Raw genomic sequence first — 144,179 nt, 5'->3', positions numbered from 1 at the left:
ATAAACATTTATTTTTCAAATGGTGCAATAATACTTGGATTTATTCAAGTACTATCTTGGAAGTTAATGTTTTTCTAAAAAAAAAAAAATCGTGAATGCTTCTCCTCCTAGGTAGGTGATGGTATTTTCTAAGCTGTACAAAATCTTCTTTTCATAGATATATATGCATCTGCTTCTGGGTTCTGTCACACGGCAGTGTGACCAACATATGAACCCCAGAACGGGGATATACAGAGGAAGGGGGTGGAGATATGCAAATAGACAATAGCAGTGTCTCCCATTAAGTTCTATGGGATAAAGTTAAAAGGTTGCAATTTGGGGCGCCGACAAAAAAGTGAAAATCTACTTCCTGCTTCAGAGACGGGGGTCACCTCAGTGCGCAAGGCAAGTGTATCTCTCCTTCAGCAGTAGGGATAGCAGGACTCCCTCTCAGCTAGGGTTGCCAACCTCCAGGTGGTATTCAAAGGGACACTTCCGTGTGTATCAGTACTAAGTACAAGATCATACACAGAAACCAATATGCACAAGGAGTATAACAAAATGCAAAAATGTATTTCATGCCAAAAAGTAAAATTTAGATCAACTATATACAAATAGGGCTGCCAGGTCCCCCCCTCTCCTCCGGCAGGAGGCTATGGGGCTGAGGTAGGCCCCTCACAAGGCAGCATGCAGTGTGTACATGCGCGTGCACGTTTTCCCGCCGACCCTCAGGTGTAGATGGGCAGACGGGTGAATTGCGGGGGGAAGGGGGTTGCCCACCACCACCGGGCACCTGGCAACCCTATATACAAACAATAAGACACAATAAATGTAATTGTGAAAGTCCCGTGTCTGACAGTCTCTCCAACCCTCTTGTTGATGGTATCCATCTTGGAACCTTTGCAAACTTGGTTGTATCCAGCCGGGAACCTTTGCCAATTGTCCTAGGAAGGGGCTGGGATTTGTAACATGAGATTCAAAATGAATATGAAGAGGGACTGATGAAGAACTAGAACTAGAAACTGCCGTCTTCCTCTTCCTCCCTGACAAGGGGAGCACACCAGAACATATCCAATAGAAAAGTCTCTGACCTGCACCTGTAAAACAAGAGGATTTGAGATAATGTCAGACATGGGACTTTCATAATTCCATTTATTGTGTCTTATTGTTGGCATATAGTTGATCTAAATTTTGCTTTTTGGCATGTAATACATTATTGCATTTTGTTATACTCCGTGTGCATGTTGGTTTCTGTGTATGATCTTGTACCTCCAGGTGGTGGCTGGAGATCTCCCACTATTACAACTAGGGTTGCCAAACTCCAGGTAATAGCAGAAGATCTCCTGCTGTTACTACTGATATCCAGCCGATAGAGATCAGTTCCCCTGGAGAAAATGGCTGCTTTGGCAATTGGACTCTATGGCATTGAAGTTCCTCCCCTCCCCAAACCCGCCCTCCTCAGGCTCCACCCCAAAAACCTCCCGCTGATGGCGAAGAGGGACCCGGCAACCCTAATTACAACAGATCTCCAGGCGACACAGATCAGTTCACCTGGAGAAAATGGATGCCTTGTGGCATTATACTCTTAATGAAGTCCCTCCCCTCATCAAACCCCACCCTCCTCAGGCTCCACCCTCAAAATCTCCAGGTATTTCTCAGCCCAGAGCTGGCAACCCTACTCACAACATCTGAGCGCATTGCCAGCTAGAGCGCTCGGGGGGGGGGGGGGATGGATGGAGGACTCAAACTTAACAGAACTTTTGTGATGGGTATGATGCACACCAAGGGGGCCAAGATCTGTTTGAGGTAATTAAAGTGTTGTGAGATCATCAGATAAGAAACCTTTGAAATGTTATTTGGGGAGATGAGTAGAATCTGCCGCAGCCGTTTCCTCTGGAGTCCGGGGTTGACGTGTTGACTTAACAGCTCCAAAGGAAAAGGATTGTTTGGTGGAAGGCCTCTGAGGACAAAACAGCTCACAGTTTTTCATAATTTTTGCCGGTGATGCTGGGTAGTCCAAGCATGAAAACAAACTCTCTTTTTTTGCCCAAAATGTTTGTAGGGTTATAGGGTTGCCAACCTCCAGGTGGTGGCTGGAGATCTCCTGCTATTACAACTGATCTCTACGCAACAGAAAGCAGTTCTGCTGAAGAAAATGGCCGCTTTGGCCATTGGACTCTATGGCATTGAAGTCCCTCCCCTCTCCAAACCCCGCCCTCCTCAGACTCCGCCCCTAAAATCTCCAGGTAATGTCATGCAGTCCTAGGGTTGCCAAGTGCCCGGTGGTGGCGGGTAAAATCCCGTCAATCCCCTGGGCTGCCCGCCGGCCAGCTGATGGTGCACCGCGTGCACCCAAAAGGGATGCGGACGCTCTGGCAATCTCGGATAAAACTCTATGGAAACCATAGAGTTTTGGCCGAGATCGCTAGAGCGTCCGCGTCGCTTCCAGGTAAACCCGGAAGGGACGTAGGCATGTCACGCGGGGTGTGCGGGTGCATTGCGCGCCGCAGCCACAACCCCAGAAAGCTACGGGGCCTGGCAAGCCTATGCAGTCCACCTTCCAAAGCTGCCATTCTCTCCAGAAGTGGAACGAATGTTTTAAATAAAAATATATCAAATTAACAAGCAATGTATGCAGTCTGGAGATTAGTTGTAATCCCAGGAGATCTCCAGCCCCCCGCCTGGAGGTTGGCAACCTACTTGCAACTGATCCAGAGCCAAGCTATCCCTCTCTCTTAGTCAGTTGGCCAGCCTGTCTAGAAAAGGCCTAGGAAAATAGAAGTCCCCTCTCCGTTAGGAATCTAGAATGTACGCAAAGAAGGAACAACATTCTAGGAATGAGTCATCTCTATTTTATGCTATATCGTTAATTAAGCTGTTAGCATGTTGTAATCTTTTACGGTTGTTTTCTTTCTAGAAGGCAAAAAATGCAGCTCCTGTAGTGTATAATTTGTCTGACATATTTTCTGCAAGAGGGAAAAAAACATTACTGGGGGTGGTGCGGAGATAATGGTGGCATCAGCATTGATGTCTCTGCACATGTACTGAGTGTGTTTTCTCAATGGCATAGTGACCAGAATGTACAGTCCTACATTAAGGGACTATCTCCAGAGGTGCAACCCGACATAGTCAAAGTCCACTGAAGTCCAATAGGCCTAAACTGATATAACTTTGCAAACGATTGCTCTGCAAATGGCTTGTGGCCCTGATGGAAAAGAATTGTGGGCGGGGGGTAGGGTTGCCAGGTCCCTCTTCGCCACTGGTGGGAGGTTTTTGGGGCAGAGCCTGAGGAGGGCGGGGTTTGGGGAGGGGAGGGACTTCAATGCCATACAGTCCAATGGCCAAAGTGGCCATTTTCTCCAGGGGAACTATCGGCTGGAGATTAGTTGTAATAGCAGGAGATCTCCAGCTACTACCTGGAGGGTGGCAACCCTAATCGCCACCCCCAGCCCCAACCCTAACTGGATCCCACTACTGAATTACTCATTGATTTAAAGAGGCCTTTTATCCATCCTGAATCTATACCCTTGCCCTCCATCCAAATAGGGCTGCCAACCTCCAGATACTGGAAGAGATCCAAACAGCACACACAAAGTACTAGAAATGAAGTGATAATTTATAAAAGTGAAAAGTGGTGCAACAAGTGAACAATATATACAATAGGATAACAATAAGATACACATACAAAATTTCAATAGAAGTCCAACATAATGACAAGTTCAATGGCAAAAATAATTATCCTGAGAGTCCGGTAAGTAAATGTCTATTGTCTAAGAATTTATGAGTATCCTGTATGTCAGGTAAGTCAATATTTGTAATCCAATATGGACTTCTCTTGTACTTATAGGCAGCTGAAAAGCAGATGTCCCAGGCAAGAGCCACAGAGGGAAGATGTCAGGACGTGTTGTCTAGATCCAAATCACGTTTCGCACATGGTTTCATCAGCTATATGTATCAAAAAGATGCACAGGAAAATCAAAGTCTCAAACGGGACCAAAGAAGTTCATATAGGTCTCAAAGTGGACAAATGCACTGGTGGCGAAGAGGGACCTGGCAACCCTACATCTGAAGCACAACTTTCAAGCACATTGTCACAATTGTGGTGGCTAGAAACTTATTTTTAACAGCCGAGAGCCGGATTGCATACCTTGTACCACACTGGGTGCTGTTTCTTTGCTTCTGCAGAGGTGTAGCATGCACCCAGCCCGGACTAGACTCTCATTTCTGTATTTAGTTCAACTCGGGGCAATTCACACACCAGTGCAAAGCGAACAGTGCTTTGTTCAGCTTTTTCAATGCTTCCTCCTCTCCTCCTGACATTTGGCTCTCCACTTGGCGCCGTTTCCCCGCCAGGAGATAAACTGTTGAAAAACAACGATATGAAAGAGAAATCTGGCTTTTATTAAAATGACTCCATCATTTGGAATGGATGCCTTGGAGTACTCTTTTGCAATTCATCCTCATAGACATAAAATTATCATCTCGAGGAAGCCTGTTAATAATACTGACATTTCCCCCCATCAGTCAACTTAATTCACAATATAACACTTTCCGCAATCCAATTATGCCTGCCTGATGACTGACATTCAGTTCAACATTATTGTTCATGTGGAAAAGAGGATCAGAAAAGGCGCAGCTTTTGAGCAATTCATTACAAGAGAAGCAACGGATTGGGCCTCAGATGTCAACTTGGCAACGCTCAGGACAAAACACAAACATAACGCCGGCTCCACTTTCTAAGTGGCTTTCGAACTACATTCTTCTGGAAAACCAGCAATCCCTTGCAAGCTGACGGCAGATGAAGTTTGTCACAAGGCATCGATGCACTCTGGATTGTCGCTGCAATACTGCATAGCAAATCAGATTTGGGCAATGGAAGGTCCGGTGGAAATTGACGGCAAGTGAAGGTCATTCCAGAGGGTAGCCATGTTGTTCTGCAGTAGGACAGCTAGGTTTAACTCCACCACGCCTTATAAACCAACAAGAGCTTTAAGTTATAAGCTTTCAAGAGTCAATGCTACCCTGAAAACCTTCTTGGTCTCTAAGGCCTTTTATGAAGGGATGTTTCCCCACTGTCACCCCCGCCAACTGCTTTGGGCCTTTCTTTTGATTATGCATGCCTTTTCCGACCGTCTGGCCTCGCTCTCCCTGCACTTTTTGCTCATGTTTTCCAGATTCTGGCTAAAACAGCATCTGGAAAACACGGGCAAAATGCGCGGGGAGAGCAAGGTGACCTCTGACGGTCAGAAAAGGCACTCATAATCAAAAGGAAGCCCCAAAGCAGTTGCCAGGGGTGACCGTGGGGAAACGTCCCTGCTAGGGTTGCCACCCTCCAGGTGGTGGATGGAGACCTCCCACTACTACAACTGATCTCCAGCCAATAGAGATCAGTTCACCTGGAGAAAATGGCCAGATTGGCAATTGGACTCTATGGCATTGAAGTCCCTCCCCTCTCCAAACCCCACCCTCCTCAGGTTCCACCTCCAAAATCTCCAGGTGTTTCCCTACCTGGAGCTGGAAACCCTAGTCCTTGCATAAAAGGTGTAAGTTCCAGCCCACCCCAAATACCTTTTCAATAAACACTACCACCACCTTGAGATTTTAAAGTATAGGAACAGGCTGCTGTAGGCCAACCAATAAAGGCAATTATGTCAGGAAAAGTTGAAGGCCATGGGAACATGAGATAGATTGATTCGATAAAGGAAGCCACCCACAGCCTTCAGTTTGCAGGACCTGAGCAAGGCTGTTAATGATAAGACCTTTTGGAGGCCATTAATTCATAGGGTTGACATAAGTCAGAAGCGACTTGATGGCACATAACACCTACACAGGCCAGCCAATCCTTCTCCTCTTGAACATAATGTGCAAGCATGTGTGTCAGATGGGGAAAGGATCCCCCCACACACCCCTTTCTCACTTAGGGGACAGAGCGTGTTTGAGCAGCAGGCTTGAGAGGAAACATAACGAAAGAGAGTCTCTGGTGGTTTTTGCATGGTAATTAGCAGCACATTCCAGGCTGAATTGCCCTGCATATTTTTTTGAATTTTGCACGCTGAACCGTCATTCCAGAAGTGACTGTGAAGCCAGCGCATACCTGCTTCGCATTGCTAAAAAGCCCATTTAAAGTGACCTTTGGTGTTTGCCGTGAAGAATCCCCCTCAAGGAACCATGCAAAACAACAGAGGCACATTAGATATGCACACGCGAATGGCTATGCAAACAGGAATGAAGGAGCAGGCGAGTGGGGGGTGGAGTTTCTCCTTTTGCGCTGGGACCATGAATAGGCATTTTTAAAAAGAGCTGTGAGCGAGCATCAAAATTGACCATGCAAAAATGGCCTCTGAGAATCTAAGAACCAAATTGGGGGGCGGGTGGAGGTTTTATTCTTGTGCACAACTAGTATGGTGGTATGGTCAGATTGTTGAAAGAGGATCTGGAAGACCCGGGTTCTTCAGATCCCCACTCTGCCAAGGAAGCTTTCTGCAAAATCCAAAAGCTTGCACTCCTATGTAATACACAAAATAAACAATGAAATCAACATAGATGGCCAAATACTACTATAAATATAAATGTATAATGCCAAGTTCCATAGAATTGTACAATAATGCCAGCGATAATACCAAGTAAAGGTCCGTAGACATCTGATACTCAAAGCTCACAGGTAAATGTCCATCTCAAATATTGTTTGCCAAGCACTCCCAAGGAGACTGCCAAATTGAGGACTTCCACGTTGAATGAACTATTCCTATGGTTCCAAACTGGATACTCCAAGTAACTAAAGCTTAAAGGCCACACCACTATCGTCCTGCATTTCAATCTTTTCCAGGCGTGCCCGAAAGCGACTATCCCAATTCCTTAAAGGAGCAGTCCGCAAGACCTTCTACTCACTCTGGGATGCTTATGGGCTCTGCACCTCTCCGTACAGTCGTGTTTGTGGCTCGTCTGATGTCTCACACAGGACTTGGCCTTTTCCCTTCCCAAATCATTAAATAGACTTCTTTGCAAGGAGTGCCAAAAAAATTCACTGAAAACTGAAGGTGATTTCAGCACTGCTGAAAGCATTCGTGAAAAACTTCTCTTGAGTACCTTCGGTCATTCATCTGCAGAACTTGAGGGGACATAAAAGAGTATAGCTGCATTTTGCACATCTCTAGTGAAAGAAGATACTCCTCATTGATCTACCAATGGGATCCCCAATGTGGCTAATGTCAATGGGTGTAGTGGTTAAGAGCGGTGGTTTGGAGTGGTGGACTCTGATCTGGTGAGCCAGGTTTGATTCCCTGTTCCTCCACATGAGTGGCGGAGGCTAATCTCATGAACTGGGTTGGTTTCCCCACTCCTACACATGAAGCCATCTGGGTGACCTTGGGCTAGTCACAGCTCTCTTAGAGTTCTCTCAGCCCCACCTACTTCACCGGGATCCTGTGGTGGGGAGGGGAAGGGAAGGGATTGTAAGCCGGTTTGATTCTTCCTAAAGTGGTAGACAAAGTCAGCATATAAAAACAGATTCTTCTTCTTCCTGGTACCCATTTGCTTCTTCCCCAATGTATCGCTTCTCTAAAGCAAAGAGCAAGTCCTAGCCTTCCTCCACCTCACCGGAGCAGCAGGTGCTTCAGAAGTAGTGTTGCCAGTTCCAGATTGGGAAATACCTGGAGCTTTTGGGGGGGTGGAACCTGAAGAGGGCAGGGTTTGGGGTGGGGAGGGACTTTAACGGGGTATAATGCCATAGAGTACACCTTCCAAAGCAGCCATTTTCTAAGAGCACAAGAAAAGCCCTTCTGGATCAGACCAAGGCCCATCAAGTCCAGCAGTCTGTTCACACAGTGGCCAACCAAGTTGCCTCTGGGAAGCCAACAAACAAGACGACTGCAGCAGCACCATCCTGCCTGTGTTCCACAGCAACTAACAGAATAGGCATGCTCCTCTGATCCTGGAGATAATAGGTATGCCCCATGACTAGTATCCATTTTGACTAGTAGCCATGAACACCCCTTTCCTCCATGAACCTGTCCACTCCCCTCTTAAAGCCTTCCAAGTTGGCAGCCATCACCACATCCTGGGGCAGGGAGTTCCACAATTTAACTATGTCTTCTCCAGGTGAACGCATAGCCACCTGGAGATCACCTGTAATCGCGGGAGTTCTCCAGCCACCACCTGGAGGCTGGCAACCCTATTCAGAGGAATCCAAAGGCATAATCCGTGTCCCCAGGGAGCATTCATTCAAAAACAGTCACACTCATCATAGGAGGTTGCTTGGCTTGCAACGTCCCAATGTTTTGTGAACAGCTCCAGCGCTCCACGGCAGCCATCATGTGATTGTGCCCTGTGTCCACCCTTTTTGTGGTGTGGGTCCTCTACATTCTTCAAATGCTGAAAGTGCCCACAGGCTGAACAAGATCGGGGACCTCTGGTCGAAGAAATTGCCTGCGTAGCACGATAATTATTCACCATCCTCTTCCCACCCTCCATTTCTGTATACTGTCAATGCAGAATCGAGGAGGGGGCTTGTCGCAGTGTGCAGACACAGCAAGTCCTGCATGCCCCACATCGTCACTGGCCTCCAGGAAACATGTCGTACTGACAAGACCGAAGAGGCGTCGAAAGTGGATTTGCCAAGCCCAAGCAGATGGGAATCAAACTGGCATTAGCGTTCCGTTCTCCCTTGGAAGGAAATCATGTTAAACAGCTTCACGGGAAGGTTACAGATGTTAGCCTGTCTGCAAACATTAGAACAGACAGAAGATACTCCCCTGGAAAAAAAGGGGGGCACTCTAAAGATGAAAGAAAAGGTAGCATTTATTCCTGAACACCCAGCTGGCTGGCACGAATAGTATTTGTAGTTCCAAAGAGGGTATTTCAGTGTTCCATGAACCTAGAAGCTCTGCTCATGAATATCAGTCTGGACCCTAGGGTTGCCAGGTCCCTCTTCGATACCGGCGGGAGGTTTTTGGGGCGGAGCCTAAGGAGGGCGGGGTTTGGGGAGGGGAGGGACTTCTATGCCATAGAGTCCAATTGCCAGGGCAGCCATTTTCTCCAGGTGAACTGATCTCTGTCGGCTAGAGATCAGTTGTAATAGCAGGAGATCTCCAGCTAGTACCTGGAGGTTTGCGCAACCCTACTGGACCCCCTGTCCCCTTCCATTCACATGGTGGCAGTTGAGGGGTGGCAGCTTTTCTTTCAGCTCTGAGTCAGAGGTGGCAAGCTGAGAGTAGGGAAGGGAAGCAGAGAGGAGGAGGAAGAGGACGGCATAGGAGGATTCCTAGCTGCTAGAGCTGGCAACCGTAACACTGAAGAACCTGCTCAGTAGAGTTCTAAATCTGAAGATAGCAACAGAACTGCCAACGATGTCCTTCGTTGCTAGTGTAAGATGCTGGAGAAAATGGCTGCTTTGGCAATTGGACTCTATGGCATTGAAGTCCCTCCCCTCCTCAAACCCTGCCCTCCTCAGGCTCCACCCCCAAAACCTAGACTAGCCCAAGGTCACCCAGCAGGCTTCACGTGGAGGAGTGGGGAATCGAACCCAGTTCACCAGACTAGATTCCACCGGTCTCAACCACTACACCAGGTTGATGAACATAAGAAAATAAGAAAAGCCATGCTGGATCAGACCAAGGCCCATCAAGTCCAGCAGTCTGTTCACACAGAGCCAACCAGGGGCCTCTAGGAAGCCTACAAACAAGATGACTGCAGCAGCATTATCCTGCCTGTGTTCCACAGCCCCTAATATATCCAGCATGCTCCTCTGATACTAGAGAGAATAGGTATGCATCATGACTAGTATTCATTTTGACTAGTAGCCATGGATAGCCCTATCTTGCATGGACGTGTCCCCTCTTAAAGCCTTCCAAGTTGGCAGCCATCACCACATCCTGGGGCAGGAAGTTCCACAATTTAACTGCAGAGGTCAGAGGGCCCCATACTTAGAATTCATCCATGGCCCATCCTGAGATCCAATGCTCGCCAGCTTCCCTCTGCAGAGCCACACCACGCTTCCCCAATCTCCCTATTCACCCGCTACTGTCCTGCGCAACATTTCATCAAAGAAACTTGTTGCCCCGGAAAATTGTTGCGGGAACACTTTTCAGTAAACGGTACATAAAAAGCTATCATGAGAAATGTGTCGTCTTCTTCTTTCAGACATCTTTGCCTGCCATTACTGCCCAAATGCGACACGTTGCCAGTTGCAGTTCAATACACCGCAGAAGCAATTGCACGGGCCATAGAGCTGACATTATGTCGTTGTTAGAAGGAACACGATCAAGCACCTTCATTTCGCTTGTGGTTGCTTGTTTGTAAATTGTCAGAGACGCTCCCGGGGCTGGAACGACTCTGTTGTCGGAGAAGATGTCGGAAGGACCACGGGGAAAAACACCACATGGAATCCTAGGAGGGGTGGTTCAGGAGCCCCAGGAGAGCCCCCCAAGAAGGAACACCAGGAAGAAAAAGAGAAAGCATTAAGGCCAAGCCTTAAGGTTGCCAACCTCCAGAGATTTCCCCACCCAGAGCAGGCTGCCCTAATCCCGAATCAAATCCCCCATCTATCTAGGGGTAAATGTCCACAAAGCTTATTTTTATTGTGGTTGTCATGAAGGCTGTATTTCACCATAGCACTTAAAATGATTCCCTAGATCACTGTTTTTTGGTAAAATAGAAAAAATACCCCAATGGGATACTTCAGCACCCCGTGGGGTGAAAAAACTACCCCAATGGCAAAAAAAACTATCTATCTTTAACAGCCTTGTTCAGGTCTTGCAAACTGAGGGCCATGGCTTCCTTTATAGAGTGAATCCATCTCTTGTTGAGTCTTCCTCTCCATACCAGCGTGGTGTAGTGGTTAAGAACGGTGGTTTGGAGCAGTGGAGTCTGATCTGGAGGACCAGGTTTGATTCCACATGAGCGGCGGAGGCTAATCTGGTGAACTGGATTGATTTCCCCACTCCTACACGGGAAGCCAGCTGGGTGACCGTGGGCAAGTTGCAGCTCTGTTCGAGCCCTCTCAGCCCCACCTACCTCACAGGGTGTCTGTTGTGGGGAGGGGCAGGGAAGGTGATCGTAAGCCCATTTGAGTCTCCCTTAAGTGGTAGAGAAAGTCAGCATATAAAAACCAACTCTTCTTCTTCTACCTTTGAATAAATAACATGGCACTGAAAGCAAGCCTGGCTTTGAAGACCTCCCTGTCTATCACCTCCTCCCTTTACTTTTTGCGAGTCACGGTGCACGGCTCGGCCAGCTGTGCCACAGGGCTGAGTTGAACCCAGCTGCCAAAGAGGCGTCTTCAGCTCCAGTTACGGTGGGCCTCTCTGTGCCGTGACCCATCTAAACGGCGGGAGGCCTCCAGGGCAGACACCTGCTTTGGGAGACACAGCGGAGGCAAATGCGTCCGACGAAGTGCCACGCAGGCTGCTTGGCTGAGGCCCAGGTCTCGCCGCCGCATCGACACATCTCCCAGTTGTCAAGCGCGAAAAGGAGCATTTCACACTGCGGGCGTATGGTTGAGAGGGCAAAGTGTCAACAGGGTGAAGGATGCTCACAGGTCTACATGTTGATATTTAGAGGGGTGGCAGGCAGCAAATTGGCCAGCCGCTGGGTCAGTATCTTTTAGCAGGCGCCACTGGCAACTGAAATCGCGACAGAAGTGCTCCGGAGCTGCCCTTCCATTCTTCCAGCCTCAGTATGTAGTAGGGTTGCCAACCTCCAGGTGGTATGGCTGAAATATATATAAACAGCATGAAGGCTCAAAAAGTACACCAATCCTCAATTTACTATTAGTCAAGAATAATTTAAAGAAAAATATACACGCATTCCCAACGGGAAAAGTGGGTAAGAAAAAAAGGCATTAAATTCATGCCTAAATGCACAATATGCTAGTTGAGTTAACAAATAATCTAAATAAAGGCAGACTGACCATCTTGAAATAAATTAAACATAAACATAACCAGACAATAGGGTTCTGGTATTATAAAGCACCACTAACATCCACACTGGTTCTGTGCAAAAATATAGAGAGAGCATACATGCAAACAATAAAGAAACCCGGGTGCAGCCGGTAAATCATAGGCTATAAGAGCCGTACTTTCACATACAGGTACAAGTATGAAGGTGAGTCAGACAAGAAAAATGGAATGGATTTGACAAAAAGTGGACTCTACAAGGACACAAGGTCGATCCAATTGCATTTCGAAAGACCCTTCTTCACCTTGTCGTCCAGTATTGTATTCAATTCCCATTCGCTTTCATATAAGGAAAATGTCCATGTCCATTTGTAGTTCATATTAGACTCTAAAAATAAAGTTACTTTTACCTCCAGGTGGTGGCTGGAGATCTCCTGCTATTACAACTGATCTCCAGGTGACAGAGATCAGTTCCTCTGGTGAAAATGGCTGCTTTGGCAATGGGACTCCCATCCAAGTGTTTCATTCACTTGTTTGACACTATCACACCAAAGGGCTTAAACCTTGAGAACGATCTCTCATGTTTCATCTAATAGGGAACGGACAGTTCTCCTTTAAGCTAGGGAAAAGAGTTAGTTATTCACACCCGTGAGTCATTAAGAACATTGTTGAATAGGGATGTTGTATCCGTATTGTCATATGGTATCCTGACTGGAACTTTTGCAAGATGCCTTACGAAAGGGGAAGGCACTGGCAAACCACCCCGTAAACAAAAAGTCTGCCTAGGAAATGTCGGGATGTGACGTCACCCCATGGGTCAGGAATGACCCGGTGCTTGCACAGGGGATCTTTATCTTCTTTATGCACACTGCAGAGGGAAGGCACCATGGCATAGCCCAATCTTTTCAGATCTCAGAAGCTAAGCAGGATCAGTACTTAGAAGGGAGACCACCAAGGAAGACTCTGCAGAGGAAGGCAATGGCTAACCACCTCTGCTTCTCACTTGCCTTGAAAGCCCCTTGCTGGGGTCGCCATAAGCCGGCTGTGACTTGAAAGCATTTTACTCACACACATGCACACTGCACGGTTGTCCTCTTTCTCCAACTTGAGAAACAGTTTATATTCTCTGAGCTGCAAAGGCTGAACATTGGTGGGTTTGGAAAATACAGGAAGTTGCCATTATAGAAAAACCTCCCCATCAGCTTAAATTTTTGATTGGCCTTGCAAATGTCTCCAATTCTTTATTTCCTCAGACATCATTTATATGCTACGCAGAGTCTGGGATCGATGGATAAGCCCCTTAAATATAGGTCAATCTGCATATATTGATTTAAGGAAATTGAGACAGAGCGAAGAAAAATATCTGTGGAAAGAGGCTGATTTGAATAAAGGAAGGGGAAAGGATTTGTGGTGCTCGATGAGCAATTGTTTCACAATGTTTAAGGAGTTTAATATTGTGAGTGAAACTGGCTTTTTCTAAATGTATTTGTCATAACGCAGTGTCGTTTGTTGTGATGTAATATCTTTATTAGCGTTTTAATCAATTGATTTGTACACTTTATAAGATTCATCTGTTTACTGGGAGTTGCAGAGTTCACGATAAAAAAACATGAAGTGTAAAAAAAACAAGTTTGAGGGCTGAGATGGTGATTTGAATTTAAAACAGTGAATGGTGACCTAAACTGCTCTTCAGAATGGACAGTATTGACCTTGACAGACAAATGGTCTGGCTCAAGAATGCCGCTCTCAAACCACGAAAACCCCTCAAAGCCAAACATGCTGAGAAAATCTTCCACTAAGAGTGTTTCCTCAACGGCTCAATGTGATCAGGCTCTCGGGCTATGATCCTATGAATAAGAAGAGTTGGTTTTTATATGTCAGTTTTCTCTACCTTTTAAGGAGAATCCAACCGGCTTCCAATCTCCTTCCCTTCCCCTCCCCACAACAGGCACCTTGTGAGGTAGGTGGAGTTGAGACAGTTTGGAGAGAACTGTGACTGGCCCAAGGTCACCCAGCTGGCTTCAAGTGTAGAAGTGGGGAAACCTACCCGGTTCACCAGATTAGAGTCTGCTGATCAGAGGAGCATGCCTATTATATTAGGGGATGTGGAGAATAATGCTGCTGCAGTTGTCTTGTTTGTGGGCTTCCTAGAGGCACCTGGTTAGCCACTGTGTGAACAGACAGCTGGACTTGATGGGCCTTGGGCTGATCCAGCATGGCTCTTCTTATGGCTGCCAACTTGGAAGGTTTTAAGAGGGGTGGACATGTTCATGGAGGATATAGCTATCCATGGCTACTAGTCAAAATGAATACTAGTCATGATGCATGCCTATTCTCTCCAGGATCAAAGGAGCATGCCTATTATATTAGGTGATTTGGAACACAGGCAGGATACTGCTGCAGTCGTCTTGTTTGCGGGCTTCCTAAAGGCACATGGTTAGCCTATGTGTGAACAGACTGCTGGACTTGATGGACCTTGGTCTGATCCAGCGTGGCCTTTCTTATGTTCTAGTCATGATGCATGCATATCTATTCTCTCTAGCATCAAAGGAGCATGCCTGTTATATTAGGTGCTGTGGAACACAGGCAGGATGGTGCTGCTGCAGTCGTCTTGCTTGTGGGCTTCCAGGAGGCACCTGGTTTGCCACTGTGTGAACAGACTGCTGGACTTGATGGGCCTTGGTCTGATCCAGCATGGCCTATCTTATGTTCTTAATGTCCGCAAGTCAAATTTCCCAGTGGGGGAAGTCGCACACCTCCGCAAAAGGTGGGATGTGGAAACTAAGCCGTCACACATTTCCGCAGTCATCTCCTATCACATTCGCACGTTTTTCTCCCCGTCTCCAACACTCTGGGAGGAGGTTGCTCTCTGCCTCTAATCTCCCCTCTCGCGGTTTGGAGCTTGGCTCTGCCTTCTGACTCACAGTGCAGCTAATGGTGCATTTAATCGCCGTGTGTCTGTACCCATCCCCACCATGGTCCAGCAGCTCAGCTCCAACCACCCTTCTCTCCTGAGCTGGAGACAAGCCCATTTTCACAATGCTCTTGTCGTTCCTCCATTCGAACCGTCCCTTTAAACTTAACCTTTTGGACAAAGGTTGTGCATTCCAGCAAACCCTCCCCCTAGGGTTGCCAACCTCCAGGTGGTGGCTGGAGAGCTCTCACTATTACAACTGATCTCCAGCTGATAGAGGGGAGTGGACATGTTCATGGAGGAGAGGGGTATTCATGGCTACTAGTTAAAATGGATACTAGTTATGATGCATGCCTATTCTCTCAAGGATCATAGGAGCATGCCTAATATATTAGGGGCTGTGAAACACAGGCAGGACAGTGCTGCTGCAGTCATCTTGTTTGTGGGCTTCCTAGAGGCACCTGGTTGGCCACTGTGTGACCAGACTGCTGGACTGGAGGGCATCTTGGCCATCTTCTGGGCACTGGGTGTGTGTGGGGTAGTTGTGAATTTCCTGCATTGTGCAGGGGGTTGGACTAGATGACCATGCTGGTCCCTTCCAACTCTATGATTCTATGTTTCTATGATTCAGTTATTCTGTGTCTTGATGGGCCTTGGTCTGATCCAGCATGGCTTTTCTTATGTTCTTAAGTTCCTATGAGACCAGTTCCCCTGGAGAAAAGGGCTGCTTTGGGCACTGGACTCTATGGCACTGAAGTCCCTCCCCTCCCCAAGCCCCGCCCCCCTCAGGCTCCACCCCAAAAACCTCCCGCCAGTGGTGAAGAGGGACCTGGCAATCCTACCCCACCCCCACCCCCGCTCTCACCTTTGGGGTGAAATTTCTGTCGGCTTTCGTCCTCCCTGCATCTCCCGGCTCACTTTCTGGCTGGGAAGAGACGGTGGAATACGGCACCTTGCGGGGTGGGGATAAAAGGCAACGAGTCCTAGCACAAGCTGTGCTGAATTTTGCTCCCCCAAATGTTCAGATCTGAAGAAAGGGAAGGTTCAGAGAGGAAGTTTCACACAGCTGCCCCCATGCAGACCTTTTTCGCATGTTCCTTTTGAAGGCTTCTTCCTCAGGGATTCAATGTTGGCAATCTAATGAGGCCGCCTGAGGAATAGTAACCTTTGGGGAATTATAACCTCCCGTACCACCTGCTGACAGCCTCCTCCTTTTGGTAGTCTTCCAGCTGCCAGCCTATCTCCTGCCGGCCACCTCTCTATCCATCTGCCCACCCTACTGCCATCTAGGGTTGCCAGCCTCCAGGTGGTAGCTGGAGATCTCCCGCTATTTCAGCTGATCTCCAGGCGACAGAGATCGGTTCCCCTGGAGAAAATGGCCTCTTTGGCAATTGGACCCTATGGCATTGAAGTCCCTCCCCTCCCTAAGCCCCGCCCTCCTCAGGCTCCTCCCCAAAAAGCTCCCAGCAGTGGCGAAGAGGGTCCTGGCAACCCTATTCCCCCCCACCAGGCCTTTTAAAAAAAATCACACAGCAAGCAACACATTCCTGTTCTTGCCCTGAGATTTCCTTCTTATCTCAAGAGTTCAAACCACTGTTTTTAGCGGCTGATCTCTATACATGCATTGCTCAAATTAAAAAATAGTCTCCCTTTGTGCTTCACAAACCTTCCATATCTGTTCTCCAAAGAATAAGGTTCTGTGAGGGGAGTGACCGTTTTCAGAGTGAGAATGCACTTGCTTGTAAGAATTGCTTCCTCTAACTTCCTTTCAGGAGCTCAAAGCATTTTAACTCCTGGCCTTGAATCACCGTCCCTGCCAGAGGAGAAAGGCCCCCGTTCTCCTTTCTTCATTGCTGTCGGCAGATTTCTCACTCCCATTTGCTTTCTGTGCATTTAAAGAGTTGCGTTGGGATTACACCGAGAAGCCTGATCGATAGCCTGCCTGAAGCCCACCCATTTCGATTGTGCCCCGGAGTACTTGCGAGGGACCTGTAAGGTCATGAGATGCCGCTTGGCAGAGCAAGGGGTCACCTGCGGCTCAGGCTTCATGACCGCACAGGCGAGAGAAGATGGCAGCGTGCAAGCCGCCGAGGTCGCATCAGCACTTCCAGAGACAGCTTCGCTTTGAGAAGAGGAGGATGGAAATTGTTCCAATTTCCCCTAAACACTATCATCAGAGAAACCTCGTTTATTGGCGCTGAACAACTGAATAGTGGGGAAGCGAAATTCCACTTGTCAGCGGCTAACAAAGAACACATAGTGCTTGGAGAAGAAAAGTTTCCCACTGGTTATTCACGAAAACGTCCGCATGGCCAGAGGCTCTTGTAAGCAGGGGAGGGGAATCTTGAGAGCATCTCTGCCAGCTGCATAACCTGCAGGCCGAGCTTCTGTCTCCCTTCCCATTTCAAGTATTTAAACCTGAGTGTGGCCAAAGGAGTGAGCCTCTTAACTTGAGTCAAAGGGCGAGAATCAAAGGGGTCTCAGCCCTTAGCCCATGGCTAAGAGGGACTAACATTGGTCTTTTATGCATGGGCTGGACCTCCCTGCTTGGACCTGGGTTCATCGCACATTAAAGTAACCCTGGTTGGGGGAAACTGTATGCATTGGCTTCAGTCCCAACAGCTGACCTAGGGTTGCCAGCTCCGGGTTGGGAAATACTTGGAGATTTGGGGGTGTGGAGCCTGAGAAAGGAGGGGTTTGGAGAGGGGCAGGACTTCAACAGGGTATAATGCCATAGAGTTCACCTTCCAAAGGGGCCATTTTCTCCAGGGGAACTGATCTCTGTTGCCTGGAGAACAGTTGTAATAGCAGGCGATCTCCAGCCATCACCTGGAGGTTGGCAACTGTAAGCTCGCCACATTAGACTCTCCCTCCCATCCCCTGGTTCCACAAACCAGGCCCTTGCTTCCCCTTTTACCAGCCCCTCCTTCTTCCCTAGTGCCAAGCCCCACTCCAAATGTTCAAAGCTCTTCCCTTCATTTCTCTCCCCTGCCCACCCCCCACCCCCCACCCCCGTGAAAAGATGCATGAATAGGGTTGCCAGGTCCCTCTTCGCCACCGATGGGAGGTTGTGGGGGCGGAGCTTGAGGAGGGTGGGGTTGGGGGAGGGGAGGGACTTCAATGCCATAGAGTCCAATTTCCAAAGCAGCCATTTCCTCCAGGGGGAACTGATCTCTATCGGCTGGAGATCGGTTGTAACAGCAGGAGATCTCCAGCTCGTACCTGGAGGTTGGCGACCCTGTGCATGAATGACTGCCAGGGCCAAGTTTGGATGCAGGAGAGCGGGAGAACAGAAGAGAGAGAGAGGATAGATTTGGACTCTTCTCTTTTTGCTGGTTCCTTTCTACGCTTGTGATCTCAGGTCCTTTGAGATTAAGAGATAATTGCCATGGCAACCAGCACCTTTTATTAGCCTGCCTCAGTTTGTAGTTAATAGGCTGTTAAAACATCGCCTGCGAGGGGTGGGGAATCAAACTCCTCGGCCTGCTCCTAGACAAACTCAGATAGCCTCCTGAGCAGAGCGCCACGGGGTCACTGGCTTGTCCGGCTAAGCCTTTTGGGTAGCCTAATCCGCAGTGCGGTTAAACAAGAGTGCTGAGGCTTAACCTGCCCTGGATGCTCGGCTTGGAGCAAGTGCACATGAACACATGAACACATGAAGCTGCCTTATACTGAATCAGACTGCAGCAGCATCCCTTCATGGAAGAGAAGGGATCATGACTTCATCCATCAGACCTTCTTATACCTGTTTTTGTGAAGGTCCAGGCATCCAAATAACCCATAGCCCAATCTTACCAGAGCTTTGGAGCTAAGCAGGTAAGCCGTGGTTAGCCGGGAAGGGCTGTAGCTCAGTGGTAGAGCATCTGCTTGGCATACAGAAGGTTCCAGGTTCAATCCCCAGCATCTCCAGTTAAAGGGACTAGGCAAGTGGATGATGTGAAAGACCTCTGCCTGAGACGCTGGAAAGCCACTTCTGGTCTGAGTAGACAGTACTGACTTTGATGGACCAAGGGTCTGATTCAGTATAAGGCAGCTTCATATGTATCATGTGCATCATGTGTAGTACTTGGATGGGATACCACCAAGGAAGACCTGAGTTGCTTGCTATGCAGGGGAAGGCAATGGCCAACCACATCTTGTTCATCTCTTCCCTGGAACACCCCATGGACGTGGACACCATGAGCTGGATAAGACTCGATGACTTCTTATTCTCCTCCTCCTCCTTCTCCTAGCTTGCAAAATTCCAGCTCTCTGTTATTTGCTGTTGGTTTAGCTTTTTTATTCCAACACAAAGATGTTAGAGGCTCCGGTGCCCCCCCCCATTGCCCCCCAAAACCCTGAGAGCCAGCATGGTGTAGTGGTTAAAAGCGATGGTTTGGAGCTGTAGACTCTGATCTGGAGAACTGGGTTTGATTCCCCTCTCCTCCACATGAGCAGTGGGGGCTAATCTGGTGAACTGGGTTGGTTTCCCCACTCCTACACATGAAGCCAGCTGGGCGACGTTGGGCTAGTCACACTCTCAGCCCCACCTACCTCACAGGGTGTCTGTTGTGGGGAGGGGAAGGGAAGGTGATTGTAAGCTGGTTTGATTCTTCCTTAAGTGGTAGAGACAGTCAGCATATAAAAACCAACTCTTCTTCTTCTTCTCTGTACAGCAAAGCAGGCAATCTGATGGAAAAAAAATAAGATCATTGTTGCTTTTGGAAAATTCACATGGAAAAAAAGTAACGCTCACTTTCTCCGCAGCACGTATGCGATGTAAGCACACACTCTGTCCTTAATTGTACACGGGGACCAACCCACGTCATGCCACAAACAAGGAGAAGCGTCTCCCCAAAGTACTTTGGATCTGAAATTTCCCTGTTAACTGTGAGCAAGATCCTCGCATTTCCGAACACAATGTCCCTGTGCACTTTGCATATTCCTCTCTGTTTAGCAGGGTGATTTGTTTGGAGACAGAAATCTCATCCGATTAGCAACATGGAGCAGCCACTTAGGTGTTTACGGCTCTTTGGGGATGCAATTTGCATGCCATTGCCTGTGCGATTGTCTTTTGTCATTGGTGGGATGGTTAAAAAGAGAACTAGGTACATTTGTCAGGGAACTGGGAAAGTGAGCTGCGAATGGGTCTCTGGCTGGATGAGTGGGGAAACGGGGAAAATGCACTTTAGCTGGGAATGAGTCATTCTGTAATTAAGGGACAGAGAAATGCGCTACAGCAGGTGTGTTCAAACAGCTGAAGGGCTCACATCCCAATCTAGTCAATGCTGTGGGCGGGGGTCGCATGCATCCTTTTCACACACAGCAGCATTGCAGGGTGACCAGTGGTAGCCTTTGACAATGTCCCTCTTGGCAGAGGCAAGACTTGAATAAGGTATTTTGTGGGTCACCGCTCATTCCTTGGGCTATGACTACGACACTGGGTCTAAGCATGGAGACTAGAAACTTGTCTCTTCAAACAAAACAGAAAAACTAAGTTTTTTTCCAGGAAGACGGCATTGAATATTTTATTACACGCTCGTGCAGAATGTTACAATTCATACAGGCCTTAGCACTGGCCTACCTTAGGGTTGCCAGGTCCTTCTGGCCATGAGCAGGGGATGGGAGGTAGGGTTCCCAGTTCCATGTTGGGAATAGGGTTGCCAACTGCCAGGTAGTAGCAGGAGATCTCCTGCTAATTCAACTGATCTCCAGCCGATAGAGATCAGATCACCTGGAGGAAAATGGCCACTTTGGCAATTGAACTCTATGGCATTGAAGTACCTCCCTCCCCCAAACCCCACCCTCTTCAGGCTCCGCCCCCAAAATCTCCCGCCGGTTGCGAAGAGGGACCTGGCAACCCTAGGTACAGTGCCAGAGAGTCCACCCTCTGAAGCCGCCATTTTTTCCCGGGGAACTGATCTCTGTAGGCTGGAGATGAGGTTGAAGCTGGTCAGTGCCTTTCGAGTGACTATGCTCTTAGAATCGACCCCTTCCTGAGAAGTGGTATGTTATCTTATTCAGTTAGTCACCTACTAAGCAGGACTCAACTACTTTATTCATTTAAAAAGTAAGTCTTTTTATTGATGTGCTCTAATGTAATTATGTATACATATATGTGTATATGCAAGTATTACAAAGTCTTAAAATTCAGTAACAATGTATACAGTAAAGCAAGCAAGTTCTACATACTATTCAGTTTTAAAATCCAATACCTAAAATATAGCATTTAAAGAAGTTCAAAGTATCTAATTCACATTCTAGAATAATATATTTGTAAAGCCATACATACCAATACCATCTTCTGAGCCTCCCTTAGAGGTCTGAAATTCTAGCCCTTTCCCTGCCTGTATTTATACTGTTTCAATCACCTTGAAAAGGAGCTGTCTTGAAAAAACTCCACGCATTGGAGTAACAGCGCTTCTGCACTGTTTTAGGAATGTTACCGCATATGCTCAGTTGCTCTACTACTGACTACCATATAAGGACTTCTACTTCCAGGAGGCTAAGCATACTATTTCTTAAACAGTCAGTTTTGAGTTTCGTTATACTTTATATAATCAATTTTACCATCATTCTCATCTCCAGAAAAATACTTTGAGATTGAACCTATTCATTAATTTCTAGCATCATGTCCTCATGTTTAAATCTTAAAATACAATATATTGTTTACATTACACCATTACATCATTAGTCAGCATGGGTGGAGAGCATTGCTGCACTTGAAATCATTGGAAAGGCAAGAAGTGCGGCAAACACTCTGCTCTGTAGTTTAAAAAATGTAGGAAGTGCTGCAAAGGCTTTGCTCTCTAGCCATTGAAAAGGCTGGGAAAGGTAATAGAAAAAGGCAGAAAGTCTGACAAGCAAATCTGCACTAACACTGAAATCTTTGACAGAATAATTCAGAAACATAAGCCTCTGGCCAAGAATATCCAGGCTTTCTTTCCTTTTAAAAGGAAATTTAAGCCTCTGCTGTATAGTTTGTAGTTCATATGTGTAGCTTGGTTTTACATTGAATATTTCTGCATATGTACAACACTAATTCCACAGTTCATGTGCTCTAATATGTCAAAGCCTGTAACAAGGTGTAATCCCAGGGTATCCCCAGGTCCCACCTGGAGGCTGGCATCCCCTGACCACCCTGCCTAAAGGACAAAATTGAGGCCAGGAAGTTCAACAGAATGCTTCCAGTTCTACTAGCAGCTACCAGTAAGGGCGTTCTTGGTCCCGTGTTGATGTTCCCCTTACAAGCAAACCTCCGTTCAACACGGAGGACGAGGGAAGATAACATTTTGAGCTCCAGCAGCATGTGTCAGCCACTGATCTCGTTATTTCACCCGACAAGGGAGATTAATTATTCCGCACAAGATCCCCGTGGAGGGATGAGAGCTGTGATGATTTTACAAGCATCGCTGCACCGTGCAAATGGTGTGATCTTCATACTTGAGGTGAGAGCGAAGGATGACACAGAGCATCCGTGATGCAAATTTCCTTCATTTCACTTAGGGGTTAATTTGAATACTAGAAGGCCCAGTCAGGCTGAGCGGGTGCAACTGGCTTGGGAATTGTAGGTCCTTATTTATCCCAAGGTTGGCGGTAGTATAAGTAGGGTTGCCAATCTCCAGGTACCAGCTGGAGATTTCCTTCTATTACAACTGATCTCCTGCCGATAGAGAGCGGTTCACCTGGTGAAAATGGCCATTGGACTCTATGGCATTGAAGTCCCTCCCCTCCACAAACCCCGCCTTCCTCAGGTTCCACCCCAAAAAACTCCCGCCAGAGGTGAAGACGGGCCTGGCAACCCTAACTATAAGGATGGGGGTGGGGAGGGAAGGAGTAGGTGTGAATATTTTCCGGAAGATTCTTAAGGAAGAAGGATCTCTTTGGTTGATGTGTATTATCGGATGCTGTAGGCCAAACCCTATAATGGGGTGTAGGGGTTTAGGGTGGTCTCCCTCTCACCCACCCACCCACCAGCATGGTGTAGTGGTTAAGAGCGGCAGACTCTAATCTGGCTAACCGGTTTCGATTCCCCACTCCTATGCATGATGCCTGCTGGGTGACCTTGGGGTAGTCACAGTTTTCCCTGAACTCTCTCAGCCCCACCTACCTCACAAGGTGTCTGCTGTGGGGGAGGAAGGGAAGGCTGGTTTGAAACTCCTTAACGGTTAGAGCGGTTCCTCGGTGGAACAGGCTTCCTCAGGAGGAGGTAAGGGCTCTTTCTCTGGAGGTTTTTAAGCAGAGGCTAGATGGCCATCTGTCAGCAATGCTGATTCTATGACCTTAGGTAGATCATGAGAGGGAGGGCACCTTGGCCATCTTCTGGGCATGGAGTAGGGGTCACTGGGGTGTGTGGGGGAGGTAGTTGTGGATTTCCTGCATTGTGCAGGGGGTTGGACTAGATGACCCTGGTGCTCCCTTCCAACTCTAGGATTCGATGATTCTATGATTCATAAGACTACAGCCCCAACTGGTAAGAAAAAAGGTTTTTTTTCTCCATTAAATCTTTTATTTGATCACAATGCAAGCTGAGCTGGCAAGGCTAGCCAGTGGATCCTTTCCTCTCTAACCTTTCCAGGTTAACTCAACCTCTTTGTTTCCATCTGCCAGGCTGGAGCCTTGCCTGCTTCTTGCAACTTGGCAAACGCCTTCCCTTGGCTTGTTACAGTTTGCCAAGGAGAGCCGAGGTCTTCTGTTCGAAGGCAATTAACAAAATATTAAGCGTTCGGATGTCGGATCTCGCCCCCGAAGGCTTTAATTGAGTCGAAGTGCAGGCAAGGGCTGGCTGGCAGGGAGCCAAGCCCGGAGCCAGAGGCCAGGGCTGGCCCCAGAGAGAAGGGTGGAGAATGAAAGGGCCGGCTTCCTCATTTGCTGTTGGCCCCACAGAATGAGAAAACAGATCGTGTAGACGAACTCGTAACTGCTGCAGCAACAACGAGATCCAAACTGCAGCCAGAATCTTAAGAGATGCACAACTCGTTCTGTGAGCGCTTACTTGAGAGCCAGTTAGGGGTGCCAACCTCCAGGGAGATCTCCTGTTATTACTACTGATCTCCAGCCGATATAAATCAGTTCACCTGGAGAAAATGGCCGCTTTGGCAACTGGACTCTATGGCATTGAGGTCCCGCCCCTCCCCAAACCCCTCCCTCCTCAGGCTCTGCCCCAAAAACCTCCCATCGGTAGTGAAGAGGGACCTGGCAACCCTAATTACAATTGATCTCCAGCCAAAAGAGATCAGTTCCTCTGGAGAAAATGACCGCTTTGGCCACTGGACTCTATGGCATTGAAGTCCCTCCCCTTCCCAAACCCTGCTCTCCTCAGGCTTCACCCCAGAAACCTCCTGCCAGTGGCAGAGAGGGACCTGGCAACCCTATAGAGAACTCCAGTTAACAATGCACATGGACTCTCGCCCTCTCTCTGTCTCTCTGTGTGGAAAGTGTCATCAAGTCATAGCTGATTTATGAAGACCCCATAGAGTTTTCAAGGAAAGTGACATTCGGAGACGGTTTGCCATTGCCTGCCTCCACATCGGCTGAGAGAGTTCTGAGAGAACTATCACTGGCCCAAGGCCAGCCAGCAGACTTTATGTGGAGGAATGGGGCATCGAACCTGGTTCTCCAGATTAGAGTCCACCACTCTTTACCACAACACCACGCTGGCTCTCATGGACAGATGGATTACAGGGCTAGGATTACAGAACTGGAAAACCATGCAAACAGCAAGGGGATTAAAAAATGTTTGAAGCATGACATACCATAATACAGAAAGTGGGCAACGAAGGTAGAAGGAGGAGGGCTCCGTGGCTCAGTGGTAGAGCCTCTGCTTGGCATGCAGAAGGTCCCAGGTTCAATCCCCAGCATCTCCAGTTAAAAGGACTGGGCAGGTAGGTGATGTGAAAGACCCCTGCCTGAGACCCTGGAGAGCCGCTGCCGGTCTGAGTAGACAATACTGACTTTGATGGACCAAGAGTCTGATTCAGTAGAAGGCAACTTCATGTGTTCTCTAGGGGAGAGGCTGTGGCTCAATGGTAGAGCATCTGCTTTGCATGCAGGAGGTCCCAGGTTCAATCCCCGGCATCTCCAATTAAAGGGACCAGGCAGGTAGGTGATGTGAAAGACCCCGGAGAGCCAGTCTGAGTAGACAGTACTGACTTTGATGGACCCAGGGTCTGATTCAGTATAAGGCAGCTTCATGTGTTCATGTGCGCAGTGCGAGGAAAAGGAAACATATTAAGAAACATTGCAATAGACGACGAACCGCACCTTATAAAGCAACTTCTAGTACGATTCCATTATAGAACACTTTTAATCCCTTTTGTAAAATGCCCCAAAGTTGCCCAGCATTGGCTAAACATTTGATTTCTGCATTTGACGTCGGACTGTATAGGTTTTAAATATTTGATATTTGACAACCCATACATGACAGCTGCCCAACTGTATTTCGTTGCTGAAAAATTGCCGGGGAAGGGGAAAACCCCAAACAGAGTCACTGAGCCTAATGAAACAAGGGATGGAGAAATGTTTCCAATTTTCCTACTTTCCGTGTTCATTTATATCTTTGCCAGCTGTTCCGGTTCTCTGTTTTTCACAGGCTGTTTTGCCATTTTGTTTCTATCGTGTCCTCGGCTATATATTTCCATACACAAATTATACAGTGTGCATACAAACAATATATGCTGTCTATACATATGGTAATAAGCTTGGGGGCTGTGAATGGCTCTGTTCTATAGGCTTTGTCTCTGGTCCCAGTAAGACTTTTACCATGTTTTCCCCCCCATATGACTGGATTGTTGCATCATCTTTGGATTTTGTTTGATTTTAATTGGGTTTTATTGTTATACGTTTTAATATTGTTGGTATAAATTTTAAACGATGTGACCCGCCCTGAGCCGGCCTTGGCCAGGGCAGGCGGGTTAGAAATCACAAAATAAATAAAATAAAATAAAATAAATACTGCTTCGGTTTATCCCCTAATTTCTTTTTTTTAATTTATTTTTAAATTAATTTTCCAAACAGAAAACCACCACCAAACCAAACAAAAATAACAACAAATATTTAAAAAAACAACTCTCCAAAAATACATAAAATTGAATCAAATTATTGACAGAGGGCTTAGTATTTAACACATTTTCCAATTTACCTTATAATTACAGATAAGAGAAGAATTCATTGACAGCACTGGGTTTTTTTATTATTATTATTCTTTATATGTTTTGGACTTCATTCATTTTCCATACTCTGAGGAAGGGCTTAGATAGATGCTGAGTACCTTTCTGATTTGTGTATGAAATAAAATCATGCCACATGAACACACGAAGCTGCCTTATACTGAATCAGACCCTTGGGCCATCAAAGTCAGTATGGTCTACTCAGACCAGCAGCGGCTCTCCAGGGTCTCAGGCTGAGGTCTTTCACATCACCTACTTGCCTGGTCCCTTTAACTGGAGATGCCGGGGATTGAACCTGGGACCTTCTGCATGCCATGCAGATGCTCTACAAATAGGGTTGCCAAGTGCTGGGTAAAATCCCACTGATCCACTGGGCTGCCCACCGGCCAGCTGATGGCCAGCGGGCAATGTATGTACGCACGCGCGCACGCACACACACACACACATACACACACATCACTTTCAGGTTTACTCAGATGAGGAAGCTCTGGCAATCTCGGATAAAACTCTGTGGAGATCACTAGAGATCACTAGAGCATCTGCATCACTTCCAGGTAAACCCGGGAGTGATGTAGGCACGTTGTCACGCCAGGCGCGCGCGCACACCGCGCACAACAGCCACGGCCCCTCCCATGCCACGTTTCATAGAAATTTGATATTTTAGCTTTACCTTTGACTACTCTAAGCTGATGTGTCAATTTTTCTGCCATAGATATTTGCCACCGTTCAGAATACCAAGAACGTAGTGTTAAATGTTGTGCGGTTTTCCCACATTTTGCTATTACTGGTTTATCCCCTAATTACTGCACACACATTTTGTGCCTTTCATTTTCACTTCATTTTTGTTTGTTGGTTTGTATCCCCCCCCCCCCCCATTTTTTCCTGGGTTTTTTTAGACCACTTTCACCCGAATCTTTTTCTGGAAGCCAATTTTGAGGTGGCTTTTCCTTGTGCATAATGTTTCTGTCTGTTTTCTTTCTCCTGTCCACTCCCACCCACCTCCAGCCAACTTTTCCATGACTGAAATGTGGTGGTTGAATCACACCCTCTCCTCCCACCCCCCAACCCTGAAGACGAATAGTTTCATTTTGTGTTTTTTAACAGCATCAAAATATTGATATATCGCCAGTGTTGTAACAGTAGGCTTAGCAGTTTCTCTAAATTCCCAGCTTTCATTTAAAGACAATGTAAGTCTCTAGTCCCCCCCTCTATAAAAAAGACCACCCCCATTCCCTCCTGTTGGTTCATTTAAATTGTATTTTCATAAGCCACTTTGGTTCCCCACAGGGAAGAAAAACAGGTTTAAGAACACACAAATTTAAAAAAAAGCATAGGGGTGTGTTTCTTTTAGCAGCACACAATTCGAGCCCATGACTAAGCAATGCCCCCCTCCCCTAGACTAGTCCTGGAGCTACTGGCCTGGCCAGCGTGGTGTAGTGGTTAAGAGCGGTGGTTAAGAGCAGCAGGCTCTAATCTGGTGAACTGGATTGGTTTCCCCACTCCTACACATGAGGTCAGCTGGGTAACCTTGGGCTAGTCGCAGTCCTCTCTGAACTCTCTCAGCCCCACCTACCTCACAAGGTGTTTATTGTGGGGAGAGGAAGGGAAGGAGATTGTAAGCCAGTTTGATTCTCCTTTAAAGGTAGAGTCGGCATATAAAAACCTCCTCCTCCTCCTTTTTCATGATGCAACGCTACAGGCTGTGAGTCATGGGCTAGGAAGCAAAGGCCAAGAGCTCTTGGGCTGCTGCCCAAAGGTTCATACTTCTGTCCACAGCCAGGATATAATGCAGTCAAGCAAGAAGAGAAAGAGAAGCTCAGCCCAGATGTTATGCAGCTGGCAGAGATGTTACTAAGAACTCCCTCCCTCCTTGCCATGAGCCTTCAATGTTCTTTCCTGCAAAGGGAACCAACCCAGACTCCAGAGCTTCTGAGACGGCTCAGAAAAGAAGGGCTTATGTAACAGTATAATGCCTGATGTATTGACAGGGAATGTTGAAAAACGTGTGCCTTTTACAGGCAGAAATGGTGCAAAGGAATGGAAAGCTGCACGAAAATGAAGGATTGCGGGTTTGATTCCCCGAAGGGAGAAGCAAAATTGAAATGAGGAGATTGGAGGGGGGTGGTCAAAACCGCCAGAACGAAATATTCCAACCATCTTTCAGTTAAGTGATAGATCTGTCTCTTTGCAGTTTATCCCCAGTCTCATTTTTTTTCCTATAGCAGCACCCCATTATCGGAAGGAAGTCTGGATGGGAGATGAGGATGCCCGGAAGAAGTAGGCAACGGCAGGACCCCTCCTCACTCATGCCACTCAGTAGCTCAGCGGCACCGCATCCGTTTGGCATACAGAAGGTCCCAGGTTCAAACCCCAGCTTCTCCAGTTTCAAGAATCAGACAGTAGGCAATACAAAAGACTTCTGACCCTGGAGAGCTGCTGCCAGTCAGAGCTGACAAAACGGACTGTGACAGACGAATGGTCTGACTCAGCATAAGTCAGCTTCGCATGTTCACTACAATGCCACAATGCAGCCAAACAGGAACATGCTGAAATAATGAGCATTTTCTGTTGAGGTGGGGCCGTGGCTCAGTGGTAGGTAGGGTTGCCAGCCTCCAGGTGGTGGCTGGAGATCTCCTGCTCTTACAACTGATCTCCAGCCGATAGAGATCAGTTCCCCTGGAGAAAAATGGCCGCTTTGGCAATTGGACTCCCTCCCCTCTCCAAACCCTGCCCTCCTCAGGCTCCGTCCCCCCAATCTCAACCCAGAGCTGGAAATCCTAGTGGTAGGCCATTTACTTTGCATGCGGAAGGTCCCAGGTTCAACCCCCGGCACCTGCAGTGAAAAGGAGAAGGTATGAGGTGATGTGAAAGTCCTCAACCCTAAACTCTGGATAGATGCACACACCTGGGTAGACCAAGATTCCTCAGAAGAAAACAGCTTCTTAAATAGGCCCACTGTATACGTAACTGGGACTGATGAGCAGTTAAAGGAAATGTTCTACTGCCATTGCAACTAGCCTGATACTTGATATCCAGCTGGGGGGAAAAGGAAAGGTTTCCTCTTTGACATTCCATGATGATGGCATAGTTAAATTGTGGAACTCCCTGCCCCAGGATGTGGTGATGGCTGCCAACTTGGAAGACTTTAAGATGGGAGTGGACATGTTCATGGAGGAGAGGGCTATCCATGGCTACTAGTCGAAATGGATACTAGTCATGAGGCATACCTGTTCTCTACAGTCAGTCTCAGAGGAGAATGCCTGTTATATTAGGTGCCGTGGAACACAGGCAGGATAAAATGCTGCTGCAGTCATCTTGCTTGTGGGCTTCCCAGAGGCACCTGGTTGGCCACTGTGTGAACAGACTGCTGGACTAGATGGGCCTTGGTCTGATCCAGCAGGGCTTTTCTTATGTTCGTCATGAGGCATGCCTATTCTCTCCAGGATCAGAGGAGCATGCCTATTATATTAGGTGCTGTGGAATCTAGGCAGGACGGTGCTGCTGCAGTTGTCTTGTTTGGGGGCTTCCTAGAGGCACCTGATTGGCCACTGTGTGAACATAATGCTGCCCTTGATGGGCATTGGCCTGATCCAGCATGGCTCTTCTTATGTTGTTATGATGGAAGATCTTCCCATCCTGTTCCTCTTCAGTCCTCTACTGGAACACTTCAAAGTAATACATCATAATCTTGTCAATGAGAAGAAAAGACCCTTAGGAATGAAAAGTGCACACCAAACCAGAACAATGTGGATTTTTTAATCTCAAAAGTTTGACTAGCTGAGGAGGAGGGATCCCTCGGCTCCTTCCTCTTCTTTTCCCAGGTGTTCCTGCAGTGATTTTGAGGCAGGGCTGAGACATCCATAAATCAGCTCTCTGTTGGCAAAGCCAAATCTATTTTCCTTTTATTTCAACAGTATATTTCCATCTCCGGCTCGCTTGGCTTGAAATTTATAAAGAAAAATATGAGCTTGGCTTGGTAAAAAATTGGGTACTAAGGAAGGAGGAGGGAGAAGATACTTTTTCCCCCCAGAGTTTCAGGAGAGGATTGTGTAAGCCTGTGTTTCCCAAACTTCAGAGAGGTAAGGCACACTTTTTATGGTTTTTTTTTTTTTTTTTTACTTAAGTAGTAAACCTGGGGGTACAATTTCCACTCTTACCTCAAAGTTTTAGTTTGGAGCATGTGAAAATACGATCCCTCAGCGGCATCTATCTGCCGTGACTCATTGTGAATGATTGTTCTGGGTGCATCTCCTGGTTTAGAAGGCGTCCTGCAGTGACTCATCCAGAGATACAATAAGCAGCTCCTTTTGGAGGCATGCAATAATGAACACACATTCTAAATAATGGACACATGAAGCTGCCTTATACTGAATCAGACCCTTGGTCCATCCAAGTCAGTACTGTCTACTCAGACCAGCAACAGCTCTCCAGGGTCTCAGGCAGAGGTCTTTCACATCACCTACTTGCCTGGTCCCTTTAACTGGAGATGCCAGGGATTGAACCTGGGACCTACTGCATGCCAAGCAGATGCTCTACCGCTGAGCCACAGCCCCTCCCCATAAATGTTGTTGCATATTGGCACTGTGACTAAGACACCACCAGACCCTGATACACCAATGGTCTGATTCCAAGTCACCCTACACACATGTGCTGGATCAATACATATGGAGGGGGAGTGGCCAAGTGCACTGGCCCCACCCACCACCTACATGCAACTGATGGTTCATGAGCCACAGTATCACCATGTGTAAACTTCATCACTGTGGATAGGAACATTTGAAAAGCTAGCATTCATGATCATGGGAAGCCTATGTGTGTACATTTCCCAAACACATAGGCTCTCTGCTCATGGTACAGTAATCTTGTGCCATCTCCTCCTTTATGTGCATTGATGCGACATACTAAGAGTCATGTGTGGAGTATAAATAGTTTCATATGTACCTGTGACTTATGTGACACGGCAGAACCAGAAGGAGTTTTGTCAGTGAGTGTACTGAAGATCACACCCCACTGCTCCATGTGAGCAGTGGACACTAATCTGGGGAAGTGGATTTGTTTCCCCACTCCTACACGCGAAGCCAGCTGGGCGACCCTGGGCAAGTTATGGCTCTGTTAGAGCTCTCTTAGCCCCACCTACCTCACAGGGTGTCTGTTGTGGGGAGGGGAAGGGAAGGTGATTGTAAGTCGGTCTGATTCTTCCTTAAGTGGTAGAGAAAGTTGGCATATAATAACCAACTCTTCTTTTTCTTCTTCTCTTCTTGTCCTCCCTTGGTCTCCTCTCTGTCCAAAATCCTGAAAATTCTGAAATATCAAGCTCAAACCATTCTATATAGGCTTGGTATCCAGCTCATTGTGCCCTAATGAGATTGGTGCTTTCTCCCCCACTCCCCTTCCTTCCCCTGCCAGTTCTCCTTCACCTGGTACTACCTGCAGCCCCATCATCTGAGATGGCCGAAAACCAAGCATGGCCGAAAACCAAGAACCGGGACATCCAAGATGAGCTGGAAATGAAGGACAGGCCAACTCTGCAGAAGGAGAAGAGTTGGTTTTTATATGCCGACTTTCTCTACCACTTAAGGGAGACTCAAACTTCCCTTCCCCTCCCCACAACACACACCCTGTGAGGTAGGTGAGGCTGAGAGAGCTCCAACAGAGCCGTAACTTGCCCAGGGTCACCCAGATGGCTTTGTGTGTAGGAGTAGGGAAACAAATCCAGTTCACCAGATTAGCCTCCGCTGCTCATGTGGAGGAGTGGGGGAATCAAACCCGGTTCTCCAGAGCCCACTGGTCCAAACCACCGCTCTTAACCACTACACCACGCTGGCCCTCCAGGTGGCGGAAGTTCTGTCTTCAATTTTATCCTGGATTCGACTGCCCTAGCAAGAGAAAACATTTTGGATGTTGCCCGTAGAGACGTTCAATGGCTTTTGAAAGGAAGAGAGGGAAGCAATTTGCCTCTCACGTGGGGATGAAGAGTGTTCTTTGCTGCACAATGGAAGATTTGGGGGTTGGATTGCTCAACCTCCACAGCCAAGCCCGACTTGAATGTACAGCAGGCACAAAAACACTTCGGGATTCCAGCAGGTGGGCTTTCCACGCCCACCAGCCTGCAGCTTCCATGCACGAACCCACGGGCTGCCACCGGTGGCCTGTTGGCAGGGGAGAGGAGAGAGTGAGCTGCCTTTGTGTTTGCGATCCCCGTTCTGGAGTTCTAAGGAAGAACATTACTATAGAAACCATCAACCCCTTCTGGTTTGCAAAGGTAATCATTCAAACCAGGTAGGCGAGAAGTCTATTCTTATCCCAGTGCGTGGGGGGCCGGGTGGCAAGGTGATGTTTGCAACTCCCCAGGGCCGCAAGCATCCCCTCGCTCACTCAGGTCTCCTCAAAATAAACACCCAGCTCCGGCGGCTTATATTGAAGCAAGTGCTATCGACAGCAACCCAAGAGAACGGGCGCCAGGTTTTGGGAGGTTTTTCTCCTCCAGATGTGAAACGAGGTGGTGGGATGAAAGACAGCTGTGTGCTATGGCTCTTCTTACGAGGCGAGCGCAGTTCAGAATGGGAAAGAACATACATTGGAACATCACACAGATGCAATGTGGCAGGTGGCGCGTAGGGTATGGGTCATGGGAAGACTTCGATGGGGCTTCCGGCTGGTGGGAAGAGTCAGAAGATCAGGCCAGCTGTGTTTGTGAAAGGTCAAGAATAGACTAGCTAAAGAACACAACGCCTCTGATTGATTCAAAATAGGTCTATGAATGATCTTGTTCGACACCTGGTCTAGACAGCGCATGATGGTGTGTAACGTTGGTGTTAGGGTTGCCAGGTCCCTCTTTGCCACCTGCGGAAGGTTTTTGGGGCGGAGCCTGAGGAGGGGACTGGTTTGGGGAGGGGAGGGACTTCAATGCCATAAGTCCAATTGCCAAAGAGGCCATTTTCTCTAGGGGAACTGATCTCTATAGGCTGGACATCAGTTGTAATAGCAGGAGATCTTCAGCTAGTACCTGGAGGTTGGCAACCAAACTATTTGGATTAGTGTTGCAAGGTCCCCCCTGGCCACCAGCGGGACATGGGGTAGGGAGTAGGAATGCCAGATCCAGGTTGGGAAACTGCTGGAGATTAGGAGAAGGAGCCTCAGGAGGAGAGGGACCTCAGTGGGGTACAATGGTGGGAGAGTCCACTCCACCCTCCAAAGCATCAATTTTCTCCAGGGGAACTGATCTCTGCAGTCTGGAGATCTGTAATTCCGGGGGATCCCCAGGTCCCACCTGGAGGCTGGCATCCCTAGGCAGCAGGCACCCTCCTCTCTAGATGGGTGCCTGACTTGCTGAATTAACAAATTTGAATTCTCATAGGCATGCCTTCCCAGCTGACAAATAGATAACTAAATTTTTGAAAGTTTGACAAATCTCCAAATTTTCGCTCATTACTAATTTGGCGGCACAATCCACAACCGCCTTTAACACTGAAAATTATAAGAAGCATCATTTTGATGCAATTGTAGGGTTGCCAACCTCCAGGTGGTGGCTGGAGCTCTGCAGCTATTACAACTGATCTGCAGGTGATACAGATAGGGTTGCTGACCACCAGGTACTAGCTGGAGATCTCCTGCTATTACAACTGATCTCCAGCCGGTAGAGATCAGTTCACCTGGAGAAAATGGCCGCTTTGGCCATTGGACTCTAGGACATTGAAGTCTCTCTCCTCCCCAAACCCCGCCCTCCTCAGGCTCCACGCCCAAAACCTCCAAGCAATTCCCAACCCGGAGCTGGCAACCATATGTAGTTGTATTAATTCCATGTTCTGCACTAGGGGGAAAATCAGCTTGATTCATATAATGCCCCAGAAATACTGTTGGGGGGAGGGGAGGAGGGAAAGGCCAACATTAAGTCCCTAATATTTTTTATCATGCTGACCTTTAAAAATATGTCTCCCTCTTCCCACCTCTGAAATTTTGATAAAGAAAGCCTGGCCCACCACATTAGAGGGGCTTGCAGGCATTTCTGTTTCGCCCGGACTTTGCGGCCACGTAGATCGTGCAGCAGAGTGCTCTCTCGCACTGCAGCTGCTGCCGAGGGTGTGATATATGGGTGACATTTTATCAGTTATAAATCAGCTTGACTGAGACACTAGAGAAATGGCATTTTTTTAAAAGAAGAAAAAGTACTCAAAACTTCCTTCTTTACTGTAGAGAGAAGCTCAACGAGCAGAGCTTTGAGGAGAAAGGGGAAATATACAGGCCTGGTTGGTAGGATTGCCAGGTCCCTCTTTGCCAACCATGGGAGATTTTGAGGGCAGAGCCAAAAGAGGATGGAGTTTGGGGTGGGGAGGGACTTGAATACTATAGAGTCCAATTGCCAAAGTGGCCATTTTCTCCAGGTAAACTGATTTATATCGCCTGGAGATCAGTTGTAATAGCAGGAGATCTCCAACTAGTACCTGGAGGTTGGCAACCCTAGTTGTAATAGCAAGAGATCTCCAGCTAGTACCAGGAGGTTGGCAACCCTACTGGTTGGCTACCCATCTGGCAGAGACCCCTGGATCTTTCAGCGTGAATTTTCATTGAAAGTGGCAGCAGGAAGGGGCAATTTGTGGGAGAGAAGGAGAAGGCATTTGGGGAGGCTTAACCTTTTCCCTCCACGGCCTTTTTCCACCTATCCATTTTGTCTAGAACATGGGGGACACGCTTCTGTGACCCCAACAGGGGGGAGAACACAGGTTAAACACTTGCCTCCCAACTGCCTTTTAAAATGGTACTCTCCCTACCAGTTTTTGACCTAGGTAGGGTTGCCAGGTCCCTGTTTGCTACTGGTGGGAGGTTTTTGGGGTGGAGCCTGAGGAGGGTGGTGTTTGGGGAGGGGAGGGACTTCAATGCCATAGAGCCCAGTTGCCAAAGTGGCCATTTTCTCCAGGGGAACTGATTTTTGTCAGCTGGAGTTGTAATAGCAGGAGATCTCCAGCTAGTACCTGGAGGTCGGCAACCCTAGGTCCAGGTCTAGGATTGCCACCTCTGAGTAGGGAAAGATTTGGAGATTTGAGGGGTGGAGCCTGGGGAGGACAGTATGTGGGAAGGGAGGGACCTCAGCAGGTTATAATGCCATAAAGTCCATCCTCCATAGCAGCCATTTCCTCCAGGGAAACTGATCTCTGTAGTCTGGAGATTAGCTGTACTTCTAGGGGATAGATGTTGTTAATCTTACTGCAGTCATTCAGTAGAGACCTAGGCTTACATACCCTCATAATTACCTAATGAATCATTACCTAATGAATCATTATCTAATGAAATTAAATCAAAAGATTTTCTGTCTAGACATTATAAAACGTTTTCTAACAGTTAGAGAAGTTCCTCAGTGGAACAGGCTTCCTCAGGAGGTGGTAAGATGTCCTTCCCTGGAAGTTTTTAAACAAAGACTTTATTGGCCATCTGTCAGCAATGCTGATTCTATGACCTTAGGCAGATCCTGAGAGGGAGGGCATCTTGGCCATCTTCTGGGCATGGAGTAGGGGTCATTGGGGAGGGAGTTAGTTGCATTGTGCAGGGGGTTGGACTAGATGACCCTGTGGTCCCTTCCAACTCTATGAGCCAGCATGGTGTCGTGGTTAACAGCGGTGGTTTGGAAAGGTGGAATCTGATCTGGAGAACCGGGTTTGATTCCCTACTCCTCCACATGAGCAACAGAGGCTAATCTGGTGAACTGGATTTGTTTCCCCACTCCTATACACAAAGCCAGCTGGGTGACATTCTTCTTCTTCCTCCTCCTCCTCCTCCTTCTTCTTCTTCTTCTTCTTCTTCTTCTTCTTCTTCTTCTTCTTCTTCTTCTACAATGTGTGATCCCACTCCACAAATTTGTCTGAATCAACCCTGAGCACTGTCTATCCATATCCTGTCATGCAGGGTTGGAGGTCATCTAGGATGTGATCCTTCAAGACCTGTACTTTTGGTACAAATGAGACACTGAGCAATGTGATGGTCATGGTCCTGTGGGATTGTCAGCTTAGGTGGTGGAATGAACTTTGCTGTATGTGTGTTTGTTTGTTTTTTGTAATTGCCAACATATTAAATTTCATCACCCAGAGTTTTTCATCTATTTAAATTGGGGTTTAATTGGAATTACTCATACAATTTGAAAGTCAGACTTATTGGAATAGCTTTAATTGTTGTGATTTTTTTTTTGCAGCAATTTAAATCTCAAAAGTTGTCAGTGGTCAGATCCTAAACAACATATAAAAGATGGTAGGCTCTGGCTCAATGTTATTTAAATAGGATGGGGCTGTGGCTCAGTGGTAGAGCATCTGCTTGGCATGTAGAAGGTCCCAGGTTCAATCCCCAGCATCTCCAGCTAAAGGGACCAGGCAAGTAGGTGATGCGAAAGACCTCTGCCTGAGACCCTGGAGAGCCATGGAGAGAGGCCGTGGCTCAGTGTTAGAACATCTGCTCGGCATGCAGAAGGTCCCAGGTTCAATCCCTGGCATCTCCAGTTCAAGGGGCTAGGCAAGTAGGTGATGTGAAAGACCCCTGCCTGAGACCCTGGAGTGCCGCTGCCAGTCTGAGTAGACAATACTGACTTTGATGGACTGAGGGTCTGACTCAGTATAAGGCAGCTTCATGTGTGTTCCTGTGTTCAAATGGCTGTCAGAGCACTACAGGGTTTTGACAGCCGGGTTGCGCTCCTGTCCAGTTTGGATGCAAGAGAGGAGGCTCTATCTGCCCCTCCCTGGAGACACAACCCTGTCCCTCTTCATGGTTTTCGGTTAGAAAAGAGGAGTGGATCGATTTTGCTGCAGGGAGCGAGGAACAAATGGAAAGTGGCAAAAGATCTCATACAAACCATTCCCTAAACCCCTTGCAATAAAACAAGTGCCAATGGGAATTGGAAACAAGGGCTAAGGTTTTCAGAAGCAATTTTGAGACACCGCAGCTCCAACGCTCTCTTGCTCTCATCGGAGGGGCCTGCTGCCGGTGTGACAACGGCCCCTGCCTTTTTAGAGCCTGCTGTTTGTACCATTTCGACTGCTGTAAACTGGATGAATAGCTTTGAGTGGGATGGAGCTCTGGGAGGCGAGCAGCCATCCAATTCCCTTAACATCAGAAGAGGCTTGCCAACTGATTGGGGGGAGCAGCAGGGCCCTGCTTCTCTGCCTTGAACAGCTGCTTCGCCAATCAGCTCATGACGAACATGTGGAGCTGCCCTTTACCACATCAGACAATTGGTTCATCAAGGTCAGTTATGTCTACTGTGACTCGAAACAGTTCTCCAGAGCCTTAGATAAAGGTCTTTCACATCACGTACTGCTTTGTCCTTTTAACTGCTAGGTCCCTCTTCGCCCCGGTGGGAGGTTTTTTTGGGAGGAGCCTATGGAGGGCAGGGTTTGGAGAGGGTAGGGTCTTCAATGCCGTAGCATCCAATCGCCAAAGCGGCCGTTTTCTCCAGGTGAACTGATCTCTATAGGCTGGAGATGAGTAGTAATAGGAGGAGATCGCCGGCAGCTAGTATCTGGAGGTTGGCAACCTTATTAACTGGAGATGCTAGGGATTGAGCCTGGGACCTTCTGCATTCCAAGCAGATGCTCTGCCCCCTGAGCCACAGCCCCACAGACCCCTTGGGTCCAGCAACAGAGCCTCTGTTAGAGGGAAATATCCACAGGATCCAACCCCTTGGTTTTTTCTCACATGATGTATTAAATGAGCATAGCAAACTTAGTGTGTGTGTGTGTTAAGTGCCGTCAAGTCGCTTCTGACTCATGGTGACCCTATGAATGAAAGTCCTCCAAAACGTCCTATCTTTGACAGCCTCGCTCAGATCTTGCAAATCGAAGACTGTGGCTTCCTTTATTGAGTCAATCCATCTCTTGTTGGGTCTTCCTCTTTTCCTGCTGCCCTCAACTTTTCCTAGCATGACTGTCTTTTCCAGTGACTCTTGTCATCTCATGACGTGACCAAAATACGACAGCCTCAGTTTAGTCGTTTTAGCTTCTAGGGTCAGTTCAGGCTTGATTTGATCTATAACCCACTGATTTGTTTTTTGGGGGAGAGACCTTTATCCCCAATGACTGCCATTATGAATGGCTACTATCTTTTTTTCTGCATACCTAAATTTTGCATAAAAACACCAGCGCCTGGACCATTTGAAATACTTGGCCATAGTCTCTACTATTTCCAACCCCCATTCCTCTTCTTTGCATATTTTTCATCTAGAGATGCATATGGCAAAGTAAGCGCTGCCCCCTCCCCACATTTATGCCACAATGGAATGGCAACATAATGCCTTTTGTGATCCTTTTAAAACCAGCATTTCATTGATGTAAATTATATGGTCTCCCACACCACACTAACTTCTTGACGTTTCTTTCTTACCAATATTGTTCTCTCTGTATAATACAGTATAATACAATGTATAATACACTTTTAATTCCTCTGTTTTGTGAACTTTAACAGCTATGTTAATGTTTGGGTATGGTTGCTTACACTGTGTTTAATGTATTCATGGTTTTTTTTTAAAAAAATGTTATATTTGTAAAGGCCATGCACAAAAAAATGGTTGCATTGGTTGAAACAGACTCCAGCTACCCTTCTGGAATGGTATCATAGGGTGCATTCAGATGTCATGACACACTGCAATTAAACTCCAATTATGCTTAAATGCAATTTTCTGCATGTTCCTCTTATCCACCCCACCCTCCATGCACAAACTCAGCCCTTCCACAACTCGGATAACAGTGCTTCACTGTGACATCCAAATTCAGGCACCTCTATGAATTGCAGTTTGTTTTCTCCATACTGTACAGAATCCTAAACTGAACCCATGAAGCTGCCTTATACTGAATCAGACCCTTGGTTCATCAAAGTCAGTATTGTCTACTGAGTCCAGCAATGGCTCTCCAGGGTCTTGAGAAGAGGTCTTTCACTTCACCTACTTGCCTAGCCCCTTTAAATGGAGATGCCGGGGATTGAACCTGGGACCTTCTGCATGCCAAGCAGAGGCTCTACCACTGAGCCACAGCCTCTCCCCATAACTGGAATGTTTAGAATCCTGACTTGTGTAAAGTAAGCAACTTCTAATTTGCTAAGACAGTGCTCTTGGACGCCAAGGCGAACTGGACTTTGTGAAGAAGAAGAAGAAAGAAGAAGAAGAAGAGTTGGTTTTTATATGCCGACTTTCTCTACCACTTAAGGGAGACTCAAACTGGCTTACAATCACCTTCTCTTCCCCTCCCCACAACAGACACCCTGTGAGGTAGGTGGGGCTGAGAGAGTGTGACTAGCCCAAGGTCACCCAGCTGGCTTCGTGTGTAGGAGTGGGGAAACAAATTCAGTTCACCAGATTAGCCTCCGCCACTCATGTGGAGGAGAGGATAATCCGGTTCTCCACATAAGGGTTCACCGCTCCAAACCACCGCTCTTAGCCACTACTCCATGCTGGCTCGATCAAACTCTGCTCATGATAAGGAGAGGGAGGTAGGATGAGCAAGTCACATGTGAGACTTGAAAAACCCACCAGGGGTCACAGTAAGTCAGATGTGACTTAACGGCAAAATAATAATAATAATAATAATAATAATAACAACAAATAGTAAATCATGCCCTGACCTGGATGGCCCAGGCCATCCAGGTCAGCTTCTGAGATCTGACAAGATCTGATCTTGTCAGATCTCAGAAGCTAAGCAGGGTTATCCTTGTTTAGTACTTGGATGGGAGACCATCCAAGGAAGTCCAGGCTTGCTGTACAGAGACAGGCAATGGCAAACCACCTCTGAACTTCACTTGCCTTGAAGACTCCACAGGGTCACCATAAATTGACTGTGGCTTGACGGCACTTTCCACCATCACCACCAATCACACTCATGGGCCCCCAACGTCACAGATACTTTGTCCCAAACGTGGACTTCTGAGATTGGGTCTTTGATTCCTCACCCCTTGAATTTTAGAAAGGCTCCCTTTGCTGCCTTAAGGACACTGATTCTCGCAGCGCGCCGGGAAATTTCTAGCAAAAGCAATTGGGCGACTTCCAGCGTATCATTTAGTCTCGCCAGACATTTCCAGCAAGCAATCCGGTCTCCTGTGTGCCCTCCTGTGCGTGTCTCTGAATTGGTCAGAAGCAAACCACACTGCTTAGAACCAGCGTGGTATAGAGGTTAAGAGCGGTGGTTTGGAGCAGTGGAGTCTGATCTGGAGAACCGGGTTTGATTCCCCACTCCTCCCCAAGAGCGGCGGAGGCTCATCTGGTGAACTGGATTTGTTTCCCCACTCCTACACATGAAGCCAGCTGGGTGACCTTGGGCTAGTCACAGTTCTCTCAGCCTCACCTACCTCTCAGGGTGTCTATTGTGGGGAGGGGAAGGTGATTGTAGCACTTTCTCTACCACTGAAGGAAGAATCAAACTGGCTTGATACTCCCATAAGTGGTAGAGCAAGTCAGCATATAAAAAACAACTTTTCTTGTTGTTCTTTTTATCCGCTCAACTATTTTGGCAGGTCATTAGGAAATGACGTCCGCTGACTTGCCAGCACTTGCTGACAGTGTCAGTCTCTTCTTTTGGCCAAATTAAAAGGCTGCAGAACTCGCCCGAAACAGGACACTATTTGCGAGAGGCTGTTTTCCAGGCCTTCCTGCCTTCCTGCTTCCCCTTTCATAGGGCCCAGGAGAAAACAAAGCTTGAGTCTTTTCCTTCTTCCCCTAATTAAGGCCCCCGATGAAATGTTATAGGGTGTAGGCTCTGAGGCACTCACATTTTTTTTTTGGGGTTCTCTGAATCTCACACTGATTTTGCCTTTTCCCTGGGGCTTTTCGTCCTCCCACTTGACAGATCCGCGCTGGAAAGATGGAAAGCGGCGTCTCCTGCTTTCTTCCTGCCTCCCCTCCCCTCTAGGAAATCAATATTAGTTATTATTGGAGAGATGACGATTCTCCATTGCACAAAGGATTTGGGCCATGGTGGAACGGAACGCGGGAGAATTGCAGGGACTGGAATGGCCTTTGACTAAGGAGGACAAAGGAAAGCATCCGTGTCTCGTTCGGCAAGCCAGAGATCCAAATTCCGCCCCCAGAAAAAAAATGGATTCTGCAGCCTATATGAAGTTAACAAATCTGCATAATCGATATATCATCCTGTGCGGTATCTCTAAGGTCAAAACCGTATCTTGCATAGAAGTGCCTATGACGGGAGCCTGAAAACTCTTCCAACTTGAGAAATTTCTGGAGATTTGGGAGTGGAGCCTAGGGAGAATGGGGTTTGGGGAAGGGACCTCAGTGGGGTATAATGCCATAAAGTCCACACACACCCAAAGCTGCTGTTTTCTCCAGGGGAACTGATCCCTGCAGTCTGGAGATCAGTTGTACTTCTGGGGGAATTCCAGGCCCTAACTGGAGGAGGAAGAGGAGGAAGAAGAAGAGTTGGTTTTTATATGCCGACTTTCTCTACCTTTTAAGGAGAATCAAACTGCCTTACAATCTCCTTCTTGTCCCCTCCCCACAACAGACACCCTGTGAGGTAGGTGGGGATGAGAGAGCTCTAAGACCTGTGACTAGCCCAAGGTCACCCAGCTGGCTTCATGTGGAGGAGTGGGGAAACCAACCCAGTTTGCCCGATTAGGGTCCTCCACTCATGTGGAGGAGTGAGGAATCACTTCTCCTCCTGGGCTCTAGCATGACAGCTTCACTCATCTCTGCAGGGCCTGGGGGGGTGCCACCCTTGCAAACAGCCAAGGTCAACAACTGTTCATACGCTTGCATTCTCTGTTGTTCCCCCCCTCCCCACTTTATGTAATGTCCTTCCTGAAGAGGTTTCTGCAATCCTAGTTCTATTAAATTTCTTATTAGATGTGTCATCCTATTGATTGCATTGACTTACACTGTGTAATGTGCCTTACATTTTAGTGAGAAAGGGGAACCATGAATACACGTGAGAGCCAGAGTTGTGTAGTGGTTAAGAGCGGTGATTTGGGGTGGTGGACTCTAATCTAGAGAACCGGGTTTCATTCCCCACTCCTCCACATGAGCGGCGGAGGCTAATCTGGTGTACCGAGTTGGTTTCCCCACTCCTACAAATGAAGCCAGCTGGATGACCTTGGGCTAGTCACCGCTCTCTTAGAGCTCTCTCAGCTCCACCTACCTCACAGGGTGTCTGTTGTGGGAGGGGAAGGGAAGGTGATTGAAAGCCGGTTTGATTCTCCCTTAAGTGGTAGAGAAAGTCAGCGTATAAAAGCCAACTCTTCTTCTTTTTCTACTACAGTAAGTAAGTAAACAAACAAATAAATAAACATTGCTGTCCAAATGCAGCCAACGAGGACCAGAAACTTGATTCTTTCTTCCCAAACTTGGTCATGCGTTAATCCGATGCTTCTGGCTCCAAGCTTTCTGGAGCGGCAGCGTAAGAAAGATAGTATCTTATGATGAATCTTTCACCCAACTGAATCTTGATCCTAACCAAGACTTCCCAATGGCTTATTGCACATACCTTGGAAACACTGTAGGTGCAAAGGGTATAAATAACCCCAATTTATCTTGGTTGTTATTGGAAAAAACGTTGTATTATTAATGCCGAGTTTAGGAAACGTTCTGATTAAAGCTGAAAGGAACGATAAATTGTCGGAGTCTGGGCTATCTGGGCAGGAGAGGAAGCGCCTTTGCAGGCTGTCAGCAAAATTCAAATGAAGGAGCCATTGAATTAAGGGGCAATAAAGTTTTAAAAAGCTAAGTTACAGCTTAAAACACTATTAGAAGGCCTGGAACTATTAGGGTTTTTAAAAAAAATAAAATAGGGAGAAAAATCCCTCTCTAATGTCATTTCAATTATGGAGCATGTGACAATCCATAAATATATTTTATCGCTCGCTGGGACAAATCATCTCTGCTATGCACAAGCTTAAAAGGGTTAGACTTTGAATGAGAGGGGTTATTAGCATGGAAAGGTATAAAGACTCGTGATTGAAGTTTGCCTCCAAAGCGCCGTTTGCAAAGGGCTCAGTTTTAGAAAAGCATCGACGACGTGTCCAGTGCCATTGCCCAGGACCCTGAGAATGTGGCTCAGCAACAGAGCATCTGCGTTGAATCCAGAAGGTTGCAGGTTCAATCACCAGCATCTCCAGTTCAAAGACTCTGATAGTCGGTGATGAGAAAAACCAGGACAGCCTCTGCCGGTCAGAGCAGACAATGCTAACCTAGATAGATCCATGGCCTAATTCGGTGTTAGCATGGATTTTATTGGGGATGGGGGCTCAGTGGTAAACCTTTTTTTTTTTTTGCATGTAGGACACCCTTGACCGAAGAACGGTACACTCCTTCTATCTGGGATGGTCGTCCTCTTCCACCGAGCGCGCAGCTTCGGGAGGGACGCACATGGAGCGGTGAGGGAGGGAAGGGACACCCGCCTAGCCAGCCAGACCAGCTGAATCAAACCTGGCGATCAAAGGGGTGACAGATGTCGCAGCCAGATCGCCCTCACATCCGCATGTAGGACACCCCAGGCTCAATCTCTGCCAACTCCAGTTAAAAGTATCTGGTTGTGCAGGTGATGTGAAAGACTACAGAAAGCTCCTGCCAGTCAGTGTAGACACATGAACACATGAAGCTGCCTTAAACTGAACCAGACCCATGGTCCATCAAAGTCAGTACTGTTTGCTCAGACCAGCAGCAGCTCTCCAGGGTCTCAGGCTGAGGTCTTTCCAATCACCTACTCGCCTAGTCCCTTTAACTGGAGATGCTGGGAATTGAACCTGGGATCTTCTGCATGCCAAGCAGATGCTCTACCACTGAGCCACATTGATTCATGAACTCATGAAGCTGTCTTATACTGAATCAGGCCCTTGGTCCATCAAAATCAGTATCGTCTACTCAGACCAACAGTGGCTCTCCAGGGCCTCAGGCAAGAGGTGTTTCACATCACCTACTTGCCTACTCACTTTAACTGGAGATGCTGGGAATTGAACCAGGGACCTTCTGCATGCCAAACAGATGCTCTACCACTGAGCCACGGCTCCCTCCCAATTCACGGTTAGGCAATACTAACTATGATAGGCCGATGATATGATTCAGGGCAAGGCAGCTTTATGTATTCATGTGTAAAGGGGTATTTTCACTGGGCTGTCTCAAGTAGTCCAACCAACAAGAGGAAAATCATCTTCGCGCCAATGAACTGGAACCAGAAGAACCAGTTAGGGATAAAACTAATTTCAGCCATGATAACAAAAGGGAACTTTATTTTTCTCTTTGATAAAATCTGTTAGAGATTCATTGGTTGACCTTTGGGTAATCAGCTTCAGATACTCACCTGCAAGATGGTCATCGCTGAGATGTAATGGTTTGTACTGTTGCCAACCTCCAGACAGGACCTGGACTTCTCTTGGAATTGCAACTGAGCTCCACGCTACAGAAATCAGCTCACCTGTAGGAAATAGTGATTTTAGAGGGTGGACTGTGGCATCACATCCCAGGCTGATCTCCTTCTGCTCCTCACACTCTGATCTTTCCAGGCACGACCTCTAGTGGTTAGACCGGCCTTGGATAGCCCAGGCTAGCCTGATCTCAGAAGCTAAGCAGGGTTGACCATGGCAAGTATTTGGATGGTAGACTGCCAAGAAATACAAGGGTTGTGACACGGAGGCAGGCACTGGAAAACCACCTCTGAATGTCTCTTGCCCTGAAAACCCCACCAGGGGTTGCCAAAAGTCAGATGTGACTTGGCAGGAAAAAAAAAAGTGGTTAGAAGGTTGGGCTATGATCTGGGAGACCAATCAGTCTTTTATTGGTACGGCACATAGGTAGATGTTTAGGAAAACATTAAAACATTAAATATTAAAACTAGGAATTCCAAGTTTAAAATACACAGGAGACTATATAAAATCCTAAGAGAGCCAGTGTGGTGTAGTGATTAAGAGCAGTGGTTTGGAGCGGTGGAGTTTGATCTGGTGAACTGGGTTTGATTCCCCACTGTTCCACATGAGCGGCCGAGGCTAATCTGGCGAACTGGATTTGTTTCTCCACTCCGACACATGAAGCCAGCTGGGTGACCTTGGACAAGTCACAGCTTTGTTAGAGCTCTCTCAGCCCCACCTACCTCACAGGGTGTCTGTTGTGAGGAGGGGGAGGGGAGGTGATTGTAAGCCAGTTTGAGTCTCCCTGGTAGAGAAAGTCGGCACATAAAAACCAGCTCTTCTTCTTCTTCTTCTTCGACACTACTATGTACATAGATAATAAGGCAGGTCACCCCAACAATTTGCACCTAATTTTATTTATTTTTCATATTTATAGTTCACCCTCCCCGGCAAGCCGGCTCAAGGCAGATTTTGGATGTGGCAGCACAAAATTTAGCAGGGTCCACAGAAACCCTTAGATTTTCAACTGAGAGCAGTTCCTTGTCTTCTCCGAGTTATCTGAGAGCCTGTTAGTCCAAGGCCGAATAAATTTGCCACGAATCTCTTCATAGTAAGGGCAATGGATGAGAATATGCTCCATGGTTTCTATGTCCCCTAAATCTGGGAGACCTACTCTTAATCACTTTCTCAAGCTAACCTATCTCACAGGGTTCTTGTGAGGATAACTGAGAGAATGGAGAATGGCGTTGTAAGCAGCTTAGGAGTCCCTATTGGGGAGAAATGTGGGGTATAAATATCTGAGTGGTTTAAATAATATCTATAGATCTCCCCCACCCCCAGGCTAGCCTACCTTACAGAGCTTCGGTGAGGATAAAATGGAGGCAAGAAAACAGTGGGTGCCGCCCTGAACTCCTTGGAGGAATGATAATTTTTAAATCACGGTAATTTGTACCAGCCTTTTCTTTTCAACTATACAGTTGCATTTTGCAGCTAGGGAGAACCCTGTCCCTCGAACGACAATCAGATTGAAATTTCTTTGCAATACACTCCAAGATCAAAGCTTCTTTTAAAAAAAAACGTATACCAAATCCAGCGAGCTGGAAAGAGACCAGCCACATTAAGGCTGAAACTAATTTCAGGATGCTTGGATCAAATTTCACCCTTTATTTGCTTAGACAATCCCTTTACTCACACGGCTGCATGTGATTTTCCCAACGGAGCCAACTGCTGCTCCGTGGGGCAGTCGGAGGAGGCGAAAACAGCACGTGGGGAAGGCTGAAGTCACTTCTGCTCATGCGGCCTGGTTGCAAGCAGATTATGTTGGGTACCCCCCCCCCCATTTCATCCTGCAAGCAGATTATGCTGGAGAGCCAGCGTGATGTAGTGGTTAAGAGCGGTGGTTTGGAGTGGTGGACTCTGATCTGGAGAACCGGGTTTGATTCCCCGCTCCTTCACATGAGCAGCAGAGGCTAATCTGGTGAACTGGATTTGCTTCCCAACTCCTACACACAAAGCCAGCTGGCTGACCTTGGGCTAGTCTCTTAGAGCTCTCTCGGCCCCTCCTGCCTCACAGGGTGTCTATTGTGGGGAGGGAAAGCGAAGGTGATTGTAAGCCAGTTTGAGACTTCCTTAAGTGGTAGAGAAAGTCGGGATATAAAAACCTCTTCTTCTTCCTCTTCCTCTTCTTCTTCTATGCCAACGTGTCCCCGGGAAGCACAGCATTGCCATAGGTGGAGCATGGAATTCTCCAGTAATTACAAATGATCTCCAGCTTAGAATAATAGGTTCCCCTGGAGGATGGTAGATTTCGTGATACCGTATCCCCACTAGGGTTGCCAAGCTCCAGGTAGTAGATAGAAATCTCCCTCTATTACAACGGCTCTCCAGCTGATAGGGATCAGTTTGCCTGGAGAAAATGGCCACTTTGGCAATTGGACTCTGTGACATTGAAGTCCCTCCCCAAACCCTACCCTCCTCAGGCTCCGTCCCCAAAATCTCCAGGTATTTCCCAACCCAGAGCTGGTAACCCGATATCCCCACTGACCTCCCTCACCAGGCAACATTCTCAAATCTACAGGAATCTCCAAAACCAAAGTTGGCAAACCTCTGTGTTGTCTACTGACAAGTGCAAGGACTTTGTAATGTGGAGCAAACTGCCTTTGGCTGTCTCTGGCTAGAAGCAGAGCAGGGCAAACCTCTCCATACGAAGCACTGAGTCCCTCTTTGAAAATCATCCCCAGACGTAGGGTTGCCAGTTCTAGTTTGGGAAATACCTGGAGATTTTGGGGGTAGAGCCTGAGGAGGGCGGAGCTTGGGGAGGGGAGAAACTCTTCAATGCCATAGAGTCCAATTGCCAAATTGGCCATTTTCTCCAGGTGAACTGATCTCTATTGGCTGGAGATCAGTTGTAATAGCAGGAGATTTCTAGCTAGTACCTGGAGGTTAAGGAGCCCCGTGGCGCAGAGTGGTAAGCTGCAGTACTGCAGTCCAAGTTCTGCTCACGATCTGAGTTCGATCCCAACAGAAGTTGGTTTCACTTCGCCAGCTCAAGGTTGACTCAGCCTTCCATCCTTCCAAGGTCAATAAAATGAGTACCCAGCTTGCTGGGGGTAAAGGGAAGACAACTGAGGAAGGCATTGGCAAACCACCCCATAAACAAAGTCTGCCTAGTAAACATCGGGATGTGACGACACCCCATGGGTCAGGAATGACCCGGTGCTTGCACAGGGGACCTTACTCTTACCTGGAGGTTGGCAACCCTACCCAGATGGGTTTAGCTGGCCCTGGCCTCCCCCAGCTACACATTTGACTGGCCTAATCCAGAAACACAGCAGTAGGTAAAGGAAGCCCGGCCCTGTTTCTGGGAATAGGTTAGAACATACACATTTTAAAATGCCAAGCAAATATTCATCGACAATTGCCGGGCTCTTTTAAAAGCAAAGTGCTTCATGCATTTGAGAATTGAAGGCCCTCTACTTAATCAGAAACAGGGGTTCTCAGGGAAGAATCAGCAGGGGAGAGAATTGCCTTAGATTATGGAAAGAAAGAGTATGTCAGAAGGGACTAGGGTTGCCAACCTCCAGGTACTAGCTGGAGATCTCCCGCTATTACAACTAATCTCCAGCTGATAGAAATCAGTTCATTTGGAGAAAATGGCCGCTTTGGCAATTCGGCTCCATGGCATTGAACTCTCTCCCCTCCCCAAGCCCCGCCCTCCTCAGGCTCCACCCCCAAAATCTCCAGGTATTTCCCAACCCAGAGCTGGCAACCCTACGTCTGGGGATGATTTTCAAAGAGGGACTCAGCGCTTCGTATGGAGAGGTTTGCCCTGCTCTGTTTCTAGACAGAGACAGCCAAAGGCTTCAACCCTGTTTTCCACTCATGTGGAGGAGTGGGGAATCAAACCTGGCTCCACAGCTCTGTCCAGGGTCCTGATGGTGTATGTGGCATTGTAAATGGCAGGCAGCTGCCTATTGCCAGCCACTGAACCCATTTGTGAGTGTGCCTGATAGGTACTTGCCACATTTCTCCCTACCTCTGGGCAACACTTCACCCCATGAGTCTCAGGGTCAAACTGAAGAGTCTTATAGGCAGTCCCAGCTGCCCTGTGGTTTGAGCGGGAGTCCTGACCCCGCCAATAGTCAGAGTTCAGTTCCTTCCTTCCAAGTGTGGCTGGTAACTTGAAACCCCAGGCTGAGAGGTATGCTCTCTTTGTTCTGGTCCAGATTTTTGCTCTGGCACACTGCCTTCTTCATCCTTACAATCCCAGGCACTACTGTACAGGATACAGAGACCAAGACAGCCAGCCAAGGTAGTAGTAGTAGTAGTAGAAGAAGAACAAGAACAAGAACAAGAACAAGAAGAATTAAACTGGCTTATGATTGCCTTTTAAGGTGAATCAAACCGGCTTATAATTGCCTTTTAAGGAGGGAGGGGCCGTAGCTCAGTGGTAGAGCATCTGCTTGGCATGCAGAAGGTCCCAGGTTCAATCCCCAGCATCTCCAGTTAAAGGGACTAGGCAAGGAGGTGATGTGAAAGACCTCTGCCATAGACCCTGGAGAGCCGCTGCCGGTTTGAGTAGACAGTACTGACTTTGATGGACCAAGGGCCTGATTCAGTATAAGGCAGCTTCATGTGTTCAAGGAGAATCAAACTGACTTATAATTGCTTTCCCATCCTCTCCCCACAACAGGTACCTTGTGAGGTAGGTGGGGCTGAGAGAGTTCTGAGAGAACTGTGCATCACCCAGCTGGCTTCAAGTGGAGGAGTGGACAAACCAACCCGGTTCACCAGATTAGAGTCCGCCGCTCATGTGGAGGAGTGGGGCATCAAAATGGGTTCTCCAGATTATTGTCCACCGCTCTTAACCACTACACCACACAGGCTGATTTTCTACCTCCTCTGACCCCTTAAATAGAATCTCCTTTTGTGTTGTGGGCTTGAGGCTTCCCTCTGGGGCAGTGATCCTCCCAGGGCCTGGACTATGGGGGCAGATCTTCCCCTTTAAGTAGATTCCATCCCTCCCCAATAGTAGGTTAGGGCTGGCAGCTCCATTTTTAAACTTTGTGTCATGAGCAGCTGACGTTTGCAACCTGCATAAATTGTGCAAATATGCACACTTCTAATATTTTGCATAACATGTTTTGATTTTCACGTGTCTCGGGAAGGTCAAAGTCCCTGGTGATCCACCTCCCGGCAGACCTCTTCTTGGTTTCTGTGATTTCACCCACACAGTTTTAAGCATATCATCACAGCCAAATCTATAAAAGCTTGCTTTGAAATAAATTAAAAAGACGAGATTCGTAGCAAGCTGCCTTCTGTGCCCACTACCACAATTTTTTTGTCCATCCCCTCTCCCCAACCTTAAAATTGCAGCGTTCACACAGCCCAGATACACACAGCTGTGGTCTGGAATATCTGAATATCTACATAGATTCATTCCTTGCATCTGAAGTAGGGTTGCCAACCTCTCAGTACTCAAACCAAAAAACTGGACAATACAAGTTAGTCAAACCAAACAATCCTCCTTTGCAGCATTCAGGAGGATTGGGCTTTAATTCAGACTCTATTATCATTATAAGAAGATTGCAAAGAATGCTGTATTGAATTTCCAGATTCTTATGTATGGATAGTTAGTAGATACACTGAGGTGTTGTGGAAAAAATATATTGTTATTTTTGTTAAGTTTTCATTTGGTCATTAATGCTGTTTGGTTTGACTAACCTCCAGGTACTAGCTGGAGATCTCCTGCCATTACAACTGATCTCCAGCTGATAGAGATCAGTTCACCTGGAGAAAATGGCTGCTTTGGCCATTGTACTCTATGGCATTGAAGTCTCTCTTCTCCCCAAACCCCATACTCCTCAGGCTCCACCCCCCAAATCTCCCTCCATTGGCGAAAAGGGACCTGGCAACTCTAATGTGAAGAGGGAGGCTCTAGACTATGAAACTTCATGCTGGATTAACTTTTCTCTGATCTTTAAGGTAGCCTTGTCCTGGGTGGCCCAGGCTAGCCTGATCTCATCAGATCTCAGAAGCTAAGCAGGGCCAGCCCTGATTAGTACTTGGGAGACCACCAAGGAAGTCTAGGTATTGCTATGCAGAGGCAGGACACGGCAAACCATTGAACACTTGTCAAGGATGCTTTAGGTTGATCCTGCACTGAGCAGGGGGTTGGACTAGATGGCCTCTATGGACCCTTCCAACTCTATGATTCTGTGAAACCTCCTCGGTTTGTCTCTAGCCATAAGTCAGATGTAATTTGATCGTGCTTTAAATAGGCCTTTTATGCATGGCTGTTTCACTTGCAGTCACCCCTCGAACAGCTTTGGGTCTTTGTTTGGAGCATGCATGCTGTTTCTGACCATCAGAAGTCGCCTCGCTCTCCCCCTATGTTTCCCCGCGTTTTGAGGGATCTGTTTTATTTTGAATTTGAAAACACGTGCAAAATGTGGGGAAAGGCAGGGGGAGAGCGAGGCAACCTCTGACGGTCAGAAACAACCTGCATAACCCAAACAAAGACCCAAAGTCGTCAGGGAGTGACAGAGAGTGAAACAGCCATGCATAAAAGACCATAGAGTCTTTAAGGCACTCCCCCTCTGGATTGATTTCTCCAGACCATGATGCTGAGAAGAAGAAGAAGAAGAAGAAGAAGAAGAAGAAGAAGAAGAAGAAGAAGAAGAAGAAGAGGAGGAGGAGGAGGAGGAGGAGGAGGAGGAGGAGGAGGAGGAGGAGGAGTTGGTTTTCATAAGCCGACTTTCTCTACCAATTAAGGCAGAATCAAACCAGCTTACAATCACCTTCCTTTTCCCTACCCACAACATACACCCTGTGAAGTAGGTGAGGCTGAGAGAGTGTGACTCGCCCAAGGTTGCCCAGCTGGCTTTGTGTGTAGGAGTGGGGAAACAAATCCAGTTCACCAGATTAGCCTCGGCCGCTCATGTGGAAGAGTGGGGAATCAAACCCGGTTCTCCAGATCAGACTCCACCACTCCAAAGGAAAGGAGGATCTCACAGACCCTATTCTGCCACTGACCTCCATCCCATGTCTGTGGACCCAAGCAACCTCCACACCTGTGATGATTGAGCTCAGAAGCAGTTAAGCTTCGAGGCAGCAAAGGCAGACAAGCGCAATATCATTGTGTTGCTGGAAGCGACAACACGCCAGTCGGGGGAACGGAAAGAAGAGGGGTCCCTTCCCCACTCGCCTCAGAGTGGATCAGATGCTGACATGGTTTACGCTACCCAGAGGCTGTTTGAGAAGCAGATAACATCGTCTTAGGCACATTGCACATCTCCGAGCCCCCCATGTAATTCTGCACCTTCCAATAACGGCTCTTGCTAGACTCAAACTGCACCGCCCTCAGTGCCTGATGTCTCCCTACCCTTCGATAAACAGCGCCGGTTGCGCTCATCAGCGCGAAGCTCCAAGGATTCTTGGGGAAAGCAGCTGACTTTTCAGAGTCGTGTAGGAAAAGAGAAAAGCGTGGTGTTGCTAATGAGGGCAGGAGAGGGGGCGGCGGAGGAGGTCCCCTTACTTGTGAAACGCGACACAATATAATAGTCTCGGTTTGGTAGGGAACTTGTTCTCCCGCAAACTTCCACAGTCCCTGGCTTTGATCATGGGTTTTTTTTGTTCCCTGCTGTCTCGCCAACACGCTATCAAAACCTTGGCCAAGCAAATTAACCCAAGTGGAGAGGAAATCGAGTTGAAGCGAGTATGTACCAGCCCTGTCGGTAGACAGAACGATGGTAACAGGGGGTGGCATGGACCAAAGCGCTGCGCTCCCACAGAAGGGAGGGCAGCCGCCAACACCAGACGTGCAGCTTATCAGCAGCAGCTTATCAGAGGTTGGAGTAGGTTTGCCAGGGCCTTTTTCACTTCCGGCGGGAGTTTTTTGGGGCGGAGCCTGAGGAGGGTGGGGTTTGGGGAGGGGAGGGACTTCAATGCCATAGAGTCCAATTGCCAAAGCTGCCATTTTCTCCAGGTGAACTGATCTCTAGTGGTGTGGTGGTTAAGAGCGGTGGTTTGGAGCGGTGGACTCTGATCTGGAGAACCGGGTTTGATTCATAGAATCATAGAGTTGGAAGGGACCACCAGGGTCATCTAGTCCAACCCCCTGCACAATGCAGTAAACACACTCTTCCACATGAGCGGCAGATGCTAATCTGGTGAACCGGGCCGCTCTTTATTATTCTGCCTCATTCATGTTTCAGTCCTAACCCTGCATTAAAGTCTACCCATTCCAGCTAAGGCTGCCAGATCCCTCTTTGCCACCAATGGCAGGTTTTTGGGGCGGAGCCTGAGGAGGGCGGGATTTGGGGAGGGAAGGGGTTTCAATGCCATAGAGTCCAATTGCCAAAGCGGCCATTTTCCCCTGGCGAACTGATCACTATCGGCTGGAGATCAGTTGTAACAGCAGGCGATCTTCAGCCAGTTCCTGGAGGTTAAACCAAAATTCACACAGAAAACAAATATTCCAAGCAATTTCAATATAATTCCAATATTATCATCATAATGCAAAAGTCATATCAAAGCACAGGTCATAAATTACAAATTTGTAATTCCCGAGGAATTTGTAATACCCGAGGAAGCCTGTTTCACTGAGGAACATCTCTAACTGTCAGGAAGTTCTTCCTAGTGTTTAGCCGGAAACACTTTTGATTTAATTCCAAGCCGTGGCTTCTGGTCTGACCTTCTGGGGCAACAGGAAACAACTCCGCACCATCCTCTCTATGACAGCCCTTCAGTGCATAGTCTACAAAGAAAACAGAGCCTCAAGAGGTCCATCAAGCTGAACATTTTGCTGACCCCAGATGCAATGGAGGGTCCCTGCCTGAGATGCCCCCTCTGGCAGCCAAGAAGTCACAAACCAAGCAGATGGAGAGAGAGAGCGCTTCCGTTTTTTTCTGATCATGAATCAGCCCAAAACTACAGTAGAAACCCTGGCGGGGTGTGTGTGTGAGAGAGGTGCTGAAAGACCAGGCAGGAGAAGAGACAAAACAGTCTCCAACATTGACAAATCCTCCTGGCAGGAGGGAATGAAAACCCTGCTGGATTCGGAGGAAAGCGGGGTAGACTTGTCCTTATGTTGAATAATCCTCGGTCTAAGGCTCGGTTCCCAAAATGGCTCTTGTCTCAGCCTTCTCGCCGCATCGGATTGCCAGCAAATTCTCCTCGTTTGGCTGCAGGAAGATCTCAGATAATCGTCCCCAAGGAAAACATCTTCATTCTAGGGTAGGGATAGACAACTGCCAGCCCAGAGACTCAATCTGCCCACTAAGGATTTGGCCCAAAGAATAGCACAGGCTTCCCATTCGCCTGCTTTGGGTGAGCAGTCCGCTATCTGTAGGGTTGCCAGGTCCCTCTTCGCCACTGATGGAAGATTCTGGGGGTGGAGCCTGAGGACGACGGAGTTTGGGGAGGAGAGGGACTTCAAAGCCATAGAGTCCAATTGCCAAAGCGGCCATTTTCTCCAGGGGAACTGACCTCTATCAGCTGGAGATCAGTTGTAATAGCAGGATATCTCCAGCCACCACCTGGAGGTTGGCAACCCTAGCTATCAGTCTGGCCCTGCCACCTGCCCCTCCATCTAGACCAGCAGGAGAGCTGTAGGGGGCATAAATGACATCACACAACATGTCGACATCACATCCAGGCGAAACCTGGAAGTGACGTGAGTTTATCAGCCGATGCTCTAGATTATCTGGTATTGCCATAGAGTTTGGGGGAAGTCCTGAGTGACGGCTGATGTCATGTATGGACACTACGTCAATGCATTGTGTGATGTCATGTCCACTCCTTGCCCTGCACCAAATGTTCCTGGGGGTGCCAGGCAACCCTAGAATAGCCCCAATTTCAAGGACCCTCTTCTAGTATGCACCTCATCTGCCAGCGTGGTGTAGTAGTTAAGAGCGGTGGTTTGGAGCAGTGGACTCTGGAGAACCGAGTTTGATTCCCCACTCCTCCGCATGAGTGGCGGAAGCTAATCTGGTGAACGGGATTTGTTTCCCCACTCCTCCACATGAAGCCAGCTGGGCGACCTTGGGCTAGACACAGGTCTTTTAGACACGCCTACCTCAGAGGGTGTCTGTTGTGGGGAGGGGGAGGGAAGGGGATTGTAAGCCGGTTTGATTCTTCCTTAAGTGATAGAGAAAGTCGGAATATAAAAACCAACTCTTCTTCGTCATCATCATCTTCTTCTTCTTCGTCTTCTTCATGGGTGGAGTCATAATCAAAAGACTCTTTAACCCAATGCAAATTGAAGTTTGGCAGTCCCTGCCTGGATCTTAGCACCTTCCTCCCACCTGGCAGGGAGAAGCCAGAGGTTAACGCCAAGTATTTATAGCTTTAATTTTCGAGTCCAGAGCCCTTCTCTCTTTCTCACCCTGTTTTCCTTCACGCCTCATAACCCAGCCTCACATTGATAAGGCTACTGACTTCACCATGCTCTAAGGAGATCTGCTTCTATCATGGACAGAAAACCCAGCTGAAAGCATACCTGTTCTTCCCATTCCGCTCCCAAATGGCTGCAAAGCTGGTGTAGCATCATGACTTAGCACAAATCTGTATAATACATTTTCTAGGGGACCCGTGGGGTTTTTAAAATGCAGTGTGCAAATTTAATTAGACATTTATACCCCACTTTTCTCTCCACTGAGAACCCAAAGTGGCATACAACATTCTCCTCGGCTCCATTTTGCCCTCACCCCCCCCCAAATGGTTGTAGGCTAGGCTGAGAGAGCGTGACTGACCCAAGGCCACCTAGTGACTTTGCATGGCATGGTGGGGATGCATACCTGGGTCTCACTGATCTTAGTCCAACACTCTAACCACTAGACAACACTACCTTTGGTTTGCTGGAAATAAATAACAGGGAACTGGGACTGTCATTGCAAATAAGGACCCATGGAGCTAGAAGAGGAGGAGTAGGAGGAGTTGGTTTTTATATGCCGACTTTCTCTACCACTTAAGGAAGAATCAAACCGGTTTGCAATCACCGTCCTTTCCCCTCTCCACAACAGATACCCTGTGAGGTAGGTGGGACTGAGAGAGCTCTAAGAGAGCTGTGACTAGCCTAGGGCTATCAACAGAGAAGGTATGGGAGGCAAGAGCATTTGGGAGTGGGGAAAGGGGGAAATGGCATAGTGAGACCCTCTAGGAATCCCCCTAAAACTCTATGGTAAAACCATAGAGATCTGGGGGATTCCTAGAGCATTGCACTACACCATTCTGTCTGGAGATCAGTTGTCGTTCCAGGAGATCTCCATGCCCCCTTGGAAAATGGCAACCGTAATCCCAGCTGAATGGCCATTCTACTCGGGTTGCCAGCTCTGGATTGTGCTTTTGAAAGGGGAACGATAGGAAATAGCCCAGACACAATGCCCAGTAGTGTGATATGTTCCTGACAGTCCCCTTTTTGAAAGGAAAATAGGGTTGCCAGCTCCAGGTTGAGAAATACCAGGAGATTTTGGGGGTGGAGCCTGATGAGGGTGGGGTTTGGGGAGGGGAGTGTCTTCAGTGGGATACAATGTCATCAAGTTCACTTTCCAAAGCGGCCATTTTATCCAGGTGAACTGATCCCTGTCGCCTGGAGATCAGTTGTAATACCAGGAGATCTCCAGCCACCACCTGGAAGTTGGCAACCCTAGCGGAGAACCATAGAAAAGAGTGCGGGGTGAAGCTCAATAGCCTGGCCTGCACCCCATGACCCTCCCCCTTTAAACGGGACCCAATGGAAATAGCATGGGAATTAGATGAAATAGCCCGATCTGTACCTGGGACACGCTTTGGAATACAGGGCATCGAGCAATAGACAGATCTGTGTTTTTGAGCTCACAAAACCCACAATCTAATTTTGTGGGTGTCCAAAACCATGTAGCGCTAGCGTTCCAGAAGGCAGAAATATCCATAAGGGAAAATAAATTGGAAAGTGTCGCACGCAGCCCTGCTCTATTAGAATTGCCATTCTGTGAGTTCACTCGAATTACATTTTTGTTCAGCGGCTCCCACCCTGGGTGTAGGAGCATCCAATTCCTCGATGACACCTTCGTTTTATCACCATGGAGTCCTCGTAGGCCGTTCGGCAACGAGTCGAGGGCGTTCGTGTCTAGAATCTGTGGGCTTCGGTAAAATAAATAAATAAGCGGGAAATGATCTCCGGTGCCAAGCGCCTGTTTGTATTAAGAAATGAACCATTAATGGAACAGAGCAAATGAACTGTGCGCGCGCCATGTCTATTTGCCAGACTGTTTCCTCTGTCTCTCTGTCTCTCTCTCTCTTGCCAAACGGGAGAAGGGGGGAAAGAGACCAAACCAAATGATGCCCAGAATTGCCCCATTTCCTTCGCGCATGGGCGACGGCCACCGAGCTCAAATGAGTGAATATTTTATATATAGTTTAATTTTCTCTTCACCGAACTTGAAGCGCCAAGTCGTTCTTTGCTTAATTTCCCAACTTCATAAATCTGGCCGGGGGGGGGGGGTGGGAAGAGAGGGAGGAGAGGAACCTATTTATCCTCTTATTTTTCTCCAACAACAAAAAGAATCCTTGAAAAATAAATATAAAAGCCTTTCGCGGCTATATTCTGCTGTTCTCTCGCCTTTCATCTCTTGATTAGCATAGCAACGCCGAACCATAGACTCCCTTTAGCGATTCCTCTGCTCTTTCTTTTTTTTCTCCATTTGCTTTCTTATCACCTGCGCTCGCGTCTCAATATTATTCAGGATGCAAAGTGTGTTAATTTTTTTTTGTATGTGCGGTGCAAGCATCCCATCTGCCCGCTCAACCCTGCAGCCTTTTGAGAAATGCCTCCCTTCCCCCCCCCACCCGAATGTTAAATTCATTTCCTCCTCTTATTGTCGTCTACTTCTTTTCCTCCTCTGTATCTGCCCTGGGCCCTTTCTATTTGTGGAGAATGGTGAAAGAGCCTACCTTGGCAATCCCGTTTCCATGGCTTGCTTTTCCTTACACTTTCTTTCGCCACTGTTTTCTCTCGACACACCTACGAACATAAGGAGAGGCCTGTTCAATCAGTAGGGTTGCCAGGTCCCTCTTTGCCACCAGCGGGAGGTTTTGGGGGCAGAGTCTGAGGAGGGTAAGGTCTGGGGAGGGGAGGGACTTCAACGCCATAGAGTCCAATTGCCAAAGTGGCCATTTTATCCGGGTGAACTGATCTCTATAGGCTGGAAATCAGTTGTAATAGCAGATCTCCAGCTAGTACCTAGAGGTTCAACCAAATATAGACACTTCTGTGTAAATGGTAATGAAATCACACAGAAAGGCAATACAAAGTAATCAAAAGCAAATGTATATACTTGAGAATATACTCAATAGTCACAAAAAAGTGAAAAGTACACTGCAAGGTGTAGACCCGTATACTGTACTAAATTACAGAAGGCCATAAAAATGCCCTAAACATGGATAAAGTCTTCTTCTTGTTCACAGTGATCACAGGTAAGTATATTTCCAGGTTGGAGAGGAAGAGGACAGCTGTTTCAGTTTTTCATCAGTTCCTCCTCATGAACCTATAAATATATATGTTCTTTTTTTTACTGTTCCTTTGTTTACTGCATTTTCCTTCATATACGTAGCAGACCTTCCCAATGCCACTCTTGAAGCTTAAAGCGTGTCCTCCTGGTTACAACCTATCTGTTCCCATATGGGCTACCCTGGAGGTCTCCTGGAATGACCACTGCTCTCCAGACTATGGAGATCAGTTTCCCTGGAGGAAATGGCAGCTTCAAAGAAAAGACTTCATGACATTACATTCCTGCTGGGCTCAAAAAGGTTGTTGGACCCCTGGTGTAGTGGTTGGGTTGCCATCTCTGGGTTGGAAAATCCCTGGAGATTTGGGGGTCGAGTCTCTACCACGGAGCCACAGCCCCTCCCCAAAGGAGGAGCAGAGGGAGAGACGTAGAGCCTGCGACAGGAGAAATCTGCCACCTCCTTGGTATAAACGGTGCATTTCACCCCGGTATTATGCTAGGACGGAATTGCCACAGCCCTGGCCGGAAATGTCTACAACCTGGCTCGGTTCCAAGGGCAACCGGAATCGTATGTGTTCATCATTAAATCTGGCTATGCTTTAACAAGCCGATCTATGGTCAATTGTGAAGGGCAGGACATCTCCCAGAAGAGTGCGATAATTAAGAGAAGGCTGCCGAAGACCGAACAAATTGCTGAATTGGGTCAGGCCCTCTGACGGCGACCTTTGTGCTTATGAAAGCAGAAGCGAGATGCCCTTTTGTAAATGTTGAGTCATCTGTAATTCTAATTCCTCTCATCATCGGCCGTGGGATTTCCACTTTGTTTATCGTTTAACGCAGACATCTTCAGATCATGATCTGGGGAACCCTGGGGTTTGTTGGCAGCTTACCGAGACTTAGACATGCTGCCAAAGTCCACTTCCCCTACATTTTGAATACAAACTGCAGAATGCATAAGGCTTACTCGTCTCTCAGCATGGAGCTGAGCATATCTCCCAAGCTGTTCGGAGGGATATGCTATCTGAGCGGCAGGATTCCTCATCCCCAATTTGCTTGCTGCAAAAGGAGGGGCCATGGCTCAGTTTGTAGAGCATCTGCTTGGCATGCAGAAGGTCCCAGGTTCAATCCCCGGTATCTCCAGTTAAAGGGACTGGGCAAGTAGGTGATGTGAAAGACCTCCGCCTGAGACCCTGGAGAGCCGTTGCTGGTCTTAGACAATACTGACTTGGATGGACCAAGGGTCTGATTCAGTATAAGGCAGCTTCATGAGTTCAAAGGCAGCTGGCGGATCAGTAGGATCCCCTCATTCCTTATTCTCCACCCCCCTCCACCCAGTAAACCTGGTCACTCCAGGTGGGGGTTGGTGTTCTCCTGGAATTACAACTGAGCTCCAGATTACAGATATCAGTTCAACTGGGAGGAAATGGCAGGTTTTTTCCATCTTCTATGACCTTAGGCAGTTCATGAAAGACAGTTCACGAGAGGGAGGGCATCTTGGCCAAATGCTGGGCATGGAGTAGGGGTCACTGGGTGTGTGTGGGGGGGAGGTAGTTGTGAAATTCTGCATTGTGCAGGGGTTGGACTAGATGGCCCTGGTGGTCCCTTCCAACTCTATTATTCTATTATTCTATGATTTTAGAGGATGGGATCTATGGCGCCGTGTCCTTGCTGAGCTCCCTCCTGCCCCCAAACTCCATCCTCCCCAAATCTCCAGAAATTTCCCAACCCAGAGTTGGTAACCCTACTCTTTAGGCAGCATGGCAAGTGGCTGCAGAATTTGAAGGGCAGCCTGAATAGCCCAGACTAGCCCAAGCTTGTCATAGTTTGGAAGCTAAGCAAGGTCAATTATGACTAGGGTTGCCAGGCCCCTCTCCACCACCAGCAGGAGGTTTTGGGGGCAGAGCCTGAGGAGGCTCCCCTGCCCTCCCCAGGCTCCACCCCAAAAATCTCCAGGTATTTCCCAACTCAGAGCTGGCAACCCTAATGCCTAGGGGGGTGCCGATCGCCACTTTGGGGTCAGGAAGCAATTTTCTTACAGGCAAGATTGGCCAGGGATCCTGGAGGAGTTCTTTTTCTTTCTTTCTTTCCTTTTTTTTTTTTTTTTTTTTTTTTTTTTGCCATCTTCTGGGAGTACAATAAGAGTCACTGGGGGTTTGGGGGGCAGGTAGTAGTGAATACCCTGCATTGTGCCTGGTGGTCCCTTCCAACTCTATGATCCTATGATTCTATGACTCTGAGGGGTACAGAGTGGTATTCGGATGTTCGACATGGTGAAATCATTGTACAGAACCCGCTTCAGCCATTTATGCAGCACACTTTTGGGGGGAATCGCTGTGTTACAGAAATATAAGTTGCAATCTCCAGGTATATATCTCCAGTTTATTGCTTATAGCCAAAGGTCATGACAATATAAAATGTATATATGCAGTCGAGAAATACCACATAATAAATCAACGTAGGAGCCCAATTCCAATGCAGTTACCAATGCATAAAGAAAATGACTTTTCGTTCCTGAATAACACTGAGCTTTTCGTTGCATGGCAAATCTCCCAGCATATGGTACCCAAGGGGATATGGGATTCAGAGAATGCAGCTTCAGGGTTCAAACTCAACATTATCCTTTTACCCAGGGGTGAAAGTAGGCTGGTATAAAAGTCAGGATTTGACGTCACCCCATGGGTCAGGAATGGCTCGGTGCTTGCCTAGCCTATATATATATAGTCTCTCTCTCTCTCTCTCTCTCTCTCTCTCTCTCTCTCTCTCTCTCTCTCTCTCTCTCTCTCTCTCTCTCTCTCTCCCCCCCTCCCTCCCTCCCTCCCTCCCTCCTTCCTATCTATCTATCTATCTATCTATCTATCTATCTATCTATCTATCAGAGAGCCAGTGTGGTGTAGTGGTTAGGAGTGGCGGACTCTAATCTGGTGACCCGGGTATGATTCCTCACTCCTCCACATGAGCGGCAGACTCCAATCTGGAGATGCAGGTTTAATTCCCCACGTCTCCACAGGAAGCCAGCCAGGTGACCTTGGGCCAGTCACAGTTCTCTGAACTCTCTCAGCCCCACTGTATGACCAGGGTTGCAGAGGCACCCAGCGTAATGGGAAGAACAAGCTCTCTGAAAATCCAATGCCAATTAGGGGTATCCGAGCTCTTCTGCAAATCCATCCTTTGTTTGATAAAGAGTTTGGCGATCTATAAAGAGAGAAAAGCCTCTGTTATTATTGGTGTGTTACTCTGCTTGGCTTTTTCTGATCCCTGCTAAAGCTCTTAGGCCCTGATTAATCTTCTCCAGAATGCTTTCGAGCCCTTCTTGGAAAAGAGGCCTTCACTCTTTAGAGGGACTCTTCACAACGGAAGATTTTCGGAAAGATCTCTTTTCAGCTGAAGAGCTTACTGCGGCAATACCGTTGAGAGTGTTTTCTGAACAGCTTGGGGATTTGTCACATGTAGAAATTGACCAGACCAAGAAGTATTCTTTCCAGTTAACCCAACACTAAACCTTAAGACATCCTTAGCTGGATGGCCCAGGCTAACCTGATCTCTGCCATGGAAACTTGCTTGGGTGACCTTGAGCAAGGGTTGGCAACCTCCAGGTGGTTGCTGGAGATCTCCCGCTAATAAAGCTGACCTTCAGGCAATGGAAATCGGTTCCCCTGGAGAAAATGGCCGCTTTGGCAATCGGACTCTATGGCATTGAAGTCCCTCCCCATATCCCACCCTCCTCAGACTCCTCTCCCAAAATCTCCAAGTATTTCCCAACCCGGAGTTGGCAACTAGGGTTGCCAAGTACCCGGTGGTGGCGGGTAAAATCCCGCCAATCCACCAGGCTGCCTGCCGACCAGATGAAGGTTGCGTGAACATGAGCACACAGTGCATGCGTCACTTCCGGGTTTACCCAGACGCTCCGGCAACCTTGGCTAAAACTCTATGGAAACCATAGAGCTTTGGCCGAGATCGCTAGAGCATCTGCGTCGAGTCCAGATAAACGCAGAAGTGACGTAGGCACGTCGCGTGGGTGCGCACATGTGCCGCAACCCCGCAAAGCTCCTGCCGGTGGAGCTATAGGGCCTGGCAAACCTACTGGCAACCCTACCTTGAGCAAGGGTTGCCAGCCTCCAGGTGGTGGCTGGAGATCTCCAGGGATTACAACTGATCTCCAGCCAACAGCAATCAGTTCCCCTGGAGAAAATGGCTGCCTTGGAATGTGGATTCTATGGCATTATACTCTAAACCCACCCTCCTCAGTCTCCACCCCCAAAATCTCCAGGTATTCCCTAACCCGGAGCTGGCAACCCTACCTTGAGCCAGTCCCGCATTCATAGCCTTGGCCCTGGCAAGTACTTCAAGGGGAAACCACCAAGGAAGTCCAGGGTTCCTACACAGAGGCGGGCAATGGCAAACCAGCTCTAGTCATCGCTTGCCTTGAAAACTCTATGGGGTTTCTGTAAGTCAACTGTGACTTGACAGCGCTTTCCGCCAAACCTTAGGATGCATCGCATTGTCTTTACAAACGTCCGAGCAGAATCAGATTTCAAACTATATTTCTTATCTTTCCTAATGAGGTGCCGATCGAATGGTCGGGAAATGTAGAGAAGTGTGCCCATAAAGATGAAACGAACAGAGGCTTTTTGACACCACAACCAATGAAGTTTGTCACCTTTTTTCGTATATATCTCCAGTGTCTCACCTGTAGGGTTGCCAGGTCCCTCTTCGCCACCAGCGGGAGATTTTGGGGGCGGAGCCTGAAGAGGGCGGGGTTTGGGGAGGGGAGGGACTTCAATGCCATAGAGTTCAATTACCAAAGCGGCCGTTTTTCTCCAGGTGATCTAATCTCTATCGGCTGGAGATCAGTTGAATTAGCAGGAGATCTCCTGCTACTACCTGGCAGTTGGCAACCCTACTCACCTGCCTTCTGGCTTTTGTATGAGCTTACTCCTATCTCTGAAGAATGTTTTTTTTTTCCCTTTTGTGGATGGGGCAAGAGAGTACAGTACCTTCATTTCCCCCATAAGCTTGCAAATTTAAAAAAAATATCTTGCCAAGATAAGTGCTTAGCTACTCCGTGAAGCATCGCACTGAGGAGGACTCAGACATTTTTCATTGATTTTGCCTGGAAAGCAGTCAAATTATACCCATATGCAGATATCATATTCTCCATGCCAGACATCATATCGGTAAGACACATTTCTTTGACTTGATGACAGACAGAATTTTCCGTTGTTCCGATGATGATGCACTGTTCCAGGGCCTTAAACTGAGCTGTTCTCGTGGCTACCGAATTTTGTTCAAAACTGTATTTGTTTTGGTATTGTTGGGGCAATGAAACATGGGCATCTATGCTGCATTTGCTAAAAGGTCTTGTCGTAGAGAAGGATGTAGAAAAGGTCCCCACCCAGCCCCCCCAAAAATTAAAAACAACATAAATATACGTCAAAAGATAATATCAATGCAATCATTCTGTACATATTTGCATCCAATAAAATGGCAGTACGTCATATAATATGAACCCCGTGGCGTAGAGTGGTAAGCTGTAGTACTGCAGTCAAAAGCTCTGTTCATGACCTTAGTTCGATCCTGACGGAAGTCAGTTTCAGGTAGCCGGCTCAAGGTTGACTCAGCCTTCCATCCTTCCGAGGTCGGTAAAAGGAGGACCCAGCTTGCTGGGGGTAATGGGAAGACGACTGGGGAAGGCACTGGCAAACCACCCCGTAAACAAAGTCTGCCTAGGAAACGTCGGGATGTGACATCACCCCATGGGCCAGGAATGACCCAGTGCTTGACTGGGGACTACCTTTACCCTTTACCTTACATCATATAATATAGAGCCTTATATACACTATTAATATATACGTCACTGCAAAAGGAATCTTGTCAAAAGAGTTTGGCAGAGCCTCTGGATATTGTTCTGTTTACTGTGGGATTCAAACCCCTGTCAGATGTGAAATTTAGCACCTCTTGATACTCCTGCCACTAGCATAAGCATACACCTTTTTTTCCCCACTGCAAAATTTTGACAGGGCTTTTCATCTTTGGATAGATCAATTAAAATGCTTTGGCAGGTCACTCTTTGTCCCTGGCATGTCACTCTTATGAAAAACATAACATAGCATTTCTGGGGATAAATCCCTCTCGCTGTCAACCCTCCGTCCCGCTAAACTTATAACAGTGTGATCCTAAACAAGTTACACCATTCTAAGCACATTGACTTCAGCCGACTTAGAAAAGTGTAACTCCGTTTAGGATTGCGCTGTCAGTCTTCCTTTAATGTAGAGAAGAACCAAACAAGAATGTCTCCGATGGGAAAGAAAATTGGACAGAGCAGTCTAGGGCTTTGATGCCCCCTAGGGTTCTCCCCCCCCACACACACACACACACACACTCACCCCTTTCAGTTCTTCCTTTTACTATCTTTCTGAAATGTGAGGTCTGTTCCTAGGATACAGTGAATACGTCGGTGGGAAAGAGACAGCCTGCATGGACCTGCTCTGTTGGATGTAAAGAATGCTATACCATACCTAAGGATTTGGGCCCCCTTCCAATGTATAAGAACTAGGGTTGCCAACCTCCAGGTAGTAGCTGGAGATCTCCTGCTGTTACAACTGATCTCCAGCCGATACAGATCAGTTCCCATGGAGAAAATGGCCACTTTGGCCATTGGCCAATATGGCATTGAAGTCCCTCCCCTCCCCAAACCCCGCCCTCCTCAGGCTTCACCCCAAAAACCTCCCGCCGGTGGCGAAGAGGGACCTGGCAACCCTAATAAGAACTGAATGAGCTCTGCACCGACTGCATGCAAGAACTGATGAACCGGAACGAAGACAGGACATTTATTTCCAGGGTCGTCCCCCCCCCCACATTCTTACTTTTTCCATTTCAAAGAACAACAAATGCGGAACAGCACCCAAGGAACTTGGTGACACCACCTACAAAAATGTCTTTGGAAAGACAATAGGGCTGGCCACTGCACTGCAAAATCCAATTGTATTATATGCTGATGGGGCTTGTTTCAGGGTTGCCAACTTCCAGGTGGAGCCTGGAGTTCTGGAATGACAACTGATCTCCAGACTACAGAGATCAATTTCCTTAGAGGAAATGGCTGCTTTGGAAGGAAGACTCTGGGGAATTACATCCCTGCTAAGCACCTTCCCTCCCCAAACTCCACCCTTCCCAGGCTCTAGCTGCAAATGAACACACGAAGGTGCCTTCTACTGAATCAGACCTTTTGGTCCATCAAAGTCAGTATTGTCTACTCAGACTGGCAGCGGCTCTCCAGGGTCTCAGGCAGAGATCTTTCACGTCACTTACTTGCCTAGTCCCTTTAACTGGAGATGCCAGGGATTGAAACTGGGACCTTCTGCATGCCAAGCAGATGCTCCACCACTCAGCCATAGCCCCTCGCTGGAATTTCCCCCCAGGAATTTTGCAACCTGGAGTTGGCAACCCTAGCTAGGAGTGAATGGAACTTTGGTAAAAAGGTACCCTGGAACACCTTGCCCGCCCCTCATTCATTAATTCCATGGCTTTAATCTCTCTGCTCCGAGTAAACATTTCATACGTGTCAGTCACAGAAACAAGCCGTGATGTCCTTGGCAAGGTTTTCCCGTCAGCTCACGCATAGATTTCTCCCCCCACCCGTAATGTTTTTAACCACTCGTGCAGAGGGGCTTGTAAGCAGGAAGACGCTGCCCTGGTAAGAAACAGTGGTCTCTTTTGCCGTTTGATTTAACATCCCTTTTCAAAGCGGAACACTCTCCCTTGATCTATGAGCGCTCCATCTCCAGCCAAACAGATGGGACGGCTCCACCCCCCTATCTGTTCCAGATAACTCAGCATGCCGCTTCTCTGGAGGACACGGTCCAATCCTCTGCCTTTTGTAGCCACCTGTAAGAGATGACAGCCCGTTTTGCTCTTTTCGGAGGCTTAGCAAGCTACAGGTGAGCCAGCGTGGTGTCTCAGCCCATGCGGAGGCAGGCAGTGGCAAACCGCCTCCGAACGTCTCTTGCCTTGAAAACCCTACGGGGTCGCCAGACATCAGCTGCGGCGCTTGACTGCACTTCCCACTTCCACTGTGCTTAGGGTTGCCAACCTCCAGGTACTAGCTGGAGATCTCCTGCTATTACAACTGATCTCCAGCCGATAGAGATCAGTTCATCTGGAGAAAATGGCCGCTTTGGCAATTGGACTCTATGGCATTGAAGTCCCTCCCCAAACCCCGCTCTCCTCAGGCTCTGCCCAAAAAACCTCCCACCGGTGGTGAAGAGGGACTTGGCAACCCTAATTGTGCTACTGTGTCACGTGACCCCAAGTGACTGGGCTGGACAGCTACTCACCTTATCCTTGCCTTGAACCTAGACAGACAGCTCAACAATGCCCTCCGCAATTAAGAACATAAGAAAGGCCCTGCTGGATCAGACCAAGGCCCATCAAGTCCAGCAGCCTGTAATTGCATGTTACAAAGTTCTGAAGTGCTCTCCGGGTCCACTGCAAAGACTTTGGATCAGACGTACGCTTGATTCTGTACTCTGAACTCAGTTCCCAGCTGCAAGTTGGCCCAGTTAAGCCTCCCTCCATCCCATTTCCCCAACTTGAAATGGACCTGGGAAGCGACTATTCCCACTCTTGAGGAAACTTACATGCCGCTGTCAGTGCATGTAACCTTCCCAGGAGATTTTTAAGCAGAGGCTAGATGGCCATCTGTCAGCAATACCGATTCTATGACCTTCGGCAAATTGTGAAAGGGAGGGCAGGAAGGTTTGCATCAGGCCATTTCTGCATAGTCAATTTTGATGCTCGCTCAAAGCTCTTTTTTAAAATGTGACTTTAAAATGTGACTTTAAAATGTGATGCAAAAGGAGAAATTCCACCTCCCCACTCGCCTGCTCCTTTGTTCCTGTTTGCATAGCTATTAGCATATGCATAGCTAATGTGCCTCTGTTGTTTTGCATGGCTCCTTGAGGGGGATTCTTCGAGGCAAACATCAAAGGTCGCATTAAATGGGCTGTTTAGTAATGCGAATCAGGTATGCGCCGGCTTCGCAGTCACTTCTGGAATGACGGTTCAGCGTGAAAAATTCAAAAAAATAGAGCGTTTGGTCCTGTAGAGCGTTTGGTCCGAGCGCCATTGTTTCCTGGGGGCTCCCAGGAAACACCAAGAGTCGTTTAGATTTGGAGTGCAAAAAGCACTCCAACTCGGTCCTAAATAGTGGATCGGGAAGCAGGAAATTCCCCTGCAGCCTTCAAGAGCGGTTTGGACTCCCATATTCTCCGAGAGAGCTTTTTTAAGCCTCCCGTTGAGTTGGAAGTTGTCCCCGCCGGCATAGGGGCTACCATTGCCACGGACGACTCTTTGGATTATAGGCTTTGACCTCCTCTATACATTAACATCAAATAATCTATGAAAAGAACAAGAAGCCTCACCTTTGGAAGTCAGAGTGAGTAAAAAGACACTTTTTGCCTTTATCTTGATTGAGAAGACCTGAATGACGATAAAAACACCTACGAAAACCGGCGACTCCCTGCCCAGCGTAACGAGACTTTTAAAATAAACAAATGCCATTAAATGAACTGACTAAGACCTTATCAACTTGATCAGTGAGTAGACGCAATAAAAGGGACTTCTGAATGACTTTACAACTACCAATTAAATGCTTTGAGGGGAGGGAGGGAGACGAGAACCTTCCCCCCCCACTTCCGGCTTCTTTGATTCAATGTCCAGCCACGTCGCCTCTTAAGACCGGAAGATAACAAGAAGGGCTTTGTTACCATCGAAAAGACAGGGCAGATTGGAAGACTTGAAGTGAATCTCCCCGGTGTAACCATCAAATCGTTCCTACTACTTAACCACCGAGAGGAGACGACGCAGGGTCTATGATACTGCAGTTTCCTGTCTACTTTCTTTTCTTTATCTGTGCTGCTTTGAAGCATAATTGAGGATATCTTGAAAATTACAAAGCCTGCTTCTATATAAGAATACAAGCAGATATGTCAAACAAGAGGTTGGAAGAGATGTTACTCAAACAAATGGACATGTTTGCAGTGCAACAAGATTTAGTCTTCGAAAAACAACAAGCGCTCTCACATCAAGCATTTCAACTAGCTGAGGTGATGAATATCCTATTTAAATCAATTAATGGAAAACTGGACACAATTATTGAGGAGATCCACAATATGAAGACCCAAGATTTTAAAGAGGTAGCTGCAAGTGACCAGCTGGCAAGGAGAGAGAGCAACATGAAAGAACTCAATACCTCTACAATTTACTTGTCTGAGTCACTGCTGACAGGAGGAGCATTATTATCCCAAGAAAACACTTCCTGGCAGCCAGCGATGGAGGGAGACATGATGAAGGATTTTACCAAGAAGATGCTGGAAATTTTAACAAGAAGCCAATGGATACAATCACCGGGATCTTCTTTTACATCTTCAGAGGCCAGAATTGCAGCTACTATATTGAAAAACGGGGGGTGGGGATTGGGAAATAAAGAAGGACTGGCAGATCCCCTCCCAAAACAAGATAATGGCTAAAATGATGCTTATTTTTGGGGTGTAAGGGAGCCACGGTGGATTTACTTTGATGAATTTTTAATGGGAAAATTTGTTTATGTATTGATCTAATCCCTTTAATTTAGAATAATAGAATGTTATATAGAGACAATGATGATAATATTATAACTAGGTAGGACTTGAAATTGCTTATAGAAGTAGTATAGATAGCTTAAAGCAAGTCTGTATGAGAGAAAATAAGGATTAGAAATTAATTTGAAATGCAAAAGTGTTAACCAGTAGAATTAGTGACTGAAGAAGATGCGGGGAAGTCACATATAGTAGATAGCATAGAATATTATAGATAACATATTCTCAGTAATAGCAATGAACTTTTTTTGTTACAAGCAGTTACAACTGAATATATTGTTGAGATATGTTTATTTTAGTTGAATTGTAGAAAATAATAAAAATAATTTAAAAAAAAAATTCAAAAAAATATGTGGGGCATTTCAGCCTGGAACACGCTACTAATTACCATGCAAAAATGGCCTCAGTGTTTTGGCTCTCATGTCCCTTTCTTACATGCCCAAGGTAATACTGATCACCACTTTGGGGTCAGGAAGCAATTTTCCTCCAGGCCAGATTGCCCAGGGATCCTGGAGACAATTTTTTTTTTTTTTTTGCCATCTTCTGGGCATGGAGTAGGGGTCACTGGGGGTGTGGGAGGAGGGAGGTAGTTGTGAATTTCCTGCATTTGCAGGGGGGTTGGACTAGATGACCCTGGTGGTCCCTTCCAACTCTCTGATTCTATGAATTACACTCTGTGATTTAACTCATAGATTTCAGTTCAAACCATTCCAATCAAGCAGTTAAGCAAAGTGGATTATAGGGAAAGGTGTAATTAGTTGTCAGAACAATTGTATATAGAATCTTTCCCCTGAAGATTTTAATTTGGGGGGGGGGGCATTGCAGTCAAAACTTCAACTTTTTGGATGAAAATCCTGCCCACATTTATCATGACCATTCTTATTGAATTTGCTCAATCAATAAGGCATTAAATGCTAGCAAAATAGAATTTTTGAATGATTTTCTTTCATACTTGCATGGGGAAGCTGAGGCGTGTTGTTGTTTTTTTAAACACACTGAATTGGGAATTAATACTCCTGCAGTTTAAGCCTCAAGCTGTTATCAGTTGGATCATCCAAGGCCAATAAAAAGTTGATAAATTCGAGATGCTACTGACATAAATTAAGGTGTCAAAGGATGCTGTTTCTGATTTCAGCTTTTTATGTTATTTGACTGCCATGTTTCAGGAAGTAAGAGTTTGCCCACTTAGATTGCAGACACATTTTACACAAGGAACTACCCCGATAACTTTGCTCACATTCTTGCTTTAAAAGGGTTTTAATAGAAGAAGAAGAAGAAGAAGAAGAAGAAGAAGAAGAAGAAGAAGAAGAAGAAGAAGAAGAAGAGGAGGAGGAGGAGGAGGAGGAGGAGGAGGAGGAGGAGAAGCATGAGGAGGAGGAGGAGGAGGAGGAGGGTTGTTTTTTATGTGCCAAATTCCTCTACCTTTTTAAAGGAGAATCAAACCGGCTTACAATCGCCTTCCCTTCCTCTCCCCATAACAGATGCCTTGTGAGGTAGATGGGACTGAGAGAATTCTGAGAGCTGTGACTAGCCCAAGGTCACCCAGCTGGTTCCATGTGTAGAAGTGGGGAATCAAACCCAGTTCTCCAGGTCAAAGTCCACCACTCTTAACCACTACACCATGCTGGCTCTCTTATCTGGGACATAAATAGGGTCGCCAACCTCCAGGTAGTAGCTGGAGATCTCCTGCTATTACAACTGATCTCCAGCTGATAGAGATCAGTTCCCCAGGAGAAAATGGCCGCGTTGGCAATTGGACTCTATGGCATTGAAGTCCCTCCCCTCCCCAAACCCCACCCTCCTTAGGCTCCGCCCCCAAAACTTCCCACCAGTAGCAAAGAGAGACCTGGCAACCCTAGCCTTAAAGAGATTTCATAATCCTTCATATAGTTCTTCCCCACCGCTTGTGTTTATTTAGAAGCTGTTCAAAGGGCCCCTGCTTCGTTGGTTGTAGCAAGTATTAATAAAGTCCTTTGCTAGCAGATTAAGACTGCTGTACAGAATTGGGCTGACCTTTTATTCTTCCGCTGGTACGCGGCAGGAATTTCACAAGGATCGTGGGGGGGGGGGAGAGAATCCTTATAACCTCTCTCAATAAAACTGTCTTGACTCACCTCTGGGAGGCAATACCAATTTTCCAGACCATTTACGCATCTGAAGAAACAGGCCCATTTAGGGTTGCCAGCTCCGGGATGGGAAATACCTGGAGATTTTGGGGGTGGGGCCTGAGGAGTGCGGGGTTTGGGGAGGGGAGGGACTTCAATGCCATCGAGTCCAATTGCCATTTTCTCCAGGGGAACTGATTTCTGTCGCCTGGAGATCAGTTGTAATTGCAGGAGATTAGGGGAGGGGCTGTGGCTCAGTGGTAGAGCCTCTGCTTGGCATGCAGAAGGTCCCAGGTTTAATCCTGGCATCTCCAGTTAAAGGGACTAGGCAAGTAGGTGACATAAAAGACCCCTGCCTGAGACCCTGGAGAGCCGCTGCCGGTCTGAGTAGACAATACTGACTTTGATGGCCCAAGGGTCTGATTTAGTATAAGGCGGCTTCATGTGCTCATGCGTTCATGAGATCTCCAACCTGGAGATTGGCAACCCTAGGCCTATTAGAGGACAGCGTTCCATGATGTTCTCTAGTACAAACCCCACTGAAATGATCGGGGAGGTGTGGAAGAAGGGGAGTTCTGAAACAGCCAGGAGAGGGCGGCCTGCCTACCTCATTCTCAACAGTCCAGGTAGGGTTACCAGGTCCCTCTTTGCTACCGGCAGGAGGTTTTGGGGCGGAGCCTGAAGAGGGCGGGTTTAGAGAGGGGACGGACTTCAATGCCATCGAGTCCAATTGCCAAAGGGGCCATTTTCTCCAGGTGAACTCATCTCTGTTGGCTGGAGATCAGTTGTGATAGCAGGAGATCTCCAGCTAGTACCTGGAGGCGGGCAACCCTATGTCCGGGAGCTCCAATCTGTGGCCAGACTGTGTGCCTCGGAATCCTGCCCTATTACAACAGGAAAGGGTCATCAGAAAGATACATTTGCCCATTGGCAGCCGGACCTGTTAAAAAATGCGGCCATCAAAACCGCCCGGCTTTGCGACCCTTCCCAATTGCGCGGCGAGAGTTCCCAGAACGATAAAAACAGAGCCGCGCACAATGGCTCCCTTGGGCGGTGTGAGTCAGAGCCGGAGCTCGGAACGGCTTGACCTGTTCCCAGACTTTACATGCTAATGACAAGCTTCACAGTCCCCTGGCCCAGTTCCTCCCATTTGAGCTTCATGTTCTTCCTCCCCCCCGCCCCAGGCCCTCCATGCACACAGACATCCTTCAACGGCCAGGTAGTTCGATGTAGCTTGTTAACCTGCCAAGATGTAACGACGAGGCCAGCCCTACCCCCAAAAAAACCCCCACTGAATAGGAATCGCCGTGTGGCCCAGCGCAATATTTTATTGGCCATTTAACTAGCAGGTTTAAAATTCAAGCAGTCTCCAGAGCCAAAGTGTGCAATGAGCCCCGGAAAATGAATGTGAGCACATTAATGCTTACGGGAGAGGGCCGGGAATCTGGAGAGGGAAAGAACGGGGACGAGAAGGAGAACTGCTACACGGACAAGGCTCCAGCGGGTTTTGTTTTTTAAAGGAGATTTGGAACCTTTGGGTAGCAACACATGGCAACATAAAGGGTAGGGTTGCCAACCTCCAGGTACTTAGCAAGGGAAAAATGGTACAAAGAAGCACATGGACAGGATACAAAGTAGCAAATATGTAATAGGATTTAAACCTGCAATTGGATATCCGAAAGGAACTGGTTATCATTGAAATCCAGAAGAGGACTTTTGCCTCTTGATTTACACCAAAAAATTACTCACCCAAAAATTACTTCATACTTACCTTGTATCTTTGTATATATTTAGCAACTTAGTAGTTAATTTCATGTTGTACACTTGTTTTTGTCTTTTCTATCATTGTCACCTATTACATATTTGCTACTTTGTATCCTGTCCATGTGCTTCTTTGTACCATTTCTCCCGTGCTAATTTCCAAACCTTATGGTATAGGCACGGAGGTGCCCTTGTTTTCGATTTGCAAACCTCCAGGTACTAGCTGGAGATCTCCTGCTATTACAACTGATCTCCAGGCAATAGAGATCACTTCCCCTGGAGAAAAATGGCAGCTTTGGCAACTGGACTCTATGGCTAGGGTTGCCAGGACCCTCCTCTCCTCCGGCGGGAGGCTGTTGTTGGAATGTGCGAGTGTGCGCACGCGCATACGCGCGCCAATGCACACACATCTGTTTAAAACCGGAAGAGCTGCCTCGCAAAGGGCCTTTACCTCTTAGTTTGAGTGGTAAAGCAGCCCTTTACCACTCAAACTAAGAGGTATAAGGTCCCTCGTGAGGTGGAACTTCCAGTTCTAAACCGGAAGTGACGCACAAGGTATGCACACGCGTGTGCACGTTTGCCCACCGACCCTCAGGTGTCGGCGGGCAGAGGGGTAGATTGCCGGGGGTTTGCCCGCCACCAGCGGGCACCTGGCAACCCTATCTATGTCCCTCCCCAATCTCTGCTCTCCTCAGGCTCTGCCCCAAAAACCTCCCACCCGTGGCAAAGAGGGACCTGGCAACTCTAGATGCAGTATATGTCAGCTTAACGTGTGCCACTATCTTGTCCATGCAAACCCCATCAGAGCACCAGGCCCAAACCAGAAAGAACATCAGAGTTTTGCCCTTTATTAGGGTTGCCAGGTCCCTCTTCACCACCAGCGGGAGGTTTTTGGGGCAGAGCCTGAGGAGGGTGGAGTTTGGTGAGGGGAGGGATGTCAGTGCCATAGAGTCCAATTGCCAAAGCGGCCATTAGTGTTAATTTGTAGTACCTGGTGGTTGGCAACCCTACACTGGTCCATCAATAGGATTGCCAGCTCCGAGCTGGGAAATTCCTGGAGATTTGGGGGGTGGAGCCTGAGGAGGGCAGGGTTTGGAGAGGGGAGGGACTTACATCTGATCTCCAGGTGACAAAGATCAGTTCACTTGGAGAGAATGGCCGCTTTTGAAGGTGGACTCTATGGCATTATACTCCACTGAAGTCCGTCCCCTCCCCAAACCCTGCCGTCCTCAGGCTCCACCCCCAAAATCTCCAGATATTTCCAAACGCAGAGGTGTCAACCCTACATTCAACAGACCGCGTCGGAAAACACACCAATAGATATGGGGATTGTGATTCTGTTTCTGAGAATAGAAGCTAATGATATATACATTTTAAAATATTGAGAGAACAATCATTGATAATTGCAGAGAGCTCCTTCAGAAACAAGGGACGGCTTCAAAGAAGTTCTTAACATCAAGCAGCGATGCCCTCCGTCTCATCACAGACAGCCCTTCTTAGGGGAAAATCAGTAGTGAAGAGGATCAGATAATGGTGAGAAAGAGAATTCCAAAAGAATGAGATGCAAAATGCTTTGTATCGGAGGCAGACTCTTTATCCAATTGTTGAGGGAAATATAACTGGGTATTAAGGGACCTATCTCTCCTGGCAAAAAGTTCTGCAAGTTTTTTTTTATCTGTGGAGAGTTGTAGACAGATTGGCCAGTTCTCCCAACAGCCATGTCCAACACTATTAAGAAGGCATGTACATTTGTTAGTGTTGTTTACTAGACCTGCAAAGTACATGGTAGACTTCTCGCTCCTTTCATAATGGATTTGGCTGCGCTTTTCCTCCCCTGAACTATTTTCTTTAGAGTTGCCTTTGCAGCCAAGGATCAGGCAGCAGGACTACAGATATGTATGGAAGTACACACACACACACACACACAGAGAGAGAGAGAGAGAGAGAGAGAGAGAGAGAGAGAGAGAGAGAGAGAGAGAGAGAGAGAGAGAGAGAGAGAGAGAGAGAGAGAGAGAGAGAGAGAGAGAGAGAGAGAGAGAGAGTTGAACATGTGCTTCCTGTTTTAATTCAGAAAAGAAAAGAGTATGCGGTCCAGGGACTAAAACAATGGAAAACACTCTACTAGACACATTCAGGAGTTATGAGGCATGATAGCAAAATGGAGCCTCCATGTTCAAAGGATGTGTCACTGGCCACCAAGATCAAGTCAATCCATGCCATCATATTCCCTATTACTATGTATGGGTGTGAAAGCTGGATATTGAAGAAAGCTGATAGGAAGAAAGTAGATTCCTTTGAAATGTGGTGTTGGGAAAGAGTGTTACAAATACCGTGGACTGCCAAAAAAAATAATCAGTGGGTTCTAGATCAAATCAAACCTGAACTGACTCTAGAAGCTAAAATGACTAATCTAAGGCTATCATATTTTGGTCACATTATGAGAAGACAAGAGTCACTGGAAAAGACAGTCATTGCTTGGAAAAGTTGAGGGCAGCAGGAAAAGAGGAAGACCCAACAAGAGATGGAAGGACTCAATAAAGGAAGCCACAGCCCTCAATTTTCAAGATCTGAGCAAGGCTGTCAAAAAGGACATTTTGGAGGACTTTCATTCATAGGGTCACCGTGAGTCGGAAGCGACTTGACAGCACTTAACACACACACACACATGTTCAAAGGCAATATACCTTTGAACGACAGATGAAGTAGACGCCATGTCATTACTGTAATGACCTGCTTTCGAGCTTGGGAGACCTCTTGGGCTGGCCACTGCTGGAAACCGCATGCTGCTGGACCAGGCAGTCCTTCTTTTGGCGGCTCTGGGGGCTCCGTCACATTGTTGGCAGTGGATCTGCGCTACAGCAAACGTCCTGCTAAAAATAAAATGTGATTTAAAAAAAGAATTCTTAGGGATTTGGCGGGGGGGGGGGGAGCCCTAAGAAGCCAACGCAAATGGCAAGTGTCATTTTGGCAAGCATTATCCAATGGCGCTTTATTGTGCTGATCCTTGCAAAGACTAAGCTCTTGGAAGCTTCCACAGTCTTTCTGTCCCCCGTCAGAGAAAACGCAAGCATTAAGAAACACGAAGTGCAGTCCAAAGCAGAGTTCTGCCCTTCCAAATCCATTTAAGTCAATGGGCTTAGAATGGTGTAACTCTGTTTAGGATGGCACAGTCGAGGACTTCTGGTTTAAAGTCAAACGTTGCTTGGCAGTTTTGATACTGGCCTATAGATTTATTCATTTATTCTTGGAAGCCTAGATCTGGACCTAGAGGTGGAAAGTTTGGCAGGAGTAGGGTTGTCAGCTCCAGGTTGGGAAATACCTGGAGATTTTGGGGGTGGAGTCTGAGAAGGGTGGGGTTTGGAGAAGGGAGGGACTTCAATGCCATAGAGTCCAATTGCCAAAGCGGCCATTTTCTCCAGGGGAACTGATCTCTATTGGCTGGAGATCAAGTGTAATAGCAGGAGATCTACAGCCATCACCTGGAAGTTGGCAGTCCCAGGTAGGAGCCATCTGGAGGAAAAGATCTCCTTCCTTTTCCTGCTTTGATATTGGCCCCATTTCTGTGTCTTCAGCTGCACACTGAAATATTGCCAGTGAAGCTTTGAAGCTTTTCCTGAACTTACATTAAGAGATAAGAGTCAGACAAGGAAAACTAATTTATTAAAAAGTATTATTATTAATATTGACTGCAATGATAGTGATGATATAGTACCATCAAGGTGCATTGTGCTTTACAGAGGAAAAGACAGGTCCCAGCCCCATGAGGTGGGTTTGGCTGAAAGTGTGTGACTGGCCCAAGGTCACCCAGTGAGCTTCCATGCCAGAGCGGGGATTTGAACCTAAATCGCCCAGCTTCTAGTCCAACACTCTACCTGTTGCCAGCTGATTCATTTCTCTGAGATGCATTTGTCCTTTCCAGCTACCTGTAGGAACGCATTGGTTTTGCCCAAGTACCTTTGGAAAGCATTGAAGTGAAGAAGATGGGTTGTTTGTAGGGAGGCTGTGAATTTTGCCTCAAAACTGTTTGAATGTCAGACTTAACCCATTTGAAGGTGTTGTTCAGAGTCGTGAGCCAGTCACCCAGCTTGTTGGTTCATGGTTCTCTACAGTATCAGAGGAGCATGCCTAATATATTGGGTGCTATGTAACACAGGGCCCTGACCTAGATGGCCCAGGCTAGCCTGATCTCGTCAGATCTCAGAAGCTAAGCAGGGTCAGCCCTGGTTAGTATTTGGATGGGAGACCACCAAGGAATACCAAGGTTGCTGTACAGAGGAAGGCACTGGCAAACCACCTCTGTTAGTCTCTTGCCGTGAAAACCCCAAAAGGGGTCGTCATTAGTCGGCTGTGACTTGACGGCACTTTACACACACAAATGGAACACAGGCAGGATGGTGCTGCTGCAGTCGTCTTGTTTGGGGGCTTGCTGGAGGCACCTGATTGGCCACTGTGTGAACAGACTGCTGGACTTGATGGGCCTGGGTCTGATCCAACATGGCTCTTATGGCTGCCAACTTGGAAGGCTTTAAGAGGGGAGTGGACATGTTCATGGAGGATAGGGCTAACCATGGCTACTAGTCAAAATAGATACTAGTCATGATGCTTACCTATTCTCTCCAGGATCAGAGCAGCATGCCTATGATATTAGTTGCCTTGGAACACAGGCAGTTGTCTTGTTTGTGGGACACAGGCAGCTGTCTGCTGCAGTTGTCTTGTCTGCTGCAGTTGTCTTGTGGGCTTCCTAGAGGCCCCTGGTTGGCCACTGTGTGAACAGACTGCTGGACTTGATGGGCCTTGGTCTGGTCCAGCAGGGCTTTTCTTATGCTCTTATGGCTAACAGCCACAGATAACCTGCTAAACAGGTTGGTGTCAGGCTTTTCCAAAACTGTGCATGCATGAAGACACTGCCGATTCAAACCGACTGGCGGTCCCATTACTGCAGTCGCTGGCTGAGAACTGCAGCCCTAAACCCTTCTGGCACATCTAGAAAAAGCTGGCTCCAAGCAAGAAGAATGGGAAATGGAAAGGGGGGAACAACCTCTCCAGAGTAATGCGCTAGTAAACTTAGCCCCTGCCTCCTTGGGCCATGAGATCCATGTTCATTTTCAAGTTAAAATAAAGCCAGACTCCTCAGTTTAAAATCTTCATTTATTTTAGACAAAAACTCCAAAAAACAACAACCTCAAAGGTGGTGGTAAAAGAAAGAATAGTCATCTCTACAAAGGAAAAAATCATCTAAAGGAAATAACTTTTTTTAAAAAAACCAACAACCACATGAACACACATGAAGCTGCCTTCTACTAAATCAGACCTTTGGTCCATCCAAGTCAGTACTGTCTACTCAGATCGGCAGTGGCTCTCCAGGGTCTCAGGCAGAGGCCAGAGGCCTTTCACATCACCTGCTTGCCTAGTCCCTTTAACTGGAGATGCAGGGGATTGAACCTGGGACCTTCCGCATGCCAAGCTGATGCTCTACCACTGAGCCACAGCCCCTCCCCAAAGTTGGTGGTAAAAGAGAAAATAGTCATCTGTGCAAAGCAAATCTGGAAAACAAAAACTCAGAAAACCCAGGAAGAGCCAAGGCTGTCCAAACAAGACCTGCTTTGCCACGGCAGAGTTTTCTCCCCTCTGTGTATCATGAACTGCTTTGGAGCGTCAGAGAGACAGCAGGATTCCCAGAGCCTGGGTTTTTTTTATTTTAAAAAAAATCAATAAGGCCAATACTATCAAGAGGCTGAAGTTTTGTGAGCTGCGGTCGCTGTTGACAGCCCGTCTCACACCAGGCCTCAACACCAGCCTCCTGGACCCCTCCTGACCCGTCTCCCACTCGGCGGATGTCATCGGCAGAGAACATCCCTGATCAGTCGCAGCTCCTCCTGACAGAGAAGGGCTCCCAAGGTTGCCAGCGACATCAGGAAGATGGCTTGCTTTAGCACGATAAGCACCGTGCACGTTTATAGTTCTAGAGAAATCTATCTGTACATCAGCCACCAAAGAAGCCAGTGTTCAGCAGCTCTCTAGTGTGACGGACAAACAACAACAGTTGTTGTACTGGTTTTTCATTGTGGTTTTAAAAGGAAGAATTTAAGTTGAATACCATGGTTCTTTTCTTCCCTTTCCCTAAAAAAAGCTAAAGGTCCCCTGTGCAAGCACAGGTCATTCCTGACCCATGGGGTGACGTCACATCCCGACGTTTAATAGGCAGATTTTTGTTTATGGGGTGGTTTGCCAGTGCCTTCCCCAGTCGTCTTCCCTTTACCCCCAGCAAGCTGGGTACTCATTTTACCGACCTCGGAAGGATGGAAGGCTGAGTCAACCTTGAGCCAGCTGCCTGAAACCAACTTCTGTCGGGATTGAACTCAGGTCGTGAGCAGAGCCTGGACTGCAGTACTGCAGCTTACCACTCTGCACCACGGGGCTCCCTTTCCCTAGCCGTGGGATATTCATCTAACATTTCACATTTTTTAAAAAGGGGGAAATGAAATTTAATTTTTCCTTGACACTTTTAAGAGAAAAGTTGCCACATCTTTCACGCAATTGACTGATCTACTTGACAGCAGATAATGCAGTATCCTCTTCTCAGAAAGTGTCTTTAGCTGTTTTATCCAGGAAGAGAGATATTTATTTTGTGCAGTATTATTTTGTGGACATGATAAAACAATGTGGGCTAGGGAGTCGACTTCATCCAGACAAAATGGGCATTTGCGTTCTTCTGTGATAATTTTATGGTATCGCCTTTGTGGCTCGGCTGATTCTATGGCATTACATCTCGCCGATAAGAAAGCTCGTCTAAATCTATGGCTTTCTAACCAGTGGAAATAGTCTGGTTCTTTTGACTTTCAGTCTGGTCCAAATATTCTGCCTTGGGACCAAAATATGTATTTGTGCACAGTTAAGACAACACAGTCAATGGTGCAGTGCGACTAGGAATGAAGCACACAAGCCCAGCTGACTGCAAGCCTACAGGCTACCATGACATGAAGTCCCATATTAGCCCTTCTTTGAGATTCAACTGGAAAAGCCTTTGCCATCAAAAGTCGTTCTTCTATTGGAGCAGTGGAGTCTGATTTGGAGAACCGGGTTTGATTCCCCACTCCTCCACACGAGCGGCGGACGCTAATCTGGCAAACCGGGTTGGTTTCCCCACTCCTCCACATGAAGCCCGCTGGGTGTCCTTGGGCTAGTCACAGCTCTCTTAGAGCCCTCTCAGCCCCACCTACCTCACAGGGTGTCTGTTGTGGGGAGGGGAAGGGAAGGTGCTTGTGAGCCGGTTTGATTCTCCCTTAAGTGATAGAGAAAGTTGGCATATAAAAACCAACTCTTCTTCTTCTTCCGTCTTCTGGGGAGAGCAGAGAAATCATTCCCCAACAGGTTGTCGAAGTCCATACATACAGCATCATCCGTGGCTGCCGCTCAATATCACAAATGGCCCCGCTCTTTCCCAGAAGTGTCATAGCACCTGAGATAAATTTTGATGAAAAGATCACCTAGAGTTTGCCAAAAAGTACTTCATCAGGGCTTCTACCTACAGCGAGGTTATATGGCCATTATGCTGCTGGGTAACAGGAATCATTTTTTTTAAGATCGTTTTTGGGAAGCTGCTGTGGATTAAATGCATTCTTGCATGGCTTTTTCCATTTAATGGGCACTTCTGCAGGAAGAGGCAGTTATGGGAACACCCCGGCCCAGGGGATCTCTCTGCGAAACTGGGTCATTCTATTATCTAATGGAGCAGCTGAGATCAGTGGTGACCTCGTGACCCGAGACTCGCAAAGAGTCCCATACCTCTGTCTAATCTCAAAATGGTTGCCTCAGCAGAGATGGGACAGGAAGATAGAAGTAGAAGCCCAGAACCTCAGAGCAGGGGTGAACTGGGAGATTTAAAAAAGAAAAGCCCTCCCTCCCAAAAAGAGGACTTCATTTTTCTCTTTAATAAAATCTGTTAATAATTCATTGGCTGACCTTTGGGTAATCAACGTCAGGTACTCAACCAGCAAGATGATCATCAGTGAGGTGTAATGGTTCATAATGGTGCCACCCTCCAGGTGGGACCTGGAGATCTCCCAGAATTACAACTGACCTCCAAGTAATAGTAGGGTTGCCAACCTTCAGGTACTAGCTGGAGATTTCCTGCTATTACAGCTGATCTCCAGCGGATAGAGGTCAATTCACCTGGAGAGGCCACACTTTTGCAGATGGCCGTAAAAGGAGGTGAAACTCCCAACACGTGGCATTTATTTAGTGCCAGGGAGAGTTGTAATATCCTCTAAAGCGGGGGATCTTTTCAAATCTTTCTCTCTAGTAAGCAAAACATGCCTGTCAAATCCGCGGGCTGTCGATTTGATGAGTTTAGTTCTCTTTAAACTTTAAATCTCCTTTCTGATTCCCGTACAGAGTTACTAACGTTCTGAACAGTTCCCTTTTGTTCCATTAAGTCATTTAAACTCGGAGGTATCACGCAAATCAATTTCGTATTGACATCCCTTGTAACTTTCTGATTTATATCTGACTCATTTAAACTCTCGAGTTGTTAAATAAACCCTGCAGAATCGTTGACTCTAGTCTCTTTTTCACTGGACTACATGATGAGAAACAACTAGAGAGAGGAGTCGCATGCACTCCTTGGATTTCCAACTTGCTTTATTTCATTGTATTTATTTCATTTGTAGCCCCACATTCTGCCTGAGATTCTAGGCAGGTTACAGTATTTTTTTTAAAAAAAAAACAATTCAATCAGACAGCAAAGACCTCCAATAAACACTGTAGTAGGATTTCAGAGTAGGGAAAGGATTTCAGAAAACTGGGAAAGAATGCCGACAACGACAACAAAATCTCCTCCTCAAAAAAAAATCTCAAGCATGGCAAAAGTATAATGCAGAAAAAGTAGATTACAAAGGTAAAAGATAATGCAGGGAAAGGAGTCTCAAAATGGCTTACAATCGCCACCCCTTCCCACCCCACAACAGAGACCTTGTGAGGTAGGTGTCAGTTGTGGGAAGAGGAAGGGGAGGTGATTGTTAGCCAGTTTGAGACCTTAAAAGTAGAGAAAATCATGGTATAAAAACCAACTCTTTACTTCCTCCTCCTCCTCCTCCTCCTCCTCCTCTTCTTCTTCTTCTTCTTCTTCTTCTTGTCCTAGATCCATCTTGGAAGTGATCCTGACCTAGGTTCCAGTTGGGGTACAACTCTACCCTACCCCTAGGGGTTCTGCAAAGGGCAGAATAATACGGGACCCGGGACCGAATCCAAGTTTCATAAGCCAATCCAAGCAATGGCACCAAGGAATATCATTCGCCATTCGTCCTGCAATGCTTTTCCCTCCCTGGTGGTGACCGAAGAGAAAGTTGTTGAATCCCAATTGGCTCGGCATACATCGTGAGCGGTCACCCTAATGGGCGAACGCTAGGTGCAAATTGCACCCGGAGCAACGTTCGTGCCGTTTAAACATTGTCGTCTTCTTCCAGTATCAATCACTTAGCTTCCTTTAATAATTTCTCTCTGCTGGATGGATGCAGAACGAAACAAGCTGCGTGCAGGCGACCCTGCGGTCTGTCAACGCGTTTTGCAGGCATTAACCTCACGCAACGCTCCTTGCCGTCTTCCAGGTAATTGAAATAGCTCTGCATAAGCAGAATCCCTTTCTAAAATCAATTATTTACTTACAGCGGAGAGGCTAGACTCGGGGCTTATTTACGGTGCAGCTGCCTCCGCCTTCGACTCCTCAATCCCGTTTATTTCCCAATAAATAAAAGCTGTCTGATTAGAGATAAAAGTCTGAAGTTTTTTCCCCCTCTCTAAAAGTGTATGATTGATATGGAAAAAATCTTCTTGCTTATGTTTTAAAAGCTTCACATATAGCCATTTAATTGTGTTGTGCTGCAGATGGGGGAAATAACCAGAACAGGAATTACTGTTTGGGGATCTGAAAAATTTGCTCAGATTCAAGAATCCTCGGGGATTGCGCTAGCCAGGGCTGGATTGCCCGCAATGCTAAATGCTGTAGAGTTGGGATTGCCCATGGCAGAGTACAGCTTGTAAGACAACCTTCAACCTGCAAAGCAAATCTATCTGGCCCTGGGCATCTCTTCTCAGAGGAGGAGGAAGAGGAGGAGGAGGAGGAGGAGGAGGAGGAGGAGGAGGAGGAGGAGGAGAAGAAGAAGAAGAAGAAGAAGAATTGGTTTTTATATGCTGACTTTCTCTACCACTTAAGGAAGACTCAAACCGGCTTACAATCACCTTCCCTCCCCCTTCCCACAACAGACACCCTGTGAGGTAGGTGGGGCTGAGAGAGTGTGACTAGCCCAAGGTCACCCAGCTGGCTTCATGTGTTGGAGTGGGGGAAACCCACCCGGTTCACCAGATTAGCATCCACCACTCATGTGGAGGAGTGGGGAATCAAACCCGTTCTCCAGATCAGAGTCCACCACTCTAAACCACCACTCTTAACCACTACACCACGCTGGCTCTCAATGACCCACAATGGCCATTTCTGCAGGGCTGTTTCCCTCACAGTCACCTCCACCGACTGCTCCAGGGCTTCGTTTTGATGATGCATGCCATTCCTGACCATCAGAGATCACCTCGCTCTCCCTGCGTGTTTTCACGCATTTTGTTTGTGTGTTTCCGAATGCTGTTTTAGCAAGAATCCAGAAAATGTGGGCAAAATATGCGGGGAGGTGAGGCAGCCTCTGACAGTCGGGAAAGGCATGCATAATCGAAATGAAGCATCGGAGCAGTCGGCCGGGGTGACTGTGGGGAAACAGCCCTGCATAAATGGCCAATGTTATATAAAAACCACTGTCAACCATGAACCCACAACAAGATCTCTTTCAAAGATCCCACAATCACAGGCCCATTCTTAGCTGCAATCCCCACAACTACCTCCTGTCAAGTCACAACCAAGACATCCTCCCCCAATAACTCAGCCTTAGAAAGCCATCAAAAAACTAGTCATTTGAAGGTCTTTCCAATGTCCTCATGATATGGTCCCAACCTTCAAGTAGGGCCTGGAGATATCCCAGCATTACAACTGATCTCCAGATGCTGGAGATCAGTTCCTCTGGAGAAAACAGCTGGTTTGGAGGGTGAACTCTATGGCATCATACCCTGCTGAGGCCCCTCTCCTCCCCAAACTTCACCTTTCCCAGGTTCCACTCCCAAATCTCCAGGAATTTCCCAACCTAGAGCTCATGAACACATGAAGCTGCCTGATACTGAATCAGACCCTTGGTCCATCGAAGTCAGTATTGTCTACTCAGACTGGCAGCGTCTCTCCAGGGTCTCAGGCAGAGGTCTTTCCCATCACCTACTTACCTAGTCCTTTTAACTGGAGATGCTGGGGATCGGACCTGGACTTGATGGGCCTTGGTCTGACCAACCGTGGCTTTTCTTACGCTCTTATGACATGGTAAAATTTGGGTATCTAATAGAAGGGGTTTCATTTGCTTAATTTTAACTACCGCATCATGATATTGTTACAAAATTCAGGTGTGTGCTGTTGTTTTTACTCAGGTGTGTTGGCTAAAATCGTTCCAGCTTCTTGGCAGCATCAGTTTGTCTTTGGATGACAGATAAAAAAAACCATTTGCATTTTCAAGTTCTGAAGGTTTTTTTTTTCTTTTTCTCTTTTTAGTGAGCAGGAGCTCCGCTTCCAGATACAGAAGGCAGAGAGAAAGGTAATAAACCATATTTGGACAAGTTTCCCGCTAGGCAAAATTGCTTCAATTGTTTGAAAGAGTCGGGGGGGAAATTGAACTCATTACGTCTGTGCTGTGCCAGCAAGGTATGAAAATCAAGATCTAATTGTTCCAATGATGGGGGAAGAGTACCTGATGAGAATTTTATTCACGGAGACCAAGATGGGTTGGCTAAATGTTATCTACAATTTAACAGCCATTCTCACACATTCAGCTGGGCTCACATGGGGACTTCTTGTTCTCTTCGGTGGAATAAAAGGCTCCATGTTCACCTAGAGTATTCCCCAAATACATGCACAGAGGACTTCCTTTGCAATCCACAGCAGGAAGGTGTGGTGCACCCACATCTGACGTCTGCATCAATGCTTTAGGGTATGCGCCAGAATTATTGGATTAGTCATTAAGTCTAGTAACTAGACATTAATTTTAATTTAGTGATTGAAAGCATTTTTTGTAGCAGCAGCGCTAATGGCCAAGACTAGCCCGATCTTGTCAGAAGACCGTGGTCAATACTTGGATGGGAGACCACCAAGGAAGACAATGGCAAACCACCTCTGCTCATCTCTTGTCTTGAAAATCCTATGAGGTGGAACTTCCTGGGGTTGCCACGAGTTAGTTACAACTTGTTAGCATACTTTAACTTTTAAAACATTTTAAATCCATCTTTCCTGCCCAACTTGGGCCTTTTATGCATGGCTGTTTCCCTCGTGGTCACCCCTCCGAGAAATTCGGGTTTTTGTTTGGATTATGCATGCTGTTTCCGACCGTCAGAGGTTGCCTCGCTCTCCCCCTGCGTTTCCCTGCATTTTGCCTGCGTTTTCAAATTTGAGATAAAACAGGCCCCTGAAAACACGGGCAAACACGGGGATACACAGGGGGAGAGCGAGGAGACCTCTGATGGTCAGAAACGACATGCATGATCAAAACAAAGACCTGAAGTCGGCAGAGGGGTGACAGCGAGTGAAACAGCCATTCATAAAAGACCTTTGGGTCCCCAAGGCAGGCAAAAAAACAACAACATCAAAACAAGCTTTAACCACATCTAGATATATAACAATTAAAACAAAACACGTAGACGCATGAACAAGAAGCCAGGTCAATGAGAATCAGTGGGAGAACTCCAGACAAAATAGAAAAGACTAGTCTTTTATCCACTGGAAGAAGACAAATGATAGATTGGGCCAGGTGAATCCCCCTGGGGAGGCACTTCCATAGGTGTGGTGCCACAACCAAGAAGGCCTTTTTTCAGCTTGCCAGCTGTGAAGACTCAATTGGCAGGGGCAGCAGCATTAAGGATATTCACTAGACATTAATACATGTCATCTCCTCCTCCTTCCTTCAGTCAGTAACATCGGGCAATACAGAACTCAAATTATACCATCATGATGTCAGTTACCCTTCACCTGTGGACCTCACTGCCATAAGGTGTAGAGAACAGCAATTTAATGTAAGTGGCTTTAGGAGGAGATCAGACAAATAGAAGAAGAAGAGTTGGTTTATTCCCTGCTTTTCTCTACCTTTAGGAGTATTAAAGCAGTTTACGTTCGCCTTCCCCCTCCCCACAACAGACACCTTGTGAGGTAGGTGGGGCTGAGAGAGTTCAGAGCAAACTGTGACTAGCCCAAGGTCACCCAGCTGGTTTCATGTGGAGGAGTGGGGAAACTAACCCGGTTCTCCAGATGAGAGTCCACTGCTCATATAAAGGAGTGGGAAAACCAACCTGGTTCACCAGATTAGAGTCAGCTGCTCATGTGGAGGAGTGGGGAAACCAACCCAGTTCACCAGATTAGAGTCCGCTGCTCTTAACCACTACGCCATGCTGACTGGCTTGTAAAACCAATCTATTTCATCTGGCCTTTGGGAGTCCAAGTTACGTCAGGAAAAGGTGAGGAAATTTCACTGGATCAAACTCAGGTCGTGAGCAGAGCTTGGACTGCAGTACTGCAACTTACCGCTCTGTGCCATGGGGCTCTTAACTTCTACCACTTAAGGAAGATTCAAACCGGCTTACAATCACCTTCCCTTCCCCTCCCCACAACAGACACCCTGTGAGGTAGGTGGGGCTGAGAGAGCGCAAAGAGAACTGTGACTAGCCCAAGGTCACCCAGCTGGCTTCATGTGGAGGAGTGGGGAAACCAACCCGGTTCACCAGATTAGAGTCTGCTGCTCAGGTGGAGAAGTGGGGAAACCAACCCGGTTCACCAGATTAGAGTCCGCTGCTCAGGTGGAGAAGTGGGGAAACCAACCCGGTTCTCCAGATTAGAGTCTGCTGCTCATGTGGAGGAGTGAGGAAACTAACCCGGTTCTCCAGATGAGAGTCCACTGCTCATATAAAGGAGTGGGAAAACCAACCTGGTTCACCAGATTAGAGTCCGCTGCTCATGTGGAGGAGTGGGGAAACCAACCCGGTTCACCAGATTAGAGTCCGCTGCTCAGGTGAAGGAGTGGGGAAACCAACCCGGTTCACCAGATTAGAGTCCGCTGCTCATGTGGAGGAGTGGGGGAACCAACGTGGCTCACCAGATTAGAGTCCGCTGCTCTTAACTACTATGCCACTCTGACTGGCTTGTAAAACCAATCTATTTCATCTGGCCTTTGGGAGTCCAAGTTAAGTCAGGAAAAGGTGAGGAAATTTCACTGGTTTTTGGTGTGTGTGTGTTTTTGCTGCCTGATCTGTTTTATTTTTCTCACCCCCACCTGAGGTCTTTAGGATAAGATGGGCTATAAATGTAAATACCCAAAATCAATGCAAAGTGAGTCAATGACATGCCCTTTCAATGTCTAATGCAATGGGTGTTTCACGACACGGTTTCAATGAAGAAATGAATAATACTAATAATAAAGGAAGACTTCTGAACCTAAGGAAAAAATCGCTCCCTTTCTCTTGGCTCGACAGTTCTGAAATAGAACACCCACAATCCGCTGAGGCACAGCAATGGCTCTATTCAACTCATGAAACAGTAGGAACAATAGCTTGGCGACAAGAAAGAGGATTTCAATTTCCAAAGCCAAACTAAATAATGTTTCCTATTCTCTTCTGATCCTACTAATCAATTTTGGTTCATTCACAGCAGTATTCAGGATCCTCCAGCAGGTATTCACCTGTGAGACCTGAACTCGGCGTCTCCTCCTCATCTCTGGGGGACTGATGCTGCTTTGCAGAGTGTCCCCACTAGGGTTGCCAGCTCCGGGTTGGGAAATACCTGGAGATTTTGGGGGCAGAGCCTGAGGAGGGAGGGGTTTGGGGTATGATGCCATAGAATCCACATTCCTAGGCGGCCATTTTCTCCAAGTGACATGATCTCCGTTGGCTGGAGATCAGATGTAATCCCAGGAGATCTCTACCCACCACCCGGAGGTTGCCAGCCCTAGTCACCACCCTGTATCCTGTTCCCTCTCTGGTCAACTTGTATGTGTGTGTTACATGCCGTCAAGTCAATTCTGACATATGGCGACCTTATGACTTAATGACCCTAGAATTAATGACCTCCAAAACATCCTATCGTTAACAGCTCAAGTCTTGCAAACTGAAGACCGTGGCTTCTTTGATTGTGTCACATGAACACATGAACACATGAAGCTGCCTTATACTGAATCAGACCATTGGTCCATCAAAGCCTGTATTGTCTATCCAAATTGGCAGCGGCTCTCCAGGGTTTCAGGCAGAGGTCTTTCACGTCACCTACTTGCTTAGTCCCTTTAACTGGAGATGTCGGGGATTGAACCTGGGACCTTCTGCATGCCGAGCAGATGCTCTACCACTGAGCCACAGCCCCTCCGTCCATCTCACGTTGGGTCTCCCTCTTTTCCTACCACCATCAGCTTGTACAGTTGGAAATAAACCTGTCTTGCAACCCAGGCCAGAACTGTATCATCTGACCTGACAAAACATGGCTCAGAAGCTTCCCAGCTCTTGGGGAAGAAGGGAGTATCAGAGCCATCTGAATGTTGACTGAACAGTACATTGCCCTGCAGTTTTCGAACCAGGTTTGCCACGAGGCGGCCAAGTGGCTGGTCCCGTCCAAAGCGACAGGCCTTCACACCTGTCCGAGCCGCGCAACGTCGCAGTCCACCTCGAGAGCCGTCAATCAGCAGGCGAGAAATGCCAATTTGCATTCGTCCCGACTGGTGCTGGGGAAATTAAGAAAGAGTCACCGCGGCGTGACAAAAGACAGGTTTCCTCCACGGGAGCAGCTGCTGCCCGACTCAGCAAATCTCCCCTGAGGAAATAGAGCCTGGATCTATTTGGCTGCACAGACTGAAATATTGAATTTGTGTTTGCAGATTCAAAGCCAATTAAGGAGGCGTAATGAAAACGTGACCCTTAACTCCACTTGGTCACCGCTTGGCCGTGCGAAAGCCGGGAGGCGGAGGCGCCGCTCAATAAGGAAAAACAAAATCACCATTCCACACCTTTCCATCTTCTTCTGGCTTTGGGGGCGAGCATATTTTTCATCGATTAGATTCCTTGTCAAACTCAAAGGGATATCAGGACCAGGCTGTCTCTCCATCCTCCTCATTCCTCTCCCAAAACAAGAGTTTCACCTGACAGAAGGCTGTAGGGTATGTTTGTATGTTGCAAACTCCTAGCTCCAATGCCTTTACTCCCTCCTCCCCACCCTGGTCCACCAAAAATACAAACGTCTAGATGCTTTGGAGACTAAGGGCAAAGCCAGACAGGTAGGGTCACCAACCTCCAGGTACTAGCTGGAGATCTCCTGCTATTACAACTGATCTCCAGCCGATAGAGTTCAGTTCACCTGGAGAAAATGGCCGCTTTGGCAATTGGACTCTATGTCACTGAAGTCCCTCCCTTCCCCAAACCCCATCCCCCTCAGGCTCCACCCTAAAAACCTCCCACTGGTGGCAAAGAGGAACCTGACAACCCTACAGAGAGGACATAGCTCAAGAATCTCTGTCCATCTGAAAGAAAGGCAAATTGCATTATCATGCCGCCGCAATTTGCCTTAGGGCAACACAAGGAGGAGGGAAGGGGGGTTTAACCCTTCAACCTCTGCTCAGTTTTGCTGATTGCAACCAGCTTCCTCACAATAACCATTTAAGGCATGCAAAAGAGGCTCCAGTTTCATTATACAGTCAGAGACATGTGATTTGGTTTAGCCAGATGTTGCATCTGTTTTTGCCCTGAGCTGTGTTCCTTAAGAGTGCCATCATATGAAAACAGACAAGTCCCTTCCCTTCAAAGAGCTTACAAATTGATAATGATAAGCAATTGGGGGGAGGAAAAATAGGAGTACCAAGGAGGGGGGAATGTGAGTAGGGTTGCCAACTCTGAGTTGGAAAATTCCTGGAGTGGAGCCTGGGGAGGGTGGCATTTGGGGAAGGAAAGGACCTCAGCAGGGTATAATGCCATACAGTCTACCCTCTAAAGCAGCCATTTTCTCTAGGGGAACTGATCTCTGTAGTCTGAAGATCAGTTGTCATTCCAGGAGATTTCCAGGCTCCAGCTGGAGGTTGGCAACCCTAGATGCGAGCAAATGGCCATCTATCATTTATGCATTGATTTATTTTGTCAAACATATTTTTATACTCAACTTTTCCCAAAAAAAACCTGGGGCTTAAGGTTTGGCTGCAGTTGGAAAGGAGGGTTAAGCCAAAGGCCTCACGCATGTTTCGAGGAAGGTCTGGAAGGAAGACAAAAGGTGGAATCGCGCAACGTGTTTGTGGATGTGGACATGTTGACGCAACAGAAGAGATGATTGACAGGCAGGGTTGCCACCACTGGGTTAGGATATACCTGGAGATTTGGGGGGTGGAGCCCAAAGAGGATGAGGTTTGGGGAGGGGAGGGACTTCAGTGGGGTGTAATGCCATTGAATTCACCTTCCAAAGGAGCCATTTTCTCCAGGCGAACTGATCTCTGATCTCTGTCATCTGGAGATCAATTGTAATAGTGGGAGACCTCCAGCCTCCACCTGGAGGTTGGCAACCCTATTGACAAAGCAGATAGGACCACCTTAGTCATGCAAAGAGTTTACATTCACTCAGTTGAACTTGGAAAGATAGAGGGAGTCCACCCATTGTAAGCAACATTATCCACATTATCCACAGGAAGACTTTGGTGCATGTCCCCAATAGGTAAATACTTAATGACCCAGCTTTACACATTAGAGTTACTGAGCTCTGTTCTCTTTGATAACCCAACCCCACACTAAGCCCCCTTTCTCTTTGCGCTGCAAATGCAAGCCTCTTTTCGATGTTTCATACTTGTTGTGGTAGAGGAGAAAGGCTGCTCTTCATGAGTAATATGTTTAGGGCTATTCCCAAATGTCGTTGGCTTCGTATTTCCACTTCAATGAGGGCATCTTTGAGGGAAATGACGAGATTTTAACCTGATGTTCTGAAATTCAGAGAGTCATTCAAAACGGGTTTGTCAGGGCACCATTTGTCTTGTCTGTCCACAGACTGGCTACGAAAGGTAAACGTTTTGTGGGGGGGACGACGTTTGCAATGTCTTCAGGGCTTAACCGCTTCCTGACCAGAATTTCTCAACAGCCAGCGAGCGACTGAAAACAGAGAAGAGGTTCTGGGGCTTCTGCCCACCAGGTAATTGCAAACTGTTAACCTGGAAGCCGAGCAGTGGAACAGGCTTCCTCGGGAGGTGGTAAGCTCTCCTTCCCTGGAGGTTTTTAAAAAGAGGTTCGATGACCATCTGTCAGCAATGCTGATTCTATTAACTTAGGGCAGATCATGAGAGGGAGGTCCTCTTGGCCATCTTCTGGACAGGGAGTATGGGTCACTGGGAGTTTGGGGGGGAGGTAGTTATGAATTTCCTGTGTTGTGCAGGGGGTTGGACTAGATGACCCTGGTGGACCCTTCCAACTCTATGATTCTATTATTCTAACCATTTCCAGAACCGGCCTGGGATTTGTGGTGTTTCAGCAGGTTCTCTTTGTCCATTCAAGGCAAGGGCTACCAAAGCCTGAGGAGAAAACGGTTTGTTCAGATGTGCTGACAGTGAACACACTTGGTGCGGTGGGGGGGGGGGAATGCTGTGGGACTAACTTTTGTGGATTTTAGGCTGCACCCCTAAGAACACTTTCCTGAAGCATGCCCTACTGAATGAAAAGTTTTGCTGCTGAGTAAAAAGAAGAAGAAGAAGAAGAAGAAGAAGAAGAAGAAGAAGAAGAAGAGGAGGAGGAGGAGGAGGAGGAGGAGGAGGAGGATGTGGAGGAGGAGGAGGGAATCAAACCTGGTTCTCCAGATCAGAGTCCACCACTCCAAACCACCGCTCTGAACCACTACACCACGCTGTTTAGGTTGCTCCCTTAATAAGGAGCTAGATTTTTTCGTTAGAAATCAATGTGCAGAAGTAGATAAAGTAAAAAATGAAGATGCAACATTTCCTTCCTTCCTTGTAGAAGATGTTCCAGTATGCATGAATGCACAGTGGGGGTGGAGGAGCATTATGCTCCTGCTTATGTAACGCATCTTGCTTTTATAATTTGCCTAACTCATAACAATCACAGGATTTTATTTGCTAACAGTTCAGGTCTGTTTACTTGGATCGCTTAAATAACTTACATTAGGAATCTTAAACTAATTACAGAAGCAATAACATCTATCATAAATGTTGTTATTTTAACAATGCAAGAAAATGGTAACAGTTTTCTGGCTTTGAAAACAACTTTACCAGCAGGATACATATAAATGACTATTTCACAGTGAAATAGACATGAGAGGGTCAGTCCTAGGGGATACCTTGATTTTCAGTTTCTGGTCAGTTCTTGATTAACTTTGGATACAGCTCAAATTCTATCCACAAAATCCAAAAGTCACAGGTAATCTAGAATCTTTAATTCACAAAGATTTTCACACTAGCACTCATCCACCAGTTTGTACTTACAAAAGCAGCAACGCCTCTCCTCAGAAACCACTGTGTGCGTGCTAGTGTTGCCAACCTCCAGGTACTAGCTGGAGATCTCCCGCTATTATAACTGATCTCCAGCCAATAGAGATCAGTTCCCCTGAAGAAAATGGCCACTTTGGCAATTAGACTCTATGGCATTGAAGTCTCTCCCCAAACCCCACCCTTTTTAGGCTCTGCCCTAAAAATCTCCAGGTATTTCCCAGCCCAAAGCTGGCAACCCTAGTGTGTGTTAAGTACCATCAAGTCGCTTCCGACCTAGGGTGACCCTATAAATTAATATCCTCCAAAATATCCTCTTGTTAACAGCCTTGCTGAGGTCTTGCAAACTGAGGGCTGTGGCTTCCTCGATTGAGTCACCCCATCTCATGTTGGGTCTTCCTCTTTTCCTGCTGCCTTCAACTTTTTGTAGCATTATTGTCGTTTCCAATGACTCCTGTCTTCTCATAATGTGACCAAAGTATGATCGCCTCAGTTTAGTCGTTTTAGCTTCTAGGGAGAGTTCAGAAATCTTGGGGGGGAATCCCCCCCAACAGTTGCTCCACATGGTATCCATCAGAACTTATCAGAAAACGGAATAAGGAACATTGTTACAAGTTTGACAATCAAGGTAATCTGGAATTTAAACACATGATATCCCATGGGGGCGGGGGAGAAGAAGAAGAAGAAGAAGAAGAGTTGGTTTTTATATGCCGACTTTCTCTTCCACTTAATGAAGAATCAAACCAGCTTACAATCACCTTCCCTTCCCCTCCCCACAACAGACACCCTGTGAGGTAGGTGAGGCTGAGAGAGTGCTAAGAGAACTGTGACTAGCCTAAGGTCACCCAGCTGGTTTCATGTGTAGGGGTGGGGAAACAAATCCAGTTCACAAGAAAGACAATCATGCTAGGAAAAGTTGAAGGCAGCAGGAAAAGAGGAAGACCCAAGATGAGATGGATCGACACAATAAAGAAAGCCATGGCCCTCAGTTTGCAAGATCTGAGCAAGGCTGTTAAGGATAGGACATTTTGGAGGACATCGATTCATAGGGTCATCATGAGTCAGAAGCGACTTGATGGCCCTTAACACACACATTCCATTTTGGACACTCTGATTGGCTCAGAGGACAGAATTCTCCTTTCTATAGTGATGCAGCTCATTTAGCCCCCAGGCCTTGAGCAATGTCACACTAGATACAACAAAAAAATAAATAATTTAAATAACCAACCAGTTACCGTGCTTGAAGTGTTCTGAATTTAATTACATGAGCAAAATATTTGGCTACAGCCAACGTAACTCCCAAATCCATGCCTGCCAAGAGTTTCTTAACCTTATCTGCTATTGACAGCCCCACATTATTGCAGAAAAGAGGTGTAATCCGCAAATCCCTGATACTGCACAAGGTACAGCATTCCAGTAAGCAATGCTCCAAAGTTTCCATCTGTCCAGAAACACAGTCACAAAGTGCAAAGTCCTTTGCATTCGACCTTGCGTTACTTAAGAAGGGATAGAGTTTGATCTTGCAAGCATAAGTGCTCTCCTGTATTGAGGAACAGTTCAAAAATGTATATGAATAAGCAAATCCAGTTCACCAGAAAGACAATCATGCTAGGAAAAGTTGAAGGCAGCAGGAAAAGAGGAAGATAATATAACCACTTAATAAGTGGTTAAGGTGTGTCAGTCTAGGATCTGGGAAACCCAGGTCCAAATCCTCACTCATGCGGTGGAAGCTTGCTGGGTGACCTTGGGCCAACTACGCATTCTCAGCCCTGACCCTGGCTGGTATTTGGAGGGGAGATCTCCAAGGAAGAAGAGGAAGAAGAAGAAGAAGAAGTGTTTATAGCCTAATTTCCTCTACCTCTAAGGAGTCTCAGACCTTTCCTTCCTCTCCCCACAACAGACACCTTGTGATGTAGGGGGGGGAGGTTGAGAGAGTTCGGAGAGAGATGCGACCGGCCCAAGGTCACCCAGCTGGCTTCATGCAGAGGCGTGGGGAATTAAACCCTGTTCTCCACATTAGAGTCCACCGCTGTTGACCACTACACCACACTGGCTCTCAGGCTTATTCATACAGATTTTTTTTTAACTGTTCCTCGATACAGGAGAGCATTTACACTTGCAAGATTAAACTCCAGGGTCATGCTGCAGAGGCAGGCAATGTCAAACCCCCTCCAAACGCCTCTGGCCTTGAAAACCCTGCTGGGTCGCCATAGTCAGCTGTGACTTGATGGGGGGAAAAAACCCGAATAAGCAAAGATTTTTGCAAAGAGTGCTGGAAAAAATCATTTTAAAAGAAACAGGTGTTGAGTATTCAACTGATCAGTCTGTAGGAAAAAAAATAACATTAGTTTAGGATAAAGAGTTGTCAGTTTCAAGGCTATCCTCCTTTGTGGCTTAATTATGTTATATGCAGTTCTGTATTTTTTAAAAACACACTCCCAATTTGATAATTTGCAGTAGATTAAAATTTTCCAGCTGTGTACGAACCATTGGAATTAGCATACTGCTGCCTCAGATTTACTCTTTAATAGCCAAAGTGGGCCTTGGACGGTTGCCAGAAAGGGCTGGTGTTTTTGTTTGGAGTATGAAGTCAATCATTTGAGTATCAACTTTTTAAATATCTATTAGACAGTGATTATGATGTTTGCTTCTCTTGGAGTGTTAAGACAATACCTAATTAATACTGTTGCTGTTATTATTGCTAATGTGTATCATGACATCCGTGTTCTTTGGGGCGTTTCTGAGCAGCATAACAAAAGGCAGGGGCCCCCACCCAAGGAACATGTAAAGGGAAGAGATAAGAAAGGGAGAGGAGAGAGGAGGAGGAGGAGGAGGAATTGGTTTTTATATGCCGACTTTCTCTACCCCTTAAGGAAGAATCAAACCGACTGACAATCACCTTCCCTTCTCCTCCCCACAAGAGACACCCAGTGAGGTAGGTGAGGCTGAGAGAGCTCTAAGAGAGCTGTGACTAGCCCAAGGTCACCCAGCTGGCTTCATGTGGAGTAATGGGGAAACAAATCCAGCTCACCAGATTAGCCTCCGCCACTCATGTGGAGGAGTAGAGAACCAAACCCAGTTCTCCAGATCAGAGTCCGCTGCTCCAAACCACCGCTCTTAACCACTACAACATGTTGGTTCTCACTAGAGTTGCCAGGTTCTCACTGGCCACCGGCAGGAGATGTGGGGTAGGGTTGCCAGATCCAAGTTGGGAAGCTCCTGGAGATCTGAGAATGGATTCTGTGGAGGACACTGGGGAAACAAATCCAATTCACCAGATTAGCATCCACCACTCATGTGGAGGAGTGGGGGATCAAACTCTACCGCTCTTAACTTCTACACCACGCTGGCTCAATGGTGCTGGAGGAATGAGAGCTAGAGACGAAGCTACAGGGCATGTATCTATGCAGCATGTTTCAGAGAGTAGCCATGTGGGTCTGCAGTAGAACAATTAGATCCGAGTCTAGTAGCACCTTGGAGACCAATAAGATTTTCAAGATATAAGCTTTGGAGAATCAAAGCTCCCTTCATCAAGAGGTCTTTTGACTCTTGAAAGTTTCTACCCAGAGAATATTCAGCTTGGTTTCAGCTAAGCATGAGGGACTAGATGGAAAGTGAGTGATTTCATGAAAGAGGTAGATAAGATTGGTTGGCACCATATGGGGGGGGTGACTTTGGGGTGGCTGCACACTTGCTTGGTCAAAAGGTCTCTGGCCATGGTTCTCCATGCCTTAGTAATGTCCACACTAAAGGTAAAGGTACTCCCCTGTGCAAGTACTGGGACATTATTGACCCATCACATCATGACGTTTACTAGGCAGGCTATATTTATGGGGTGGTTTGCCATTGCCTTCCCCAGTCGTCTACACTTTACCCCCAGCAAGCTGGGGACTCATTTGACCGACCTTGGAAGGATGGAAGGCTGAGTCAACCTTGAGCCGGCTACCTGAAACCGACTTCCGTCGGGATCGAACTTAGGTTGTGAGCAGAGCTTTGACTGCAGTGCTGCAGTTTACCACTCTGCGCCATGGGGCTCCATACTAGCCTGTTGGAAAACGCCACATGAGGATGGCTTTGAAGAGTGTTTGGAAAGCGCAACTGGCAGTCGGAGCAAGCGACCAGGAACACATTTCCCCTTTTTTATATCAGTTACGTTGGTCACCAGTCAATTGACCAGTTTTGTACACATCTCTTCCAAGTAGTCTTGGACCAGGTTATCTTAAGGTCCATCTTCCCCCATATCAGCCAACCCAGATACCCAAGATCCTCTTTAGAGGTCCTCCTTTGAGTATCCCTCTGTCTGTTGAAGTATAGTGAATGATTTTATGCCAATAAAGGTACTTCCTTGCTTATAGTAAATGAAGCTGTCTTATACCAAATCAGACCGTTGGTCTGTCCAAATCAGTGTGGCCTACTCTGACTGGCGGCACCTGTCAGGGTCTCAGGAGGAGGTCTCTCAAATCACCTGCTGCTTGATCCTTTTAGCTGGAGATGCTTGGGGTTGAACCTGAGACCTTCTGCACGCAACGTAGATTCTGTACCACTGAGCCAGGCTCTTCCCTGGTTTTGGAATGCCCCAACGATTCATATCTGCTAAAAACTTATCATATCACAAATCTCCCTCCTTTCCCTTCTTCATTTGCTTTGGCAGTAACGAGTGATCAGCTTCAAATTTGTGCCCATTTAAATGAATGTCACTTGCTTAAAAATGGATTAAGATCCATAAGATGAATAGAAAAAGGGCATCCTGCCAGTTTTCGAGCAGTGGGAACCCCGTCCGAGGGCTTTCCTCAACAATGGGGCTTTGCCTTTCGAACAAAATGAACATCCTTCTATAGCAGCTGGGTACCCAAGGTGAATAAAATAAATAGACAAAGAAAATATAATTTATTTAAGGCACTATGTCAAGATAAAAATTATTTTAAAATATCGTTAAAACAGCACAATGTCATATCCTAGGTTGTAACCACATGCCAGATGCATTTCGGCCTGTTTAGCCTTCCTCAGTGGTCAATTGATACCCATATAAAACAAACACACATATTTACAGATATATAAACATATACAGACAGTTATATATCAGACCAGGCATGTATGCAGGTTCTATAGTATAGTATATTCCCAATTATACAAACATCTGGCTAGATTATTGTCGAAGGCTTTCACGGTCAGAGTTCATTGGTTCTTGTAGGTTATCCGGGCTGTGTAACCGTGGTCTTGGAATTTTCTTTCCTGACGTTTCGCCAGCAACTGTGGCAGGCATCTTCAGAGTAGTAACACTGAAGGACAGTGTCTCTCAGTGTCAAGGGTGTAGGAAGAGTAATATATAGTCAGAAAGGGGTTGGGTTTGAGCTGAGTATTGTCCTGCAAAAGTATTGTCCTGTAAGTATCAAGATAATGTGCTAATGAGGGTATGGTATGTTAATATGGAACCATTGTATCCTGAAGTGATCTGTTAATGTGTGTAATCCAAAGCTAATCTGTATGGCTATTGTTGAATGTTGTCTTTGTCTGGAGGTTTTTCAGGGCAGGAAGCCAAGCCTTATTCATTCTTAAACTCTCCTCTTTTCTGTTAAAGTTGTGCTGATGTTTATGAATTTCAATGGCTTCTCTGTGCAATCTGACAAAATAGTTGGTAGAATTGTCCAGTCTTTCAGTGTCTTGGAATAAGACCCTGTGTCCTGTTTGTGTCAGTCCATGTTCAGCCACTGCTGATTTCTCAGGTTGGCCAAGTCTGCAGTATCTTTCATGTTCTTTTATCCTTGTTTGTATGCTGCGTTTTGTGGTCCCGATGTAAACTTCTCCACAGCTGCAAGGTATACGATATACTCCTGCAGAGGTGAGGGGGTCTCTTTTGTCTTTTGCTGATCGTAGCATTTGTTGTATTCCAAGACCACGGTTACACAGCCCGGATAACCTACAAGAACCATCTGGCTAGATTGTCTACAAGGTGTTATACTGGGCTGTATATGTCTCCCGTATAAAATGTGCTTGCAATTGTCAACTCGGTAAATCAGTGTGCTTTTCAGGTTGGGTCTCATTCCCCTTCTCTTTTTTCCTCCATCCTTCTATGGCATCCTCTTATTTTTGTCAAAAATAATTGGTTCCTGCTCGCTCGCGCTCTCGCTCTCTCTCTCTCTCTCTCTCCCTCCCTCCCTCCCTCCCCCTCTCCCTCTCCCTCTCCCTCTCCCTCTCCCTCTCCCTCTCCCTCTGTGGGAGAAGTGTTGGACTTTTATAAAGTTACAAAAAGTCTTGGCCTTTTACATTGAGATCTTCTTTCTCTATTGGCTCTTCTCTGGTTGTATTTGACTAATGGGTGGTATTTGTGCTGCTAATTTTGCTGTTCTTTTTTCTGGCTTTACAGCTGATTTTTTTTAATTGCTTTATATTGTTGTAGATCTTGTTGTAAGCTGCCCTGGGGACTCCGAATGGCCTTAAAAGTTGGGGCGGAAATGATTTAATACATTAAATAAACAGAGAAGGAAGGAATAATAGAGGAGGAGGAAGACACACTTTTCTGCAGCAATCCATTCCTCAGGAGAACAAAATGGATTTGAAAATCCCCCTTGTGGGATTTGCATATATCTTATTCCTACATTAAATTATATGTGGAGGATAGCATAAATTTATGAAATGCAGCATATATTTTAAAGACACTTGATCCCAGGATTTCTGAATTACACACTTGACAAAAGACCTACCTTTGTGAAAACATGAAGGGTAACCAGGCAGTGAGCTGTTAACTCCCAGGTCCTGTTTAGCTTTCCGAAGAGGCATATTTTGATGAAGAAAAAGATGGTGTGTTTCGACTTCCATGGATTCTGCAAATAATATTACAGTCCCATCAGCTCTCGGTAATATTGTAAGAGTGCAAAGCAATTCATTACTTCAGTTGCAAAGTTTCTACAAAACTAATCCACTGGAATACTCGACAGTTGCCAAAAAGTTGAACAGTTGCATCTGAGATGATTTGCTGCTGTTTCTCTAAGGACAGGAGCTGGCACGTACAAAAGGGAAATTTCCAAAGCATTCTTGTTTTTTTATGGGCCCCCCCTGGTCTGTTTTCAAATCTGCATTCGTTTTTGATAGAAGCACTGGGATTCAGGGCAAATATGAAACAGCCACATTTGGAAAATTAATCAATAAAATGTCAGCCTCCTCTTCCCCCCCGAGGATTTGCATAAAGGAACAAAGAGAGAGGCACAATTAGCACAGTGGGAAATTGTCATATAAATTTGAGGAGAGTCCTGGAAACACCAGTCGGCAATTTGGAGCGAAGAAGAAGAAGAAGAAGAAGAAGAAGAAGAAGAAGAAGAAGAAGAAGAAGAAGAAGAAGAAGAAGAGGAGGAGGAGGAGGAGGAGGAGGAGGAGGAGGAGGAGGAGTTAGTTTTTATATGCCAACTTTCTCTACCACTTAAGGGAGAATCAAACTGGCTTACAATCACCTTCCCTTCCCCTCCCCACAACAGACACTCTGTGAGGCAGGTGAGGCTGAGAGAGCTCTACGAGGAAGGGCACCCAGCTGGCTTCATGTGGAGGAATGGGGAAACCAACCTGGATCACCAGATTAGCATCCACCGCTCATGTGGAGGAGTGGAGAATCAAACCCGGTTTTCCAGATCAGAGTCCGCTGCTCCAAACCATTGCTCTTAACCACTACACCATGCTGATGAGAGACCTCATCGATTGCCGGTTGGGAGTGAACAGCCAGGAGATTGAGGTGGAACGAATGTTGGCAAATATCCCAACTCTGGAAGAATTTCCAATTCATCATTCCGTCTTTCATGAGAAATTCCAATTCACATTTTTGGAGGTGACCTTCCCACACACAAACACACTTGCCTTGACCTTCAAAAGTCTAGTTACATTTAGACTTGTTGACATTTCTGGTTAGTTTTGATCATGGCAGGCATCAGAGAAGAAATCTCACAGGCTGTTAAGTGTCAATCCTTCACTAGCACTGCATATTATTTATCAAATTCCATTTAAAAAACCCCATCGTTACACATCCAACACTGTCAAGTGGTCGATATAAATGCATGCTAAGTGGTTTTGCAACTGTCTTCCAGGGAACTGTGGCTCCTTTGTAAACTTACTGAAACATTTTCAATCAGATGAATAATTAGGGTTGCCAGCCTCCAGGTTAGGCCTGGAGATCTCCCAGAATTACGACAGATCTCCATACCAAACAGATCAGTTCCCCTGGAGGAAAGGGCTTCTCTGGAGGGTGGACTGTATGTCCTTATACCCCACTAAGGTCCTTCTCCAAACCCTGCCTTCAGCAAGATGCATTTCCAAATTCTCCAAGAATTTCCCAAGCTGGAGTTGGCAACCCGATAATGGCTGGCTAGATTCTTCGAAAGATAGTTGCCATCTTTGCAATATGTAGCCATGGTAATTTTATTATGTGTCCTGGGATATATTCTCTCCATTTAATGAAGAGGCCCAACGGTAAACGAAATGTGTATCCTAGAACATGACCCAGAATTCTTTGCAGCACACAAGGGTTTCCTGGCAAACCCATAGAGGTTGCTTGGTAGACATATCAATGTGGAACGGGAACTTGGAAACCATTGGCTTTGAAGGTGATCATAGGCTTCAGGGGAACTTTATACTATCATGGCCTTTGAGAAGGGTTGCCAAGTCCCTCTTTGCCACAAACGGGAGGTTTTTGGGGTTTGGGGAGGGGAGGGACTTTAATGCCACAGAGTCCAATTGCCAAACCGGCCATTTCCTCCTGGTGAACTGATATCTATCGGCTGGAGATCAGTTGTAATAGCAGGAGATCTCCAGCTAGTACCTGGAGGTTGGCAACCCTACCTTTGAGTTTTCAGAATATTTTCTTCTGAATCCTTTCAGGCACTGCTCCCATCTGGTCCTTGACCTGGCCTTAACAGCGGACAGTGGGTTGGATCCACAGATGCATGGATCACAAATCTTTCCCATATCCCCCTCCACTAAATGGGAGTCTTACTGGGATGGCAGAATTCATTGCACTATGCGATGCCACAGTGTCATTTCCATCTGTGGGGGGGACCAGAAGTGACATCACTGCAGTGCAGTGACACTCTAGGAATCCCCAGATTGATAGTATTCCTAGAGCATCACCATGATGTCACTTCCAGTTTTTCAGCCAGAAATGATGTCACAGCATGCCTGGCACTGCCTTCACCATTTTTTCTCCTCCCACTGCCAAATGTACTGGCAATGGGTAGGATTGCCAGGTCACTCTTTGCCACCAAAGGGAGGTTTTTGGGGCAGAGCCTGAGGAGGGCGGGGTTTGGGGAGGGGAGGGACTTCAATGCCATACAGTCCAATGGCCAAAGCGGCCATTTTCTCCAGGGGAACTGATCTCTATTGGCTGGAGATCATTTGTAATAGCAGGAGATCTCCAGCTAGTACCTGGAGGTTGAAACTGAAGCAAGAAGCGGCACGTGGGCTCACACTTTAAATGCTATAATTAGCCAACATACAATAAACAACATGTTTTATGGCTTACACATGGTAATAACAGCAAATTATTAGGAAAAAACCTTTTTTATATATGTATAAGGAAATTAACAAATCATAGACATTCCAAGGTAAGCAACTGTTGGATTCACAGTCCTAGAAAATTTGTCCCCTTGTAAGAATGCAGTCAGGAATAAAGAAAACTAAGATATTTCAGGGTAATTAATTTGTTCACAGATTTGTTCACAGATACTGTTAACTTCACAGTCTTGACCAGATAATCTCACAATATAGGTACAATGGTTCATAAGGTTGCAGAAATATAAGCAAAAATAATAGCATTAGGACCCTGCGGAAAATTTTCCTTGCGGCTGCAAGTAAACGCAATTAAATATAATGGAGAGTCCTGCTAGTACCTGGAGGTTGGCAACCCTAGTCCTGCTAGTACCTGGAGGTTGTGGGGGTGGGCAGTTGCCCACCACCGGTGGGTAATTGGCAACCCGACCTTCCACCTATCGGTCTTTTCTGAGCCCAGAAAAGCAGAGCTGTGCTGATAGAAGAAACTGGGCAATTTTGCCCCATTTCCCTCCCCACCCCAGCCTCCCAGTCCACAGAGTGTATGCAACCCCCAGGAATAAACTTTTACAGGGCTGGGAAGTTCAGCTGGGAGAAGAGGGAAGCCAGAAAGATCTGCAACAATTAGCAACTTTTGCTGGCAGATCAGTGGATGCAACCTGGCTTGCCAGAAAGAGTCGGGCAAGAGCTGCTTTTATTATCTTTCACTCTCTTCCCCCAAATAAAGACTCTTTCAGAAGCAGCATCCATTTTCAGAAAGAAAAGCACAGGGAAGGTGGCAGAATTCCCACCTGCCTTTCCCAGGTCACCAGACTCCTAAACGTGGTGGTCCTCCATTAGAAAGGCCGGCCACCTCTCCTTCTCTCTCCATTCCCCAGACTGCTGATTAGGAGGGTCCCCGATGAATGTCTTCCGCAGCCAGTGCTATTTGTGGTCTGTAAGGCAGTTTGGGCACGGAAAATATGACACCCGAAAAGTTTCAGGGCCAAACAAGGATTTCAAACATGAGAGTATAATCAAGCATAACATTTTAAGCGGGGCAAAGGTGGTTTCAAAACGCCTCGACTACACTGAAAATATGTAAACTTTTCTCTGATGGGGGGGGCAGGCTCCGATGGATCTGCAAAGTTTCCAGTTTAACTGGGTCTGCAAAGTTTCCAGCTTAACTCTGATAAGCACCTACTGACTAGGGTCTGTGACATCAACAGTCTATTTCCCCCACACACACACTCCTGTTGAAAAATCAGGCCTGTGTGAGTTTTCAGTTGAACCACAAATTCTGTTACACTGAGAAGAGTGTTTTAGGTACCAAGTACCTGTGTTTTATTTTTTTACTTTCTGTGTTCTCTGTTTTTCACTTATTAGATTTCCCCTGCAGCTTATTTGTATGTGCTTAGAATAAAACCTCTTTTTTCTTCCAACGGGTTCTTCGATGTTAAGAGACTCTCTAGATTATTTCCCCTTGTGAGCCTGCTGTTCGAGTGCACTCTATCCACTAAGTGAAATAGGGGAAGGTGGGTTCCTTTTTCCCCTTTCTCATTCATGCATGTGGATTACATTCAGAAGGAGAATTATTGGCACGCCTAGAGCAGCCTATTCATAGACTTAAAATCCCAAGGTGGTGCATCGTCTACTAAAAGGGTATTTGTAAGGTAAGTGGTTAGGCATAATGCGTTACTTGTCCAGGCCCGTGGTTTCAAGCAAATCGGTAACAGTAACTTCCTCTGAATCCCTGGAGAAGTTTTACAACATTTTTAATTGGGTTTTTTTTTTTGTAAGCCGGAGGATATATGTATAAGCATGCAAAGAATGATTTGTTAAACCAGGGGTGGGGAACCTTTTTTCCACCAAGGGCCATTTGGATATTTATAACATCAATCGTGGGCCATACAAAATTATCAACTTAAAAATTAGCCGACCAAGCCCCAAGCAGGCAGCTGCCCTCCCCCAGATTACCCCCCCCATGCGGGCAAGCAGGCAGGCTTCCAACCGGTGGCGCACTCGCCCACCTGGTGGCACAGGATGGTCTGTTGCACCAGCAGGGCGTAGCCGTCCAGCTGCACGCCGGAGTTGCTCCTGCTCCGCATGGTCGAGGCCGGATTCTACAGCCGGCTCCTGCTACCTCCACCTGCAGGGGTGAAATGAGGACACAGTGGCTAAGAACTCCCCCCCCCGGGCATTCTGGCCCTTCCCCCTTTAACCCCACCATTGTCGCTACTTCCGCCCCCAGCCCTCTTGTAGTACAGAGGGAAGACGTTTCTCCACTGCCCAGGTGGAAAAGGGTTAACACAGTTTCTTGGGTGGTCCTAGCAGCTCCATAGCTAGCAACTCTTCTGCATGGGGGGGAAAGGGTTCCTTTTCTCGGCAAAACAAACTCAGATCCGCCTTGAATAGAGGCTACTCCTGTCCGCGGGAGGGGGCGGATCGCCAGTCTTAGACCCTTCTGAGCTAGAGATCTGCCAGGACCCACAAAGGGCCAGACCAAATGATTTCATAGGCCTTAAACAGCCCCCGGGCCTGATGTTCCCCACCCCTGCATTAAACGGTGATCTAAGGAGCCTATTGGATGCCTGAAGCGTGAGGGGGTGAGAGCAAGTGAGAAAGAGAGCAGTTCTCAAGCTCTGCAATATCCTTTTTTAGGTGTGGTGCTCATGGATGCTAAGGAGGGTTGGTACTTGGATGGGAGACCACGAAGGCAGAGGAAGGCAACAGCAAAACCACCTCTGCTTCTCACTTGTCTTAAAAAAACCCTGCTAGCCCCATGGCGCAGAGTGGTAATCTGCAGTTCTGCAGTCAAAAGCTCTGCTCACGACCTGAGTTCGATCCCGACGGAAGTCGGTTTCAGGGAGCCGGCTCAAGGCTGACTCAGCCTTCCATCCTTCCGAGGTTAGTAAAATGAGTACCCAGCTTGCTGGGGGTAAAGGGAAGATGACTGGGGAAGGCACTGGCAAACCACCCCGTAAACACAGTCTGCCTAGTAAACGTCAGGATGTGACGTCACCCCATGGGTCAGGAATGACCCAGTGCCTGAACAGGGGACCTTTACCTTTAGGGTCACCGTAGGTGGGTTGCAACTTGACATCACATAAGCATGCATCCCGATGAGGAGAATTGCCTTGACGCTGTCCTTGGTGCTGATTTTGGCTCAGCAGAAGAACCCTGCCGCTCTGATTCTTGTTCTCCGACTGTCCTACCCCTCCGTTTAAGAAACTCTGCCCTCGAAATCTCCTTCCCTGATCAACCATCCTGAAACAGTCTTTCTTTCTCTGTGAACTTTGTAGCCTTTTCTTTGAAAAACGGGTGCCGCTAAAATATCAATCATGCCTTAAAACACGCCACCGCACAGAGTTGCGTGTGAGCCAGAGGTAGATTTTTTTTTGGTTTTACTGTGCGTTAAGTTAATGGCTTGAATATAAACTCTTTTAAATTCTATTAAAGCATGATCACTTGATTTGCCTCTCCCGACAGACATTTATTTGTGTAATTGGTAGTGCATAAACCACCATTTCGTTTTAAAGGGAAACATCAATTTTGCGGCATGCTTCTGAATTTGTAGGCGAATCTGCTGTTTTCCACCATTTGTGTTCCCAATGAGGAGTTTGCTCCCAAATGTCAGCCTTTATCATTTGTCTTATGAATGCTGGAATAAAGGGTGGACTGAGCTAGTAGAGGAGGAGGAGGAGAGTTGGGTTTTATAGCCTGATTTTCTCTAAGAGCCAGCGTGGTGTGGTTAAGAGCGGTGGCTTGGAGCAGTGGACTCTGATCTGGAGAACCGGGTTTGATTCCTCCACATGAGCGGCGGAGGCTAATCTGGTGAACTGGATTTGTTTCCCCACTCCTCCACACGAAGCCAGCTGGGTGACCTTGGGCTAGTCACACACTCTCAGCCCCACCTACCTCACAGGGTGTCTATTGTAGGGAAGGGACAGGAAGGTGATTGTAAGGCGGTTTGAGTCTCCCTTAAGTGGCAGAGAAAGTCGGCGTATAAAAACCAATTCTTCTTCTTCTTCTTCTATCTTTAAGGAGTATTAAACCAGCTTACAATCACCCTCACCCCACAACAGGCACCTTGTGAGAACATCTGTGAAGCGATTTGAACAGCTGAGGAGGCTGCACAAATGCTACGTCCACCTGGGGCTTATCATAGTTCTCTCAGGGGTGGGGCTGAGAGAGTTCTGAGAGAACTGTGACTAAGCCCAAGCTGGGCTTAGCATTTGTGTAGGCTCTTCAGCTGTTCAAACCGCTTCACAGATGTTCTCGTCTTGTAATTTATTATGTGTTTTTTTTTAACTTCACGGATGCCCTGCCTTTCCCTTCAGTGGGGACCCAAAACAGGTCCTGAGCCTGTGGACGCCTTTGGAATTCTAACACAGGGTGATTGGGACAATCACAAAAGGGCTGCCACAGGAGGCAGAGCCCCCCACGCACAAATGGAGCCCGGATATAGGGGTAATTAAAAAAAAACCACTGGGAAAAGGAGGTGAGAGAGAATAAAACAAACGGTGTGGTGGCAGCTGATGCTGAAACAATGTCATTTTAACCTACATAGCCAGTCAGTTCTTCAGTGGCCAGTCCGAAGGCCCGCTGGGCAAGAGGTGCTATCATACTTCTGCAATCTTACTGCCCTTGTACAAATCTATGGTGAGGCCACACTTGGAATTCTGTATACAGTTCTGGCCACCACACCTAAAAAAGGATATTACAAAGCTTGAGAAGGTGCAGAAAAGAGCAACCAAAATGATCAGGGGGCTAGGGCAACTGCCCTAAGAGGAGCAGTTAAAACGCTTAGGGCTGTTTAACTTGGAAAGAAGGCCGTTAAAGGAAGACATGATAGAGGTCTATAAAACTATGCATGGTATGGAGAGAGTGGACAGGAGAAGCTTTTCTCCCTCTCTCGTAATACTAGAACGCTGGGGTCATCTGCTGAAGCTGGAGGGTGAGAGATTCAAAACAGACAAAAGGAAGTATTTCTTCACACAATGCATAGTTGCATTGTGGAACTCCCTGCCCCAGGATGTGGTGATGGCTGCCAACTTGGAAGGCTTTAAGAGGGGTGTTGACATGTTCATGGAGGATAGGTCTATCCATGGCTACTAGTCAAAATGAATACTAGTCATGATGCATACCTGTTCTCTCCAGGATCAGAGGAGCACGCCTATTATATGAGGTGCTGTGGAAGACAGGCTGGATAATTCTGCAATCGTCTTGTTTGTGGGCTTCCTGGAGGCACCTGGTTGGCCACTATGTGAACAGACTGCTGGACTTGAGGGGCCTCGGTCTGATCCAGCATGGTCTTTCTTATGTTCTTATGTTCTAGTCATGATGCATACTGGTCATGATGCATACCTGTTCTCTCCAGGATCAGAGGAGCATGGCTATTATATTAGGTGCTGTGGAACAGGTTTAAGAAGGTAGTGGACATGTTCATGCAGGAGAGGGCTATTCATGGCTACTAGTCCAAATGAATACTAGTCATGATGCATACCTATTCATCTTGCTTGTGGGCTTCCTAGAGGCGCCTGGATGGCCATTGTGTGAACAGACTGCTCGACTTGAGGGACTTCGGTCTAATCCAGCATGTCTTTTCTTACGTTCTTATGTTCTAAGAACCCCACCTGGCCCGACCACTTTCTAAAAATACTTGGTGGGTGCCAAGAGAGGCATTGGTGGGTGCCGTGGCACCCATGGCCCCCACATCAGGGACCCCTGATCTAGATGCACACACAGAAGAGGAAGGCCAGCATGCCTTCAGTCTGCATCTCCTGTAAGCTTGGCAGGCTTCTGCTTGTTCTAGTGAGCAGAGCCTGCCTTGGCGCCTTTCCCCCTTGTCAGCCAAAGATGGGCTTTTGCCTTTATGGCGCAGTTATTCACCACGGCCCTTAAATTGTCAGTCATTTGAGGGATTAATGGGCGATACAACGAAGCCAGAAAATAGATGGGAGATATAACATCTTGCTCATGTTTCCCAGGAGAATGGCAGCTGCCTCTGCTGATGCCTGTTGGCTCGTGGTGGGGCCGTTGGAAGGCTGGCAGGTGGAAGCCAAGCACAGCCCATGCGGAGGAGCAGCAAGTTGCGGGAACTCTCAGAGAGAGGCTGTGGTGGGGAAAGTGGGGGGAGGAGATTCCCCCCATGAGACTTCTGCAGCTGCGTTTTCTGGCTGCCGCTCAAGTTCATCCAGAACTTTCTGTTTGCGCAATGAGCATCGCTTCTGCTGCAGCTGAAACCAAGGGAGATAGATGGCCACAGTTCCCATTTTATACAGGATAAGATCATAAGAAGAGCCCTGTTGGATCAGACCGAGGCCCCTCAAGTCCAGCAGTCTGTTCACACAGTGGCCAACCAGGGGCCTCTAGGAAGCCCACAAATGAGGAGGAAGAGGAGGAGGTGGAGGAGGAGGAGGAGGAGGAGGAGGAGGAGGAGGAAGAAGAAGAAGAGTTGGTTTTTATATGCCAACTTTCTCTACCACTTAAGGAAGAATCAAACCGGCTTACAGTCGCCTTCCCCTCCCCACGACAGACATCCTGTGAGCTAGGTGGGGCTGAGAGAGCTCTAAGAGAGCTGTGACTAGCCCAAGGTAACCAACTGGTTTCATGTGGAGGAGTAGGGAAACCCACCCGGTTCACCAGATTAGAGTCCACCACTTATGAAAAGGTGTGGGGAATCAAACCCGGTTCTCCAGATCAGAGTCCACTGCTCCAAACCACTGTTCTTAACCACTACTCCATGCTGACATGCGGGAATGGAAAGCTGCGCTTTGAGACTGTGGAGTTGGCTCCATTCACACGTCTCCCCAAGGGGGTGTCTGACCCAAGACCAATTCTGCCATGCTTGGAGAGAAGCTGACCGAAGTGAAGTGGAGGCGCAGCCGGCATTTCACTTTTTAGAACGTTTCAGCAGAGGAACACCATGTAGCAAACCTCAGTGCTTGTCGGAGCCTGACAAATTGAAAGGTGAACATGGAACTGTCAGTCATTTATGAGTCCCATCCAACTGAGTTTGCATCTGTCCTTCAACTTGTGTGCAAATGAGCTGGAGATTTGGTCTGTCAAGCTTTGCCTCTAGCGGTTCTGGATTTATTATTTCTTTTTTTTCCCTCCCAGACTCCCATTTTGCTTAATGAGCATCATTTGAATTCAGGATGCCGGCTCGGAGGAATGAAAAGGACGGGTCTTCCAAGACTTGGTGCCAGTGGTTCTCTGTACTTTCTAGGCTGTTTCTGTCTCATCTCTTGACTCCTGCAGAATAATCAGTTGTGTAAAGGTGGGTGGGACAAAAGGTGACTCAGCGGTAAAGCATCTGCTTGGCACGCAGAAGGTCCCTGGTTCAATCCCTGTCATCTCCAGTTAAAAAAGAATCAAGTCGTCTTTTATGCATGGCTGTTTCACTCACTGTCACCCCTCCAATGACTTCGGGGCTTTGTTTGCATTATGCATGCTGTTTTCGACCATCTGAGATTGCCTCATTCTCCCCCTGTGTTCCCCCGCATTTTGCCCACATTTTAAGGGACCTGTTTTATCTCAAATTTGAAAATGCGGGCAAAATGTGGGGAAACGCAAGGGGAATGGCAACCTCTGATGATTGGAAATGGCATGAATAATCCAAACAAAGACCCGAAATTGTCAGAGGGGTGACCGCGAGGGAAACAACCATGCCTAAAAGACCATAGGTAATGTAAAAGGCCTCCATCTGAGACTCTGAAGAACCACTGCCAGTCTGAGTGGACAATACTATTTTGAAGGACTGATGGTCCATTTCAGTATTATGCAGATTCATGTGTCCAAGTGTCCATCTTGGGAAGCCCTCAAGTGTACGCATGAGTTTCCCCAGCGGGTCAAGTAGCATAACCCAAAGTCCATTGCAGGTCGGGAATATGGGGTGGGGGAGGAAGGCTGAAGCCCCTTCTCAGCGAGTGCCACAGTTGCCATCAAACCGGGCACCACAAGCCCAGGAATGAAAGAGAACCCACAACTCACATGTGATGGTTATATTCAGGACATGGGGGGGGGGGCCTCCGATCCAACCTGTTTTCTGCAGATTAAAGCCCACCGCTCCAAACCACCGCTCTTCACCACTACACCATGCTGGGAAGGTGACATAGTATAGCCCTACCTCATCAGATCTCAGAAGCTAAGCAGGGTCGGTACTTGGAAGGGAGACCACCAAGGAAGACTCTGCAGAGGAAGGTGATGGTAAACCACCTCTGCTTCTCACTTGACTTGAAAGCCCCTTGCTGGGGTTGCCATAAATCAGCTGTGGTGGCACTTTACGCACACACACACACACAAATCCAAAACTGACAAAACCATAAACTCAAACTTAGCCTAAAACAATCCCTACTTTATAAACTGGTCCAGATACTGTGCAGATAATTATGTAAACCACTCTGAGCACCGAGGGAAACTCGTGTGTCGGTGGGACACATTTTTGCTCGGAAGGAGCGGTTAAAACACTTAGGGCTGTTTAGCTTGGAAAGAAGGCAGCTAAGGGGATACATGATAGAGGTCTATAAAATTATGCATGGTTTGGAGAGAGTGGACAGGGAGAAGCTTTTCTCCCCCTCTCATAATACCAGAACGTGGAGTCATCTGCTGAAGCTGGAGGGTGAGAGATTCAAAATGGATAAAAGGAGTATTTCTTCACACAACGTGTACTTAAGTTGTGGAACTCCCTGCCCCAAGCTGTGGTGATGGCTGCCAACTTGGAAGGCTTTAAGAGGGGAGTGGACATGTTCATGGAGGAGAGGGGTGTTCATGACTACTAGTTAAAATTGATACTAGTCATGATGCATACCTGTTCTCTCCAGGATCAGTGGAGCTTGCCAAATATATCAAGTGCTGTGGAACACGGGCAGGATAATTCTGCTGCAGTCGTCTTGTTTGTGGGCTTCCTAGAGGCACCTGGTTGGCCACTGTGTTCACTGTGTGAACAGACTGCTGGACTTGATGGGCCTTGGTCTGATCCAGCATGACATTTCTTATATTCTTATGTTCTAGTCATGCTGCATGCCTATTCTCTCCAGGATCAGAGGAGCATGCCTATTATATTAGGTGCTGTGGAACACAGGCAGGATAATGCTGCTGCAGCCGTCTTGTTTGGGGGCTTGCTGGAGGCACCTGGTTGGCCACTGTGTGAACAGACTGCTGGACTTGATGGCCCTTGTTCTGATCCAACATGGCTCTTATGGCTGCCAACTTGGAAGGCTTTAAGAGGGGAGTGGACATGTTCATGGAGCTAACCATGGCTACTAGTCAAAATGGATACTAGTCATGATGCATACCTATTCTCTCTTAGGTGCTGTGGAACACAGGCAGGATAATGCTGCTGCAGTCATCTTGTTTGTGGGCTTCCTAGAGGCACCTGGTCGGCCACTGTGTGAACAGACTGCTGGACTTGATGAGCCTTGGTCTGAGCCAGCAGGCTTTCTTATGTTATATTCTTATGTTATGCTACCCCAGAAAAATCGCTGCAGCTGTTCACACTGGTATTGCTGACTTTGCAACCACAAGGAGTTGTTAATGGATTCACATCCCTTCTGGGTACCTCGCCACTCTGGTCTCCACTCCATAATACCGGCTCGCTCTTCGGCGGTGATCAAAGCGAAGCCGTTTCTTCCCCAACACGCTCTTCCTGTCGTCTCCCCGCAAGGGAGCCGGTCCGTACCGTGTATCTGATTTGTCGTGATGGATGTTTCCATGGCTAACAATCAGATATCAAAGGATAAACATTGTCTTCGATACTCCCCCACTGTTACACCATGGGATGAAGGGAGGGGGAATGGCGATCTTCCTATTATCCCAGGTCAGTACGGCAATTTTGTTTGTATTGGCAGTATCTGCCTGGATCCCAAGTCCCTCCAAATTCATTGCTATTCCACAACCATAGCACAGGACGCGGGAGGAGAAGAATGAATATCGGCAAGCTGACTCAGTTCAGAGTGGCGGAGAATTGATTGCGCCTCTCAATTTGTCAGTGAGATAAATTCTTTGATGGGGATGATACGTTCCCTCCAGCAAGACCACACTCCATTTTATCCCGGCTTTTTCCAAAATTGATCTTTTCTTCTTCTCCTCTGCTCAACCAACGGGACGACAGAAGATAATATTTCATCGAAGTATATAACACCAACAGAAAAAAATTTCTTTCACCCCCACCACCCCCACCCCATTATTCCCCGGCTTCTGATCTCTTGGAGTTAAAAGGAAGTATGCATCGCTTAGGGTTGTCAATACGGCTGGAGTCCCGGAACAGCGGCCTTCTTAAAAGGCCTCATTTGTTCGCCTAAACCTCTCCACTGATCGAAAGGACTTATCTCCTGTCACAGACTAAGTGATGAGGCCCCAATTGCAAACAGACTATCCTTGCACAAGCAATATTTTCAGTGCATGGGGGGTCAGGATTGCACCAGCTAATCTCATGCACTGGAAGACACGTCTGCTGTTGTCCTCTGCAAATGTTACGCTGGCGTTCTGCTCATGGGGCCCAGCACCCGTGCATATCAACAGCATGCAAAATGCACTCAATGGGCACAGTCACCATGTTATGTGAACTGGGTAATGTGTGCATTTGGGGATGCATCTGTTTATCCTTTGGTGCTCTCACACAGGCAGAATAATGCACTTTCAATCCACTTTCAATGGACTCGGCAACTGGATTTTAACTGCGAACAGCAACATCTGCTTGCAAAGGATTGCTCAAGTGCATTGAAAATACATTATTCAGCATGTATGAAAGTGGCTTTATTTAAAATGTTTTTTAGAAGAAGAAGAGGAGGAGGAGGAGGAGGAGGAGGAGGAGGAGTTGGGTTTTATATGCCAACTTTCTCTACCACTTAAGGAAGAATCAAGCCAGCTTACAATCACCTTCCCTTCCCTTCCCCACAACAGACATCCTGTGAGGTAGGTGAGGCTGAGAGAGCTCTGAGAGAACTGTGACTAACCTAAGGTCACCCAGCTGGCTTCGTGTGTAGGAGTGGGGAAACCAACCCGGTTCACCAGATTAGCGTCCGCCGCTCACGTGGAGGAGTGGGGAATCAAACCTGGTTCTCCAGATTAGAGTCCACCGCTCCTAACCACTACACCACACTGTGGCTGTTCCCCGAAACTGTCAGGGCATTCCACTGTCCAAATGGGGTGAAAACCCTCATGCGGAAGCTGCCTGAGCCCATTATGGAGGATTTTTCAACTGATGACCTGCCCGAAATTTCTGGGCAGAATTAATTACATCACTATTGACTCCTTTCAAGAATATGTTGAGACTACACAAACACACATGTACCAGTTCCTATAATTGTGTCATACCTGACCAGGAAACAGGAGGAGGCAGAGAGGAGAAAGGTTCGATTCTCAACAATTAGGCACCATCTGGAGGGGTACATGTACCACCCCCTTTATTTCCTCCTAAGCAAATAGCTGCCATTCAGCAAAGAGCACTTCGGGGTATTTAAATGCCGCTCTTTGCGATTCCTGGGACAAGCCAAGGGGAGGGGGAAACAGCCGATCAAAACAGGACACGCCATAAGATGCTTTGGGCATTCTGCCATCTCACCTTACAAACACATTTCCCTCCTCTGCGGCAAATAATCTTACCCAAACATTAGACAGGAGTAGAAATGCCTGTAATTGCTGATGCGGGGGTGGGTTAAAATCTCATTAAACCTCATTTGGCAACGACAATCCAAATTTCACAATGCCTTCTGGAGTCAGTGTGCTGTGAGCACCGAACCAGGAGCTCTATATTTTAGGCTCCAAACACCTTCGGCTTAAGAGAAGGGTGAATGCTCTTACAAGTTCATTCATGCTCCAGAAAGCATGGAATATGTACCTGGAGGTCCTAACCTTAATTCCTGTGCCATGTAAGCAGTAAAGTTATTCTGCAGTCTGACATAGTGCATTAATTTACAACAATCTCCGAGGACCCTCTGTTGGTGCTGGTGAAAAGTGATGTGGAGAACAATCTGGCATTTTGCAAAAACTCTATCATCACTACAAGTGACATGAGGGTGTCGGAATAATGCCAGTGCGCTCCCTGACCCCCCCCCCCATTTTCCTATAGGCTTTACCTATGTATTGTGGAGTGCTTGGGACAATGGCCATTTATGCATGGGAGGTTTTGCCTTGGATTTGCCGCTCTCTAGATGCACATTTTCCCCATCCGAATTCTCAAAACTCTGCATGGGGGCTTATTGTTGAGGTCTGAGAATTCGGAGGGGGGAGATGTGCATCTAGACAGTGGCAAATCCAAGGCAAAGCCTCCCATGCATAAATGGCCAATATTTACCTCTTTTAGATCATTTACGCCACTGAGGAACACTAATTGCGGGAACATTTTTGCAGATCTGTAGGTCTTGCATTTCATGTGATATATTGAATCAGATCTTTGTTACATTTTGTGTGTGGGGGGGTTGCCCTGATGTCTTTATGCAGAGTAAGTCCAAAGTTCCTTATTGTGAGAAAATATCCCAGGTTTTTTTCCACACCATCCACCTCCCGGTCCTTTGTCAATATGCTAAAACCGTCAAACTGTCGCCTCACCTTGGAATGTCCAGTATTTCCCTCCTGTGTTTAGCCTGAAGAGGAGAAGACTGAGAGGGGATATGATGACCATCTTCAAGTACTTGAAGGGCTGTCACATAGAGGAGGGTGCCGAGTTGTTTTCTGTTGCCACAGAAGATCGGACCAGAACCAACGGGTTGAAGTTGAATCAAAAGAGTTTCCATCTAGACATTAGGAAGAATTTTCTAACAGTTAGAGCAGTTCCTCAGTGGAACAGGCTTCCTCAGGAGGTGGCAAGCTCTCCTTCCCTGAAGGTTTTTAAGAAGAGGCTACATGGACATCTGTCAGCAATGCTGATTCTGTGACCTTAGGCAGATCATGAGAGGGAGGGCACCTTGGCCATCTTCTGGGCATGGAGTAGGGGTCACTGGGTGTGTGTGGGGGGGACGATAGTTGCGAATTTCCTGCATTGTGCAGGGGGTTGGACTAGATGACCCTGGTCTTTCTTCCAACTCTATGATTCTATTATAATTTTCCCACCACATTTTGACAGCAGTTACTTTCACCCTGCCCAGTCAAATCAAACTTCATATATTGGACCAATCCCGGCCCTGAGAAAGTGGGGTCCCGTGTCTAGCTACGGGACCTTTCCCCATAAAATGAACATCCCAAGTTGGTGGAAAGTGCCAGGTCCTCCCACTATCTGGATACCCTGGCATCTGTTGTGCAGACTCCTCTTTCCTCCTCGACACTCTGTTGCCTTGGACTTCTGCGGCATGGGCTCCCCACAACCCTCCACTTCTTACCTGCCAGAGTGGTGTAGTGGTTAAGAGCAGTGGTTTGGAGCAGTGGACTCTGATCTGGAGAATTGGGTTTGATTCTCCACTCCTCCACATGAGCGGTGGAGGATAATCTCATGAACTGGATTTGTTTCCCCACTCCTACACACAAAGCCAGCTGGGTGACTTTGGGCTAGTGACACTCTCTCAGCCCCACCTTCCTCACAGGGTGTCTGTTGTGGGGAGGGGGAGGGAAGGTGATTGTAAGCCGGTTTGATTCTTCCTTAAGTGGTAGACAAAATCGGCATATAAAAACCAACTCTTCTTCTTCTTCACCTTGAATCAGGTCCTATTTCCCATCTGAACGTCCTCGTTTCCCTTCCCTCTCCTTGTCTTTTCTCTCTTCCTTACCCTATCCTCGTAGTGTCTATGTGTGTATTGGGTGGTAGGTAAAGGTAAAGGTGCAAGCACCGGGTCATTACAGACCCATGGGGTGATGTCACATCATGATATTTACTAGGTAGACTATGTTTTGCCTGCATTTTCAGAGACCTGTTTTTTTCTCAAATTTGCAAACGAGGGCAAAACACAGGGAAACACAGGGTGAGAGCGAGGCAACCTCTGACGGTCGGAAACAGCATGCATAATCAAAACACAGACCCAAAGTCATCGAAGGGGTGACCACGAGAGAAACAGCCATCCATAAAAGGACAGATTGAACTTTAGCAGTGCAATTCTTCCCTCTTTGGAAATGGGTGGTTACTTTGCCAAAGGCTTTCATGGGGGAGATTAGGGGTGCCAACCTCCAGGAACTAGCTGGAGATCTCCTACTATTACAACTGTTCTCCAGCCGATAGAGATCAGTTCCCCTGGAGAAAATGGCTGCTTTGGCAATTGGACTCTATGGCACTGCAGTCCTTCCCCTCCCCTAACCCCGCCCTCCTCAGGCTCTGGCCCAAAAACCTCCCGCCAGTGGCAAAGAAGGACCTGGCAACCCTAGGGGACAAGGAGAGTCTCTAATGCTGTTGCTTACTCTTTGACAAGTTTCCAAAAAAAGGAAACGAGCTATTTTGGAGCAATTACATCCGTTTGGTAAACCTGAGCCAGTGAACATATGGAAATGTCGAGTAATGGGCTAGCGCAAACAGAAAACGTCCTCGTAATTGTTCTGGAATATTAAACACCAAACACAGGGTGGGGAGGGAATTGTCTGCATCTCTGCGCCCAGAATGTCTAGGAAGTTTGTTCTCTCTCTCTCTCTCTCTCTCTCTCTCTTTTTCTTTCTTTCGCGAGCGCCTTTCATTGCAAGCCAGCGCAGATGTTTCTGTCGAACTGAAAAGTGATTAATAAATACATTAACATAATGGCCGAGGATGGATTGATGGAGGCAATTGGATCCCATCTAGCGGCTAATCCATGGGGATGACAAATGAAACCAAGGTGAAATGGCAAAAATGCGGGAGGCAAACACAACAAGCGTCTATGAAACGAGTGAAGGAAATCGGAGTCATCTCTCTTCCCTCCTCGCTTTAAAAAGAGGCTGGATGAACACGTGTCAGGGATGCTAGTCTAGGCTGATCCTGCATTGAGCAGGGGGTTGGACTAGATGGCCTGTATGGCCCCTTCCAACTCTATGATTCTATGATTCTTCCCCAGCGACCATCATAGTTTTAAAGCCAAAGGAGGCCCATGGGTGCATTTCTTTATTTACACCCCAAAACATTCTCTCCTCCTCCAGTTTCCCCTCAAAGCAAGCCACCTAAATTCTGAGCATGTATCTGTAGCTACCTTGAGAGCCAGAGTGATGTAGTGATTAAGAGTGGTGGACTCTAACCTGGAGAACCGGGTTTGATTTTCCCACTCCTCCATATGAGGTAGGTTAGGCTGAACAAGAGCCACTGGCCCAAGGTCAACAAGCAAACTTCCACAAAAGCATGAGGATTTGAACCTGGGTCTTCCAGATTCTAAGCTAGCACATTGCACAAAACAGTCTTCCATCCTCCCTCTCTGTTCTTCCTGGCAGATCCATATAGATGGAGGAGGGGAAGATAACTACACCCCTGAGTTCCTTAGAGGACGGGTGGGATAGAAATGTACTGAAGATGAAGTGGGGAGAGGCCACCACTCAGCAGGCCTGATGTTCTGCTGATGCTTGAACACAGACTAGACTGTGCAAGATTATGCTCTGGGGCTTAAGTAGGGTTGCCAACCTCCAGGGGATGGCTGGCGATCTCCTGCTATTACAACTGATCTCCAGCCGATACAGATCAGTTCCCCTGGAGAAAATAGCTGCTTTGGCCATTGGACTCTATGGCATTGAAGTCCCTCCCCTCCCCAAACCCCACCCTCCTCAGGCTCTGCCCCAAAAACCTCCCACCAGTAGCAAAGAGGGACCGGCAACCATAGGCTTAAGATAAGCTTTGCAAAACACGGATAATCAAAATCAAGGGTTTAGAAAGTCAAAAGCTTGTTGCTCCTTAAGACTAGGTTTGGCAGGCCTGGGTTGGGAAATACCTGGAGATTTTGGGGGTGGAGCCTGAGGAGGGTGAGGTTTGGGGAGGGGTTTCAATGGGGTATAACGCCATAGAGTCCACCTTCCAAAGCAGCCATTTTCTCCAGGTGGACTGAGCTCTGTAGCTTGGGGATAGGGTTGCCAGGTCCCTCTTCGTCACCGGTGGGAGGTTTTGGGATGCAGCCTGAGGAAGGAGGGGTTTGGAGAGGGGAGAGATTTCAATGCCATAGAGTCCAATTGCCAAGGCGGCCATTTTCTCCAGGTGAACTGATTTCTATCTGCTGAAGATCAGTTGTAATAGCAGGAGGTTGCCAGCTAGCACCTGGAGGTTCAGACCTTAAAGAAAGAAGAAGCACCCATTTTGGGTCCAGTGAACATCAATGTGAGGTTTCATACCCAGAGAGAGGTTGTTATACCCTCAAGCTTATCTATTGCAATTTAAAAAAAACAACTGATGAAGCATAATTTGCATGAAACAAAATCAACTGATGAAGCGACAATTGCGAAACGTACACCAATCTGGAGGTGCCATTTTGTTATATAAGGACTGAACTTTGCACGTCTCATAGAAGTGTTCTTCGTCTTGGAACCTCATTCTTTTTGGTGAAGCAACCAGTGTCATGTGGAATAGAAATTGAAAAGAAGTGTTACTTCTTCGTTATTATTTCTATTTTTTCTTGTTAATTATTGGTGAAGATACACAGCTATTGGATTATTGTGCATATTAGATTATTCCTTTGGTAGTAAACCTGTTATACTTGAGCCTCCGTGCTGTTGTTGTTTTTTAAGCACCTGGAGGTTGGCAACCCTACCTGGGGATCAGTTGTAAAAGCAGGAGATCGCCAGCCACGACTTGTAAGTTGGCAACCCTACTGAAGACAGAGATACAGCTCACACTAGCTTACAGTATTCCTCCTAACATTGCAATTAAGCAGATTGGATCTCAGCCATAACCGAGCAGGAGCAGTCGATTTGAACAATGAAAACAAAGCATTTCCGTGGAAGCCCCCGGAAAGGTTCACAGCCTTCAAGCCCCGTATTTTACCATCCGCTCTCCATGGGATCCATCCAGGGGGGTTACTCGCTTTTATACTTTTAACTTCTTATTCATTGCATCCCAGGTTGTTGGGGGGTGGGAGGATAATTTGCACGGGCTCAGTCTGAACGAACATAAAATTGTGACTCCCTCCCCCCAAGGCATAGAATCAGCTTTTTATGGCTCCGTGAAAGAACCGGCAAACAGGCTATGTTTACAATCTCTCTCAAAATCCTATGCATAATTTACTCAACATACATAATTCCAGATTAAACAGAGACATAATTTTCTGCTGACTGTCGCTTGACCTAGTTTTACTGTACAAACATGCCCCAGTGGAGATCTGGGCTTATATATATTTTTTCGAAGTATAACCTTTGGAAATTTCAAGAGGACCCGGAGAGGTTATGCGCATCTCCAAGGGTGCATCTCCTGGGAGGCAACAGGCTGAAACTCACTGCAATCTATCTCGAATGGTTATTGCCTGCAGTCACATTGTAAGAAGTTAGCCTACTTTGCTGGTTTTACTTTTTTTGGCCAGGCGCACGCAAGTTACACTCTGTGAGTTGTGGTGGTTAAAGTGATGGGAGAGGATCTGCAAGACCAAGATTCGAATCTTCACTTTGCCATGGAAGCTCACTGGTTGACTGGGGGCCACTCACTCTCTTTCAGCCTAGCCTACCTCACAGGGTTGTTGGGAGGATAGAATAAAAGGGAGGACAATGATGCTATAAGCTGCTTTGGGACCCCATTGGAGAGAAAATTAGGGGGTTATAGATATCCAAGCCCTGACCTGGATGGCTGCTTTGGCTGTTGGCTGCTTTGGCAGTTCGACTCTATGACATTGAAGTCTCTCCCCTCCCCAAACCCCACCCTCCTCAGGCTCCGCCCCAAACAGGGTTGCCAGGTCCCTCTTCACAACCGGCGGGAGGTTTTTGGGACAGAGCTTGAGGAGGGCGGGGCTTGGGGAGGGGAGGGATTTCCACGTCATAGAGTCCAATTGCCAAAGCAGCCATTTTCTCCAGGGGAACTGATCTCTATCGGCTGGAGATCAGTTGTAATAGCAGGAGATCTCCAGCTACTACCTGGAGGTTGGCGACCCTAGTCCCAAAAAGCTCCCGCTGGTGGCAAAGAGGGACCTGGGAACCCAGTCTGACCTTGCCTCTTTCTAGCAACTCGGACTGAGAATAGAGATTCATGCAGAAATAGATGGTGTGGACCCCTTTGGTGGTGGCTAATTCTTACCCTTTCATAATCTCCAAATAAATCTTTTGAAGCAAAAAAAAAAAAGGAGTCTGCCTTCACTTTTAACACCGGGAAAGAAATGGGTCCAGGCCCTCAGAAGCAGGCACATTCTTCCTCACGGTGCTATGAAACAGTTAACCGTCTTAAGCATTTTATTCCTGTCCAATACTCCACAAATCCAACACAAACAGATGTAAAACCCACCGCTGAGGGGGCATCGGCTGGTGTTCACTGGGATGGGAATAGAGATATTGCGCCTCCGAGAATGGATTTCTTTCTTCTTTTTTTAATCTGGTGGCTGCAAGGGGAGAAATAAGAAAAAAAAATTAATAATATCCTCCAAGGACACTTTGATAATCTGCCTCGGCAGATAATCTTGGATCAGAGAAAGGAAAGGAAAAGACATTAACAGATGAGATTAATCATAAATTTGGAAAGGAAAAAAAAGAAGAAGAAGACCGAAAGGAGGTCAGTTGTATAACAAGTAAAGCAAAGTACAAAGTTGAAGTTGAGCTTGGTGACAGGATATGAGGAAACCACCATCATGGGAGGGGGGAAGAGAGTCAGCAGGCGACCCTTACATAACCAAAGTGCGGTGGCATCTGGGAGAAAAGCTGGCTGTTGAGGATTTCGGCGGGGAGAAGGCCCCTGGGGTGACCCCCGGGCCAGAGCGCGCCATACGGATTATATCTCTGATCAAAGCTTCCGCCACCTTTACTCCCAGATAGCGTTTCATATCCGACTGGTGGAATTAAAGGCCCGTTTCAAAAGCGATTAGCAAGGCAGCTGGCTCATAAACATCCCCAACGGCCGCGATGGGATTAAGCATCTCAGCAGCCAAGAACGGCACTGTGGGTCCTGTTTTGGGGCTGGATGGCAAAGTCCACCCACTGGGGCCAGGTTAGAGTTGCCAAGCTCCAGGTAAAGTTATTGTGGCTCCTTGCTGTATATATTGTACATATTGATTGTTAGTTTGCTGTGTGGTTACCTTGTTGAGTACAATATTGTACATGGTTTCACTTCAGTCGCTTATATAAATTGCACCTTTTTGTACATGACTGTTGCCCCTGTACTGTTTTCCTAACCTATTTGGTATTAGTATAGAGGTGCCTTTTTCTTCTCCAAGCTCCAGGTAGTAGCTGGAGATCTCCTGCTATTCTGACTGATCTCCAACCAATAAAGATCGATTTCCCTGGAGAAAATGGCTGCTTTGGCAATTGGACTCTATGGCATTTAGGGTTGCCAGCCTCCAGGTACTAGCTGGAGATCTCCTGCTATTACAATTTATCTCCAGCCGATAGAGGTCAGTTCCCCTGTAGAAAATGGCCGATTTGGCAACTCGACTCTATGGCATTGAAGTCCCTCCCCTCCCCAAACCCCGTCCTCCTCAGGCTCTGCCCCCAAAATCTCCTGCTGGTGGCAAAGAAAAACCTGGCAACCTTAGTCATTGATGTCATATCCAGCCCTCGTAACAATTGAGTTCAGTACCCCTGCTTTAGAAATTTCCTCTAAATTCTATCATAAGGACCATAGAGACATAAGGAAATTCCTAGAGTGTCACAATGGAGTCCATTTTCTAGGCATTTTTTTTCTCCCACACCTCAGCTTTGGGTGGGTTACCAGATGTGGGCAGGGAAATGGCAAGCCTATGGCAAGCCTCCCTCTCTGAGGCCAGAAATAGATAGGATGGAGGATGTGTAGCTGCCTCAGGAATCCGCAAGCCTGCCCCTCCTCTCCCCTTCACTAATGTCTGGGAATATTATGGGATGCCATAGCACTCATGAGTTCTCTGCCCTCATAAGCAGCAGTGAATGAAGCAGAACAGGAGGGAAACTGAGACCACAGTCAGAATTAGATGTTTCTATTTGTTAGTACAGCACTGCAAGACAATTATTGCTATAAATTATTTGGTGTTGTATCAAACAATATGGTTCAAGTTCCATGATGAATACGGATGGCAAAGACCACCCACTGGGGTCAGATTAGGGTTGCCAACCTCCAGGTAGTAGCTGGAGATCTCCTGCTATTATGACGATCTGCAGCCGATAGAGATCCTTTCGCCTGGAGAAAATGGCTGCTTTGGCAATTGGACTCTATGGCATTAAAGTCTAGGGTTGCCAACCTCCAGGTTCTCCTGCTATTACAACTGATCTCCAGCCGATAGAGATCAGTTCACCTGGTCCATTTGGCAATTGGACTCTAGGGCATTGAAGCCCCTCCCTGAAACCCGCCCTCCTCAGGCTCCACCCCAAAAGCCTCCTGCCGGTGGTGAAGAGGGACCTGGCAACCCTAATGAGGAAAGAGTAGGATGGTTGGGAAATGGCAAGTGGGAAGTGAGGGCGGAGCAGTTGGCAGAGTCAGGTGAAAGGGTTTTTAATAGGCTTCACTAGACAGACAGGAAAAGGTTGTGAGGAAAAAGCACGTTGATGCTGTATGTTCTGCTAGGCTAGCTGATCACTTCGTTTCTGTTCAATAGCTGATGTCTCAGGCCAACATGCTGTAGTGGTTAAGAGCAGTGATTTGGAGCGGTGGACTCTGATCTGGAGAACCATGTTTGATTCCCCGCTCCTCCACATGAGTTGCAGAGGCTAATCTGGTGAACCGGGTTGGTTTCCCCACTCCTACACACGAAGCCAGCTGGGTGACCTTGGGCTAGTCTCTCTCTCAGCCTCACCTACCTCTCAGGGTGTCTGTCGTGGGGAGGGGAAGGTGATTGTAAGCCGGTTTGAGTCTCCCTTAAGTGGTAGAGAAAGTTGGCATATGAAAACCAGCTCTTCTTCTTCTACCAGATTCACACTACCACAAGAGTTGTTAAAACAGATTTCCAGTTCCCTTTTTCTTACATTTGGGACACTTTTATTACATGTTCTGTATGGTTCCAAATAAACATTTTATAGAAGTTTGTTTTGTGGGCTGAGTTCATCCCATGGGGAGTTCTGTGCCTTTTGGAGAAGCTCCTGAGCAGATAAACATATAAAACCTATAAATGCCTATAAAATTGGTCCATGCAGACAGGTGAGCCATAGTAAATTTAAGTTTTGGGATCTTAGATTTGGGTGAATGTTCATAAAGTAAAAGAAAAAAACTGTGGCGTTGGACAGTTCCTCAGAATGTCCGCCACTACATCCAGATTTTTGCAAGAGGGTAAAGGGAGTGTTTTTGTAAAGGAACAAAGAGCATTTGTCAAAAAGGGCAGCCTCAAACATTTTCAAGGCTTCTTAAGCATTATTTCTTTGATTTGGGGGGCTGAACTCCTTTGCCCCCTGCATAGAAAGCAAGCTTAAGCAGGTCTACTCAGAAGTAAATCTCATTTTATTCAGTGCAAGTGTTCTTGGGATCCCTGCCACAATCCTGTGGAAGTACAAGATGAGAAAATGTGTTGCATTTATGTGTTATTGTATGTTGCATTTATAGAACAATGATTTTTTTTAGTCCTTTATTGGCATAAAATCACTGTTCATAGGGTAGCATGTAAAAATATAAATATTTGAGATATAACCTTAAAAAATGGTTAAAAGACAATTGCATAAGATAGTGTTGTGAGCGAACACATACGTCTATTTAAATAATTTGCGGCGTAGAACAATGATGAATATTTTTGTCCTTAGCTTTTAAAATCTTTTTTTTTCCCTAACGACAGATTAGAAAAGAAATACAGAAAGGGTAGCAGAAGGGGGTAGGAACTGTTTGCAACATTAAAATCACAGTAAAATTTTAAATTTTAAGCATTAGACTTCAAAAGTCTGGAATTTGGGCAGCTAGATTTCAAGGCCTACCTCCCAGGCAAAATTCTGATCGTGCGAAATCGGTGCTTTCTCATAAATTCGAGTTTGGAATATCACATTTTGAGGATTGGTCACAAAAAAACTGCAATTAGGTACCAGTTCGAGTTTGCCAAGCGAGAGATTATATATTGCTTAGCAGCAACCCTGTGTAGTTTTGCCAAACTGATACCTTTCCTCCCCTACCCCAAATGGCAGGGAGAAAAGTGGCATTTTGGGATAAACTGCTTTTATGAGTTACACAAATATTGGCAAACCCATTAGGACTCCCCGCGAAATAAGAGCTTTTCCTTTGAATTTATATTGTGATGAAAGCTTGTAACCGTACAGTACCATAAACACCCAACAGCACAATCTTATAAAAATTTCATCTTTATCTATTTTGGGGAGAGAGAAGCCTGTCTTCCTAATTGAAGCATCTGTCATTTTGACATTAAATAGTGCATCCCTAGCCCTTTGATTACATTTCCTTTGCATTTCTCATCCACTGTTAAATTGAAATAACACTTCTGGTTCGGAGATAAAGGGAGATAATAGGGATTTTATAATGAGCCGAAAAAGAGGCTTTGTGAGAATTGCTTTATCTTCTGTTTGCTGTTTTGTTCCCCCCCTAAAGGGGATTTGCCGGGGCTCAAGTCTCTGAATTCCTCCTCATCAAAGCCGGATTGCGTCAGAGGCACTTAGGCAAATATTAGGGCCAAGATTCGCAAGAGGACAAGTCACCAGCTTAAGGGGGGAGACTTTGGAGGAGCCTTCCCCCCCCCTTTTTTTAGAAGTGCTTTTGGACACGCATCAAGAAGGCCCATTGAAAATGATCTTCCCAGAGGGCCATGTCTGGGAGATTTGTCATTATTATGAGACAAATCGACTCGAGTTGTGACTTCGCCAGCCCTTAGATATGCTGCTATGGAGCATCCTAGCCAGATCTCGTGATGTTGTTAGGTGCTCCTTATGACCAAGCTCTTGCCACCATGAAAGGAAAGGAGCAGGAATGGGGATAAGGAGGGGGGGGGATGTCCTGTCCCTTTAACAGAGGGTTCGTGTATGGGAATGCACAGCTGAAGCATTTCTTGGCATGGAGGACAGTGACATCACCTGAGAGCCAGCATGGCGTAGTGGTTAAGAGCGGTGGACTCTAATCTGGAGAAGTGGTTTGATTCCCCACTCCTCCACATGAAGCCAGCTGGGTGACCTCGGGCCATTCACAGTTCTCCCAGAACCCTCTCTGCCCCACCTACCTCACAAGGTGCCTGCTGTGGAGAGGGGAAGGGAAGGACAATTGTAAGCTGCTTTGAGATTCCTTAAGGGTAGAGAAAAGCAGAGTATAAAAAACAACTCCTCTTCTTCTCCTTCTCCTTCTTCTTTCTCTCTTAGGGTTGCCAAGTCCCTCTTCACCACCGATGGGAGGTTTTTGGGGCGGAACCTGAGGAGGGGAGGGTTTGGGGAGGGGAGGGATTTCAACACCATAGAGTCCAATTGCCAAAGCAGCCTTTTTCTCCCGGTGAACTGATCTCTATGGGCTGGAGATCAGTTGTAATAGCAAGAGATCACCAGCTAGTACCTGGAGGGTGGCAACACTCCCTTCCAATGAGATATTTTTTTTGAAGAAGGCCCCCCAGTCTGGGCGATTGAGGGCAGAGCAAAGTACTGAAAAATCCAGGATGATATCATTCTGTTTAGGCCTGCGATTCTTGGCTTTGGCACATCAGCTGAGACGGCGACTGGTGATTTATGGCTTTGATTATTGCAGTCGCCCGGGTATCTTTCCTGTTATTAATGCCCTCGCCATCCTCGTAAGTCTAGCCTGCCTGCAAAGTGATGGATTGATCTGTGGGCCATTTGGCAAAATCCAGGGGTTTCTTTTGGGGGGGAAGGCATGTGTGTGCGACCTCATGAGATTTCTTCAGTACAAAATGGCCAAAGTAAGTTCGCCATCAATTTTCCTTAGTGCTGCCCGGCGCCACTCGGAGACCATCCGGCAGACCACTGTGAGAAGTATGGGATGTCGACAGCTATGGCCGAGCATCTCTATCCCCCACCTTCATGACAGCCTCCCAAGTCATTGGCTGTGAATCACCAGCCGTCTCTCTGGGCCTGCACTTTGCATAATGGGGGGGGGGAATCGGCAGCCTGCCACAACCACCTTGCCGTTCATTAAAGTGATCCTTCGATGGGCCCCTAAAAACGTCAAGCATGGCCGTAAAAGTGATTTGAGTCGTGCCAGGTTTTGGCGCGTCCAACGCCAGACACCTTGCGGCCTTGTGACACTCGACAAGAGTGGATTGCTTTTGGTGGATGGCTTTCTTAAAGAGTTGTAAATAAACTCCCAGTAGCGGATGTGCCTGGCAACAGCTCTGGGTGGATTGCTGGGACCGCCTTATTCTGCACAAATCAGGGGATTTCGGGGAGGGATATGGAGGCCGTCATGGGGGCACACACAAAGTCACAAGGGGAAGCATTTCCATCCTGTCCAGATCATATTAGAAGGAGGAGGAGAAGGAGAAGGAGGAATTGGGTTTTATATGCCAACTTTCTCAACCACTTAAGGAAGAATCAAACTGGCTTACAATCACCTTCTTTTTCTCTCCCTGCAACAGACAGGTAGGTGGGACTGAGAGAGCTGTGACTAGCCCAAAGTCACCCAGCTGGCTTCATGTGGAGGAGCAAGGAAACCAACCCTGTTCACCAGATTAGAGTCCACCACTCATATGAAGGGGTGGGGAATCGATCCCGGTTCTCCAGATTAGTGTCTACCGCTCATATGGAGGAGTGGGGTATCAAACCCAGTTCTCCAGATAGAATCCACTGTTCATGTGGAGGAGCAGGGAATCAAACCTGGTTCTCCAGATTAGAGTCCACCACTTTTAACCACTACACCACACTGACCTTGCACGGCACAAAGGTGACCCCGTTCTCCATCCTTGCGCTTCAGCTCCCCTGCATAAAATTGTACCTGTCAACTTCAAAGACAGCAGCAATCTGAGAAATAAAAATTGCCACCACGAAGTGCATTTTTTCTCAGTTAATGTAACTAAATATCATTCGGTGCCTCCTGCTTTGCTTCTCAATTGGAAACAGCGGGGGGCCAGGACGTGGCAGTGAACATCCATTCTGTAATTCAATCCAGCACAACCCAGGCATCCTTCTCCTCCAATCAAGTCCTGCTCCAGGCAGGAAGTGTTCATCTGGGCGGCTGGCAGGCACCTGCCTTTGATTGAAAGCCTGACATTTCTATTCAGACCCTGCCCCGCATGGGGTCTAGACAGCAGCGCCGACCATTGGCAAAGACAAATGGCGTTTGCGAGGCAAGGCGGCTTTGAGTGGGGTGTTTATGGAGGGATCTGCTATGTTTCACTTGGTGGCAGGAAGTCTCCAGGCGGATCTTAGTAAGGACATTTTGAGACCTTCGGGAAGAAAGCAGAAGAGTTTCATGTGTTTCTTTGTATGAAGCCATCTTAATGAAGACAAAGAGGCAGCCAATTCTGCCAGGAGTTAGCTAAGGCCTCTCAACCTACGTTCCGCTAGGGTTACCAGGTCCCTCTTCGCCACCAACAGAAGGTTTTTGGGGTGGAGCCTCAGAAGGGCGAGGTTTGGGGAGGGGAGGAACTTCAATGCCATTGGGTCCAATTGCCAAAGCGGCCATTTTTTCCAGGTGATTTGATCTCTATGGGCTGGAGATCAGTTGTAATAGCAAGAGATCTCCAGCTATTACCTGGAGGCTGGCAACCCTACATTCTGCTGCCCCTTGAGTAGTAGAGTTGCCCGCCACCAGGTAGCAGCTGGAGATCTCTTGCTATTACAACTGATCTCCAGCCGATAGAGATCAGTTCACCTGGAGAAAATGGCCACTTTGTCAGTTGGGCTCTATGGCATTGAAGTGCCTCCCCTCCCCCAACCCCGCCCTCCTCAGGCTCTGCCCCCAAAACTTCCTGCTGGTGGCAAAGAGGGACCTGGCCACCCTATTGAGTAGGGTTGGGAAATACCTGGAGATATGGGGAGTGGAGCCTGAGGAGGGTGGGGTTTGGGAAGGAGAGGGACTTCAATGGGTTGTAATGCCCCAGTGACTCCCTCCAGTGATTCCCTCCAGCCTAGCATGGAGTAAGGACTGCTCCTTGCTTGCCAGTGGTGTGGACAGGAGCCCATCGTTCTGGGGGTGAAGCATCCTGGCCTTTGACCCAGGCCTCCAGAATCACTAATACTGCCCCTAAGCATATTTAGCCATTAAGAGATTGAGCTGGTGACTACTTCCATGCTTGTCCCTGCCATGAGTTCCTGAAAACGGGGACCTTCAGAGCCATCGTGTGGATTGGTAGGGATTCCAGCCTCCAGGTGAGACCTGGGGATCTCCTAGAGTTGCCAGCCTCCAGGTACTAGCTGGAGATCTCCTGCTATTACAACTGATCTCCATCCAATAGGGATCAGTTCCCATGGAGAAAACAGCCGCTTTGGCAATTGGACTCTATGGCATTGAAGTCCCTCCCCTCCCTAAATCCCGCCCTTCTCAGGTTCCACCCTAAAACCTCCCACTGGTGGCGAAGAAGGATCTGGCAACCCTACTAATTGAGCATTTACAGCACCCTCACAAAACTACAATTCCCTGGGTTCCCCAGGGTAGTAATGGCAGTTAATACTCATTTAAAAACTGGGTTCCACTTACAATGCAAGAAACAGGCACACCATTAACTTTTTGCTACATGGTACGCTAAGTGCCCGTAAAAGTAAAGTCATAACTAACTTGCAGTGATCATCTTTTCTTGACTGTTCAGTTATCCAGTCCTTCATTTTATCTTCACACCAACCCACCCTGTTATGTTGTGAGAGTGACTGGCTGAAAGTCACCCCGTGAACTTTGTAGCCAAGGGCTACTCAAAACAGAACTCCCTATTTCGATGTCAGCAATTTAAAAGGAAGAGAAATGTGTGGTGTAAAAATGCTAACGGCAGAATGTGGGAGTCACTTTCAGATGAAGGAACTGAGTGGAGGGTGAAGGGTTAAACCCCCCTCTCCCTTCCCTGAACAATCCCCTAGATAAATTGAGGCTGCAACTTCACAAGCCTACAGTTTGCATTTTAGAGAGTCCCAAGAGAGGATCTAAACCTAGTTCATTCAGCCAAACTCTAACCACTGTACTACATTGCCTCTTTTTAACTCTGGATTGACTTCCAACTGCAGGGTTTCCTAAAATATAATTTTAAAAATCATATCACAAATCCCCACTTCTATTTGCATCCCTCCTCTCCCTTCTTCATTTGCTTTGGCAGTAGCGAGTGATCAGCTTCAAATTTGTGTCCGTTTGAATGACTGTCGCTTGCTTAAAAATGGATTAAGACCCGCAAGACGGAGAGAAAAATGGCATCCTGCCAGTTTTTGAGCAGTGGGAACCCCATCCGAGGACTTTCCTCAATGATGGGGCTTTGCCTGTTGAACAAAAGGAACATCCTTCTATAGCATCCTCTTATATTGTCAAAGATAATTGGTTTCTCTCTCTCTCTCTCTCTCTCTCTCTCTCTCTCTCTCTCTCTCTCTCTCTCTCTCTCTCTCTCTCTCTCTCTCTCTCTCTCTCTCTCTCCCCACCCCCCTGCGGTGCCCACTGACTCAAACCACATATTAGAGGTGATGATTCAGTGGCAAAGCCGACAGACGTGAACGGCACTTAGAAAACCAAACGTCGAGCAATTGCTTCAAACACACATAAGACGCCTAATTGAGATTTCATTGAAACCCATTGGAAATAATTAAAATTGACTTTTAATACTTCACAAACTAATTAAGAGTATTGGACTGGATAACTGCTCTGAAGTCTCGCTGGTGCTTAATTGGACTAAAATGAATCATAATTGGAGAGAAGTGTAGCACGGAAAAAAATAAACATCCGTTACCGGCAGGGTGGGGGGTTACTGCTGCGACTGTCCCTCTTCAAAGAAATACAAAGGCTTTTTAAGCTATGTGCTGATCTTCAATCACAAAAGAAGTTGTAGATGCCAGCATGGTGAAGTGGTTAGGAGCGGTGGAGTCTAATCTGGAGATCCGGGTTCGATTCCTCCTTCCTCCACATGAAGCCAGCTGGGTAACCTTGGGCCAGTCACAGTTCTCCCTGAAGGCCCGAACTCTCTCAGCCCCACCTACCTCACAAGATGTCTGTTGTGGGGAGAGGAAGGGAAGGCGATTGCAAGTCGCTTCGAGACTCCTTGAGGTAGAGAAAAAATGGGGTATAAAACCCTACTCTTCTTCTTTTGGTAAAAATGGAAAAGAGCAACACTGATCCACCTTCCTTTTCTCCTTCCCAAATTTGGGGCAGGGTGAACAAAATGGTTTAAGAGCTGGCCTGCTTATGCCTTGTCAATTCCAAGATTCCATTTGGGACCCCCAAGACATAGGGTTACCAGGTCCCCCTTCGCCACCGGTGGGAGATTTTTGGGGCGGAGTCTGAGGAGGGCGTGGTTTGGGGAGGGGAGGGACTTCAATGCCATAGAGTCCAATTGCCACAGCGGCCATTTTCTCCAGGGGAACTGATCTCCATCGGCTGAAGATCAGTTGTAATAGCAGGAGATCTCCAGCCACCACCTGGAGGTTGGTAACCCCACCAAGACACCTGGGTTCTTCAGTTCTGCAGGTAGGATTCAGACACCCCGATCGGCTTCCCTTAATTCAAAGCAACCTCTGTGTGACCTCCTCCTCTGCTCCATTGTCTCTCCTTTTGAGATTCAAGGGCCTGTGATATCCACAGTGACCTGAATCCATCCGTTCCTCAGCAATCCTGATTCAGATAAGAAGTGGAACAAGGCCAGATCCTCTCCGTGCAATTGCAAAAATTTATCTCCAGGCTTTGTTCTGCAGAAGGAGTCATTCAGCAATGCCTTTGATGCCTGGAAAATGAAAGCTCAGATCTTGGACTGCAAAAGATGAACTCTCAGCCCTTTGCCTGGTCTGAACTGCCTGCCCTCCATCCACAACACAGACGAAGGCCAGATTTCACTATGACGTTGACAAGGCGAAAGTATTCACCCACTAGGGCTTTGCAATCACACAGTATCTCATTTTACGTGGGCTGCTATTAGGGTTGCCAACTTCCAGGACATGCTAATACGCTGTCCGTCTGAAGACACATACTGGACCGACGATCTACTAGCTTGAATTTCACACAGTTATGTATCCAGCGGTTCCTGCACAACATACCGAGCGTCTTTGAGTCCATCTTTGAAGCAAACGATTGGGCGACTGAGAGAATTTGTCTTTGAAATGGGATTTTAACTGGATTCCCCTCTCGCCATTCACTGAACTGTTTGCTTTGGATGTCTCCATGATGCCTTATTGATGATTCTGAGATGCTTTGTCAACGTGAATTTATGAACTGATTCAGATGTTCTTGTGCATATTGGAATACATATACATGTTGAGTATTTATATAATTTTGCAAAGATTCTTTAATATACATAGTGTTATTCATAGTGTGCAGTTGTTGGGATACAATTGCTTTATGGTATTAGTGTATATCTACAGTTTTGGTTGTTGTATCCATTTAGTCATCAGGGCCACTATGTTTTCTACAACCGCCAGCTGGTGGCTGGAGATCTCCTGCTATTACAACTGATCTCCAGCTGATACAGATCAGTTCCCCTGAAGAAAATGTCCGCTTTGGCCATTGGACCCTATGGCATTGAAGTCTCTCCCCTCTCCAAATCTCCCCCTCCTCAGGCTCCACCCCCCAAATCTCCAGGTATTTCTCAATCCTGGCCACCCTAGTTCAATGCCATATGGTCCACCCTCCAAAGCAGCCATTTTCTCCATGGAAACTGATCTCTATCATCTGAAGAGCAATGGTAACAGTGGGAGATCTCCAGGCTCCACCTGGAAGTTGGCAAGCTTAAGCCCGACTGCAGTTTCGCATAGACACATTCTCTCTCTGCAAAATCCAATCAGGCTTGGGTGGCCATCACCCCGTGCCCTTTTCTGCCACGCTTACCTTTTCCCACCGCTCAAATACAGAAGAGCACACAACACGCAAACACCACACTGTATATTTTGCGCGAAGGCCGCCCTTTTCAGCTGTTGTTTCTCAGGATTTATTGATCTGGAGTCTGCAGTTTGAGCAAAGTAATCTTGATCATAAACGCTTGAAGCACCAAAGCATAAAACTGAAGGTGAGGCTGTGAAAGAGAAAGGGGGGGCGAAACGTTGAAAGCGGGGGAAGGGGCTAGATACGTTTTCTTTCATACCCGAAATTGTTTCTGAGCTTGCTCTTCCTTTCTCTTTTATCTCCAGCTAATTGAAACTTGCAAAAGAGGAGAAGGAGAAGGAGAAGGAGAAGGAGAAGGAGAAGGAGAAGGAGAAGAAGAAGAAGAAGAAGAAGAAGAAGAAGAAGAAGAAGAAGAAGAAGAAGAAGAAGAAGAGTTGGTCTTTATATGCCAACTTTCTCTACCACTTAAGGAAGAATCAAATCGGCTTACAATCACCTTCCCTTCCCCTCCTCACAACAGACACCCTGTGAGGTAGGTGGGGCTGAGAGAGCTCTAAGAGAGCTGTGACTGACCCAAGGTCGCCCAGCTGGCTTCATGTGCAGGAGTGGGGAAATACCGCGCTTCTATGACTGGCAATGCTGCTATATTAATTAATACATATCCCCAACAGAAGATCCCATCAACTCCTTTTCATTACGGCAGAGATCAGCAGACACAGCCCCAGTCCCCCACCTCTTCTGACATTGATTTACTCTGGATTGTCATCTGCAGGGCTGTCATTCTCAGCCCTGAGATGCCAGGATAAGTAGATAAATGTGTCCCGCATCCATCACAAGCCATGTGCTTGATTTAGACCAAGAGGGAGCAATGCAAAGGAAGTCCCCACAGGCCTCCGACACAGCATCAGCTTGGTGTTTGTTCCCTACCCTACAAGCATAAATTTCCCTTGGGGTAGCACAAGTTACCCTTTTATTAATTAACCACATCCGACATCAGCGCATAAACAGCTCTGCATCAGCGGTTTCAAAGCCATCTGGACATTAGTGGATGCTTATGCTCAAGACAGAGCTTGTGATAAATCACAAAGTCCTTTAATGAAATAGCGGCCCACATATGAGGAAGAGGGAAGGGGGAGGGGTCGGTCTTTCACTGTATATCATCAGCCCCCTTAGAAAACAATGAGGTAACGCTCCATTTACGTGAATGCTATTACATGCTTGCTGCAATCCAGCATGTCTGGAATTAGGAGGAGAAGGAGGAGGAAGAAGAAGAAGAAGAAGAAGAAGAAGAAGAAGAAGAAGAAGAAGAAGAAGAAGAAGAAGAAGAAGAAGAAGGAGAAGAAGAAGAGTTGGTTTTTATATGCCAACTTTCTCTACCACTTAAGGGAGAATCAAACCATCTTACAATCACCTTCCCCACAACAGACTTCCTATGAGGTAGGTGGGGCTGAGAGAGCGCTAAGAGAGCTGTGACCAGCCCAAGATCACCCAACTTGCTTCATGTGTAGGAGTGGGGGAACCAACCTGGTTCACCAGATTAGCTTCTGCTGCTCATGTGGAGGAGTGGGGAATCAAATCCGGTTCTCCAGATTAGAGTCCACCATTCCAAATCACTGCTCTTAACAACTACATGATGGTTCTTGTAGGTTATCCGGGCTGTGTAACCATGGTCTTGGAATTTTCTTTCCTGACGTTTCGCCAGCAACTGTGGCAGGCATCTTCAGAGTAGTACACAGTGTTACTACTCTGAAGATGCGTGCCACAGTTGCTGGCGAAACGTCAGGAAAGAAAATTCCAAGACCACGGTTACACAGCCCGGATAACCTACAAGAATCAATGAACTCTGACCGTGAAAGCCTTCGACAATATTTTGAACTACATGATGATTTATTGATGCACAAATAAATCTGGAGAGGCGTGTTTTTTTAAAGAAACATTATGTGTCCACATAGAAAAGGGTAGGAGAATTACACATTTGATTCACTCGATGGAGAAGCAAAATCAAGACAGGGATTTTTGATCAATCTAGCAGTCAGTGGAGAGTCATCAGGCATAAGGTTGCCAGCTCCGAGTTGGGAAATACCGGGAGATTTTGGGGGTGGAGACTGAGGAGGGCAGGGTTTGGGGAGGGGAGGGACTTCATTGAGGTGTAAGGCCATATAGTCCACCTTCCAAAGCGGCCATTTTCTCCAGGTGAACTGAGCTCTGTCGCCTGGAGATCAGTTGTAATCCTGGGAGATCTCAGCCAACACCTGGACGTTGGCAACCCTCAATCAGGTATGGTTAGACCTTGCTCCCTGAATCTGGCAGCTCTCTCTCTTTTATCTGGTTTGCTTCCAACAAAAGCCCCATTCGTTTCCTTAGCCTTTTACAGATACACACAGGAAATTGCCTTGGCCATTAAAATATTTCCTCAATGTTAACAGCTGCTTCTTCCTTTAATGATCCTTTCTTTGCATTACTAATTTGTGGGTATCTTTCAGTTCTGCACCTTAGCAGCTTGTTTCTGTCTTGCAAAGGGCCTTTCCCGCTGATTGTTTATATTAATCTCTATCCTTGAAACGTCTACTTAACTCTATTGGCCTCTGTTGCCTTCTAATTTTTTTTCTCCCCAACTCTTTTTCTAACTAGGATGAATCGCTCACACCAGCTTCATGCCTTATTTCTTAATACTTCATCGCAGCTCCAATTAGAGCTAGAATTAATTTGGTCTCAAGACTCAGGGAGGATTGGGAACTCAAATGATGTAAGTGTCCCTGGGAGAAAGGCTATAGACCAAAGTGGGAGATCAGTTGTAGGAACAGAGCATATGGGGTGGAGGAGCTCAGTTAGATGATTCTGCATTGCACTGCATTTATTTGTTTAAATTCTGCTTTTCTTCTCAGTTGGGACTCAAAGAGCGGTGGACGCTAATCTGGGGAACCGGATTGGCTCCCTCACTCCTCCACGTGAAGCCAGCTGGGTGACCTTGGGATAGTCACAGTTCTCTCCAAACTCTCTCATACCTCACAAGGTGTCTGTTGTGTGGTGATCATAAGCCGGTTTGAGAATCCTTAAAGGTAGAGAAAATCAGGGTATAAAATTGAACGCTGCTGCTGCTTCTTCTTCCCATGGCAGGCAGTTCCTCAACATCTAGCATGCCGCTCAACTATCATATGTTTAGGGAACAACTACTGAGAGTAGTGTTAGGGTTGCCAGGTCCCTCTTTGCCACTGGTAGGAGGTTTTTGGGGTGGAGCCTGAGGAGGGCGAGGTTTGGGGAGGGGAGGGACTACCCATACCACTCTAATACCATAGAGTGCAATTGCCAAAATGGCCATTTTCTCCAGGGGAACTGATCTCTATCGGCTGGAGATCAGTTGAAATAGCAGGAGATCTCCAGCTAGTACCTGGAGGCTGGCATCCCTAACTAGTGTGAGCATATTCAGCATCAATGTTGGCGAAGGAGAATTTGACCGAGCAAATTCTTTTTGTCTTTTATCTTCCTGGCGTGCTATAAAAAGAGGCACAGATCTCTTGGGAACGCTGGGCCCGGGCTTTGAAGACTGCTATCAATTTAAACCTTGACTCAAACGGCAGACCTTTTACGTGGTTTTCTCCTTCGTCAACTCAATAGGTCTAAGCTGCATCATCAAAATTACACCAGATGGGGCCGGGTTCATAAAAGTATTTTAAACCCTGAGCTCCGTCTGCCTCTGTTAAAAAAATAATAATAATAGATCTACCCGACTCTCGGAGACTGTTCTCTCTCCCAGCCTCTCTGAGTGAAAATAATTTTATGGTTAACTATGGACCATCTGTTAGCTACTCCTTTTTCAAACCAAGTCCACTCTTTTACAGTTTATTAATATTTATTTAGCCTCTTGAAAGCATCAGGAGGTGGACAAGATCAGAAGCTACCAGTCCGTTTTAGTTTTCCCCCCCCCTCCCCACAGCCATTTATGGCACCAGAAACTCTTTCACCAGTCAAAGGGGGTCTCTCGCAAAGGGCTTTTCACCTCCACAGATGGCAGGAAGTGTTAAACTGGGAAGTATCAATAATGTACTAAAAGGTTTCCATGTTCCAAAATTGCTGCTTGTGCCTTCTGCGACATGGTTCACATTTCTCTGCACGCCGTCAAGCTGAGTCTCAAAGATAATCTGGAGCGCTCTCAGCTTTCTGAGATGGAATGGCCGCAAACATTCCTTTGCTAATTTCTATTTCGCATAGATTGGTGGGTTGCGATTGTTCCCTCTAAGAAAGCCAGCGTGGTGTAGCGGTTAGGAGTGGTGGACTCTAATCTGGAGAAGCAGGTTTGATTCCCCACTCCTCCATACGAGCGGCAGGCGGACCCTAACCTGGTGAACCGGGTTGGTTTCCCCTCTCCCTCCCATGAGGCCAACTGGGTGGCCTTGGGCTAGTCTCAGTTCTCTCTGAACTCTCTCTGCCTCACCTACCTTGCAGGGTGTCTGTTGTAGGGAGAGGAAGGGAAGGCAATTGTAAGCCGGTTTAGTTCTCCTTCAAAGGTAGAGAAAGTTGGCATATAAAAACCAACTCCTACTCCTCCTACTCCTCCTCCTCTTCTTCTTCTTCTTCTTCTTCTTCTTCTTCTTCTTCTTCTTCTTCTTCTTCATCACCAACTCATTCCACTATTTGAGTTCCGCACCAAAAAGTAGTGGCTTGCACCAGCAGCCTATCTCCACTATTTAGAGATAAATAATTATAGAAGGGCCTTTACCCTGGCCAGGTGTGCATCCTTACTCTCTGTTATGCTAGAGGAAAAATTTAAGAAGATACCCTGGGAGATTTTGCCCCTGAAAATCAGGGGACTTAGAAACTATTGAGCATGCCCTCCTGAAATGTAATTTTTACACATTACCCCGTTCTAAGTTTATTGAGCCCCTCTTGTTGAGAATGGGACCTGACAGGACAGGAGAAAAGATTGAAATGCTCCTACAAGGGGATAATCCTTCAATCACTGTACAGGTTACGAAATTTTGCACGGCAGCAATGAAAATTCGTAGCCATAGAACAGTCTCTTAGCCCAATTGGCAGATGTATCTCGGCTGTAATTTCTCTTTTTAAGTACTATGAGTCTTGGACTAATTGTTTGCTTGTAAGATTATATTAGTCCATGTTTCTTGTTTTATCTGGATAAGGGCCGTAAATAAACAGTCTAATCAATCAATCTAGTAGCTTGTGATCGCATCTACTCGTACCATTAATGATCTTCATGGTTTGGGACATACCTAACTAGCCGACCACCTTTCCCAGTATGAACCCAGGTGCCAGCTCTGTCCTACCAGTAGGTTCTTGTTCCTGGTTCCCTTCGCAGTTGCTGCACAATTTAGCAGACCACTCAAGGGCGGTGGTGCAGTTAGGCAATTGTAGACTCTGGATCATTGTCTTACAGCGACCTTGTTTGTAGATGGTCAAGAACGTATAACAAGCTTGTCCCTTCCCGGGCCCTTTTCTCCACAAATAAACACCCTTGGCATAACTTGACTGAATTAAGAACCTTTTATGGGAAGTGAACTCTCAGAGGTTAAAGCAGGTAGCCAAATTTTGTTCAATAGCGATCAAAGTCCCCTCTGCAAGGTTGAATGTAATTAAGAATTCCAAATTGAAAAGTGTCACAATTGATGTTTTATTTTAAGATTTTAAATTAAGATTTTAATGTTATATTTTATGATTTTAAAATGGGAACTGCTTTAATTTTGTTAAACTGTTTTAATAGACAGTTAAGTGTCTATTGCATAAATCTATGTATTGTTGTTTTATTGGCGTATTTATGAACTATTGTATCTGTGATAAAGGTTCTGCAATGAGATAACATCAAGTGCATAATTTACTCAGGGTAAAAACGCATGGTCGCTTTTTCCTCCTTTAATCCCTGTTTTAGCCAGGATCAAACTCACATTAGGCGAAACGCACGCGTTCAATCCTGGCTGAATCCTGGCTGAAACAGGGATTAAAGGAGGATAAAGCGACCATGCGTTTTCGCCCTCAGATTCTAAACTTGAACCTTTTAGCCATATTAGGATAAGCAATGTATACAGAGATTTTATGTAAATTATTTTATATTAGTGTTTTTATTTATCTGTTTTACTCGGCTTCTGAATGGCCTGTGGGCTGTAATAAAGACTGACTGACTGGTATAACTTGATTCTGTATAGGGCAGCATACGCTTTGCAAGCAAGCATATCAGTTATGTTGTTGAGTGGCATAACTTATGGTCTTTTATGCATGGCTGTTTCCCTTGCCATCACCCCGACGACTTTGTTTCTGCATGCTGTTTCTGAGCGTTGGAGGTCGCCTTGCTCTCCCCCTGCATTTGCCCACATTTTTGCCCACATTTTCAAATTCAAGACAAAACAGGTCTCTGAAAACTCGGGCGAAAGGTGCAGAAATGCAGGTGGGAGAACGAGGCAACCTCTGATGGTTGGAAGCGGCGTACATGGTCAACACAAAGACCCAAAGTCGTCAGAGGGGTGTCAGCGAGGGGAACGGCCATGCACAAAGGACCTATGGCTTCTCTTGCCAATCGTGGTGCTTAGGGTATGCAGCATGCTGACCCGCACCTGACTCAAGCCCCCCAGGCGTCCACTTAATCCAGCCTTCTCCTTCACTTTATAACTGACGCCCGTCTTGACCCACAGGTTTACACGTTAGTCTTCACAGCCGTAAGGTTTAGAAGTTGGGTTTTCATAAAGACAACGAAAGCCGAAATCTTCAGGTTGATAAATTCAGCGCATCTGCGTTGTGATCACAGAACACCGGAAATGCCCTTAGGAAGACGGCAACTTTTAAAAAAATTAAATGTGCTGTTATGATTATTGCTCCTTCAACGGGTTCCTCCACACTCTGTTAGCACCTGGTTTTGGCTTTTAGCGTTGTCGTAACACATAAGAGAGAGGTTCTTTTTCCATCCCAATATTTTCTCCCTAAAATACATACAACGTAATGCTGTTGTCAGGTACAAAATTGCAAGAACAGAGGGGTACAGAGTACCAGAGGGATAAAAAATAATAAATGTAGAAGCATCAAAAATACCAAAAGGTGAGTATCTCTATTTATCTATCTATCCATCCATCCGTTCATCCACCTACCTACTTTATCTATCTACCTATTTTATTTACCTACCTACCTTATCTGTCTGTCTATCATCAACCTACCTATCTTATCAATTCAATTCAATTCAATTTATTACAGTCATTTGACCAGCATTATAAAAATACAAGAATGAATATCTTCTCTCTCTTATCTATCTGTCTGTCTGTCTGTCTGTCTGTCTGTCTGTCTGTCTGTCTGTCTGTCCTGTCGGGCTGTGGGGAGGGGAAGATGATTGTAAGCCGGTTTCATTCTTCCTTAAGTGGCAGAGAAATCGGCATATAAAATCAACTCTTCTTCTTCTATAACTAAAAGGTGCATATATAATTAAAAAATGGCGAAATGTAATGGAAAATAAAAAGGATTGCTACTGGAATTACAAAAGTACAAGGTTGTACCATAGTATGTCCACAATTTAAAAATGGCAACAAATAGGAACACTGTGCCTGTGATTGCAAGGACAGATCAGACCTATGCACAGGTGGACTGGGCCCGTGAGTCAGAGCTACCAAATATCTCCCTCCTTGAACGCCCATTGCCCACCACTCCTCCAAACAGCAGCAGGGGAAAATAGTTTTATAAAATGCCAGAAACTCTATGGTAAACCCAAATATCTGCATCCACAAAGTCTTTGGCCAGTCATCCTCTGTGCCCCTGTATTATTTATTTTGTAAGTGACATTCAACCGCTGGTGATTCCTAGAGCTCCTCCAAGGGACACAGGGACTGTTTTGCACAGTGGCCCAAACTGGACTTGCTGCTCTGTTATGTGATAATTTCAAGTTGAACTGTAGCTAATTTCCTCCAGAAAATTCACCCGATCTTAGACAGTACAGCCAACCCCCCTATCCAAGCAGGTGGGATATATTTCAAACTGTTGTGTCTATCAATGCCAATTCTGAAGTTCAAATGTTTTTGTTTGTTTTTTTACATTGACATCTCAGTAGAGAAGCTTTAAAGGGCACCAAATTTATGTTGTTGTTTTTTCCCCAAATTATTCTTTCTTCCTAGGTTTCAAGCCTTGCCATGATAAAGCAGGCACTGGGAATAACCCTAGGGTTGCCAGCTCCTGGTTGGGAAATACCTAGATATTTTGGGGGTGGAGCCTGAGGAGGGGGAGGTTTGGGGAGGGGGGGGACTTCAATGGCATAGAGTCCAGTTGCCAAAGGGGGCCATTTTCTCCAGGGGAACTGATCTGTATCGGCTGGAGATCAGTTGTAACAGCAAGAGATCTCCAGCCAGTACCTGGAAGTTGGCAACCCTAAATCACCCACATTTTCTTGTGGTAATCTCTGGCAGGCCTCATAAGGGGGGGGTGTTTCAGGGGCTGAAACACCTCTGCCTACATACAAGGCTGCCAAATTAACAAATGTCTGGACAGGCCCTTGTAAGTTCAATTTCCAGAAAGAAAATTAATGTTTCAGGTTTCCGACAGGAAAATCATTTGCATTCTGTGAAAATCCCTGCCTTTCTAGCATGTGAGCAGCCCAAATAAGTTTTTCACCTTTTTTTTTTAACGTATCTGTTCTATATGCAGATCAGCTGGTTGATTATGGTTTTTTTTTTTTTTTTTTTGCCGATGCATTTTGATCAGACTAAGAAACGCGTTGCCTGCCGGATGTGCTCAACGAATGTCTGCTGTCTGGCTTGTGCAAGAGGTCAGTGCCGTCATGTGACCTCATTCCCCTCACCAGGAATCCTAATCGCGATAGGCTTTCACGTGCAAAGAATTCCAGTTAATTGTACGAAGCCGGCCCAAAAGCTGAGCATGCTGCTGCATGGCGTGAGAGACACAGACAGGTGCGTGAATGTTTGGCATTATACTGTACCGGCCAGGTGGATGCACAAGTTTCGTTACAGGCGGGGAGTATTTCGTAGCAGCCCCAATAACCCAGAATAGCATAATATCATCAGGGCTTGAAACCTAAGCAGGGTCGCCTGTGGTCAGTGCTTGGATGGGAGACCAAGGAAGACAGAGGCTGCTGGGCAGAGAAAGGTTATGGCCAAGAAAGTCAGCATGGTATAGTGGTTAAGAGCAGAGGACTCTGATCTGGAGAATCGGGTTTGATTCTCCGCTTCTCCACCTGAGCAGCAGACTCTGATCTGGAGAACCGGCTTTGATTCCCCCACTTCTCCACCTGAGCAGTGGACTCTGATCTGGAGAGCCGGGTTTGATTCCCCACTCCTCCACCTGAGCAGAGGACTTTAATCTGGAGACCCGGGTTTGATTCCTCACTCCTGCTGGGTGACCTTGGGCTGCTGGGTGACATTGGGCTAGTCACAGCTCTCTCACAGTTCTCTTGGGCTAGTTACATACTCCAGCCTCTCCTATTTTCTAAGGTTGTTTTTTAGGATGAGGAGAACATGTATGGCTTGTTGGAAGAAGGCGATGGTCAAGTCATTTAAAGAAGGGGCAAACTTTTGAACAGCATGATAAACAACAAAATACAGCTTCAGCCCAAAACCACTGGATTGAAGAGAAAAGGCTGCTTAATCCTTCACTGCCCTTTTCTTTGTAAAAGTAGCTCAGCGAGCCAGCCATGTATGCCTTATAGGGCTTGAATTCTCTCATGAGATTACTTCCATCCAACAAGACTTCAGCAACCATTTTGGCTGCCCTGGCAACAGAAAACCGGAAATGGTGGCTGAATTCTCAAAGAAGAAGGCATCTCATAACAGATTGTCACACTTCTGTTAAAGAGGCCAAGGGAGGTGAGGGGGAAGGAGGAGCTGTGGCTCAGTGGTAGAGCATCTGCTTGGCATGCAGAAGGTCCCAGGTTCAATTCCCGGCATCTCCAGTTAAAGGGACTAGGCAGATAGATGATGTGAAAGACCCCTGCCTGAGACCCTGGAGAGCCGCTGCCGGTCTGAGTAGACAATACTGACTTTGATGGACCAAGGGTCTGATTCAGTATAAAGCAGCTTCATATTGGTTCATGTGTCCCCGGCATCTCCAGTTAAAGGGACTAGGCAAGTAGGTGATGTGAAAGACCTCTGCCTGAGACCCTGGAGAGCTGCTGCCAGTCTGAGTAGACAATACTGACTTTGATGGACCAAGGGTCTGATTCAGTATAAGGCAGCTTCATGTGTTCATAAGATTCGCTCCTTGGACTCCTGGACAGGGCTGACAGTTAGGTAGGTGAGATGCTGGCTGTCTGGTGGCAGCTGGGACAGGAGGATCTGCTCCCAAATTGGCCACCAGAGGTTGCCTAGACTTCACCCTTGAAACTCAGGTGCCAGTTTGCTAGTGATGCAGGGAATGGATGCTTCAGTGTTACTACTCTGAAGATACCTGCCACAGCTGCTGGCGAAACGTCAGGAAAGAAAATTCCAAGACCACGGTTACACAGCCCGGATAACCTACAAGAACCAATGAACTCTGACCGTGAAAGCCTTCGACAAGACTCTATTTGTCTGTTTAACTAAAATCCGCATTATTATTACATCACTCCCTCTCTACAATTTACACATTGGAATGCCTTCTCCATCCTTAAAATTGTTGAATTCCAGCAAGCATCAAGTTCTTCGGTATTTTTATCGTTATTATAGTACGTCAGCTTAATGAAAGCATAGGTTCCTTTAACCTTGTTGAGCCAATTATTTAAATCAGGGAATTTATTGCTTTTCCGGTTTTTTGCAAAATTTGTTCTAGCAGCTGTTAACATATGGAGAAACCTAACTTGAATATCCTATGGTTTGTCTGGAAAATAATTTAATAAAATTGTTTCTGGTCTTACTGGAATAACAATTTCAAGACCATTGGATATGATTTCTACATATGTGGTGGAGCTGCAGGAGAGCCCAAATATATTGAAGGAAAGTGATTGAAAAGTTATTTCATATTGAATGGAACATTTCACCCACCATGTTCCCAGTGTAACAGCATGCTCATGATTCTAACCTATTCCTGTCCATCATAAGCGAATCTGAAGACTTCCATCTAATGCTTCCAAAAGATGTGCAGATTCAGGCTTTAGCAATTCTCCAGGGGGAAAGAATTCCAAAAGCGATGGGTAGCCATTAAGAACATCTCTTGTGGAGCACTCTCGTGGGCATGACTTGAGACCTACATGGCAGATATTCGCAGCCCATCTAAAGATTATGCTGCGAGACATAAACAGCGGTGCTCTCCTTGGGATGCGGGTCCAGGTGGCTGAGGAGATGAATAGGTTGTGGGATGCCTTGAATTGAGCTCAGAAGGTGATCAGAAACCAAAGACACAGGAGCACTGGTCTATTGTGCTTTAAAAAAAGGTAAAGGTCCCCTGTGCAAGCACCGGGTCATTCCTGATCCATGGGGTGACGTCACATCCCGACGTTTACTAGGCAGACTTTGTTTACGCGGTGATTTGCCAGTGCCTTCCCCAGTCGTCTTCCCTTTACCCCCAGCAAGCCGGGTACTCATTTGACCAACCTTGGAAGGATGGAGGGCCGAGTCAGCCAGCGAACTGAAACCGACTTTTGTCGGGCTCAAACTCAAGTCGTGAGTAGAGCTTGGACTGCAGTACCGCAGCTTACCACTCTGCGCCACGGGGCTCCTCGTGCTTACGCTCCTATTGTGCTTACACAACTGTAAATCACTGTTCTGAAAAATCCACCTCTGAAAAACTTAACCACTTGACAGAAATTTGAAAGGGAGACAGGCAGGACGGGGGTGCCTTGAAAGGCAGATGACGTACGCGTTTTCTTTAAGTGCCTGCAGCTTTTTCTCCCCCAAATCCTGGCAGAAGCTGTGCCAGCAGTTTATTTATAGCTGATAGCTTCTATTTAAAAAAAAAACACACACACACAGCAAAGTCTGTGGCCAGATGCTTGTTTACTGAGCATGGTTCACCTTCAAAGGACTTAGTGGGAAAACAGCAAATCAGGAAATGAACACGAGAGGTGGATGGGCATGTTCCTTGTGAACGATGGTGAGCTCTCGTAGACCGGGCCGTAGCTGGGGGGGGGGTGAGGAGGGCAGCCGCCACCCCTGTGGCACGTAGAGAAGGGGACAGAACTGCCTCTCCTATCCGGCCCACTCCTCCTGTAGGAGAGGGGGTTCTGCTGCCCTCTCCGCATGCCACAGGGGTGGCAGCTGCCCTCCTCAACCCGCCCTAGCTACAGCCCTGCTCATGGATCAATGGCTTGGAAGGTGTGCTTCTGGCCTTTTGTGTGTGTTTTTTCCATCCTTTTGATCCCCCAAGACCTTTGGTCCATCAAAGTCAGCATTGTCTACTCAGACCAGCAGCTGCTCTCCAGCGTCTCAGGCTGAGGTCTTTCACTTCACCTACTTGCCTGGTTCCTTTAACTGGAGATGCCGGGGGTTGAACCTGGGACCTTCTGCATATCAAGCAGATGCTCTACCACTGAGCCAAAGCCCCTCCCCTTAATAACCTCACAGGGTTATTGCTGTGATAACATGGAGAAGAGGAGAAGGTCCTCATAGGGGAGAAAGGTGGAGTATAAAATATTTTTTATTGTTTTGGGGGGGATTCTGGCTGCAATGGTTGGTGGTTGGCCTGACACCTCATCTGTTATCAATGTGTGGGATTTTACATGATGCCTTTTTCTTTTAAATGTCCATGTTGCGAGCCACCCCAGGGTCGTTTTCAGCCCCATTGGTATGATAAATAAAAAGGTAAAAGTCCCCTGTGCAAGCACTGGGTCATTCCTGACCCATGGGGTGACGTCACATCCCAACGTTTACTAGGCAGACTTTGTTTATGGGGTGGTTTGTCAGTGCCTTCCCCAGTCATCTGTCCTTTGCCCCCAGCAAGCTGGGTACTCATTTGACTGACCTCTGGAGGGTGGAAGGCTGAGTCAACCTGGTATGGTACAGACTTAAAAAATGCAGGGCGTCATTTCCATGCAGCCTATTTTGCTCATTCCTTGTTGATACTTAGCAACCCATCACAATCAAGGATCGAGCATTCTGAATGTACTATTTACCACTCAATCGGAAGGCCTCCAACCAAAACACCTCTTGACGT

This window comes from Euleptes europaea, chromosome 19, assembly GCF_029931775.1.
Source record: "Euleptes europaea isolate rEulEur1 chromosome 19, rEulEur1.hap1, whole genome shotgun sequence".
NCBI lineage: Eukaryota > Metazoa > Chordata > Lepidosauria > Squamata > Sphaerodactylidae > Euleptes > Euleptes europaea.
This window is presented reverse-complemented; position numbering follows the sequence as displayed.